The following is a 144179-nucleotide window of genomic DNA, read 5'->3' as shown; positions in this document are numbered from 1 at the left end:
TTTCTTTTTTGGCAGTCACTGACTCAGACTGCATTATTGTTCATTATTTCCTTAGGTATGTCTTCAGGCTGACAAAGCCTGAAGCTTTACCTTAAAGCTAAGCTCTTGATAGTACTCGCTGAGCCATAAGTAAAGAGGAAGCTGCAGCTATGCAAAACACAAAAATATCAGGCCATCTGTCTGGGGCTATATAGTATGCCCTGTTCCCTGACTAGCCAGCACAGTGTCTTACATGTAGACTGGTGATTCACCTGCAAAAATAAACAAAAAGCATCCACTATCTCTTAAAAAAAATCTGACACAGGATAACCCAAACAGGGCAACAATAATATCATCCTAGGATTTTATAAAAGATGTACAGCAGCTACTCTGCTACAGCACGTCCCATGGTGTTTGCTAAATTGTGTGCGTAGCTGCAATCAATTGCTCATTAGAGTTGCCATGCATGGCACAGATACAAGCAAACATGGTATTACTGATTTCCCATTGACCCTGTGCTGTTATCACATGTGGGGTGAGGTTCAGGACGGCATTTTCTGACTGATCACATAAGCTAGGGAGCCGGTTTTTTGCCTGTGCCCTATGGAAAAACTTCTCCATCACTTTGCAAATATACTTCAGGAAGACAAAAGCCTGCTACATCTCACAATCAGACTTCATATAAATTTGGAGGTGTCGACACTGTGCCCTGAGATCTCTCAAAGTGACATCCATCTGTACTGGGAGAGTCTCTTCCATGAACTCACTGGTGTCACGAAGGTGAGGCAAGCTTCTCATGTAGGTCCATGTGGGTCTGCTTCACCACATGCAACTCCTGCAGCTGCTTTCAAGTCACCCCATGCCTGCAGGGCAATGAGTTTCTAAATCAGGTACTTTTAAAGAGACTACAGTCCCCACTTGCCTTCTGAGGCTTTGCATCACATCGCAGGTGTGAATAGTGTCTTTTGGACGAAACTGAATCAGAATCACAGAATCACAGAATGGTAGGGGTTGGAAGGGACCTTCAGAGATCACCTAGTCCAACCCCCCTGCCAAAGCAGGTTCACCTAGAGCAGGCTGGACAGGAATGCATCCAGGTGGGTTTTGAATATCTCCAGAGGAGACTCCACAACCTCTCTGGGCAGCCTGTTCCAGTGCTCTGTCACCCTCAAAGTGAAGAAGTTTTTCCTCATGTTGAGATGGACTTTTCTGCATTCCAGTTTGTGCCAGTTGTCCCTTGCCCTGTCGCTGGGCACCACTGAAAAGAGTCTGGCCCCATCCTCTTGACACCTGCCCTTTAGATATTTGTAAGCACCGATGACATCCCCTCTCTTCTCTTCTCCAGGCTAAACGGAATCAGGTGACTCAGCCTTTCCTCATAAGAGAGATGATCCAGTCCCTTGATCGTCTTTGTAGCCCTCTGCTGGATTCTCTCCAGTACTTTTCTGTCCATCTTGAACTGGAGAGCCCATAACTGGACAGAGAAAATATACCCTAGGAGAACAAGTTGTGTATTTCAATGGCTAATAAGCATTCAGTGCACAGGACCAAGCCTGATATAAACCTCTCCGACATGCAGTGAATGTGGACACCGGGCTCTCTGCACCTGCTGTTTCACTTTGCAGACCCACTCCTGCTGAGCAGCGCTGCTCAGCTAATGCAGGCTGAGCCCCTGAGATCCCACCTAGCTGTGCTGCAGGCTTCTCTGCCAGACACACTGGTGCACACTTAGGGATGGAGGGGCCATAGCGATGTTCAGCGTATCCTGCTGATGCCTATTTGCTCTGACAGCTAAAGTGGAGCCAATAATGATACTTGCAGCAGGCATGGATTATCTTACGTGCTATATGCAAACAGCGTGCCCTAGTTCTTCCCAAATGACCCTTGGACTCCTCCCTGCTCCTCCATGCAGGGAGATGTCCATTAGGTCACAGGTGTAAGGAAGAGGAGGAAGGGGCATGTCAGTACACCGTGCACCACCTCTCCACAAACCGAAGTCCTTCCCGATGTCCAGTCCTCCTGGGCATACTTCACTTCTTCGGTGCTTTCACTGGGTCTTCTGCCACAGGTACTTCTTTTTTTCCCCTTAGACAAGCCAAATCTCAGTTGTCTGGGACCTCAGGGTACTTTTTAATGGCGTCTTCAGAATCCGCCCAGGCGGAGGCGGCGGAGACAGGACCGGGCTGGGGACGGGACCGGGGCGAGAGCCCCGTCGCCATCCCTCGCCCATGCCGCGTCCCCGCCGGCCCCGCCAGCCGCCTCGGGACACTGCGGCGTCCCCTGGCGTCCCTCTCTGGAAAGGAACGAGCGCTACTTACAGGTTTTTAGGGTGGGTGTTTTGGGGTTTTGTTTGTTTGTTTTTGTTGTTGTTTTTTTTTTCTCTTCCCCCTGAGACCCCAATTTCCTAAATCCCGATTCAGCTTAAACATCTCTCTCTGAAGGATCTCAGCAGTACGACTGTCGAACACCCGCTTTCCACCTGGGCATGTATGTGAGGGCGCTTGCACAGGAGCATCAGTGGCAGAAGACAGGTACTCCTGGTGAAATTAGGCTTTTGTGAGAAAGTGCTGCAAGATCAAAGCGAAGCAAACCTTGACTCGTATATTTCTGCACTTCCTCACAGATACGGCAGCATGCATGTTAAAAAGCAGACGACAGATTTGAATTTTATCTGATAAGAAATTTGCACCCTGCAGCTGCATTTGGCATGTGGCATTTAGTGTTTTGAAATAGCTCCCTGATGTTAGAGCAGCTCCGTGCAGAATTTTTGTTGCAATGAACAGACTGTGCTCAGCTTCGTGTTGATAGACATGTCTCTCTACCAATTTTGTATCTTAGCCAGTTTATGGTCAAAATCTTGTAAATGGAGTTATACTAGGAAAAAAATCCCAGTAAAGTGTCGCATAGCTGAGTACTCACATGCAATATTCTTTCACTATGGCTAGAATTTGAGATTCATCTTACTATAATAAAGCATCATTCTGCAAGTCTGAAATAGCATTGCAGGCAATGTGGGAGAAGGTAATTTTGCTTAAAGAGCACTAGTTTAAATGAAAAGTGGATTGAGCAAAATTTCAAATACAGTATTCCAGGTGCTTTAAGGAGTTAATATAATCTAGCAGAGCTGTATCAGTTCACCTTGGCTGAAGGCCTGGCCAAATAAGTTTGTTCTTTCACTCATCACAGGGCAGAAAGAGATCATAATGCTGCGAGGTGAATACACGTGATGCTTGTTTCACTGAGGATACAGTAACAAAAGGAAAAACCTCTAAAGATAAAAAAAAATGTTAAAATAGAAAAAAAGAATGAAAGTAGAAGGGCAAAGGAAGAGGAGGAAGAAAAGCCTTCATACAATATTGCTCTATTATTAAAAACAATAGTCAGCTATCAGTACTGCAAGGAATTGTTGTCACACTGGAGCTTCTCAAATATCTGTGCAGCATGAAAAGACTCCTACAGAATTCAGGCAGTATTCCTCTGATGGGTCAAGATCATTTTAATACACAGTTATTTAAACTTATTTATTCAGCTTTCTCTCTAAAAAGAAACCCAGGGCTCTTTCAATGAACTTAGTGTTTACAGAAGTAAACTTTAAAACCAATATGGAGTTCACAGGGCAACCTTCTGGATTTCTCATATTTACTCTGACAGTATGAGTTGATGTCACAAAAGAAAAGCTATGATTACCCCATGAAACATGCTTATGCCATGTATTTGGGAAAAAAAACCAAAAACAAAACAGCAGCAGCAAAAGTCTGTAGTTTCTGACTGAAGGAATTTTCTTGTTGTGGGGGAGGGTGAGTGGGTAGAAATTTTGACCCTGGTCTTGCAATTGGATCCATCAAGCCTGACCTCTGTGCTCCTGCAGTGCTTGCTGGAGTCAGCAGAACTACGCACTAAGTGCAGGGATCTGTCCATGTGGAACTAACTGGGGATTTGGGACCTTCCAGTTTCCTGCTGTGGAGGGAGGATGAATTCACCTCCATGTAAATTCTGGAAGAGCAGCAAGAGATTTCCATAGGAGAACCTTGCATTTATTTTTAGACCTTCTGTTCTCTCACTCAATCCCGTAGAGATCATGCTGAACACAGAGTGCCTGCCTTTTTCCAACTACATGTGCCTACCTGCTAACACCAGGGCATTGCTGCTGAAAATCAGCATGACCCATATTCCTCTAGTGAGAAAAACCTCTCACATAGTTTGTAGTCACTTCCCAGTAGCTGCTGCTGCTGTTGCTAATCCATCTTTGAGTCAGTTTAAATGTTGTGTCCCAAATATGACTTCTGTCAGTGTCACATCCACTGTCGCGGAGCACAATGGTTGTCTTGTGCCCCATCAAAAATGCTGTATTTCTTGGGACTCTTTAAGTATAGAGGACAGGGAGGTCGGTGCACACCTGCAGCTCCAGGCAACTGGACAACGTTCTGAATGCATGTCTCCATCCAGAGCTACATCTTCTGATTGCTAGCGAGGCTGCATGGACACTCAGTGACTTCCAGCTCCCAGGTACATCCCCTACTGCCTGCCTGTGCTCAACTCTAGGCTTCTCCAGCCCTCAGGAATGAGATGATCAATGACATCAATCACAGATCAATGACGACTGGCGGGAGGTGAGACAGCTGTGTTGGCAAGTAAGAGAAAGTTCATACATTCCATAATGGATGCCTGCTTTTAGCTATGCTACTCCTGACCAGGCGACTGACCTGCAGGCACACCAGCAGCACACCACTTGGTTACTTTGGATTTTGACCATAGCCCTCTAGGTCATTTTGCGTGGTGCCTGCTCCAGCAGGTGTGGGCTGAAAACAGCTTTTGGTTTGAGCCCTTTGAGAGAGATAGGCAAAACTAATGGGATCCTGCATGGGGAGATCCTGACTTGTCCAGCTGTGTCAGGGCACTTTAGGCACACTCAAAAGCAGAACTTGAAGCATATGTGGAAATACAAAATAAAAATGAAAGGACTCATGGCATTCTCATAGCTCTGGAGATTAGACAGCTCATCAGCAAAGCTTTTTGGGATTGCAAGATTTTAGAGCTTATTCACCTCATCCTTTTTTAGATACAGCTGAAAATCCATTTGTGGATACAATGCCTGGAATGATGTTGATCTTGAAAGTCAAACTTGAACAAGAAACGTCACTGCAGTCTATAGTTGCTGAGATGCTCTGGGGGAACTTACTGCCTGAATTGTGGCCCTTAGACCCACATTCAGACAAGATGGGAACCTCAGGAGGAGTTCCACCACAGCTTTCCCACAGAGTGAGGGTGCAGCAGGGAGAGCCTTTAAAATTGGTAGGACCACATACCTCTGTTAAGGCTTCAGAATGGTGCCATTTTCTTTAACCTAGGACATTAACCGAGTAGCTGTTAGGACTCCTGGTGGGAGACGGTGCTTTGCATTCCATCAGGTGGGGAAGGGAACTGAATTTGATGCGTGTAGGATGTCTTAGAGGTCTGTGTGAAAATGGGCAGAGGCCACTATTCATATTTCCTCTGTTCTGGGATGCTTTGGTTCAAGCAGAGTGCTCCAAAAAACGTCTACAGGAATGGGCTGTATGGGTGAACCAAGCAGAGGAAGTCTAATCTGTAGATTGGACTTATTAATGAGTAAGATAGTCTAAGGAATCAGACAGAATTAAGACACTTAGGCACTTTCATGGATCAGACACTTGATCACTTTTGAAGTTTCCCAAGCAATCAAGAGGGAAAATATATCAAGAATAAATCAAGTGTTTTCTAATGATGCTGAATGTCCAGGAGCAATCATGACCTTCTACAAACACAGTGTGCATTCACAGTTCACACCGGTTTCAGCAAGTCTGAAAATCAGGCTTCTTCTTCTTCACCCTAATATGGATTTAGACACTTGAGTTTAATAGCTTTGTTATTAATAGTTTTGCTATTAAATAATTAATAGCTCTGCTATTAAACTGCATAGCAAAAGGCTAATGAATTTTGAGGGAGAAAAAGAAGGGATTGGTTAAATATCTTCAGTGATACTGAACTGCGTATCAGTACCAAGATCTTGCCCACACTTGCTTGTCATGCAGGTGTTTAAAGAAAAGATTCTTGAGGATTAAAAAGCTGGCATCTTTTAGAATAGTTGCCTGTCATCCATGGGTATTTTATGAAGACAGTGGATATATTTCCTCATAACGTGGAGGTGACAAGTCATCACAGGTGTAGTCTTCCAGCAGTTCTTCTGGCTCATTAGAACTGTCCTCTGACCTGAAAACAGGAAGAGGAGCAGGTGCAAAAAGAATTTAGCAAACACAAATCACACGAGTAAGCTGAATGCTGCATCCTGTCAGCCTTATCTGAACAAAGCACTTCCTGACTTTTTGAGAAAATGCTACAAGATGAAGCTTTACTGCGATTCAACTGTCTGCTGTGTTCCTTTTGTGAAGTATAAAAGTGTCAGGAGGTGACATTTGTTTTCACACTGCCTATGCCTGTCACACATGTTGCTGAGGATGTCAGCAGCTTTTCAGTCTTTGATAAATGAACTAAAAGTGACTTGTGTTCTAGGAAGGATATAATTCTGAGTAACTCCTATAATTAGAATATTTTCCCTTAGAGGAAAGAACTACATAAAATTATTTCATGTCTGATTAAAGCAGTTTCATACTGCTTCCTTACATCACTGATCTTGTTTATGCCCCCAGACTAGGAAAAGAGTAAGGGCTGTAAGTTTGCGTCAGTGGGAGAGGAGCGTGTTGTGACCAGGCATAATCAGGAGGGAGAGCATCTGGTACCAAACTGATTCCTGCATTGTTGTAAAAATGCTGTTTGTGCGCTGACTCGTGTGTTGTGATTGTGTTTGAGTGGAAGCCTCTGGCTGTACATACAATAACGTTCTGGTCAACAGTCTAAAGTTAGTAAGATAAGCATAAAAAAAATAAAATGGGCAGGAGCATATATACTAATATCTTCAAAAATAACAAGAGATTTAATAGACTGAAAATTGAAAGGGATTCATAAGTGAATTTAATTTGGATAAAAATGCTTTCCAGAAAAAGTGTATCTCCATAGTCTTTACTCAAGAAATAGTCCTAACAAAGAAAAAAAAAAAAAAAAAGTCTAAAGAAGGATAACACCCTGGACTAGCTTTTGTTTCCTTTGAAAACACACATAGCACCTGAAATACTCAGAAGCCTGTGTCCAAACACAGTAAGGCATTTCAGAAGATGTACCTCTGATTCCTGGCATTCTCTGCAGGATAAGTAGAGTAGTCCTCGTCTCCAGTAAAAGCCGGGTTATCCAGGGTGTAGGCAGGGCAGAAGTGAGCAGAGGCCGGGGTGGGAATTGGCGAGGTGCTGGAGGAAACGGTCCCGCAGCAGCTGAGGACTGGGTGAAGGTAGCTAGGACTCACAGCCATGCCTTCCTGGGCTGGGTAGCGCGGAGGGATGTACTGTACCACTGTGGCACCGTGAAAAGTTATCGGCTGGTTAATGCCAGTGAAGACAAAGGACTGTCCACTTGCAGTCTGGTCGAGGTCTGACGTATTTTCCTCTCTTTCTTTACAGGGCTTGCATGTCAGCATGTGAAATTTACAGACAGCAATCAGAATAAATGTCACCCCCACAGACAGCAGAATAGGCCCTAGTAACTGAGTCCACTCCAGGTGAGTAATGCCATCGTATTTTATCCACCCCATCACGGTGAAAGTGATCCCCACCAGTCCCAAAAACACACCTGAAAAGAGCAAAGTGGCGCCGGCTTTATCCCCATCTGACACCAGGACATCGGATCTGTTTGGCTGATAAGGAGTGACAGAAAAGACATTCAAGGAGAAATCTTCTACACTGTTGTTGTTCTGCTCCATTACTGAGTATAATGTACCGTCTGCCTCAAGAGGAAGGGAGCTTGTCGGGGACTCGGCAGAGCATTTAAAGTCGAAGGTTCAGGTTAGTTATACAAGAACTTTGTGCGTGTATGGTTAACAGAGTGCATCATGTGAAAGAATAAACTTTGCTTAGAAGAATAAAGGTCTGGGAAGTGAAGCCTGAAGCAACCACTAAAGACTTCTTGAATTACCACCATCACTTCCGAAATGGCTTCACCCTTGCATGGCTGCTTATCTCTTTGTTTATCCTCCTCTTTAATTTGGCACCCGCTGATACTTCCTTGCTGTGCCCATGGCAGATGGGAGAGAAAGGAAGCTGCAGCCACCGCGGTTTTTCCTAGGCTCCCTGCCAGCTGATGCCTCCAACATATGGACAGCATACGTTTAGTGAACAGCAGTGTGGCAACTCTCGTTCTCCTTGGGCCACCACTCCAGCAACCCAGATCTGTGGGAAAGTGCGTGGCCGTTGCCGGGACTGCTTTGCAGTGCTCTGAAGGGTGGCATTTATAGCCATGCCTGGACCTCTGGTGCAGCTTGTTCTGCAGTCCAGAGCTTCTGTGGTTTAAAAAATATTAAAGTAGGCTTTCTGATACTTTGCCAAGGGGGTGGGTGGGAGGGTAAGCAGCAACACGGTGGTGAGTGTTGAACAGCCTGGGAGAGCTGCTGGTTGTGGGAGAAAAGTTATTTCAAGCCAGCCAAAGCTTTCCAGCTGCTTGAAGGTAGCATAATTGCTCTGTAATTTCCCCTTAATTGTGGACATTTTTTGTTGTGGGATCTCCACCCCTTCCTCAAAGTTTATAATGAATAAAGCCCACATACCCTGAAAAGCGCACCACTGCTGGAATGAGAAAGCATCTCCTGTAACGTTAAACCTGGCAAAGGGAGGGATCTTATCCTGTACCCAGAAGTACCTAGAATGCTTTTTTTACATCACAATGAATTGTTCTGTTGAACATATGTCCTGTATATTAAACAGATCAGTTGAATATTGAGATTTTCTGTCTCTTAACAGTTTCAGACTAAAGTAATTGCTGTCGGAGGGTTCTGGTAGAATGTCTTTGTAGAATTCCTTAAGGAGGAAAAATCTACAACTACTTGATCTGTTTTGATGAGCATGGCAGGGGAGTACACACAGGACAGAGATTACTCCTCAGGTAGTAGAAGGTATAATGCTATTTCCTGCTACCAGCAGCTCTGGGGAAGCAAGCTTATCCTGAGATTTATAAGATTAAAATAGTTCTAGAACTAGAAAACTTGCCTTTCAGACTGCTTCTTCAAAATCAGTGAAGGTGCTTTTAGTCTACTGTGCATTCATATCACACAGCACAATGGCAGGTCAATTCTGAAAGGGCTGCTCACCCAATTCAGCACCTTCAGAACTGATGCTGAATGCAATTGCAGATGTGCCTTTCTCAGTTGTTAGCAGATAGACCTTGAGGAATATTACTGCTGGACTCCTTTAAAAAACGTCTGGGAAGTTTCCAAAGTCGGTATTACGTCTCTTCTATTATGGAGGGTGCCAATAAATTTTCTGACAGATACACTCTGGATCAGCCCTTCCCCCAGCACCAAGCCTAGTCAGGACTCTGCACCACTTGAGCAGAGTGTTAGGGCTTGCAATGCAGTGGTTTTGTATGATGACAGCTAAATTAAAAAGTGTGAAATATTAGCTAAGCTGCCCTTGTATTGGTAATTATAGCCAAAACCTAAGTCACCTTTAACGTTGTATTTGGTTAACTTAATGGAATGAACTTCTGTCACTGTTCTCTGCAAGTCAGGTTTTTCCATACTGTGAATCATTCTTGTCACCATTTGCTGAATTTTCCAGGCTTTCCAACATCCTTTTAAAAGCAGCATTATATCATAACAGCTGTCTAACTAATGGTATGTACAGATGTAGTGTCACCTTCCTTCTCGTTCATTCAAGAACTCTGCAACCGCCATTTGCATCAGGATTGTGCTGGAGCACTTCCTCGGTCCTACGCAATGGTCCTTAAATGCTGGCTGGAGTCACAGTTTTCCAGGTCAGGTGTTGCATCATCCCATGGCTGACACTCTTTGCCTCTGGCCTACGATATGACTCCATGGCTGTTGGACAAGCGCACAGAAGAGCTGGAGAATACACATGGTTTCTTCCGAGGCTACTTTGTCACTTGAACTTTGAAAGCGGGGTGGAAAACACTTTCTGTTTGGTGCAGCAGGATCTAAATTAAAATTACACATTTCCCTATAAATTGCTCCCTTTTTGTAAGGTGTAATTTCCTCTAAGACTCTGCACATTTCTCCCATTATTTCCCCAGACAGTGGCAATGCCGCATTCAGGCAGCTGTCAAGCTCTTAAGAGAGATTACATTGATTTTTTAAGACTAGTACTTTCCTTTGCCAAGTAAGCGTATGTTCTGGGAACCCATTTAAAAGATGTCGATTTACTAAATGCACCCCCTTTCACCTGGAATCACTCCTAAACAGTTTTGTGAAACCTAAGGAATTGGTCAGAGTGAGGTTTTCAGAATGGGTGCTGTTTTCAGATCCCGCTACACTTTTGTTCCCATCCACTTCAGGGACGTTACTCCTGCACACAAGCGCTGATTTGCTTTCTGTTCCTCTGCACGATATTCTGTCACCAACGCAGACTTCTCCTGCAGCGCTTGCTGCTGGAAGCAGGTTTTCTGTAATGCTCTGCACCTCCTCAGTTCCCTAACCTGTTTCAAGGGTCATCCTAGCAAACACTGACAGGCCTTCACTTAATCTTTCTCTTCTGTCTTTCGCTATTAATTTTTACATAGTTGTTCACATTATCATCCTGTTGTAGTGAGGTTTTATTTTCTTACATGCCTGTAATATAGTCAGGGACTTAGTCACAGAACATGCAAAAGATGCTATATAAAAGAAAATTATACTGTGGTATTTACACACTGATTGGCTTTAAAAAGACTAGGTACAAAGTATCACCTCATAACAAAACATTAAACTATATGGAGATTAAGGAGCCAATGATTTGACTGAGAGGCTTTTTCTTAGAGCAAGGCGACTGTACATGGCATCTGTAGTGGAAAGCCTGAATTACGTGTGTACGAGCAGTACCTAAAGAACCACCAGGCATGGGCCTTGCACCCTGGGATCCTGTACCACTGCGCTGCCAGCCTCAAAGCGTAGATAAGCTGGGAGAAGCAGGTTCAGCCAGCTGCCCACACCTGCAAGGGAGGTTTTATATGCTCCCAGGGAACATCGTCTTGTCAGCAGGCACACCAAACTGAAGGTATTTCCATCCCTAACTATCCAGATACGTGCACGTTTGATAGAGGGAGGAGCACAGATTTAGCTGAAGGCTGACACATTCACTGCAGGAATTCAGAGGTATTGGCAAAAATGTCTGCCTGGACACAGAAATGCCCCACAGCCATGACTCCGAAGAGGTAGGATGGAAAAGGAATAGATGGATACAACACTGCCAACCACAAAGGGCAAGGATGGGGTGGGTGCAATCCAGTGAGTGCTGTGGTCCTAAAAACATAGCATTATTGCAGAGATCTGTGCAATCTCAGCTTTTCAGACGAGTTAGCTTTCCACTTTTTTTAGCTGCTGGTGATGCAGGAAGAAAGACTTCTCCTAGAGAAGAGGCATCCATTTATATTTTCGTGAATCTTCCTCATATCCAAAGGATTGTAGTGTTGCAGTTAGAAGCAGAGCAATGTCAGTGCAGGCAGCAAGGAAGAGAGACCTTAACTTCACTTACAGAGGATAAGCAACCCTTACCTCCCACTCTGCCTGTTTAAGTAAGTGTGAATCAGTAACCAACTTGATTTGCTCGCTAGCATTTGTATGTCAAGCACTTAAGCTAACCTCAGGGCAGAAAGAGGGTTATAGCACCATTAGTGTGACAGTAAAGTATCTCGCTTCCTCAATAAAAATGCTATTCCGTATTATTTTAAGCTACTTTTATAGTTTTACAAGGTGTCGCTTCCTTTCTAATACAGACATTTCACCCCTACTCCCCACATCAAAAATTCCTCCCGCTCATGCTGTTCGCCCAGTGGCCGCCTTCAGTGGTGGGGGCAGAGCTGCTGGCCTCCTGCATCTTCTGACCTGGCTGAAACAGATTGCGACGACACAGTACGCACACAATGTTGCCCCGGCTGTGTGAGCACCCCCAGCGCTGAGCAGGTTACGGACATGCACCCAGCACATCCGTTGAGTTTTCAAGGAATGGTTCTCCAAGTCAAAACCAGGAGACACTAACACAGCCGTACATTGAACTATTTCCTAAGCATCTTCTTGAAATGCTACAGAGGGAAATTCTGCTTCCAAACCTCCCTTTCAGGGGTAACACCCACCCTTCCCAGGAAATCCAGGTACTGACTCTGAAGAGTCAGGTCAGCAGCGTTCTAAAGCATACTTTCTGTGAAGACTGCTTCTTTAGAAATGAAGTGATCCACAGTGGAGATTCTGGAGTAGAAGATCAAAACACTATTAACAACCTTGAAGAAAAACAAGATCATGTCTCCGTTCCAAAAGACTCAGCTCAGAGTCAACATATTCTACTTGATTTGTCTGGTCTCTTGGGCAGGTTTTGGGAACAACTGATGGAGCAAATTGCAGGCAGCACAAAAGGTTAATGCCTTTATAGTTAGCAATCAGATGTGACTGTATTTCTTTTATTTTTAAAAAGATGGTGACATATTTCAAGATTTGTTTAAACGCTTTTTGATTTTTAACCTTTCCAGCAAACAAGCGCTCATTTGCAATTCAAACAACAGAACAAAGCCAACATGCGTCTCTGTTTGCATGGGATTTTTTAGGTGAAATATCCCAGCTTCTGTACTTGCTATATAATAGCATGGTAAGTCCAGAGAGAGAGACAAGCTCCTTCGACATGTGCAAGGCTTTGTATGCACAAATCACATAGGGCAGCGGGTACCACTGTTAAAAATCAGGTTAGAAACAAGAGCTTTAAAAAAACAACAATCCAAAAGATGGTAAACCATAGCTTGCATTACAGAAGGCATTAAAGGAACAGCATCCTGTAAAAACTCACTGGGTAGAAAACATTTGCGAGAAAAGAGGACAAAATGTCTGCTGGGTTTTGTGGATCCCCTTTTTCATACAGAAGCTTCCTGTGGCTGAGTCATGCCAGTTTAATCAGTCCCCACACGCTAAATCCCTCTCTGTGCTGCGTTTGCTCATTACTCTGCAGGCATAAGCCCCTCAGCTCTATTGCTGGCTAAATATACCTCCCTCACTGGCTGGTCTGCTTTTGTGTGGCTGCACAAAGAGCTGCCCCAGCATCACTGAGGGAAAAACGCAGAGGTGGAACTAGGTGGCCAAATGCAGGTGCTCCTGAGCACCTCTCTAAGGAGCTCCACAGGCGGGAGGCACGTTCACAGAGAGATGACACGAGGCAGTCACCTTTCCCTAAGCTCAGGGGGGAACTCGAGTGCTTAAGTCAAAGCTTGGCATTCTGTTACAGCCGGATTCCCCGAAATGCATGAGGTGTAGCTGAGGTCCCAGAGCATGCAGGTGTCCAGGGACTCGGCTGAACAAGAGTGAGATCGCTCTTGCAAGATGTTTTGATGCTGGCAAGTTCACCACGCTGAGCCAAGCCCAAACAGTAGCTCTGCCACCTTCTGTTTCTGGGCACAGAATCGGGCCTCTTTTTCTCAAACAGGGTTCAGAGCAAGTCATAAAGCGTCAAAGGTCAGCAGCAAGTCAGCTCCTGCTAATTATCCTTACCTACGACAAGCAAATCCTTCAGTTCAGGAATGGGTGCAAACATCCGCAAAATGGAACTAGAACCTGCTGCCACTCCATCCTGAAGGCAGGCAGCCACCAGTAAGTCACAGGGGCTGCATGGGGACAGAGAAGCTAAGAGGGCTCTATTTCTGAAGGGTCTGTCAAGTGCTGCAACAGTTATAAACATATGTTGCACGCGCTCCCATGCAACCGCCTCTCTTGCGTTTGCTGGTAAGTGACGTCTGTACCTGGAAGATACCACTGCTGAGCGGAGCGTGCTCTTGCAAAACAAGCACTCCCCGTATGGAGCATGAATGATGATATATAACAGTAGTATAATCCCCCTGAGATCGGTCATTACCACAGTTAAACTGTTAGCCTATTAACCATCCTCTCTGTTGCCTTAGGGCTCTTAGCTGTTGGCTAAAACTGATTTTCATAGGGATTATACTTACATAAGGACCAGAGAGGGTCTAAATTAAGCTATGGAGTGTTTGTTACCAGGCAGACCAAAAAGTAACCATTTAAGTTCTCCAGAACATATTTGGTCCCAATCTTAAACACCCCTATTTCTGATGATCTGAGTACATATAAAGTCAATAACTTTGCAAACAACTACTTTCCACAAAAGTCACACAAAAATAGAAATAAAAACACTTCCTAATTATTTCTTTTTTGAAGCTCCAAACAGATTTAATTAAAATAAGCAAAGAAGTTGGTCTCTACTTAGCGCCTCCATTAAATAAAGAACAACTAAAAATAGAAACTGAAGCTATAACAGAACAAGATGAGCATTTAACATTCTTGTAGTGAACTGAATCCCTTCTGACTACTTGCTCAGAAGCCCAGCACTATCTAATATTTCTTGAAACCCAAATTAATTTATACTTTTTGATGAAAAATTAGACACAGCCAACATTATTGCTTTTATTACAAAATGTAAATAAATTCAAAAATGGTAGATCTGAGTGTACAATTTAATTTAAAAATGAAGTCTAACTGACAGTCCTCTATGAACTGGTGTCAGATGTGGCTAAGGAAATAGATGAAGAGGATGAAGAAGATGAAGGAGAATATTCATTATTTGTTATTGATGCTTTTTCTTCATATTTTGGAGGTGATTCAGAGGTGAGGTATAGCATCGGTAAAATATCTGAAGGTGAGCTGCTTCCAGAAATTGTATATATGGTTTCATAGTCTCTAACAGCAACTGTTCTTTCATCATCTGCAAGCTGCACTCTATAAAACACAAAACTGCATATTAGCATAATTCATTTCTCTACAGTGAGTGAAATTCCACTTGACTTACATAAATATACACGTACGCACACGCTCCCCAAAAACCCCTGAAGCAAAGAACTTGCACGAGCATTAGGATTTCATTCTGTGGGCTACACTATGACTCACATGAAAATTCTATTCCTTCAGAGGGAAAGGGCAAACAAGTTCCCTTCTAACCTTTCACATCACCAGCCACAGCTTGGCCTACGGGTATTAGCTGCTTCTGGCAGGGCTATCTCGCAATCTTATTACATCTTCTTCTGATCCTTAGCTCCTAATGTATCTTCCTTTTTGTAGTCTATCACATACACAACTGTCCTTATGAAAGACAGTTACTACACTTAAAATTGCATTGCAAAAATCATAATCCTTAGCCATCTGAGATCTTACATGAAAGGCAACTCGAAACTTTTATTAAGCTTTTGAGCACCCCGTGAGAGACGTAAGGAGTAGCATTCCCACTCAGAGCTGGAGAAACAGGAGCAACTGCACATGACCAGACTGCTAAGTTCCCAGTCACAGAGGGTAGCCCTCCTCTGACCACCATAACTGGATCTCAATCAATTGCACCCGCATGGTTGTGGTATCCTGTTCATCTTGACCTCGAGTTGGCCCTCAGCATACTGCTTCCCAAGGAAAAGGAAGCACTCTTTGTTCCTTGTGACTCATTCCCAGAGCTGACTCTTGCCTTTGTGCATACATCTGCACCCCCACCAACATTGTGTGAAGAGCGGGAATACAAAGCATAGTCACCTCATCTTCAGTGCTGTTACTGGTGTGCAGGGGTATGTGTTTAAAGGAGAGAGAATATACTACAAGACGAACGCTGAAGCGCTTTATAACAGATTGCAGGAAAAGAGAAGAGAAGGCTCCGGGGAGACCTTATAACAGCCTATCAATACCTGAAGGGAGCCTACAGAAGAGCTGAAGAGGGACTCTTTGTCAGGAAGAGTGGTGACAGGACAAGGGGCAATGGTTTTAAATTGGAAGAGAAGAGATTTAGATTAGATATAAGGAAGAAATTCTTTACAGTGAGGGTGGTGAGGCACTGGAACAGGTTGCCCAGGGAAGTTGTGGATGCCCCATCCCTGGAAGTGTTCAAGGCCAGGCTGGATGGGGCTTTAAGCAACCTGCTCTAGTGAGAGGTGTCCCTGCCCATGGCAGGGGGGTTGGAACTAGATGATCTTTAAGGTCCTTTCCAACTCTAGCCATTCTATGATTCTATGATTCTATGAAAAAAAACAACCGCTCCTGGCATCAGACCATGACTCAGCTTCCTACAAGCTCCCTCACCCCGCACAGCCTCCACAGCAGTTGCTGACAAAACATGGAGCAATGGACTGAAGAGGCAAATCACGTTTGCCTAGCAACCACCCACGTATGAGACAGGTATTCCCTTCCAACTTTGGGATCTTCATCCACGGCATTATGTTGGGAGGAGCGAGGGCACGGCTTCTCCTCCATGAAAGGGCTTGGGAACTAATTTGCACTAATCAAGATGCCATGGCTGCTACCAAGGACTGAGCCATGGGAAAGCATGATCGAGTGAAACACCTAGAGGTGTTATCAACTCACTGGGTCTCTATGAGGACCCTGGGGAGCATGGAGGGGCAACAGCTAGAGCACCCCCCAGCCACAGAAGATCAAAGCAGGAGGTTAGGGTTTCTGCATCCAAGGTTGAGGTGTTTTGTCCACTCCACTAGGAAATGGACCAACAAGCTGGGCTACAAACTGCCTCCTTGTGTACATATGTTCACAAAATGGAGAAGTCCAGACTGACTACCAACAGTGATTTAGTTTATGAGATCACAAAGTTTGGAGCACCAGAACTGGACACTGGTGCGTTGAGGCAGTTGACCCATCTGCAGGGGACTTTGTAGGAAAAAGGGCGAAGGAAAGAGGAGTCACCTGGTATATGAGGGGACAGCCCACAAGAAGTCTGAGGAACTAGCTTTTTTGCCATTCCCCTACCACCCTTTGGTTTTACTTTTTCAGAGCAGGATACGCTGCTTGCATTCTTTCACATTCTTTGACAATCCACACACTTTACCAAGCACATGGGCAGGAAGCCCACATCTGAACTCAGGGCCTGAAATGAGAGGATAGAGGGGACTTGTCACCCTCAGTTTTGTGCATTGTACTTTTACAGACAGGTGGTAAAAGAGTCACTGTCTCTCAGGTGCTTGTAAGGCTACAGCAGAACGTGTACACTTCCATATTTCTCCCAGTTATCCAGTCCAGCCTGGTCTTCTAAATACATTTAAACTGAAACTTTTTTGAGGGTGCCCTTGGACTGTATTTCAATTGGTTGTCTTGGGGCTACCAGAGATCAAGGTTCACACTCGCAGCAAGCCATTTCTCCACATACATCCATTTGCTTTGTACGTACATCTCAGATGTACACACCAGAAGGAAGTTACAGCACATGATGGAGCTGTAGCACAGACAGGCTCAGTGTGGTGCCTAACTCCAGGACTAGCAGCAGCTGGTATGAAACACCTTCCAGCTGTGGATGCCTTCACCCAGCCCAATAAGAACACAGAGACTTCATGTAAATTCCTTCTTTCAGTAGTGGGAGCTTATTTTCCCTCCTGCTTGCTCTGGGTGTCCTTTGACTGCAGTAGCACAGCTGTGAGGGCTGCTCTATTTCACTTGCAATCTAAGAACAGGCAAAGACTTTTATACTTTACAAAATAAAATGTTTCTTCACACAACAATTTGTGTCTGATGACGAGAGCCACCGCTTTCTAGAAAGCACTTCTGCTTGATCAACCCTGACATCTTCTCATCCCTCCACCTACCCATGTCATCTTGAATTATCAGGTGTTTAGGGCACTGAGTAATCAACTGAGTCTCATCAGCTTTATACAAAAAGTACCCTCTCTGAAACAATTTAAGTGGAAAACTAGCAGAGTAAATTAATTATGTGTGTAGATAGAGTTTATTAGGATTGCATCCCTCAGCATAAGTCATCAGCCTCAAGTTGGACTTCAGTCAGTGGGAACCAAACACTGAGGGTCTCCTTTCCTTTGATGGTATGTACATGGGAACTTTCTCATTTGGGGGCCAGTTGCACTGTCCACCAGAGAGTGCTGCACTACTAGCAAGGAAAGTGAGTACAGTTTTTGATAAAGAGGTGTTTATTCTATGTTTAAGAAAAAAAAAGTGATTTAGAGAAAAGGCAGGACAGTCTGGCTTGTGGCAATAGCAACAGAAGGAGGCATCTGCTGTCTCAAACAAAGATGGGGAAAAAGTGTTTGGAGGAAATGGAAGACAAAATGAGGAGCTGTTGATGGTAACTGACTAGAGAACAGAAGGCCTCGCAGAGTGGGGCTAAGTCTCAAGACTCCACCAGGTATACTTCAAAGGATGACTAACGAACCACAGACATGGCTGCTCACAGTGTGGTAACAAGAATAAGCATTGCTAACACAAGAATCCTCCTCTGGCATTTAGGTCTTCGGGCAGGAAGAGGGTTCGTGCTTGCTTGCTTGCTTCAAAAGGAAGATTAGCACTAGAGTTTTGAAGAAGTACCGACATCAGGCACACAGCTGGTACAGCTGGTCACGGAACACACTGCCTCATGTGAATGGAGAAATCTGGAGTATAGTGGAATGCTATTAAAACAATGGCCCAACAGCTACTACAACTGGACACAGCTAGGCAGGCTGGGGCTCTTGCTGCAGTGATGGTTCTTAGGGTGCTGCAGGTACAGTCTTATAAACCAAAGCCATACAATGAGAAAGTTTCATACCACCTACTGACTCACAGATCAAAACCAAGCTGACATAAGACCTTCCAAAAGGTAAAGCTAAGTTAGTTCTGCATCATTAAGGGCCTGAAAAATGTTGGGGGCTATAGGCATGTAGCTCTCCTGGCCAGATCTAGTTCTGGCTCCTAGTATGTGGCCCTTGCAGTTAGCAACCCGCTGGTGGTAACCCACAGGGGGTAAATAACCCTGCCAGTTCTTGTGGTGTAGACAACTCTTCAGTCAGCTGGCAGCTCTTGGTCCCTGAGCTTGGCAGTGGCAGCATTTAGCACATCAGCTGTACTCAATGTATGGAAGAGTGGCTGCATGGGTAAGGTACAACATCTTGAGATGAAGTTGGCATTGCAACCTCACTTTTAAGCTCCCTGGAGCCCTCTGCTCTACTCTTGCAATATCAAGGTGTCCTTTTAACTTGACACACTGCCACAGCAGGAACAAGACAGACCAGTGCAGCAGGTCTCACCTCCTCAAGGCAGTGAAATAAGGGTCACAGGGAGAACATGAAATAGTAAGGTTGCATTCCCAGGGTCACAGGGCCTGCAAGTAAGTGTCATGAAGTGTCAATGCCCCTGCACTGGTTCTACAGAGGGCTCCTAAAAACTGGCAGTGTGGATATCATGCCACTGGGGCACTGCTTTCAGAGGCACCTTCTCTTGGTGAATCTGTGGAACAAACCTAATCTAAGTATACTTAGGCCACTGATTTAAGGCTGTGTTTTCACTTCGGAAGTTCTTTTCAGTCGTAATAAACTGGTAAGAATTTAACTCTCATGAAGGACACTCTGGGGTTTGCGATTCCCCTTTTATACTAGGATATTTTAATGCCATTTCAAGTAAGGTATCTTAAGTAAGTCAAGTGATGCACTAGAAAAATTTGTAATGCCTAGTAGAGAGTTAATTCACAGTGATTATTTAAGACCATGGTCTTGGATACCTTGAGAAATATCTCAGACTTCCAAAAACAGAGAGAAAAGTCTTACCCATCACTGAAGATAGAGTGGTATGGTGGAGGACTTTCACTTGTAGGCAAAACACTTGACATAAGACAACGTGTCACAGTTGGTGACACAGGATCAGCAAAATAAGGAGGTGGTGGAGGTGGGAACACCATGACAGCATCACCTAGAAAAAAACCCTACCAATTACTACTTCTGCAAAATTGAGCACCACTGTTTATTCTAACTGTACCCTAGAGTATTTCCTGTCTTTGTAATTACAGTACTTGTACTTGTCTACCTTTTGAGATAAAGTGCAATAATCCCACATACAGAACTGTTGTATTCTGGGGTGTTAAAAGTACACCGGAAGTATGCTCAATACCAAAAGTATCTCAAAATTAAGATGCAGCATATTCATAAATGGAAGGTATCGTTTAGAAAATACAGCTAAGGAGGGGGAGTGTTCCATCTCACCAAGAGTCACAAACCTCTTCACTGTTCACAGTTACAGCTGCTGACTTTGAGGACAAGTATTTAGCTTTCCTCACATATCTAAAATAGACCGTTTTTAAGTTTCTCCATATTTACTGCAGTGTTTAACAAAAGCATTCAAATCATTACTGGTTCTGATGACTGATCTTTTGTGGCTTGACACGTTTCCCTACTAAATTACTCACCGTTCAAGGCACACTACCAACATTAGTACCAGGACACTATTGATACATAATTTACTGTTAAGTGTACTGTGCAGTGTATCTGACAATTTCAACTTCATAGTTGAGGAGTTTCAAATTATTTTTTTTTAAACAAAGTTTTATCAGTCACTGAGTTTGCATAATTTATATAAACATTCACAGCTGCCTGGCACCTTTTTTCCTTTGTAATTTCTGTGCAGGGGTAGGTCAGGGAGCATCAAAAACGTTGAATGAGGCAGAGGGGTGTTCTCTAGCTGAGTCACCACTGTTCCAGAACGTCACTATGCCAGTCAGACCTCAGCCTTCAGCCTTTCAGTTTTACTTATCCTGATGGAAATGTAAAATGAATCCACTAATTTTGCTTTCTTGCCTTTAAAAACAATCTGAATTCCTTTCTATGACCCTGTGATTTATCCTGGTGGCTGGAAAATTGACTTCAAACCCTGATGTTTTCTGACGATCACCAGGTTACATGTCTGTATGTGGGTTTAACAGGCAGAAGGAAAAATTTTGCATAATGAATTTCAAGTCCAGTCTGTCAGATAACAGTCAAGCAATACTCATTAACCCTTTCCAAGAGCTAGAAAGTTACCAGAATAATCTATGTATAGAATATATTCACAGGGTATTAAAAGCAGCGCTATATGGAGGGGAGCACTCCCTGCTAACATTTTCTCAAATACTGCGCAATTAACAAAAGCATCTTACAGTTACATCTCTGATGGAAGATGTGGCTATGATTAAAAAAATGCAATACACTGCTTATGAATCAGACTCTCCTGTTTAAGAGGTCAGAGCTCAAGGCTAAAATAAATCTTAAATACAGTCACAGAAGTCATTAGACCTGTGATTTGCAGCGTCAGCTACACCGTTTGGGAAAGGAAGTGGTATTGGACTCATCTGTGTCAGGTTATGTGGCATCTTTTGCACAGACAGTCAGACCTTTCTTTTTATGCCAAAGAAGAGGTTTTGTCTTTGAGAGAAAGGTAACTGCAGTGACCATATAGAAAACATACAAGACAAAGCCACATTTTTCAGTTTTGGCTGGCTTGACATGCTTAGAGCTCAAATGAGTAATATTCAGAGGTAAATCATTAGTAGAAAAAAAACCACACTACTAACTCCCAAATATAAAGTTCACACATTATTTACCCACCTACTGTAACCTGAAAAGATTCAGGGCTCTGATGATGTTCTTCACTTTCGCAAGAGTCTTGGTTGAGATTTAAGTTTTGTTTCTTTTTAACATGAGCTATCACGAAGAAACATAACCCAGTGAGCACAATCAAAGGTCCCATGATTTGAAGTGACAGGAATCCACAGCCCTGGAGGTCCACATCAGAACTGCTGGTTTGGTTGAGCTGTATGCTGTGCCAGCCGGGGCTGCAGCCAGGAACCCAAATGCCCAGGATGCTAATTAGCATTCCACTAGTTAAAAACAGGAATCCAAATATGAGAAACTGGGCAAACTGACAGCTGCCATGACAAAAAACAAGGCTGTACACCTGCTCATTTTGCAATTGTCTTTGTCTTATATACAGCCTGGCCCTTGATCGTGCCAGTAAAACACAAGCCAGTCCAGTTACAGCCAGCACGGGCCCAGCAGCCTTAAGGACCTCGTTACAGTCACTGAAGGTTCCAGATGGGCACGACTGGAGAATAAAGACCGAAAGCAGGAATCCAGCACAGAGCAACACAGCTCCAAAAACAAAAAGGAAAAAAATAAGTTTCCCATGTTGTCCATTATTTCCTTCACCTCCTGGTGCAGGAACAGCCACTGGATACATTACAACAGAATGTCCTCAAGCAGATCAGCTGGATTTTTTTGTTTGGGTTTTTTTTTTTTTCCTTCCTGTTAGCATTAAGTGGCAGAAAACTACAGTAGATCTGTGAACACGAAAATACACAAATCAAAAGAAGAAAAAAAACCAGCGGGACTAGCTACATTATAATATTTACTTCTGCATTTGCTACTTATCCTATATTGTATACTCTCACTGTATTTTCTATTTTGTAGTACTTAAGTTATGGATTAAAGGGCCTAACCAATTTGCTGCCACTGAATGCCAATGAAAAAGAACTTGCTTTACAGTTAGACTGAAAACAACTGTAATTGCTGTTGCACAGCTATATGAATTGCTTCTTTAGCTACAATCTTATGATTAAGGGGTCATTATTTTCAAAGGCTGAATCTTGGGAACAAGGACAGGCCAGCTTTTCCCTTGAAAACACAAAGCTAGGGGAAATTTCTGTAGTGAATGGCAGGAAGTGACAGCTCTTGAGAGAAAGAACTTTAATGCAAATGAGTATTGATGACTTGGACTTTTTATTAAGTAAACCTTCTAATACATACCTTTTCAAGGCATATAAATCTTGATTCTCCTTCCACTGGCAATAAAATCTTTTGTTTCTCTCCTTAAAACTGCTTCCTGTCCTATACTGCTGCAAGAGCAAGTACACAGAAGATTTTTGGTTCCGTTCTGAAAAGACAAAAGAAAAAAATAGAAAGCCATGCTAAAGATCATGTACTTCAAGTCCCACTGATCCCATAGTTAGAACTGGTAAGCATACTGCTCCCACACTTCCTTTCAACTTCTCCTACTCCCAAATCCTTTGTCTGTGCTCCAAGAAAGCTGTAAAAAGAAATAACAAGGATGGCTCCCAGAAGGCTTCTCAGCTCACAGGAGTCTAGATTCAGAAGTAAAACAGAAGGAAACAGAAACTAATGCCGAGGCCAATAACAGTCCATGTGGTAGTATGGATGACAAATCTGCTGGATGTGGACAAACTGGGATAGTGATAGCCAGACTGAAAGTTAGGACAGAGTGCTATTCAGTGAGCTCTAGAAAACAAAATTATTTCTGTTTTAACACACGGAAATTTGTGCTTCTCTGACACTCTGGTCTACAGGGCTCAGATGGACACCTGTACTCCATACTACAGTGAACAGCAACCACAAAGATCTCCATCCAAGTGGCTACCACCCATCAAAAGCCAACGTGAAAACCAGGGGAATTTCAGACTATGGAAAGTAACAAGTCTGGGTGGACCATGAGAAAGCTGTCCCCTACCAAGTGTAGGAGGAACTCAAGTGTGCTCATATTGCAGTGTTTTAAGACTGCTCTAATCCCCTCACCAGCAGTCTCTTCCGTGGCAAACAATTTCATCTATGACGTGGATATATCAGGAAGGATATAGAGGGACTGGAGGAGTCTGTCACAGATGGAAGCAGGGAATTAGCTTAGTTACTGCTGTTTGTTAACCATCAGCCTTTCCCCTATGAGCTTCCACTGTCCTGCTACTAATTCAGATGACTGGAAGCTAAAAGTCAAGTTAGATTTGCTCCTCCTTACACATGCCTCAACAATGGTTATTCCACAAGCAAAAATAAGTACTATGTAATTTCTAGAAGCAAACTGTTGAACATGTATTTGGCCACAACAAGCTCCACATCCCTCCCCTGTAACTGCAGTGCCCCACTGGGATGAAAACAAAACACAACCATAAAACCCACTCATCACTCAAATGCATAATTATTTGTCTGCAATGCAAGGCAATCCATTGAGTTGCCTTACTTAGCCACTTTTAAGAGTAGGACCCAATTAAAGATTCAGCTGAGCAGATACACGAATGAGAAGGTATTAGATGTTTTACTGCTGAACATCAAACCAGCTCTCAGCAGCACAGGAGAAGGCAGAGAGCAGCACTCAGGTAACAGGCACGAGACTCGACGGGCAAGGAAACAGGCTGCACCACACAGCAAAAAGGCCACTGCAGGAAGCTACAAAGTCTCCCAGCTGGCTATCTTGAACACCAAGACTAAGGGACCTCCCTTAATGCACCCAATACTGCTGTCAGTTAATTTGTAGACCGTATCTGCTAAGTGTTTCTTCACTGTTCTAAGTTCTGTCTATCCCTCTACTATTATTGGTTTGAAAAACTGCTGACTGAGGTTCCCTTGCTAGAAGAGTCACAGCTTCACTGTGGAAAAAAAAAAAGTGGTTATAAAGAGCACTAAAGATAGGACAGTATCTCATGAAAAATAAATTTAATAAATTCTGATAGACTTCAAACTGAAAACCTTTAGCCAAGCACACTTTCAATACTGCATGAGCTGGAGTCAGTTTCTCTGCTCAGAAGTAGAGCCTTCAAAACGGATTAGGTTGGGCACTCCTCCTTTCTCAATTTCACTGGTCTTTCCTAAGTTAATAGATTTCCTTAGTTAATAATTGTTTCTCATAACTGCATATACTCCTTCACGTCTAGGAATTTTCCCCATTTTCAGGATTCATCTCAGCTCAGATTTACTCACCCAGAAACAAATACACAAAACTGAGTAAATGGCCTCTGAAATAAAGAAAACTCTACCAAAATAGCAAAGCCCAGTTTCAGACACAACTGTGTTGAGATGTTTTTTTGCTAAGGCACATTAACCATTGTAACAGCAATACACTATAATTAGAGTAAACTCTGAATCCTTTCTTCGCGGTTCCCACTAGGGAAAAAAAACACGGACGTAAGTACAAGTAAATTAGGACAAAAGGAATAATGTGAAGGAAAAAAAAATAAACTTTTAGCCCTTAAAAAGAAAAATCTAAAGATTTGCTTTCATTACTCCAACACAAGCCTGCTTCTCTTCCACCAGTCTTCTTGTTATGAGATTAAGTTAAAACACACATTAGAAATGAAGCATGTGCATATTTCCTTAATTCTTTCAGGCCACAAAAGAAGGAATATTCAGAACAGTCTGTTGTGGCTTTGAAGATGAAAGCCACAGATTTTATGCTGCAAAATCCAAGGGAGGACTAGTTTTCATTTACGCTACCACCAAATTTTAAAAGAAAACCCAGTGCAAGATTAAGCTTTATTTCTTGTGTTCCAAGAAGTAGTATTTTATGAAAGAAGCTAGCCTAACAGTGACTATATGCTTGAAATACTTCCATTAGACCTGTTACCTCCACAGGCATATTGACATAAGGGAATTTTCCCTTCATATTGAACCCAAGTCTGAGAGCAGACATGAAAATACCAGGTCAGAAACTGCTAGAAAAAGATGCAGTAGTGTGGAGGCAGTTAAGTATGAGGGAAGAGGGAATTGGAAACATAGCTTGTAAAGGAAGTCTGGTTATGAGCTTAAGTGATACAGTGGTTTACCCTTTTTTAAGTCTGGCCCATGGCAGGCATATAGAATAGGAAATAACATCACAATTTATTGTAGTTTTTCTGTGTAACACTTGTACTACAAGTTTCACATTATGGAAAGCTCCAAGGATTTTAAAAAGCAAGTTTTAATGATGAAACTGGGACTTTTTGCTTTCTGTTTTCACCTTCAGAGTTCATATTGTCCGAGATTTCCACTGCAAACACCAGGGCTATAAATCTACTTCCCCTTACTCATATGAAATTTGATAGCCTCATGTAGTCATATGAATTCAGGAACTGAGGATTAAAAGAAAAAAGCATTGGAAGAATTAAAACACTGCTGTCCCTCTGTTTTATGTTTCCCAGGGTAGGCCCTGTTCCTGCTTTTTCACTTGCAAAGGCACCCAAATAATTTCATGCGGAAGTATCAGGTCTAGTCTGCGTTGTTATTTCAAGAACTACAACACCCTGTCAGTTGTAGCCCAGAATGGAAACTCCATTGTAAATCACAAGCCATCCTTTTCAAGAGCTTTCCATTTTAAGTGTTTTCACCCATCCTTCGTATGCTTCCTTTAAACAGCTACTGGGAGGCTGCAACTGTGTGATTCTCCCCCCTCCCCCACCCCGCCGCCTTCAGGTTTCAAATTAAACCATGACTCCTGATAGGACAAGCTACCTGGAAGGAAAAGTCCTCTCAACTCCGTTCACTTTAACTTCCCTGTCAAAACATGAATGGCTCTCCATTTCCTCTCACTCCCCGTATCCAATTTCCTCCTCCATTCACATCTGCCTCTGCCCGTGCCATTTTCTGTTCTTTGTTATATCACAGTTTCCCCCTGGATGGTACTCCTAACTTGACATTCAGCAGAAGCACCCATCCATGAGCACTGCTGGTTAAACTGGAGTAAACAGGAGTTTGCCACCTTCATCCCCACACTTGTCCCTCCCCATGGTATTTTTAATCACTTGCATGAAGAGCTAAGGGGAAATACCCAATAGGATGTACTTTCAGTTTTCTACTTTCAAGCAACATTACGACTACAAGCACTAACAAGTTCTGAGATGTCAAGTACATCCAATTCAACCTCTCGTGTATGCGCTCCCTAATTAGCACCTGGCAGTGCTCTCATCTCACAGAGCATTCAACTCTGATATCCCAGGAAGAGGATTTCCAAGACTTAGACGCTGTGTGAAAAGATCGATAAGCAGGGAGTGGATGCCACAGAAAGAAATTCTGTCCATATGGATTGATAAAACCATTGCGTCAGCTCACAGTATACGAAGGGTAATACCATGCTGTTATTTACAACTGTTGCAGGTGTGTCTGGAGAAGTGCTGGAAAGCAGCTGCAGTAGGAATTCCCAGAAAATGGGACGAATCCTGACAGTCTCCAGACACACGTGCACCAGGGATCCTTCCTACCACAAGATGACAAGTTCAGGGATTCTGACCTGTGCCAGACAGAAATGCGCTCTGTGAAGAAGCTGCCAACTACTATCCCTGTGGGACTACAAGACAAAACCAGCTAGATTAAAAGCTGGTCCACAAATGTTCCCCCCTCACTTTGGTGGGGAAGGGTCCTGATGCCATGGTGGATGCAAGGACCCCAAGAGGGTGTCTGGACAGAGAAGAGCTAGCAAAGCAAAGTCTGGTAACCCACTGGTTGGATGCCATGCAGGCAACTAGGTCAGCACTCAGATTCAACAATGGGCTCTGAGGGGTCCCATGCGTGTGTGTGGAATGCTTTTTACACACTGGTGGCACACAAGAGCTGAGACAAAGCAGCTCCTATTTTCTGAAGTACCCGCAGGGAGACCGGGGAGAAGGTAGATGGACACAGTTAAAGCCAGACCAGACCTTCTTCATACAAGTAACACAAGACAAAGCAATTTCTGGTAAGTTCTGGGAAGGTCTGTCCCATGGGACTGGTGTATCTCAAAGCAGCAAAAGGCAAAAGCAGACTCAGAGATCTTTGACAGGATCCTGATAATCATCAGGAAGATACAGGACTCCAACAGCTGCCCAAACCCTTCCTGTCCGAGTTTCTTGAGGTTGGCCTGGGGTATTAAACCACAGCCAGCTCATGGACAAGCAGTTAAGTTCTACTCCATCTGGGAAGAGCAGCATCCCATGGCATACCCTTCCTCATGCACTAGCCCATCAAGCATGCTCTCTTCTAAGTCACTAAGCCTTCTAAATCACACTAAGGTCTTCAACAGGCTGGACCATACCATGAACACACAGCTCCCGTGCATCACGCTATAGCAAGGAGCCGGGCAGGGCCAGTCCACCACCTACCTGTGAGGGAGCAGCACCTGGCCCACGCAGGGCCAGCCCAGCGAGAGCCTCCTGGCCAGCGCCTTCCCCACCGAACACCACCAGCACCTTATGTGTCAGCTGAACAATCTGCAGAGGCCCCTTCTGAGGCACCCCATCCTCTCACAGGGATGGCATAAAGGTTATGGCAGGGAAGCAGCGCGGGCTCTCCAGGGAGGAGATAAAGAGGCTTTTCTTACCCCAGGACATTCATGCCCTGAATAAGGGGCGCGCACAGGCAGTCCCAGCCTCCACTCTTGAGGGGAGCGAGAATCGGGCCGTGGCAGCGCCCGAGCCGCCGGTGGTGGCCGGGAGCCGCGCTACAAGCCCACCCGCCGGCCGCCGCCCCCTCGCTGGGGGCAGCCAGAGGGACCCGCCGCCCTCCAGCCGCGCCCTCCTGCCGCCAGGGAGCCCGCCCGCCGGAGGTGTCCCCCTCTCCCCACCGCGCCCTGCCCCTCCTCACACCGGCGCTTACAGGCTTTCCCCCCCTGCCCCCGGGCCGGGAACCGCCCGCCATTTTCGTGCCCGCCCGGTCGCTTTCTTCAGGGCCCAGGGGAAGCGCCCCGCCATGGCGGCACGCAGCGGCGCGGCCTCGGGGTCCAGGCCAGCCGGCGGCCGCCCCCGGGGATGGGCACAGCGCAGCAGATGCGGGAAAGGGTCTGCGGCGAAGGGCTGCCAGCGCCCACCCCTTACCTGGCCGCGGTGCGAAGGGCTGCCACAGCGCAGCCGGCGCCGCTATTTAAGCACCTGCGGGCAGGCAGCCGCACCTGGGCGGTGGCGGTGCGGGGCAGGGCGGAGCCGAGCCGAGCCGTCCCGGCGGACCGTGGGCGCGGCGGTGGCTGTAGCAGCACCGCCTCCCCCGGTGCCGAGCGCCCCGCCCGGCGGCGACCTCGGCCGGCCGGCATCGCCCCTCGGCCGCCCCGCCCCGCCGCAGCCAGGGCGCTTCCCGCCCGCCCGCCGCTCTCAGGGAGGGGCGGCCGCTGCGGGGGTGGCGCCGCCGCCGGCACTTGCCCACCGTTTCGACCTGCCTCGGGGGTAGGGGCCTCGCCCGCTGCTGTGGGGGTGAGGAGGAGGAAGACGAGGTGCGAGGCGACGCCATGCTAGTCACCCCCCTCGGGGCGCTGAGGTGACCCGCTGCCCCCGGGCGCTGAAGGCCAGGCTGAGGAGATCTTCCCGGCTGGTTGTAAGAATTCCAAGCTGATGGGCTGGAGTGCAGGCGCAGCTCACTGGGCAGGGCTGTTGCGGGTGTCTGTGGAGGTGTGTGTACATGGCCGAAGTCTAGTGTGCCCCTGAAACACCTGTGGCTTCGAGGTGAGGTGGGTGAGCAGCCATCTCGGGGAGGTTGTGCTGCATCTACTGTTCCAGGAGCCCTTCATCTTGTAGTCACTTTAGCCCTACCAACCTCAGCCTCCTGTGCACTTGGGAACATGCTAGGCATTAAAGACACTCCAAGCCTAGATGCAACTGGTTTCCTTCAGTGGTAAGCCAGTTCAGCCACTGGAAATGGGAGAAGACGCTTTCTGTCGTGCTTGCTAGGTGGAGGCAGTGTGGAGGAAGAAGCTGGCTTTGGTAGCAGAGCCGCAAGAGACATGAAGTTTAAGAAGCAGCCGTGAGAGAGGAATAAGGAGCTGGGAGAGGAAGGTCAGGATGTGCCACTTTTAAATGGGTGTAGCAGTGGTGGGACCTCAATGTCAACAGGACTAAAGCTGCCCCACTGGTTATGCACAGCCTGGTAGCTGGTGAGGTGTGAGGGAAACAGCTGGGGTTTACGTGAGTCAAAATGAGAGCCAGAAGAAGGGTGAAAGGTGGAGTGATGCCCAGGAAATAGATGGCAGGAGGAAAAGGGAGCGGATTCAAGTCTTACTTGACAGGGAGATCATTTGGTGAGACGATGAAACTCGGGGGAAATGAGATATGTAGGTTTTTGGAGAGGATCTGGATTTGGGTAGAGAAGTAGAGAAAACCTGGAACTGAATGAAGAACCAAAGAGCATATGAATATGCATGTGGGGTGCAGGAAGGAGGTTGTGATGGGGTAGAAGGCTTTAAGCTTTCCAGAGTTGTAGAATCCTGGATGTTAGTGACCCTTTGCTTTCTTGACTGTTTTATGTCCCATCTTGGCTACTACTGACTGGAGGGTGGGCTTCAGTTGTGAAACACTTGGATACTGCTGTGAAGAATCTCACAGTAATGGGAGACTGTGAGGTAGTGATTCCCATGTTCTGTGAAGATTGAAGTATTTCAGTGAAGAAAAAAAGCAGGGAATTGGGAAAAAAAAAAATCCTGAAGAGAACAAAAGAAGATGAGCACTGCTTGTTATGAACACAAGCTGAAGCTGAAGTCTTGCAAAGAGTGAAAATGCATCAAAATGTTTAATCAGACTGTTTTATGATATTTGACAACAGTGACACAAGGAGATGTAGTATGTTTATGTGGCAGTTTTCTAATACCTGATTCTGGTTCTGTTGTTCTTCCAATGCAGAGCTTTCATAATTAGAAAAACCGGAAACATTTAGGTGCTCATTTCTGTGTAAAGCATTTTGTCAGGCTAAACTTTCTACAATTGTCAAGTACCATTAAATTACTGGACCACTGCTGTGATATATGGTCTCTCTTTTCCTGTTATGTAAATACTTTTTACCTATTATGTAAGTACTTCTTGTACCAAACCTAACATGTCTTAAGAATGTCACTTTTTTTTTTTTAATTTAAAAATAAAAGGTCAGTCTTGACCTAGGTTAACAAGCTTGTTGGCTAGCATCTACATGCAAGTGATTTCTCTCTCCAAAGCTTGTCATCAGCTTTTCCCCTCCATCCACCACTTGGGTTTCTCATAGCGTTGGGCTTCGGGATTTGATACCAGTGATGAAAGAAGGGATTTCAGGAATATCATTCTTCAGTTTGTGAGATTCTGACTCAGCCTGGTGTGAGTTTTCAGTGGATTAAGTGGATGTTTATTCCAATCATATGACTACAGTCATAAAACCGTAATCTTGAGCCATATCGTGTGATTTAAAATAAGAATTACTTTTTAAACTATTTTTTTAAACTTTTAACGTAGTAACTGTTTAACTATGAGTAATGCATATTTTAATTCCAGACCCTAAGTGGTAATGTTTGGCAAAAATTGAGCTAAAGGGGTTTTTGCCATACAGGAAAGTATTGAGAGAGTTATTTGTGTTAAGTCTGGACATAGCTGTATGACAGTGTTTTTTGGATGTGGATGCTGACAGAGAAAACAAAGTATTTTGGACTGGCATGGAAAGCAATGGAATACTTGCAATGGAGCATGGAGCTATGGAATGCTACAGTGCATTTGCACCTGGAGTATGACAGGGAACTCAGAACTACTAGAAAGTCACTGCTTTTGAAATTAATTCTGGCGTCACAGTCATTAACACTTGTGAAGACACTGACAAGAAGATTAACATTGGGGATGATGAGCGAAATATAGTTGTTGACAATTTATTGGCTGGGGATTAGTCAAGACTGTTTCGGTGGCAGCCACTACTTATGGCAACAATCTGATGAAATAAAAATGAAAATTACTAACTTTGCATTCATCTTTTTTTAAATTAGCAAACACGCTTACAAATGGCAAAGCCATTTTTGTGGTTTGGATTGTGTGCCTAATGATGATGGTCTGTAGAAATGAGGGCACGAATGCAGTAACTAAGACTGAAGTGAGTATGTCACGCCTAGAATAAAATTCCACTGTGCAGAAGACATGTTAATCTGTTATGAGCAATATGAGACTGGTCAATAAAATCACAGCTGTTAGAAATTTTTCTCTTTTGAGATTAGACGTGAAATACTGGATGTGCTGAGATCGTTCTTCAGTTAAAAAACACTAAATATGATCTGCAGAAGCTGTTCAGGTGTTTGAAGACACAGTGAGAGAATCCAGACTGTCCTAAACTGCCTGATGAGAATGTAACCACTAGAGAAATATTGTTTATATTTCACAGTGCATTTGGAAGATTTTCTGTTCTGTTTTTCTGAAACCTTACAAGATCGTAGAGTCAAGGCTGGTGTTACTGGCTTTGTTTCAGTGAGAGCTGACCTTTTATTAGTACACTTTGAAGCAAGAGCTGATGAAGAACGCATGGAGGTAACGTGTGGTAAATTTTACTTTATAAATTTGCTTCACAACTTGCTTGCTGTGATGGCGTGGACCAAATGAGATGATGGCGCAGAAGTCAAAAGAGTTCTCCAACTCCCATTAAGTTCTGTACAGCTAGTTCACAGCAAGAACTCAGTGTGCATAGAGACTGCAAAGCTCAGCTGAATAGCGAAGAACTGTGTGTTTTTGTTTGTTTAAGTTCTGGTAGACTCAAAAGAGCTATACTTAGAAATATGGGGATATAAAAATGTTTGTTTTATTAGAATTGTCAATTCATGGGCTCAGAAATGACAAAAACATTGCTGGCAACATTCAGTAAGCTTTTGAACCAAACTTAATTAACCCTGAAATAGTTCTTCTTTGCAGTTTGGCAGATAGCTACAAAAGAACCACAGAAAAGGGTATCGTGCTGGCTACACTGGAAAGGGAGGGTGAACCAGGCATTGGCGCCCTCCCCCAGCACAGCCGCTGAGTGGGTTGTGCTCATGCAGCGTACCCTGGTGACCTGAGAAGGTCCCACCTCCAGGAAGAACTGGGAGAGACCCAATAACAGCACCGAGATGACTGCTCTCTTCAGGGCCTGGGCATGCCAGTGGGGTTCGTGACTCGGCTGGTGGTCACTGCATCTTCTTCATAAACCTTCTTTCCTACCCTTCGCCCCATCCCTCTAAAAAATGTGTGAATGCAACAGTCTTGTTCAATATTCCTGTTAGTAAATGATAGAATAAATCACAGAATGGTTTGGGTTGGAAGGGACCTTTAAAGGTCATCCAGACCAGTCCCCCCTGCAATAAGCAGGGACATCTTCATCCAGATCAGGTTGGTCAAAGCCCCATCCAACTTGACCTTGAATGGTTCTAGGGGTGGGGCATCTACCACCTCTTTGGGCAACCTGTGCCAGTGTTTCACCACCCTCCATGTAAAAAAGTTCTTCCTTATATCAAGTCTGAATCTACCCTCTTTTAGTTTAAAACCATTACTCCCTGTCCTGTCGCAACAGGCCCTGCTAAAAAGTCTGTCCCCAACTTTCTTATAAGCCCCCTTTAAGTATTGAAACAAAATAAAGATGTTTAGAGAGAAGTGATTAAAAATTAATAACATTCAAAGCGATTACGCATTAACCCTAATAAAATCAAATAGCTTTGTTTTGGCCAGGAGAGCTCGGTTCGTATCTCACATCTGCATCTTAATTTGTTGGGTTTGCTTGTCACGCTTGCATTTGATTTTTAAGAGAAAGGCGTGACAGATAGTTCAGCTGGTGGCGCTGGTAGCCCTTAACCTGTGGCTTGGCAGCGTGGAGGGGGACGAGCAAGTGAAGGTGGGCCCTGGGAGCGCTGCGGCGTGCTGCAGAGGGGTCAGCATAGGGGTCTGCAGCAGAGACCCCTTCCCTGGCGGGGGGCTGCGGGTGCTGCCTCTCGCCCTCAGGAATCCCGTAAAAGGAACACCTGGCCAGTAGGTTGGGTGTGCACTTAACCAGGAGAAAATGCAGGTTGGTGGTGTGTTACTGAGTTAACTTTTAAATGTAAATGAGTAAGTGGCCCCAGCCCAGGAGAAAGGACTCCGGGGGCTGAATCCTCATTTCTAGGCTGCAAGGTCAGAGTGTTTACTTTCTGTGGCCTGGGAGTCTTGTATTTTGGTTTGCCAGAGGTCTGCTTCCATGTGGTTTTGTCCTCCCATCCTATTATATTTTTCAGAGCTGTAGGTGCTGGTTTTGTGTTTGCCCAAAATACAGCAGAGTTTGAGTAGGAGAGAAACCTTGAACTTCTCAGCCTGAGGGCAGGTCCCAGCGAGGACGTCATTTGCCAAGTGAGGATCCATTTGGAAGTACACAATGAGACCTGCTGTTTTGGAGTTCACGCTGCTGAAAGCGCTTGAGTGCTCAAAATGTGATGGTTTTCATCTGTCTTAGTGAAAGGATCAATATTTATGCAAGAGAGATGGTGACACTGTCATCAGATGTGTGTGATACCAGAGCTAAGGAAGCTACACTAAGCCCTTTGGGATTGACACCTGTTGAACGGGAAATAATATCTCTTTGAAGGTTATAGAGCAAAACCTTACCAGGTTGTGTGCCAAATGATACTGGCTTGATACATATTTTAAGCACTCCGTTAATTAACCTGCCTTGGTTAGTATTAACCAAAATTACCTTCTGAGTACAGTTTTGGAAAATACTTTTTGCATTCAGACATTCAAGTGCTGATGCATATCTGGTCATATTGCACTTTGTTTCTTCTTCTGTCAGCAGAGCATTGAAATTTTTATTAAGCTTTCAACCAGATAAATTTATCTCTGTAAGATATAGCTGTACAGCTTTTTTTTTTTGGCTGGAAGACCATTTGCAAAGGTAGAATTTTGTGTTGTAGTATGAAAAGTGCAGGATGTACTGTTTGTAATGTATTGGAGGATTTCTGTGTGTCTGACATTTCTTAGCTAAGACTAAATCATCTATCAGACACAAAAAATTAGAGCATTTAATTTGATGTCGTGATACTGCAACTTCAGGAGGGACGGACTTTGGAGAGTGAAATTTTTTTCCTGGGGGAGGGGAATAACAAGTGTTAATGAACTCTGATTTTTGGTTGGTAGTTTTTTTTTTCCTAATATTTCTGATGAAATCTCATTTCTTTTTAGATGGAAGTTACCAGACTATTGAATTGTCAGCTTTTACTACTTTTACCATTACTGTGCAGTTTCCGTCTAGATTCTCACCATTTCAGCATCTAATCAGTTCTTTCATTCTGTAAGAAACTTTTATGTTCTGAGCACCCCAGGTGATATTTAGCTTTGTTTTGATAGTTTCACTCATACGGGGAAAAATCCTCTTTGAAATTGGTTTCAGTTCTCTCAAAGACTGCTCCACTGAGGTTTGTGTCTTCTCTGCACGGTACCTCACTATACTATGGTGTATAGAATTTACATCAGCTTTGTGGACAGAACACTTATTTAAGGGATAAGAATGTTTGACCTGGTCCCATAATAAGTGCTTGAATCATATCAGACAGCTTAATTGTCTTTAAGGGCCTGGTAGGATCTGACACAGACACTGGGAAAAGATGGGTGGAGATAGCAGGAGGATCCTTGGAGAAAGGAACACCAGAAATGTATTCTATCCAAACAGAGAAAATCTAAGCATGTTAGCATGTAGGGCAGAGAGCGTTGCTTCTGTTGTGGATGGACAAGATTTAGGACAGGATGTAGAAAGGGGTAGTTTGGAGTAGGTGAAGCTCAGAAATTACCTTTCGGTAGGAACTGTAGGAACTTTAGGTGAGTCTGAAGTGAACCTTGCCTCCCAAACTCCTTCGTGTAGGCAGATCTGGCACATTGGCCAATGTCTTTTCCACTCATTCAAGCTGAAGTAAAAGATGTCAGATACCAAGTTTTACTGAGGTGGAAGTGAGTAAATGAAAACAATGACTTAATCTCACTATTCCATTGAGGTCAAGAGAGCAAAAGCAACCTTTCTCCAGGTTCTTTTCTTCAGAAGAAAAGCTTGAAAGAAGATGCTGAGAATGGAGCTTCAATCAAGTGGTTGTGTGTAAAAGAAGGAGAAGAATAAGGTAAGAGTTAAGTCGATGCTCACTGACCTAACAGCAGGTCCAGAAAGCCAATATAGCATGGAGGACCTTGTACTGGTAAACTGGGGAATGCCTGGTTCCACAGAAATCACTCTTTTTTGGACCTTTTAGTTGTTAGAACCCACATTTTAATCTCTGAAGAGTTTGTTAGTTTGGTAAGACTTGAGGTCTTTGCCCCCCGCTTTGAGCAGGGCAAATAGCTAGATGATCTCCAGCGATCCCTTATAGCCTCAGCTCTTCAGTGGTCCCATGAAGACCTACGGATTTGTTGTCAGTGGTTCTAGCCCTGAATGTCTTTCAAGAATAGTTCAGAAAAGTCCTTAGTTATCCCAAAGTGACAGGCTTTTTTGTCCTTATTTATTTGATCCTAATGTCTTTTCCTGCCATTTTGTGTGATGATTAAGTGGGAAAAACTGAGTGGTTTAATTAAGTGGGAAATACATGAGATCTAGCTTATTTTTTTCCCCCTCCAGGCATTTGTGATCTGCAAAACTTAAGGTTTTTTAACATCAGGTAACTGGAAAAATATTGAATATTATAAAGTCTGCAGGAATCCACCAATCTGCAGGAATGTGCTTAAAGTTAATTTCCAATTTATTTATGTCTTAAGACTAATTTTTAAATCTGTCATGTTCTTGCATTGCTCTAGTTATAAACCAAGATGTTGTGTACTGCTAATTCAGGTATCTTACATAAGTCTTTTTTTCCTTTGACCCGATTACTCTTATGATCCAGATTTTCAACCTAATCCTAAATTAGTTTAAGACCTCTATTCAGTACATCCATGACTGATACTAATTATCTTAACTGTATTTTAATTTTCTTACCAAGTTTTATATTACAGTTATTTGGATTGTCACACTTTCTTTTTTTTTCTTTTTTTTTTTTTTTTTTTTGTAATGATGCGGCGTTAGCTTTCTTCTAATCTTCCATTACTCTCCTGCATTTTAAGATTCACTGAAATAAAAATTAATGTTCCATAGTATGGCTTATTCAACTTCCTAAATTCTTGGATGTTGTTTATCTGATTTGCTGGTTTAAAAATATTTAGCTCTAGTAGATGACGTGTTAACATCTCTCTATAGATACTGTTGGATTGCAAAGTATTTTTGCCACATGACTACGTAATCTAGATATCCTTTAAGAAATGTGGCAAAATATTTATTGAACAATTTTCTTTCCCCCTCCTTTGTGTTCTTACTCATTCTGGCATTACCAGCTAGTAGGGGTCCAGTAACACAGTGGAAGTGAAACATTTTTGTTGTTTTTCAGAACAAACTCCTTTCTATCACCCTCAGTTAAACTATCTACATGGGCTCTCCTACCCCCTGTGTTTATTTGCTTTTCTTATCAATCTCTTACAGTTTATGACTTCAGGGTTTATAGCCACTATTAAGAGAAGTCTTCCATTATGTCACTGGGGCCAGCTGCATCTAGTTCCCCTCTCTGGCTGCGGTTTAGTGAACAACTGAGCCGGGCTGAGGATGTGCTGCTGCCAAAGGGGGGAGATCTCGTTCCCCACCCCTTCTCTGCTCTTGGGTCAGGAATTCCTGTGCCCAGGGTTTGCTGGCCCCTGCTGCAAGCTGCTTCAGTTGGCTTAACTGAGCATAAATATTTTCTTCTTTTTTTTTTTTTTTTTTTTTTTTTTCCCTGGGTTTGATGAATGTGTAGTTGGTGAGTTGACTCATAAACAGATCTGAAGCATGCCAGAGCTGGTACAAGGTGTGGTGGGTGAAGATGGAGAGCATGGCCTGTGTCTTTTGGCAACATTGAACTGTTCAACTGGCTCCTCGTGCAGCTGTAGCCTAAGCCAGTTTGGTTAGTTTTAATTAGCGTAGACATTCAATCGTTGGATTATTGCTTTATGAGCATCTAGAAAATCTGAAAGTTGACCTGTTGAAGTACCACCTGCCCATGCTATTTGAACCTGATTATAAACAACAAATGCAGTCAAGTAATGGTGACTTGATTGTCACTAATATTTGGTTGTGCAGTCCTGCCAGGCATCTTAGGATGATTTATAAGGTACAATGATGAGGTATGATTCTTTCTTTGATGGCTGCATCAGAGAGTGTTTCATTCATGTTTTTTTTCTTGCCACAACCTCTGTGCTTCAGCCCCCAGTTTTCACCTCAGTTTGGGGCACTATAAATGAATTGCCCACAATCTGCCCACAGCCAGCAAGTGTGGGAGCTTCTGCAGAGTTTAGGATCCTCCCAGAGGAAAGCAGCTGCTGAACCAAATTATCAGAGCACAGAATTTTTTTAACTCAGGAGAGAGAGAGGCTAAAGGGAGTCTCCAAGATTAGGTATGGCTGACAGCAGATCACTCGAATGCAAACAGTGTCTCTCTAAGTCCAGGTGTGAGCAGACTGTAAGTATTTCCAATGTGGTCTTTACCAGCAGCCCTGGGTGTTCCAGTTTAAAAGTACATCTTGACTACAGCAAGGAAGTCTCTTGAACCATGGTGCAGTGTGCTTTATTCTGGAAGGATTGCATCAGTTTATTCACTACAGAAATGCTCTCACATTTTTTTTTAACATATTCCTCACCTTGACCCAATTGCTACAATTACCGTAGTTGGGTTACAGAGATGACAGTGGGGTACATATAAGATGCTGAGGGTATTCTCTGTAGAGACAGTGCGGTCTGGGGAGAACACTGAAGGATGTACCTGATGTGGTCTAACACTCACTTGAATCGTTATTTGCTAACTTCTGCTTAGATCTGGTCTGGTTGTGTATCTATTGTAAACATACAATTTGTGTGTCCTTAGATATAGCTAATGGCAGCAATAACAATAAAAAGGCCTACCTTGCTGGGAGAGAAGTGAAGAAGGCTTTGCTAAACATTCACGGTTGAGATACAGAGGCAAGTACAGAATGCTTTTAAAAGTCTAAGAGAAGACCCTTTAACTAAAGGGAAGTGTCCAGAAGAGACTTAACAAGAATTTTAATATAGTTGGATAACCCATCTTTGGCCTGGACATATGGGTGGTGGCAGATACCATTCACTATGAACACCAAACAAGTTCTTAAAAATACTCCACTGTTTTCTTAATTCCAGAAATAAAACCTAAACAAACCCAACAATAGAAGAGATCACGGGGGTTTGAATATAGCAGCAGGAGACTCCAAATGTTATCAGTTAACAGTTATGCTGGACATCGGAGCAAGCTCTTAAGATTGGCTCCAGATGCTAAAATAATGGCTTGTGGACTGTTGTGAGTATTTGAAATAGTGAACATCTCTTCTGAATACTACTGCTCCTGCTCTGTGTTGGCACAAACACACTTGCCTTTACTGATGACCTGAATAGGAGGTATAGTTGAGTCTATGTTCTCCTGGGCTAGGAGTAATTATTTAACCATAAAACTCAGCACAATTCTTGCTTAAAAACTGGTGGTGAGGTGATAGTCACCACTTTAAGAAAGATGCAACATTTTTTGAAATCTTCTTTTTAACTTGTGTGAACTGTTGGCTTTTCCTAGCCATGGGTGGCATGAAAAGCAGGAGACTGCACTGTTGCTGCCTACACAGGGGATGAACTGCTTCTTGAAACACAAATTCTGGTTTTACTCTTTTTTACCAAAACCAAGTTATTGTAGGACTGTTTTAATCTGGATGATCCCTTGGGGGAAAAGTTAGATGATGGTATTTGCCAAAAACCTCTGAATTCTAATGTGTGGTTTTGTGGCATCTCTTGGGGATCAGCTGGCAAAAGTGCTGCTACCCTGAGCAATCTGAAGGCCATAGCTCAGGGAAATGAGGGTCTGGGCTCCTCATGTCTCCCTCTAGGAAGCTGATTGTTGCCTGGAAGCCAAGGTGGGTGCTGGGGTAAACCATGCTCCCTGGGCTCCATCAGCGCTGAGCGCTGATAATGCTAAGTTCTAGCTCACAGCTACACGGACAGAGCAGCACTTTGTGCCAGGGGAGACATCTTGCATGCTCCCCCGCAGCATTAAAGATACAGCTTCAGTTTTGAGAAGGTTGAGGGTGCCCTTAAGTATTTTGCAACATGCCAAGAGGATAGCTGTAATGGCCCATCACCTTGATGTCTTTTTTTTAAATTTTCAACTCCTTTATGGGAAAGTTGTGTCAAACACATATTCTCCCCCTTAATCTAAAGGGAACACTGGAGCCCATATTTGCTTTTCCATGTAATTTCCTTACTCTGTCTCCTGTAAGTGTAGTGTTTGCTCTATATTACCTAGAGGAGTTATGCCAGCGTAACAGTGTGTTTGTCTGAGGCTGAGTTTCTTGTCCTAGATGTACAAGATGTTCTTAAATCAAGCAGTATTCTGCATTTTAGACCTTAAAACTAAATTATTCTAACTTCTCACTAGAAGCAGACATCCAGCCTACTGTTTACTATCAAGTGACTCAGAACATGGAAATGTGATTTCAGCAGGAGAAAAGCTGCAGCAGCGTTTGGCTGGTACATGGGAATAGACTGCTGAGACCTTGGAGAGATCTCCGCTGCAGAGATGGCAGATCAGACTGTGCCAGCCCTCCTGCGCTCACGTGCGTGTTGTCAATTTGGGAACTGCTCAGAAGCAAGAGGGGACTCGTACACAGACGCTGAGGGATTCTGACACATGGAGGAGAAATTTGCATTCAAGAACGAGATCAGGTGCTTCATCAGGGGCTGAAAGTTCTGTCTAGACTTTGGTCCTCTGTCAAAATCCACAGTCCTGTAAGGCTCCAGAGGTGGAAGGTAAATAAGAGGTTTTGACCTTGGGCTGTTGTGTTGGTTTTGTTTTTTTTCCTTCTCAAGTTGTACTGGTGCATCTTGCCTGGATGCAGTGTCTTACCAGTACTAAGGCTGGGGCAGCTTTAACATTTCTGTATTAGTGATGACTATTCATATAACCTACCAGTGACAGTAGTGGGAAGGGGAAGGGAAGGCTGTGGCTATTATGTTATCTAATTACAAAGCAGGAGGGGACATCTGGAGGGGAGAATCAACAACTGTTGTAAAAATGGGCTGCTGCTTTTAACCACGATGAAGGAAGAGCCGAGTCACCGCTGAAGATGTTACCACTGCTAACTTTCTGGAGCTGAAAACACAATTAGGAAATGAGAACTTAAAGGAGGCAGATTGGGTGATGCTATGAGGAAAAGCTGAATCGTAATCAGAATGGAGAAGCTGGCATGATTTATGGCTTGTGGTCATTAACTTTTTTTTTTTTTTTAAATAAACAACTGAGTTTTAATAATGAAAAAGAAAAGCTAAGTTACAAAACAAGACTTTTTAAAAGAAACACAGCTGGGACAATGGCAAACAAAATCATATTTTGTCTTATAATAATTGAAATAGCCATCCCAGATTTAAAACTAGAAAGAATGGATTCCAAAGGAAGTGAAAGCAGCTACAGAAAATGCAGAATTTGAGTATTAAATGTTTAATAAGTAATCCAGAAGAGGCCTCTTGTGTTTCTAAGAGTATTTTTACTTTTTACAGACTGTATACTTTCTACTGGTTGTTGAATGAACTAAGGGAGAACTTAAAAATCAGCATGTCAGTAAACATGGCGGTCAAACTGAGTTGAGAAGGAATACTCAGTAGTGTAATAATATGCTGAGTTGAAGGTAAACATTAAGTTTTCAATTAAGAGGCCTGGTAATCAGTCCTATCAAAGGCACCACACAGTAAATATGTTATTTGCTGCTTTAGTACCTGGAAATGTTTTTAACTTACTCTATCCTTGGAGGAATTCCTGAGTTTTTTCTTGCATGCTCTAAAGTAAAATTGCCCTTTCATGACAACGGAAATAGAAACCAATTATCTAGCAATTCCAAGAAAACAAAAGCTATGCAGATATTAAGATGCCTATTTTAAGCTTCTCAAACACACAAGACTTGAAATGTAATCCTTCTTGGCGTGATGCAAGACCTTCCTTTCTCGTTAGATAGCAAAACCCACCACACTTGTAACTAACTCCCACGCTGTTCCAGTTGATAATCAAATATCTTAGCTCCTTCAAATATCCTACATAAATATTATTTGGCAGTGGTAGGGGTAGTCAGTTATCCCTGAAAAACTACCTGATCGTGACTTAGATAATCGCAAACCTGCTTGAGCAGTACAAATCCAGTTTGTAGTACCTGTGAGTAGTACGTGGCACTGGCTTACAATAACAAAAGTCAGATGTTAACAGCAGTGCCAAGAGCAGTCAGTGATTGCTGATACTTTAAGTTCAACGCATACCAGAAGAGCTGAGCAGAGCCATACCCTTTTACATCCCTAACCAGTAACTGAGGATGCTGGGGGAGCAGACAGGAAACAGCTTGTGAGCTCTGTCTGTTCTTCGGCCATTGCTGAGGACAGACTATGGGGCTGGATGGACCATTTGGCCTGACCGTCGGGCCCTTGTGTTCTTCGCTCCTGCCTTTCAGCAGACGATAAGAATCAAGCCCTTGGCCTATTGCTTTCCAGTATGACAAGAATGGTACTTACTGCAATGACATCCAGCCAGCTGAGACAGCCCATTTAATAAGTCATTTCTTACTAAAGTTATAGAGGCTGTGGGATTTGTAGGGAAGAAACAGACTCAAACACATTTGTTCAGTTTCAGCTTTTGTTTCTGTGTTCACAGCTGAGAAGGACTATTCTCAGACTGATGAAGTAGTACTTAAATCATCTACTTTTTTGGATGGGTGGAACATAAGAAATCAGAAAGAATTAGTTTAATCTTGCCACTGATTTTTTTCCTGTGCATTCAACAAAATATGGGCATATTAAGGAAGTTAGGCAACGTACAGCATTTGATAGCACTATTTACAGAGAGATTTTTCTGATAAACATATTCGCAGTTTTGCCTTATCTAAGTTACTAGTTAAGCATATAAATTTGTGAGGCATAAGCCATTGTAGACATCTCAGGCATTCCAGTTTAGTAGAGATGCAACTCTTTACACAAGTCATCTTTGCACCTACATCCTCTGTGGTTTTTTAAATATATAGAAGAGTTCATATATTATCTCTACCCCTTATCCTTTAAAAATCAACTAACACTTTAAAACAACACAGGCATGGTTTCGTTCTATTATCTGATTGCTTAGAAGCTCTGTGGAACTAACTGCAAAAGTACAGGCGATATAAATCAGTATTTAAATTATATATTACATGTTTATTATGGGTGCAATTTTATTTAAATTTACATTTTATGAAAAATCAGAAGTATTTACAATTTTTGTAAGATAAACCTGTAAGCTCTAATTTACAGTTTGATGTAGTAACAATTCATAAAAATTCAGATCCGTTAGAGTTGTGTTTAAAATTAATTTTCTTAGGAGGCAGCTACAATGGATATTGCTGTATACACAAGCAAGAACCAGCTTGCTACATATGGGTTTTTTTTATCAGATGTACTTTTTACATTGTTTTCGAATTTCTTTACAAAAAGTCTATATAAACTTGTATGGCTTCAAAATTGTAACCTGCACCCAATGCAAATGTATATATAATCACCTGAATGAAGGCTAGTTTAAAAAGTGCTGAAACATAACTACTTCATTTGACTTAGAAATGAAAGTAATACTTGATTAAAAATAGCAATACAGTTTTGGATTTTCATTAATAACATATTGTCATGTTGAACACAGTTTGATTGCAAAGCAGATTACAATTAAGATTCCAGTAAAAAGACTGTACCATTTAATGAGCAAGAAATTTATCATTCAATAAGATTAGAAATTACGAGCCAAATATACTCTTCCAATCAAGTCTACAGTACAGTATGTGCTTAGTGCTAACAACGGAACTCTTGTCTCCAAAAGTGTGTAGTATACATTAGAACTTACGTAGCCTTAATTTATTGTAAAGCTTCAGCAGTCCAATTCATCACTGGTTTTGCATGAATTAGTTCAAGCACATTTTATTGTTTTAATAGAGAATTTTAAAGATACTGATACTCAAAATGGTCGTAAGAAATTCTCACATGCAGGTTAATGAATTATTTTGCCGCAATACTTTTGATTTCGGCACTGAAAAAACACTTGATAATACAAATACATAGAACATTTTCTAAGTTAGTGACTTGCTTTAAAAAACGTTACTAATGTGTCACTTGTGCTTAGGCTGTGGCAAGCAGATTAGATGACAAAACAAATATTAAAATTGGTGGTTATATAAAAAAATTAAACTAATAGAAATGGCAGCACTTGTCATCCTGCTGCCATAAAATCCCCTTTTAAAATGCTATTCTTCCTAAAGTACTATATTTACATTCACATCACACAACCCCAAAAGCACTCAAAGTCCGAAGATTTGCAGTCAAAGTGAAGGGAAATGCTGTTTGCTTTTACCATCTTCAGTCATTTTTCAGGATTCTCATCTTTGGTGATATTAAAGTTACTGTCTCAGAGTTTCAAAGTCCTGCGTGATGCATCTCCCTTTACTGCAGCTGCATTTATTGCAATTACCCCATGAGGAAGTAATCCAGTATTTTAAGCCTCTTTTAAAACAATCTCCAGTTTTTGCAAATCTGCCTTCTAAATCAATCCCAGTCGCAGGAGTTTTTATAAAGTTGTGTGTATTATACAAACACCGTGCTTTCTTGACGAAGAGCCAAACTTTAAAAAAGGAAGTGAGGCATATGAATAATAAATTGGATAGGCACAGGCTTTTTTAAAAGGCACAAATGTTATGCAATTCATATAAAAATAAATTAAATCTACAGCATTAATGAAAACAATCACAACGCCCATAAAATTTACTAACTGCAGAAGTAAATCTCTGCTGTCTTTTGCAATTTTGTAACACATTGCACTTAAGAAAAAAACCCTATATAAAACAACTTACATGTTAATAATATATGATACAAGAGCATCAAGTTACATTTCTTTTATAGATCCCCAACTTCGTTATTTTTGTGGCATGAGTGGACAGAAGAACTACATGAGACTTTGCCTCTGCCTTCTTTAAGAACTGGCAATTTAAAAATCTGAAAAATGAATATTACTTATGGAAAGCGGAAATATTTCTTACTCGCTCTCCTGCATTTTTAGGTTTAATGTTTACAGTATAACATACAATTTCATACTTTCATTACAACTATGGATTACTATTTTTACTTCATCTATATAAATTTACTAAAATTTCAACAAATTTTCCCAAATATTGCAGTTGATCATTTACAGACAGTGTTGAAGTTGACTTCAGTGCTATTATAAAGTAATAAAAAGTTTGCAAAATGACTTTTAAAAGTGCATTTTCTGTTCTGTAGTTCAGCCTCAAAGTAGGTCAACATTTTGAAAAAAAATTAATGCATGTTAAAATAGTGTTTGAAAAGTAGAGAGGGCAGAGAGAGCTTCTTCCACTCCTTTGATCCAATGACTTTCACAGGTACATCAGCAGTCTGCCATATACCGTCCTGAAAAATAAAGGTAGGTTTTTTTGCAGTCAGTAGGTAAAACAAATTTTGTCAGTATTTTCCTGCAGCACTTTCAGTAACTATGGAAAAACAAAACCCCTATGAAACAGTTTTCAGCCACGTTTTAATTAAAAGTAACCATTTATGCATCACTTAATTAACAGTTTCGTATTTTATAATTTAACCCTATAGAATATATAATATTAATTGGAATATATAAGCATGTCAGAGTCTTACCAGTGGCAAATCTCTTCTTAAGGAGGGAAAGCCGATAGCCAGTGCCTACGAGCTCTACGTCTACTCCTGAAAGGGTACTTCCTTCACTAATGAATTGCACTGCAAGTGTTGCTGGTTTACTGGGTCCTTCTGAAAGCTCAAATTTTGCCCTGAGGGATCCAGAACCTATAAAAATAACAAAACTGTAAAGCTGGTTGTTTTGTAAGAGCAAGACAATTTTCCAAAATTTTTAGTAGTAAGAAGTAAAACTAAGATGGTGACCTTTGAGATCTATTCCTAGCAGCAGTCCTACATCAACTGTCAAAAGAGATGAGAGTACAAGTTTGTTTTGCCCAATATGGCCTTTAAGACAATGACTAGTGAGTGATTTAAAGAGAAACGATACACATTTCTGCAAGATTATACAGAATGTGGGTATCAGACAGCCTGGTAATCTCTTACTACTTGAAATGTCTGATTGGTCCCTATAATCATCTTTTTTGCTTGCTGTTCTGCAAGTATTTAATACCACCTATCTCATATGTACTACTTTTCATTAGAAGATTTGAAAGTACATCAGAATATTTAGATGTCACAATCTGTCTGGATTAATGTACAGGAACAAAGCCATTGGAATAAATACAGAAATGTACCCAGAACAAAGAAATTCTTATTTTTCTAATAAAGACAAAGTCTGATTAATTGCTTTTCCCCACAAGTTTCAGTTGATTTTTCAGAGACAGTGGTGAAGTGTCATCATCTTGATGCCTTGAGGCAGTAATAGTTCAAAATTACTTTAAGTACATTTCTGTGGTCAATGTGAGGCATTTAAAAGTTCTTAGATCTTTTCTTGTTCTTGCAAAATATGCTGGGAAAAAAACAGATTTATGTAATTAATAATGGAATAATGAGAGTCAAGTATTTTTACTTCTTTAAAACAACCTGCTGTTGTTTCACAGTTCCTAGTCAACACGAACTGTAAAATAATGAGGAAAGTTAGTAACTGAAATGTTAATGGGGTGAATGTTAATGAATGAAATTGTTTTATGCAATGGCTTGTTCTTAATAAATTTGGCTTAAGGTCCATTTCATTTCTTCAGTAGGTCTGTCATAGTTTGGGTTAACTGGAACTTCTTTCCACTCTAAGCTTGGAAACTTATATTTCAAGTGCTTTGAAAGTTTGGTGTGTGTTTTATTTCTCTCTGCAATTGACAGCTCACATAATGTGTTGGACCATAAAAAACCCCAAAGATTTTACCACCCAGTCCACCAAAATAAAGAAGACTTCAAGGACATTAACAGTGTTTGTAAAACTGCTCCCTTTGTTTCTGCAAGTCTAAGACCAGCATAGTATTACTTCCTTTACTCACACTGAATTGTGAGTACTATGTGTTTATACTCAAAGAAAAGGGGAAGAAAGATGGTGAGAAGGGAATATAGCAGAGGCAGCGGGATATGTGCGAGTCTACTGAAGACACACAGGATGCAATCCACATCACTTCTGCAGGTGCACAGTAGCTCTTCATCTGGCCGCATTTGTGTTTTAGTATCATTTTTTCTCCACAGTTTGGAAAAGGGATAAAAAAGAAAAAAGAGGTCTACGCCAAGTAATCATATGGAAGACAGATGGCAAAGAACTGTGAGGTCAGTGAACGACAACGTACACCAGACTACAGCAACAACCTCTGTCAGGTAAAATTCTCTCCGATTTAGTTTGAATGATGACCACAACTTTGCAGCCTTTGCAGGAACAAAAGAGGTCTTCCCTTTCCAGGCTCAGGGAAAGGCAGCTGGGCAGAGGACAACTATTGGTACCTTACAAAATGCTGTATCAATTACCACTCTGAGCAGATGTGCACAGATTGATTTTTTTTCCTAGAGCTGTATATAGTCAAAAGAAAGACCTTCAAAATGTTGGTCAAGAATCATCTATTGTTGAGTCTATCTCAACACAGGACTTTAAGATCTTTTTTTTTCCTTCACCCAATTCTTCCACTTACCTCTTTCTACTTTATTTCAATTGTCAATGTATGGAAAGACAGAGATATTAAACGTATTTTCCTTTGAATAACTGCTAATTTCCAAATAGCATTTAAGTAATAATTTCCTACCCAGTCTACAGTCTAAACTCTATTTTAGAGCTACTAACTGCTTTCATGGGGCTTCACTATTTTTCCTTTAATAGCTAATTAATAAATCTGTATTTTGACATCATACTGTTAATGGAATCGCTCAGAAGGAAATTAATTGAGAAGAAGGTAAAGAGGATATAGCATAAGAAGACCTGTTAAACAGGCATGAGGGCGTAGACAGTAAAATGACTACCTTTTTACTGTTACAGTTTTTCTGTACAAGAAAACAAAACAAAAGAGTGCAACTTGCCTCCGTTCTCAGACTTCTCTGAAATGCTAGATATTTTCCAATATGCTTTCATCTGGTCTGCATTCCTGTGAGAGAATGGTAGGTTAGTTATAAACACCAGTTTTAGCATATTGTTTCCCTAGATCTGCACCAGTATGTCACAGACATCTGAAAACAGAGGTTAATAAATACACTTGATGATTTGAAGGTAAGCTTGTGGAAAACTATACAAAGCAAACAGGAAAAGAGGTGAGTGTGTCTGCGTTGCCCCAGAGCAGCAGAGCTCAGAAGTACACACCACCTTTTTATACGGCTAACACTAGCCCTGGCTATGGCTCCACAACTCAAAACCCTCTGTGGTCCCCAAGAGTAAGGGAAGACCAAATGCCCTGGAAGCAGTTTGAAAGCCACCTCTTTATGCTTCATGACAATGGTATGCGGGAGAGCTATGTGGATTGCTGTCCTCTGTGTGAGCCTCCTGGCACCGTGTACTTTATTCCATTTCCATATTCTACTAAAACTAGCTGGCCTAAGTGACACAGGGTTTAAGCTAACTTCTGATGCTGTAAAGGGCAGAAGAGGGCACCAAGCACCAGAGTCTCCAAGTTGACAGGGCATTTTAACTCCTAGAGCACTTTGCAGCAGCTCTGCCACAGGAAAGTCAACAACTTAAAGCTGTGAGCAGCATGAACTAGGGCATTAGAATTAGATCACCTTTAAGGTCCCTTCCAACTCTAGCCATCCTAGGATTCCACGATTTGTCCAAATAACACATTTAAATGTACTGCCTCCAGAAATATCAGAACCTATCTGATAAATGCATCAGGTTTATTTATCTTCTGAACCTTGCTTTATAAGGTAAACTGATATATAAGTAACAGGGTTAACAAAGCCTGATTTCCTTCAACTTGACATTCTTTGCCCTCTTCACATTAAAAAGACTCTCTTGGAAATAAACAGTCCAGGAATTACATTACAGCTGGGCAAGTACCTATGTGCTGCCAAACCACAGGCGCAGCAGTTGAATTCTGCTTACGTTTTGCTCTACGGACGTACTGCTCTGCCTAGTCCTACTGCCCTCTGCTTGTTTGCACAAACTTGTAGAAACATGATTACCTGGGATCTGTGTCTCACTTTCAAGTGCTAATGTAATGCACCACCTTAGAAGGAGGTGACAGGTAGTTCCTAGTCAGATAATAACCTGCATGATGCTTGAAGTGAGAGACAATGCTACCTGGCTTATGGAAAGCTCCTCAGTTACTAAGGTGTGTTTTAAAATAATTTCAATTATCTTGTTAAGAACTGCATTTCTTCTACTCTCTCTATATTATCCATATATAGGATATATCTATAAACACACATATACAACATGTTTTTTAACCAGCAAGAGATTTTAGTTTCAAATTACTATAGTAAAAATGTCTATCCTGTCCAGTGGCCAAAAGAAAGCAAACATTGGAAATTTCATAAAGGCTTCTATTATTACACAGTTGGAATGGGTGCATATTGTCTCATTTTAGTTTATGTGAATTGGCTACACATGATCTGTTTCTGATCAGAGAATATACAAAACATCTATAATACGCATTTTATCAAGACAAAAAAAATTAGCTGTTTCATCCAGTGAAGTTTTTCAGACTGTGACTGATGAATACATTGACATGAATCTGAAATAATAAAAAGAAAAGTATTAATTTTACCATTTTGCAGGTGGAAGCGATTGCATGTTTGTTACTCCTCCATCTACTGGTACCATAACCTGGACGTTAGACAGCATACTAGGCACATTCATAGACTCTGGGTTGTACTTGTAATCCACTCTCACATCAGTAGTGCTAGCATTACATTTCCAGTAAGTTGCAAGATTCAAGGGAGTGGACTGGATGCCATTTGAAGATACCTGTGAAAGAATAAACCATTGAAAGCAGCTTAATTAAATATTCCCTTTTTGGGCAGACTTAGGGAGTGATGGTAACGAATACAACTCTAAATCAAGAGAACAACTGACCTCTGAATCCTTATCACAGAATTCTGAAGATTGTTGGACCCTAAAGTAATTTCTGTTCTTTTAATTTTAAAATAATTAAAGAAAAGATATAAACTCTGCTGGCCCACAAGGCTTCTTCCTGTTCTGGCTTTTATAAGTCAAAATAGTTTTGTTTCAGTCTTGCGTTCTGCCTCACATGAGAAGCTTGCTTGCAGCAAAACTACTTCATCCTTAGCAGTTGTGTGCCACACCACTTCAGCTGCCCGAGCAGCCAGCAGCAGAGGGAAATACCTGTCATTACAGGACGGGCAGCCAGCAAAACACTTCTTACCTATTCAAAGCGTTATTTTCCTGTGGCAGGACAGCAGGATGCTGCTGCTTCTGTAGCAGAGCTTGTGATACTGCCCTGCTGCATATCTACCACCTTCATAGTCTACTTGAGGAACCTTCTATGGCCTGATGCCTTCTCTTGCCTTTCCTGGGCAGCCCAGAACCTTTTCTATCTACCAGTGCTTTCGCATGCCAACGCCTCATTTTTCCTCGACAGCCAAGATCTTAAATAGATATCATTCTTCCACAGTACTCATTTCTGCAATCCAAAGAAATGTTTTGTTCCTTTCACCTTTCTCAGGAATTCTGTGTACCTAATGTGCTTTTTATAGATTAAGTATACCAAGATTTTAAACTATATTGGGAAGATATGGAAACTACAATGGTGTTAATAGCTGGACTAACAGGTTCTTTTGTTTTTTTGATGTAGACAGTTGTCTCAGATGTTCAACCATTTCAGTGCAGGCCTAGCAAATCCCTGTTCTCTACTTGCGGTGAGTTTGTCTGTCTTGAGTTTTTGTGAAGATTTTTTATTGACAGCCAGAACGTCTTCTCAGAGATTCACAGAATAGTTGAGGTTGGAAGGGACCTCTGGAGGTCATCTGGTCCAACCCCCCTGCTCAAGCAGGGTCACCTTGAGCCAATTGCCCAGGACCATGTCCAGATGGCTTTTAAGTATCTCCAAGGATGGAGACTCCACCACCCCTCTGGGAAAACTGTTCCACTGCTCAGTCACCCTCACATCAAAATGGTGTTTTCTGATGTTCAGAGGGAACTTCCTGTGTTTCACTTGGTGCCCACTGCCTCTGGTCCTGTTACTGAGCACCCCTGGAAAAAGCCTGGCACCACCCTCCTATGAGGCATTTGTATACATTGTAAGTTCCCCCCGGAGCGTTCCCTTCTCCAGACTGAATAGTCCCAGCTCTCTCAGCCTTTCCTAATAGGAAAGGCCCTTTCCTTCATCTTCATGGCCCTTTGCTGGCCTCTCTCCGGTATGTCCACATCCCTCTTGCAATGGACAACCCAGAACAGGACAGAGCACTCCAGGTTTGGCTTCACCAGTGCTGAGTAGAGGGGAAGGATCACCTCTGTCAACCTGCTGGCTATACGCATCCTAATGCAGCCAAAAAGACCATTTGCTTCCTTTGCAGCAAGGGTCTATTGTTGGCTCATGTTCAACATGGTGTGTCCCAGGACCTCCAGGTTCTTTTCTGCCAAGCTGATTTCCAGCTGAGTGGCCCCCAGCATATATCAGTGCATGGGGTTGCTCCTCCCCAGGTGCACTTCCCCTTGTTGAACTTCTTGAGGTTCCTGTCAGCCCATTTCTCCAGCCTGTTGAGGTCCCTCTGGAGGGCAGAATGACCCTCTGGTGTACCTAGAGGGTCCCCCCAGTTCAGTGTCATCAGCAAGCTTGCTGAGGGTACACTCTGCCCCACCATTCAGATTATTAATGAAGAGTTAAACAGGGCCCTGAACTCAGTACTGGCCCCTGGGACATACTGCTAGTTACTGGCCTCCAACTAGACTTCATGCCACTGAACACCATCCTCTGGGCCTGAGCATTCAGCCAGTTTTCAATCCACCTCAGTGTCTGCTTGTCCAGCCTGTACTGCACCAGCTTCTCTATGAGGATGCTATGGGAGGCAGTGTCAAAAACCTTCCTGAAGTCTAAGCAGACAATATTCACTGCTCTCCCCTCATCCCTCATCAGACCAGTCATTTCATCATAGAAGTTTATCAAGTTGGTCAAGCATGACTTTGCCTTGGTAAATCCATGCTGACTGCTCCTCATGACCTTCTTGTCCTTCATGTGCCTGTAAATGGTTTACAGGATGAGATGTTCCATTATATTGTGAGAGGTGAGAATGTCATACGTTCTCATATATTACAATCCACCAGCTACAGCATCCAAAACTTATGCAATTACAAAATCAAAGATAGTAAAACGATAAACTTGTCGTGGTTTGGGCCAAATTGGCCACTGAGACGAACGACAGATGCTCTCAAACAAACCCGCACCAAACCCCCTAAATTGCAGGAAAATTTGGATTAGCTAACAAATACCTAAAGAAGGAGTGTTTGACGCTTGCACACATGAACTGAAGTGTGAGCAAGCTGAAACAGGTCACGAATCCAAGGGAATGATATGAAGCATAGTAGGAATGCACTAAGCCTGGGCAGAGCCTGTGCATTGTAAACAGTGACATACCCAGAACTGGTCTAGATGAGGGATGACAGTTGATCCGCATACTAACAGGCAAAGAACAATTCTTTTATGTTCTGTGTAGATACAAAATCTGCCAGAGTTCCTTAAAAAATTCCAAAGGGAAAAAAGCGTTTACCTGATACTTTAAAACATCCACATTGTAATAGGATGCAGATGGATTCTGTTCTGATAATTTCTTGAGGTAGACAGTTATAGCTTGCATGTTCATCCAAAAATCCTTAGTACTGGAGTCGCTTTGCGACTGATCACTAAAAAGAAAAAAGCCAGAAGGCAACACTGAGTTTTGTATTTTGGATGTCTGAAAATTAAGATAAGATCTTTCCCCTTCTTCACTATTTCAAACAAGAATTTGTTCTAATGATTTAAAACACATAATTGCACCTTCCTAAATATTAAGACAAGTAACTGCTTGTTGTATCTGGTAAATATACTCCTTCCAGGTTGTGGAGCAGTGAGTGTCCTCCACTGATGAACTGCATTGCAAGATGGAGTTAATGCTGAATTTGGATTTTACATTTTATAAACCACAATTTTAATGCAATTAGGTGCCATGATGATGTGTGGGAGGTGGGGATGAAAATGGTATCTGAAAATGTTATCCAATTTGGAAGAAATCCTAAAATGATAATTAGCTTTGGTTATGACACAGCTTTACTAATGCTCAGTGCATTGTTGTCATAACCAAAGCTAATTAAGATTGGTGCTGTATGTGTTACCATATTTGTAAGCTTTCAAAATATTTTCAATTAAAAGTGATTTTCAAATTATTATAAACAATTGTTTATCAGATACTTAGAGTTGCAATTCAATCTTAGTAGCAATTTATTGTAGCACTTCTATATGTAGGTAAGAGCAGACATGACTGCAGAAGCAAAATTCTGTTTGGCAGCTCCTGGAGCCTGGTGCTGTGCAGACCAAGAATATTTTCAGCTCTGATTGCATTAGGTTTATTTAGAATAAGGATGAAGCTTTTAAGAAAACTAATTCAAAAAGCATAATTTAAATCACAATGACTGTGGATACAGTGAGGAACTGCATACATCCCAACGGAGGAGTGCAGAGTGTGCCTGCAGAATGAAAGCTGACAATGAGCACCTGGAACACAGTAAATATGACTGCAGTGTTGAATGACCAAGAACAGTGACTTGTGTACCAGTAGTCTGTCCAATTTACTCAGAATCTGGTTCTCAATACGCTGCTGTGATTCACGAAATTTCCATTTTCAGTAAAATATATAGATAAACACTTATCACTACAGAGGCCTTCCACAATTTAAATAAATGTAACCAGCAGTAAAATCTTTCTGCTACTCCACAACCAAATGCAATTCAAATCAGAAATTCTGACATCACCACATCACTGTCATTAAAAACTTTAATCTCTACAAATACCAAGCAAATGATAACCTTTGCAGTATTTGATGAAAAGTCAAATTATTATCATAAGGGTTTAACTCCATAAATATCCATTAAATGCATCCTTTCTAATTAGAGAAGTGTTACAGCACTCAGACAAGAATACTAGACATTTTCACTTTTTTGCAAAATATACTTTTCCAGTAAAATTCATCCTGTCAGATACAGCTCTGCTAACAGTTCAGTTATAAACTTTCATGTTAAAAAATGATTAAATTTAATTTTGTATAAATCGTTCATTACATTAAATATGAATGATCAAAATTAAATACAAAAGAATGAATGCATATGGTCTGATTCTTTCTTTAGTTCAGTCATTAAAAAAATGTAGCATCTAAAAGCATTTAACTAGTTTTCAAATAATTTTTCCAATAAATTAAATAGAAACTGCTCAGCTGAAACAGATCTCTGCTAAATATTTACAGCTTTTATAATTTTGTTTTTTTAAGATCTCCAAGTGCTGTGATTTCAACAGTTCTTCTACTCAAACAGCAGCCTTTTTTGTTAAGTGTTCTCCCAAGCATGCTGCTACACACCTGAGAGATACAGTTATGCAACAGATCTGATTTACTGTAGAAATGATACAGCTTAAAAATGATACAGCTTAAAAATGATACAGCTTAAAAATACACTACACTATAAAAGACAAATGAGATTAGGAGTAACTCCTACTACTTGTTTTCCCTTTAAGGCTACTGTTTCATTGTTTAATCTTAGCATTGTTACTACTGTATAAAAATAATTTATAAAATGCATGTAAAAACACAGCTGCATTTACAAACTGTTTTTTTATAGCTCCTGTTATACTTGGCACAAGTTTCAAGTCCAGTAATCATTGACATTTTTGATGGTGGCAGTGAACTGAACAAGATTAATTCTGGAAATTAAATTATGTATAAGCAAATCAACCAGACTGTATGTAATTCTGATTTACATATACAACAACTCACATTTTACAAAGCATGTAGTTTACTATTATATTAAAAAAAATACAAAACCTGTATACAAGTTGTGCATTTGGAAGAATCTGCTCTAGTTTGCTTGTGTTTTTTACCCTGAAGCAGAGCACAGCTGGAGATGGGTTGCTGGTGAAGACTTTAATAATCCCACTTGGGAATGACACTGTCATATCACCAGTGATCTTCACAATACATCTAGGAGAGAATGAAAACATCAGTTTCATTGCAAGTCATCAACTGCCTAGTTTTAATAATAATTTTAAAGCAATCACTGTACTTGCATTGTCTGATGAACTGAACTAAAAACAGAACATTAATTTCAAATGAGGGAAATGTGGCATTGTGACAATGTACTATCACTTTGGAAGTCAGATGAAATAAGGACAGAAAAAAGTTTAGCTGGTTAAGCATACAGTAGTCTTGGTAGACACTTTTCAGGCTTTGAAAATGTGGCACAGCTATGCTTAGGCAAGGCCTAAGTAGCATAGCAAGGGATGTGACAGAGGGAATGAGGTGCTTTTAGATACCCAGATTTACATGTAGCACCTATCTGACTATGATAAAAACCCTTCCCATTTTCAGTGTTCTCAATGAACACGTATTGGTAAAGCAGGGATATATGAACTCCTAGCGGGATGCAGGCCAACAGAGCAATAAGCCACTGTTGTCACTTATACAAGGGAAATAAACACCTTTGAATCCCCCTTCTAACGTATATACATTTCCCTCCCCAGTATTAAAAGTAAAACCAGTGTGTTCTCTTATTGTAACTTATTACATTCAAAACAATTCACTATTTAACTAACTTTGTGGGATCTGCTCCTTTAAAGTAGGCGTTAACAGATTCAGTAAGGGCTACTGCAACAGGCAAGGTGTCCTGGTTTCCAAGGCTGACAGGGCTGGGACCACGTGAAACACCTAGAATACATACAGTGTATAGGTTTAATTTTCAAAAAGCTTAGCAATAGATTTCAGAATGGCTGACTACATCTGTAATTTTCACAAGAGATTACCACCATCAAGGTCACAGTAGTGTCTGAAGTATTACTTGAAAACTGTGTAGAAAAACATAAACATATTACAGTACATTTGCACCACCAAAACACTGCTCAGCAGCCTAAGAAAACAGGACTATCACTACGACATTATGGAAACGGTCAGACACAGGGGAATACATATGAGACAGAGGAACACTGCATTAAAATGGCTACTGATGAAAGTGAAGTCATCAGATCCAAAGGAAATTAGACATCGACCACAATACTTAAAAAAAAAATCCCTACTGTATGCTTATTGTATGGAAAAAAGTACAATAAAATGGTCACGGAAATGCAAAGAATTCACTTACAGTATGCATGAACTTAAATGCAAATACATTAATATTACCCCACATAAGTGAAGTGTTGAACATTCTTTGAACTATTTCAGCCAACAAAGATTACAATTCCCTTGATTTCTGATTTCTTGACTGAAGAGTGAAATTTATTAGGAATAATAACACTATTTTTACTTTTTTTTTGGGAACACCAAAGCAAATGTATGTATGTATATTCGTTTCTCTGAGATGCACTTGAGGGGACTACTAATGAGACAGCTTCTCTCTTAGTTGCTCTGCCCTCACTGTTTGTCACCCTTTGATTCATAAAAATCCATGCGTTTTACATTCATGCAATGTAGTGATATCCAACTTCGGGGCCTTGCATGCCTGCTGAGAGTTCTCGGAGGGATGGGATGTCACAGAGCTGTGCCAAGGTGGCCTCGCTGCAGCCCAGCTCAAGGCTCCAGTTCTAGCACCTTCCTTAGTGACAGCAAAAATGGCTTTGGTGCTCTGTCACCTGCCTCAGCCCCGACCACGACTGACAGCCCCTGAGCCGTGACACAACCATGCGAACAGTTGTTGCACTGACACATTCAAGCAGGTTGCCGAACTGCAGAATAAAAGACTGTATCATTGGTCACCAGAAAGGACAAAAAAATAAACCTGATCAAATATTTTTTAGCTCATTTTAGGAACAAAAATTCAGACAATTTTAATATTGGCTAAGCAGCTGTCACGAAAATAAAATTGTTTTTAAAAAAATACTGCCTTTATTTTGTGTATCTTCAGAGATTTGTATTATATGTAAATACAGAAACATTTCTACCTACTTGTCTTAGGAGAATAAGGATTGTCAAAGTAAAAATGTATTCACTTTACTTGAAAGAAACTAGTAATGACAAACCAAAGAAGCATGACCAAGTTTCAGCTTGTTTGTGGTAGGTTGGGGATAGACAGAAGATTACGTTATATAAAAGCAGTTATATCAAGTTTTGGTGATTTCAGCAACATGTAACTTGTTAAGTAGTTGAGCCTTGTATCTGCCAGATACTAGAAAGAGCTGGAGAAACTTGTTTCAAAAGAAATGCAACTTTATGTGTAGTATATTAGGATGATTAGTTAACATGTAAATATCCTTTGAGTACAATACCTGGTGGTGTCTCACAAAGCTTTTCAATTGTAGGAAGATTTCCAATCAAAAGATCATCCTCTATTACATTTAAATGAAACAAAACATTGCAAGAAAACAAAATATTTCAAGCAAAAAGAGAGGTTAAAAAATTAATATATATGTAAGTACTTTGCAAATTAAAATAAGGCTAAAGCATAAAAGAAACATTCAATTATGCATGCCTTAAAATTCGCTTGGAAAAAGGTAATTAGAGTCAACTCTCCACTATCCAGAACAAATGAGGTACATGAAACACTGGATTGTGGAAAAGTCAGAAGAATACAGACAGTAGTGCAGAGCATGTCCTCATGCCCCAAAGTCATTCGGCTGTCTGCACTGTCCTTCCCAGCTCTCCAGGACCATTTAATTAAAACAGTCAGCACAGATGGAACTGGCCTTGTTTATTTTTGCTAGGCCAGGTTAATAACCATGTGAAACCTCGCTGTCAGCACACACCTCCTTACCTCCTCCCTCACCTCACAACTTCACTCTGTCACTGTCTCCAACAACACATACACTCAGAGCTGGGGCTATTGATGCTGCTGCCACCAACTTTTGGTTCCTTGGCACCAGTGGTGAGGCCTGAGGATGTGAGCCTGGATAGACTTTGGCAACCAAAATATTAGTTATCTTTTTGTGATGTTTCTCAGCATTTGGGGAATTAGCTGACACTGAACTGTAGCAGCTAAGGCTGGGCAGACCTTACTAGCACTGCCGCTGCACAGTGTGGAAACAGATGCACTGCTTTCAGTGCAGAACTCCCACTAAAAGCTGTGCAGATGATCTCCTGTGCTGCTGAGCCTGAGTAAGAATTCCTTGGCATCAGTAACATTCACAGATAACTGAGTGTTTACTCAAGAATCTGGTTTAACTTGGGACTAAAGTGGTAATAGTGTTCAGGAATTAAATACTTGAATTCTGCTAAAGAAACAAGTTAAAATGTCTTTAAATAACCGAACAAACAAACAACTCGCCCCCAAATAAGTCTCCTTTTCATTTGTTATAACCAAATATCAAAACTTCTGAAGAACTTTCCTTTAAAAACATGAGAAAACCTTCTGAAATTTGTGGCACCACATGAAGACTAATTTGCATGAAAAATCTTCATCTTTTTTGATTGGTTGCTTGTTTCGCTTTTACTAAACACCTATGTTTAGCTTATATACTTCACAAACTTGAAGAAAAAGATGCATTAATTTCATTTTTTTTGAAACTACAATTACAGGATAACAAATAAAATGAAAAGAACATAAAAGAACTCAATTTTGTGAACAATTATTTTAGTTCAAATTTATCAGTATGCCAAAATGTTTCTGCACCTACACAACAACGTCTTCTGAACAAGTACATGATAACATGTTGTGCTTGATGAATGGATATACAAGCATACCAAATAAGAATTCATGGAATATTAATTTTGAAAAATATTTCCCTAAAGAAAATGCCATAATTGGATCTATGGTCTAATCTAATTACATCCACTGTCCTGTCTCTCAGTGTCATTCGGAAGCAGGTGTTACAAAGGATGCTTGAAGTACCTAGGCTGGACTTGCATATGGAAAAACTAACTGCAGCGAAGAGTTTTCCTAACAGGTGGAACCTAGTGGCAGAATTATGCTATTGCTAAAATAAATTAAAATGGTTAATTTTACTTACCAACTGTAGGTGTGTTTGCTGCACTGAGGGAAGCAGAAGAGGATATTGAGGAAATGCTCTCTGCACGTGCCAACGGAGCTGCAGGAGGTGGACTTGAGTTAGAAGTCAATGGAGGGCTGAATGGCCTAGGCTGAACAAAAGAGTTTCCAAGAGTATTACACAAAGAGGTTTTAAAAAGATGAAAAAAAGGCTGTAAATAGAAGAGCTCTGCATTTCATGCTCCAGTCAATTTCATAGTGTTTCTCAACATAGTTTCTTTAATGTTTTATCTACCCTAGTTTTTAGTGTGAAACAGAGAACCCACACTTTCCACTGGAAGTAATTCCATTATTTCATACATTATCATTATTAATTTTTTGCCTGGGTAGTTAAGTCTAATATATTGAATTATGTAGCAGCCTGTCAAGAACTGTGCTATAACACAGTAGCAGAACCTAAGCCTACAGCCCTGTGTATGTGTGCAGCAAATGTGGATTTACAGAGCTAAAGAAGAGCTACTAACAAAGAGTCCAGCAGAGGACAACTGAAATAGTTGGGACTGGAGTACACGAGAGAGGGGGACAGGCTGAAGTACTTGGGTTTATTCAGCCTGGAGAATAGAAGCCTAATGAGGGATCTATTAGCAATCTTTTCCTAGCTGAAAGGGAGTACAAAGAAGGGAGAGTCAAGCTCTTCTCAGAGATGCAAGAGCTACAGCAAAGGAAACTTCAGCTGAACTTAGGGGAAAAATTCCTTCTTGTAACCTCGTGGTTAAACTGTGGGACAGACTGCCCAAAGAGATTGTAATAGCTCCCTCTCTGGAGGTTTTCAAAACTCAGCAAGTCCCTGAGCAACCTCATGAGTCATGAGTCCCAGATGCAATTCCGAAGTCAGTTCTTTGAGCGGGACATTGGCCTAGAGATTGTCAAAAGTTCCTTCCATCCTAAATCTCTGGATGGTTTTATGATTCACTTAAGTGTTAAGATATTAAACTAACTAACTATCATTTTGGGATTAACCTATTTAAAATGTAATGGAACCCCTGAAGCACCTATTTTGCCTGTGTACCTTTTTTTTTTAAATTTCAATTCTATCAGCCTTGTTGCTGGGTATGTGGCTTTTATACAGATTATGGGAATTGTAAACAGAATTGATACATGATGAAGACAAGTGACAATCTTCCACTTGTATCCAGATAATAGCCAATTTCTAAAACAACAGTATAAAATAAATGTAGCTTTGTGCAGAATCATACTTTGTAACAGAACAGTACCAGCTAAATTCTTCTCTTTAATTATCATGAACACAAAGAACAGATTCCTTGCTCTTAGAGTAACTACTACAATTTTATATTGGAATGAGAAAAAGAATCTCAAAATGAACCCTACTCTGACCTTACGGAAATGCAAAACAGTTTAAAAACGTTCCAGTTTTATCAAAGCATAAGACCATAATTTTGTTCATAACAAGAATATGGTGAAAATATCTTGCTACTTTGGAAGACAGTAAGAGGATCTTACCACTGTAACATTTTCCAAGTCAATAAGTCAAATGAAACCCAAAGAATCCTAACATTCACAGAGGAGATTAAGCATGGCTTGGTCTGATATGCTGTCTGGGAATTTGCATTCTTTGCCACATTCCTTATCGGCAGGTGGACCTGCACTGCAGGCAGTGAGCAGAGATGCAGGCAGCGTGCAAGCTCTTATTATCCGGATGGGCAGCTGCTGCAATCTGCCACCTTCCCTTTTCCACCAACCAGCACCAAGGGCAGGGAGAAGTCACAGCAGGGTTACTTGTGTCAACAGATGATTGATAAAGATCTATTTAATACCATTCATTCCCCAAAGCTTTGGTGATACCTGAAATCAGTGGAGCTTTGTTAATAACTTTGCTAGTATTTCACATTTTGAAAACTTCAATCTCCTAAGCATGCTATCCTTTCATTATCCAGTTATTGATTTCTTCAATTAAAAACATTCAGCTGATGCAAAAACTATGTTTTGGACCTTTGTAGTTCTGTTAAGAAATATTTTGTTATAGTGACATAGTTATAACGATCAACTTCCATGCTTATCCGGTGATACTGAAAATCTGCTTATGTGATTCCTTGAACGTTGGGTGGGATGTATCTCCACTGTAGTCGTGGAAATCAATAGTATATCCAAAACCAACTTGCAATGGACAAATGAAAAAACAATCGATACATACTATTTCATTAATCCCACTAAGTTTCGCAGAAGACAGCTTTGGTCTTGAAGCAGGCCTTGGAGGGGGTACAATGGTGCCTACAGAAAGAGGAGTTGTGGGTCTTGCTGAAAGAAAGCAAATTTAAGGAAATAAATATTAGCAAGGTCACACTGAGCATAAACACATGCTTACTTGAATAAAATAACTGGAAGTTATGTTTCTATTAAAAGTTCCTATTTTACAAGCTCCATTTTGTAAGATTTACCACTAATCACAAATGCTTTTAAAATAAGGCCATATGATACCCTGAAAAGTGACTCTAAAAATGGCATCATGGGCTTTCTCATTGCTCTCAAATTAGTTTATACCAACTATTCTTAGAGGTTTGTATGTAAAAAGATGGTTTTACCCAAGTTTCCTTTTGTGTATAGTCTATATGGATTCAGAATATAGGATCTTTTTTGTCTCACCACAAATGGAAAATTCAATAGGAATTCATATTTGGTCCTGTCTGACAATGGCATAGCTCCGTTTACATGAAATTTTGTCCACTGAAATCTCATTGACTTCAATAAGTATACATCAGTGTAACAGATAAATTACTCTCCTGATTGTAAGAACACACTAACTCATTATCTCTTAGCTGAGCTATCAGAATTAAAAAGCAATAAAAAAAAATACTGCCTTCATGTCCTTCTAAACCTAACAGAAACAACTAACAGATGGTGGCAACAGTACAAAGATGCCAATTTTCCAAAGTCACTTTTCTGAATAGAACGAATAGAACTGTATTTCAAAATAAATGTTAGATGCCATCCAGTGAGTACACCAGATCTAAAATTAACTTCAAAATAGACTGAAATCCTAATATATAATCCTAATAAATAACTATGCTGTTGCAGCACATCCTATTATCTCCCCTAAATTATTCTGGATTGGTTCTTCTCAAATGCTATTTAAAATGCAACTTTTAAGAATGGAGTTTTCTCAGGCATTCAGCGTAACTCTGCTGTTGTTTAAGTATGAGAATTTCATCACTGACTCGGGAAGAAAGAAATTAGGCTAATACTGACCACATCCACCTTAAGAGTTGCAAACTCAAATGTCCCCAGATAAATTAACTTCTAAAATATCAGTCATTCCTTTAAAATTCTTATTATGCCCCAAGACGACACTGCATGCTAAGAACTGAGTAGTCTGCTGCAGTACCACAGGTATTCACTGAGTCACAGCGGACTTGCCAATATGTACTTTTCCTTTGCTCTCTTACTATGTAGCATTACTGGGATATCATCCATGCTTCAAAACAGTTGGTGTTAAAAAAGAACAGTTTTAAATCTAATTTATTTAACTTTATTTAATCTAAACATATGTATACAAAACCATTTAGGAATGGAATTGTTTTTGCAAATTCGATCACTTTGAGATCTCGCTGCTGTCTAACATCCCACAAAAATACATTCCTATTTCTAAAAAAGCAAAGCTCTGCATAGTTAAGAGAAAGCAATGCCTTTAATTGAATAATTTGAAATTTTCTTCTTATTTCAAGCTGAATACTTACTTCATTGTCCTAACTTTCAAGGAAGTTGGTGCCAACAAGCAGTTTAGTACATTTTAAGTAAGATGATGAGTTAATTTTAACATCAGGTGAGCAGTAATAATAAAAAGAAAAATGAGTCCAAAGCTTGCTTTTTGGAGTCAGTTATTAGCAAAGAGCAGTACACAATGCATGCTTGCCATACCCTTATTTGTATGAGCACAAGAAGACACTAAACTATAGTCGAGTAGAGCTGAAGATGATGTGGAAGAAATTTCAGCAGCAGTGCCAGTTTCTTCAACGAATAATTGTTCATGGCATACAGTATTATTGAAAAGGTCACTTTGATCCTCAGAAGCACAACTGTTGGAAGAATTCCCAAGCAAAGCAGAAGAGGCAAGGCAGGCATTTTCAGTTTTAAAATACAATCTTTGGGGCTCCTTGTCTGTGCTTTTGTTTCTGTTTGTCAGAAGTTCATCAGCAAAGGAAATCCACTGACTCTGAGACCATGAAACACAGGATAAAGTACTGGTGCTCCCTGATGGTGCTGCTGTAACACCACATTTGCACAAAGTGCTAATGGTAAAGTCTGGTGAGGATGGGCTTGTAGACCCAGAATCTGTCTGGTGTCCAAGCAAAGACTGAGATACTCTACACCCAGGCAAATCAGTGGTAGATGAGGAGGAGCTCCTATTGTGCTCTTTTAGTGTAGCTGAAGGAAAAGGGAAGAATTGAAACTAGGACCAGCACTGGAAAGATAAAAAATTTCAATATTCAAGAAAGTATTCAATCTCCACTGCATGAGGATTACCAGCCGGCATGAAAAATAACTGCTCTATTCGGCTAATAATCCCATCACTTATAAATAAAATAAAAAAAAAAAACCCCAGCCACAAATCACATGTACTTCCTTCATCGTGCCAACCATGTCACTTTCCATTTTTTAGGTAAGCAAGCCAAAAAGTAATTTATTCTGTTTCTCTCCACTTAAGGGCCTACTTCTCATGACTTCCCTTATTCCTCTAACTTCTTCCCTGTCATGGCCTAACTTCCTCTCATTTTTGTCTTTTCCTTCTTGTGTCCTACTATATTTTTGTTTTCTCTCCATAGCTTTCTGCTTTTCATTTCTTTTAGTTATTTAATCAAACCTATCCTATCCTGTTCCTTCCAAACATTTTTTCCTGTTACCCTTAAAATTTGTAACAGGAAGGCCAACATAAATGGCTGTTTGGTGAATGAATGAAGACAATGCAGTCATGAGATCCTGTTTGATATTGTTCTGTCTGTATCGACCCATAGTTCGTGAATAACTAACTATATGCATGAGGCATCATCTACCCCATTTTATGTCTTCTCTCATCCTATAGTCTTCAGGCTGCTGGAAAACAGTTTTCCACAAGTATTCCCTGCACTTGGCTGTTGCCTGTTGCAGTAGACGCCAACAGAAGCAGAAAATGCAAGGTTAGTCAATTCTCAACATCTTGGAGATTGGCAAAGCTAGGAGCAACAGCAGAGGGACATACAGAATCAATGAAGACACCAACACTTTTAAAAGTTCAGATCAAAAGTATAGTTGTCCTCTCTACAGTAGTCCTTTTGCCATGGACAAATACATTCTCTAATCTCACATACATAGAGTTTTAACACAGCTTTCCCTTTCTAATAGATATTTTAAATATCATTCAAAGGCTTTAAAATATTACTATAAATCCTATTCAAAAAGCTATGTGGAAATGTTTAAAACGATTTTTAAAATACATATGGATAAAAATGAGGAAGATAAATAAAAAGCAGCATTTTTACAATATCAATAGCTGGCTAAAAAATGTGTGTTGTGTTTGTTCAAGATAACGAAGTTAGCTTAAACTTCTAATAAAGCAGGATTATTCATGGATAACCGAAGTTTACTTCTATGCTGCATAAACCACTGTCTGCTCAAATACCATGGTAGTTTAAGTGTTCAATGATTAACAGAGTTACAAAACAGTATCTAAAGAAATGCTTTAACAGTAAAAAGAAAAAAGTAATTTGTGGGACACGCTACATCATGATATGCAGATATGCTGTATACAAAACAACTAATTTATGTAATTTAGGTTTTGGATTGAGATTTTCAAAAGCTTTAAGCATCATCTTACCTATATTAACTTTCATGTTGAAGATAAAACACTTGTTTCAAAGAAAATCTGATCAGATCAAAATTGTGTATTTTATAAAGTGTTTAGAACTAAGCTTCAGGTTAGCGAGCATCAAAACATGATTTACACAACAACAAGATCTACATGGATCTAGTATTTTTTTTTCCCAAATGTATTAGTAATTTGTTATACTTCAGAACTCTCACTTTCTACTCAACTCCATGGATCATTTCACAAGTGTAAACATCTTAGTTAACTCTTAGAACAATAATTCTTTAAATAATTATTTAGCAGATAAAGTTTGCCAAGGCACAGATGTCTTGTATCTAAAATCAACTCATGCCCTATATTCCACTGATTTTGACGAAATGCATAAGCGTCTTTTGGATAGGAGGGCTTGGGTGGATGACTCACCCCAATATGGCTACAGAGGATGCTACAGATCCCAATTAACTGTCACTTTCTCCACAGTTCTGCTGCCAGGAGGGACTGTGTGAACATTTTCTTACCTGCTTTGACTTCCCACCCAGGTGTTATATTGTTATATTACAGGTGACTGTAACAATAAAAAACTTGATACAGTAACAACAACCAGCACAACAAATTAAGTATCCTCTGCCATCTTCTACAGACTCCAACACCAGCAAAAGCTAGCAAAACAGATCATTTTGAGAAAGTACCACCTCTTTTCAGCATATTCCAGTAATATGTATCTATATATCATAGAATCATAGAATGGTTGGGGTTGGAAGCGACCTTAAAGATCATCGAGTTCCAACCCCCTGCCATGGGCAGGGACACCTCCCACTAGAGCAGGTTGCTCAAAGCCCCATCCAGCCTGGCCTTAAACACTTCCAGGGATGGGGCATCCACCACTTCCCTGGGCAACCTCTTCCAGAGCCTCACTACCCTCACAGTAAAGAATTTCTTTGTAGTATCTAATCTAAATCGCCCCTCTTTCAGTTTAAAACCATTACCCCTCGCCCTATCGCTCCACCCCCTGACAAAGAGTCCCTCTCCAGCTCTCCTGTAGGCTCCCTTCAGATATTGGAAGGCTGCTATGAGGTCTCCCCTGAGCCTTCTCTTCTCCAGGCTGAACAACCCCAACTCTCTCAGCCTGTCTTCATAGGAGAGGTGCTCCAGCCCTCTGATCATCTTCGTGGCCCTCCTCTGGACCCGTTCCAAAAGGTCCATGTCCTTCCTGTGCTGAGGAGTCCAAAGCTTGACGCAGTACTCCAGGTGGGGTCTCACGAGCGCAGAGTAGACGGTTAGAATCACCCTCCTTGACCTGCTGGTCACACTTCTTTTGATGCAGCCCAGGATGTGGTTGGCTTTCTGGGCTGCAAGTGCACATTGCTGGCTCGTGTTGAGCTTCTCGTCCACCAACATCCCCAATTCCTTCTCCTCAGGGCTGCTCTCAGTCTGCTCTCTGCCCAGGCTGTATTTGTGCTTGGGATTGCCATGAAACTATGTGCAGGACCTTGCATTTGACCTCTTTGACCTTCATGAGGCTTGCATGGCCGCACCTCTCCAGCCTGTCCAGGTCCCTCTGGATGGCATCCATTCCCTCCAGCATGTTGACTGCACCACGCAGCTCAGTGTCATCAGGAAACTTTTTGAGGGTGCTGTCAATCCCACTGTCGATGTCGCTGACAAAGATGTTGAACAGCACTGGTCCCAATACCGAACCCTGAGGAACACCACTCGCCACTGGTCTCCACTTGGACATTGAGTCATTGACCGCAACCCTCTGAGTGCGGCTGTCTAGCCAGTTCCTTATCCACCGAGTGGTCCATCCATCAAATCCATGCCTTTCCAATTTAGAGACCAGGATGTCATACGGGACAGTGTCAAATGCTTTGCATAAGTCCAGGTAGATGATGTCTATTGCTCTCCCCTTATCTACCAATGCTGTGGCAGCATACATAATTTATCCTTAAATATGTTACAAATTTGGATCAACTAGCCCATAATCTTGACACATCACCTAAGCAAGGAAGAGACAATCTAATGATTTCTATAAGATGGATTTGTTAAAAACCTTAACTTTTAAGGAACTCAAACTTGCAGTGAAACACTAAGTTCCACTTAAAACCCAAAGGGTCACATAGCAATGCTGGTTGCTGCTAAAAGGACATTGCTAGGGCCAAGAAGAATTAACACTGCTTGTGCAGAGTTCCTCTATCAATGCATGTACTCTTCCTTACCGTTCTTCAATCTGTATGATCAAGAAGAAAAAAGCAAGAAAGCCATGATTGTAAATAAAGAAGTTACGTCTGCTATCATTTTTGGAATACGAATACCTAGCTAAAAGAAACAGTGAACACTTCCTTTCTCAGGCACGTGAGAGGAGAAGAGTCTCTATATTAAAACAGAAGCAGTTGGAAAATAGGTACACACTAGGTAGACTGAAAAGAACTACGGAAATAGCGTATCTGCTACTGTTAGTACATTCTGCTTTAAATCCCCCGAGATAATCAACATAAATAATAAATAATTTAAACAAACACCTTTAGTAAGCAGGTCCTAACATAGCCATAATATCAGTTTTTGTTTCTGTCTCTCCTTCCTTTTTTTGAACTAGTTTCTCAACATGTTCTCTCAGCCTCTTCAATGCACTTGCCCACTTGTGCTATTTTGTCTCCATCTCCTTCTCTGCCTTTTCAATGTAACAATAAAAATTGACTATTTTTGTGATTTATTGGTTTTTTCCAAAGGCCAGGTTTCAGGAAAGCCTGCCAGTGTCATGCCCACACTAATATCCTCCAGAATCCTGCACCCCAAAACTCCCATGCAACATCTGCCCTCCCCCTCCCATACTCCTTGGTCCACCCTGTTCCTCCCAATAACCCTGCTCTCAGGTGGTGCCAAGAGCTCTCCCTTAATTCTAGTCTCAGTCCTGCCATTTTTATCTAGCTCCCCTTGGATTATGCACACACATCTCCTAGCTGAATCATACGTTCATACAGGAAACAAGTTCCTCGCTCGGTAGTGCCTTTGTACTACATAGTTCAATGGACTCTCCTGGAAAGAAGAAACCCACCCCTAGGCACAGTGCAAGGTCAGCTTGTCTCACAGCTGCTGCGACAACCTCCACTTAATCTGCCAAGCCTACTCGCTGAAAAAATCAGATTATACTCTAGATGGTGATTATTTTCTTTTGGAAAGTGAGAGAAGGTGATAAAAAAAGGCAGAAGCAAGATAGAATTTTCCTAAGGTTTCTAGTGTTTCCTCTTCCCCCTTGCTCCCTAGCTTGAAAGCCTGATAAACTGCACCCTTAGTTATGTATTACTTGTAAGGTAGTGTACTGCTTTACAAAATTCTTTCATTTCAATAGTCAAAGCACATCCCCTTGCAATAACAAAAAAGCAACAACAGCTAAAGTATATAGAGCAAATATTTTCTACTATCGAATATTTTACCCGAGGAGGATGAGGATGCCAATGAGGCTGAAGAAGACGACTCAAGCGAACTGCTGAAGAGTGGATCCCATGCCAGGAGGTCACTGTTCCCCTTTCTAAATTAAGAGTTACAATTGGAATATAAATGAAAGATGTATATACTCAAAAATATCAAATGACAACTTCAGTAGTAGTTTGACAAGATAATAAATAAATTTTCTAAATTATTTTTTATTAGTTATTCTTTGCATCTAAAAATAAAATGTACTTACAAAATGCAGGTCAAGAAACTGATTTACACGTAAAGAGACTATCTGAACTGACACCTTGGTGCAAGTTTGTAAGTGGACATACTTCATAAGGTCTGTTAAGTGAATGTAATTTTCAAGAACCCACACATCTTTAAATCCATATATTTCCGTATATACATATATAAGCAATGTATATAGACCTGTCCAAATTTGGGGCTTGTAATTTTAAACACTTTACCATGGAACACTACAGGATAGAAACTAAACCTGTCTTATTTAATATCTGAGACTTTAATAAAAATCAGTATTTTGTAATCATGTAATTATAAATATTGAGACAGTTACAATGAAATAAATGCATTAGAAGGGGAAAAATAACAAATCTCCATTGTTACAAAATTACTCCTTAAGTCTTATGATGCAATAGATACCCAACTTAAAATAGCAGTCAGCTGATACTTTCAGTGAGTTTCCAAGTATTAGATCAAAATAAGACCAAATTGCTACAAAACTGCATTTGATAGGATTTTAAATTTGAACTTACTCATTAGTTGGAGCAGACAGCTTTGATTTTGTTAACTCTTCACCTAAGCAAAAGACACAGTATTATCTCCAAAGCTGTGACACTCTAAAATAAAAATTTCAGCTTCATTATAAAAAGAAAGTAAATATGCAGTTGGAAACTAATCATAAATTCTCAACATGAAAAAGAGAAAATGCATTATTTCTGATAATATAAATTCAGATACTCCTGAAATTCTTCCTAGTAGGAGAGGACTACACAGAGCAATGCATTTCGGGAGGAAGTGGTGTTCACTTGAAATTTCTTCCTTAAGTTATGCTCTTTACACCAATATTGTTCTTCAGCAAACCTGGCTTGGCTTCCCACTGAAGAAAACCCTACAGGATAGAGACTAATGCTCTGTCCTCTATCTCAACGGCCACGTTTTATGTGTTTGACTAAAAAACAGAGTGTGCTATGCTGGTTTGTGGATCATACTAAACTTGAGCTGGTGGAAGGGTTTTAAGAACTTGCTCAGGAGTCTTTTCCATGGGGTCCTCCCTTTGGCTCTTGGATGTGTTCCTCATCACTGACACAGACAGTCTCATCTGTGACAGGGAAAAAGCCAAGTATACAGAAAAAGAAGAGATATCTAGAACTGACATGAGATACATTTATTTCTATTCAAAATACAGATACTTAGGAAATTTATTTCTGCAACAATTAAAAAAAATCTACTTTCATGCTATGTTAAAAAACTACCACAAATAGACTAAAAGTTAAAGATTCACACTTACTGGATGAATTTCGATTCATTTGTGCCTGAAACAGGAAAAAAAAAAAAATTAGGAACAAATTCTTTCACCAAGTGTCAAATAAAATGCTTAATAGTCCCAGAGTTCTTATTTCCACTCAATTTTCTATGAGATACTTTGCTTTCAATGCCATACAAAACAGTCTGAACTTGCAGAAGACCAGAACACAAGCCAGGACAGAGGAATCAGTGTATACCCACCAAACCACTAAGAAAAGGCACGAATGAACACTGTAGAGCTGACAAAGAGAGCAGTATTACTAAATCACTTTACAGGCTGGGGGCAGTAAAATTAAACAGCATATATATCATGTGGTATATATGAAAAGAAACGTTTCTAAGGTTCTTCCCTCACTACACTTACTTGGTTTTAATCTAAAAACGTGAATAAAAAGCCATTCTGTACTTACAGGACTGTGTCTCTGCTTTCAAAATGTGGGGGGAAAAAGAGAAAAATTATCATTATCATTTTAATATGTTATGTCCAATATTTTCCTTAAAATCAGAGCTGTTCTTATTCAGATCTGAATACTGTGCTAGCATACTTTAATACTATTTATTTGTAATATCATCTCATGGCATAAAGGATCATTCTGTGGATTGGCAGAATACCTCAACACAGCTGCAATGTAAATGTTACATGCATCCACATTATCATTGAATACTAATTTGTAAACTATGTTAAAAGCCATGCTCAGCTTTTACACACAATGTATTCAAATGTCTTGTGGCAACAGCAGAAATACAAGGACTGAGCGCTGCCAAGACTCAAAACAAAAGTTAAAATATGAGAATGGAGAGTTACTTAATGTTACACTGCAATAAAAGGGTAACAAAGAAGATGTACAAGATGCACAAGAAAAAAAGAATCATTGAACTTGAAGCTAGAATAAATTCTGAACAGTAAAATATATGTTTACACTAAAGATTCTTTACCACTTTTCTCTACTATGTATTAAAACTACAAGGAACAAAATAACTTACAGATATTGCTGGAGAAAGAGTAATGTTCCCTATAGATAATTTTAATTCATCTAAGGAAGGCATGGAGCTATTATTTGGCTGGACAGGTTTTATTTCCACATGGAACCTCCTGGGTTCATCATCTTCAGAGTCAGAATCACTGGATGAACTGAAATTGTTCTCTTTGGTATGTTTTTTTCAGTTAAGATGCAAATACTTCAAATTCATCTGCTTAATCCTTTTCATAATTATGCTCTACAAAATGCTCATATTAAGTGAACATCACAGATAAACAATGCTGCCCAACTTCTTTGTGAACTTAACAGATGCTTCAAATATATCCACTGTCTAAAATTCACAATTCAGAGTTAAAATTTAGGGTTTATATTTCATTCATCTTCTGAAAGGCACTGTCATATAACTGAACAACTGCATATTTGAAGGTATCAGGATAAATTAAAGATTCTACAGTAGCAACACTTCTGCATATTAAATGTATGACTTGTAAGACTCAAGTAGGGATTCTAACAGGTGTATGAAATATGTACAAATCCTTTTAAATCACTGCCTTTTTAATTAGCAGTGGAATGCTCATGCCCAAGCATTAATAGTAAACAGCAGCAGTGGCAGCCACTATTATTTGCCCCTTTTGCATTCGCACTGAAAATTTTGCAAGAAAGGATGCCAGTTACACAGAAGGCTGCACAGTAAACTGAACAATGTCAGCTGCTTAAAGCACTGTCATCCTTGGCAAAAGAGGAATCACAGTGACAACTCAGCCCTCAAAATAAGCAAAATATACAGATGAATTTAGCCTTGGTTTTTTATATGCACAAGAACTGCACTGAACAAAAGCTCTGAAAGGCCTATGCTAAGTCTTAAAAGATGCATTTGTTTTGACAAGAAACAATTTCAAAATTTTCCTCTACTTAAACATAAAAGTTTCGTACCACCTAGGAGAAGCATACATATTCTATACCTCACTTCTGTTATTTTCACTCGGAAATACGCCAGCCGTTTAAATTAAATTTCTTCAAACTCTTCCCTGACAAAGATTAAAAACTGAAACCTGAAGACATTCCAAATTCATTTCAACTGAAAGAATCCCTAAGTCGCGGTGAGGAAAAAGTCAAATGTCTTCATCTAGAAAAGAAAGTTTCAAAGTTGTTTTTCATTTTATCAAAAGATCTTGTCTTGAAAGTTATCACTGAGTCTCAAGATTCATTTCCTATGAATCAGGCTGCTCTTGTAAAGTGCTTGCCCAACACTTAAGACTGGACTTGTTAAGACTGACTGCCATTGTGGTAAAATAATGTCCTCCAACAAGTCAACTCAAGTTCCCCTCAACAGAATAAATATCCATTTTTGGAGGCTAAGAGAGGAGAAGAGGAAGATAATTTCCTGAATCTGGTCAACAATTTCAAAAGCTGACGCACTACCTGGCTGACAGGGGTTGCAAACCACTGAGCTTTTTCACTGAATGTATGGCTTTTTCTATTGTTTCACAACAAAAAGGATAATGTAGAAAAGGATGCCCCGATGAATCATTTACAAAGCATGAATGTTGTTCACTGTTCTCTGCCTTTCATAAATACATGCAAACCATGAAATAACACCCGTCTCAGAACTGGATAAAAGTCTTTCACTTTAATATCAATTTTGTAAATAGGAGAAAACATTAATTGCTTTTATTGGTACAGGAATCTTCACTGGGGCAACAGAGGCATATTCTGCTAAACTGATGAAAACAAAGAAGCTGTGATGATGCACTGGCCCAATTTAAGGTGCTGTTAACTACTTAAAGTTTTCAAAATTTAAGGTAATTGCAAAGTGTAAGTTTACGTTTTACCTGCAGTACCCCGTGAATACATTTCTTAAAATGAGTTATCTTGCTAACATATTAGGCTTGCTTGGATCTACAGCAATTATTCCCAGCTCTTAGTTAGAGCTTCCCTTTCTTTCTGACGGGAGGAAGAATGAGAACCAGAATTTTTTCCTTCAAGGGAAAGGCAGAGAAAAATCATGAGGCTCCACAAAATTGACTCACAACAAAAATATATTCTGCATATCAAAGCTGTTATTAAAAAGACAATAAAAGCTAGAAGCACCAATTAGAAACAGCATTTGGTGTAACAATTTCATGAAGTAACAGAAATTCTATTTCTAGACTGCTGGAGCTCCCAGTCTTTCTAAGGGTGTTATAAAAAAGTGGGAGGGTGCAGGTATAGAATAGATAACCACTCCCTATGCTTAAAAAGTTTGCAAACTTTAGTTTACAAATTCTCCGAGATCTTTACAAGGAGAAAGATCTGCGTGGTCATCTTAAAGCTTTTAAGGCTTTTTTTTTCTTTTATATTGTCTTCTTACTGTCAGACAAAAACCATCCTCTTAAAGTTCCCAAGACATCTGATCTAATCTTTAACGTTTGCACACACACAAAATCTAATACAGACAAAATTGTATACATTATGCAAAAGCGATGAACATAAGAATACAAGGTTGCAACATAAGCATGAATGTCATACATCTTCCTTTAGTTAGCACTTTAATCAGTACTTTTTCTCTCCAAAGAATTGTAATGATATGAAATAACTTGGCACAATAATAGTGAAAAGGATATCCTGAGTTGCTTCTGGTTTAATGCTGTATCCTTCATCATCTACATCAGGAATGTTCTGAAAACAACAAAAAAAAATATGATATTATGATATTGACAAATAACTATAACCCCATGTTGTTCTTACATCAGACTGAATTTTATAAAATTGACAGGTTAAAATTTGATTATGACAGCTCATGAAAGTCATTGTTGTTCACCATTAATTATTACTGTTACCTCAAGGTATGATCTGTAGTGCAGAAGTAGAGTGACAAGATACCTCAGAAATGGAATACAACAAAACAACCTCCAAATTTCCTGTGAAAACTGGCAAATTTGAATGTATCTGCTTTTACTGGTACTCTAGCAAAAAGGTCAGAAACCAACAGAAGCATTTTAGCTTTACTACTGAGTGTTAAATAAGCCTACAACTCTCTTGGCCCCAAATATTTTCCTAATTTCTATTTCTAATTTCTACTTCTAATTCTCTCTACTTCTACGGGACACTCTGATGGTGCAGGAGCAAAACCTTTCATAAGTACCAGTCAATACTTTAATATGTGAGGAAAATCATCCCAGGTTACACAGGTTGCAATTTCCTCTCCCTCCTTGGAAAGGTAGCAAGTCTGCACTTTTGTTTTAGCAAAGAATATTCACGTTAATTAAAAGGCATGGATGAAATTTAAATAAAAGTGCTTAAAAGTCGGTTCTTTACACATCTCCAGCACTATCCTCAATTTTCAAAGCTAATAAGCATCTGGGAACTTCAGACTAGTTCTGTTTTTCAGTTCTTGCAGGCAATTAAATATAAATTGAAGAGAATTATGTTAAAATCATTTAGAATGCTTAGCTAAGCACTTTGTTTCTTAAAAACCTTTGAGGCAGAGAGAAACATCTCTAACATAATAATCTAAATTTTTAAAATGTGCAAAAAACCATGTATATTATATGTAAAGGGATAAACTTGGATACACAGATACTTTCTTCATTCAGGAGAGCCCACTCACGACTTTGTATGCATAGTTAGTCTATGTGAACTGCTCAAATACCTCAGCAAGTTTATCACAAAAAACCCACAACCCAAGTGCCTTCAAAATGTGGTGATTTTACCAGTTATAAATGTCTTATAAAAATGGCAAGATTCATGTTAAAAAGTGATTTGTTCCAGAGTGCCAACCAGTTCATTCTACCAGAAAGTATGTACTGGAAGGCAGTTCGACTAATAGAGATATATACAGTATGGCCAAAATATACCTTACTGTTATAAGTCACGAGATATAACAAAATGACTTACACTGGAGACTTCAAGTGGACAAGCAAGAAACCACTTGGCTTCACCTAAAATTTGAAGCCAAGTTTGAAGAGATATTCATTTTGAATAGCTTTTGAATTACAGAGGAAGATAAACATAAAAATGCAGTTGTGCCTCTATTCCTTTTACAGATATCACAAATGGCATGTTTGATATTTTACTAAGAAAGATTCTCCTCTGTACAGCTCTCTAAATCTAGCACTTCTGAATTAAATGGAATGAATTTAAACATAGATCAAACTTTCTGCTAGTAAGAGTTAGAAATACAATCCTGTATAGGAGATGTAATACTGTACCCAATTAAATAGGACATCAAACTAAGGCCAAAAAATAATCTTTAAGCTCAAACCTTAAAATATGGAATATACAGATGCAATTTCTTTAAATAATTGTAAGATCTGGACTTCACTGCTATTTGATTTTTAAAAAAAAGAGAGAGAGAAGAAAAAGAACTGAACGAAAAAAAAAGTAATAAGAGTAGGATCACACGGTCCAGTACCTTAGCTCTACTTGCTCAAATCAGGGTTCTTAGCTACGCTTGACCTCAGGGCGACCTTGTTGATACACCAAAAGCCACTAATGAAACTTGACATCAAAGTAAACAGAACAAAAACATATAGCTAGAGGGTAGGTACATTTTCCTGCAATACTACAACTTCTGAATTCTGAAATTATTTTAGTTGTCATACTAGGCAATTTTTAATAGATCAGGATCATTCATGGTTAAGATGAATTGAAAACCAACAAAAATCTTTAAATATACAACGTTTAGTTTTTCTTCCAGCTGGGCCATATATGTAAAGGATATTATCACTGGGCACACACAGCATGCACAACATAGCTGGCAAATCTGACTATTTTGATACAAAATTGTGAAAGAACTTAGCTTGCATAAATTATTTTCATTGTATTATTTTTAATTTACTGAATAAGCTCTAGGATAAAGTAAATCCTTAGAAAGCACTAAAATCTTAAAGTTCTTAAATTATTAAATTTATTTCTTAATATTTTCATGTTAATTATTTCTGATCTTGCAAAGATATTTGAATCATGGATTCATCAGCAATGGCACTTTACCACGTTGCAGGTATTCGTAACTTCAGATACAAAGTCAAAATTAATACATACATTACAGAGATGGATGCTTCATAGCTTAAGTTCTGAACACAGGAACTGAAAAATTCCTTGCTTCTTTTTCAGCAGGCCTACATTACTACTTCTTTCTAACACTGTGCAGAAAACTTAATTTGTACTTTTTTCCTATTTCTAAAATTTAAATATAAGTACTTTAAAACATCTGACTCTACACAATGTCTAGAGTCAGAAATGATCTGCTTTGTATTTCCAGCTTTGTTAATGATTCAGATTGAGCTTGTACCAATTTATGATCATTCTTAAAACACCTTCTGCTTTCATTGAGGAGATACCAAATTTATATTTTTCTGTAAACTAACAGAATAAAAGGTTGGAACAGATACTTAAAGTAGCCTTGTATTGACAAAGACAAATTGTGTCACATACAAGCAAAATAATATCTCAAAATCTCACAAGTTAAGTAGTAATTTCAAAATATTGTTTTCAATATTTTGAATGGTTGAACAGGTGAATGATTCTACCTTCTGAAACATCAGAATTTTATTAACTAATCTGGATTTTGTAGCAGTAGTAGAGGATACAGCATGTTGAGATGCATATTCACAACTCTGATATTAATGAAGACATTTACATTTACTTACTCCGTTCTCCACACTGCTACAGTTACAGAACTGTACGTTACATTGTGGAAAGCAGTGTGTCCTCTAAGTATTGGTCACATAACACATATATGATTTGCTGATCAGAGGAAAAAAGTACAATCTTCACAGATACATGTGTCATTTTGAACTTCAGTAGGGAGGAAGTAGATCTTTGCAAACTTTGGATTTCTGTAAGAACTAATTATTAATATGATGGGGATATAGGTCCTCTACCCAAACACATTATTTATAGTCTTTGCAATAACAAGCTCAAAATAAGCTCAATATGGATGTGAATTCTGGAGAAGTAATTGGAAAGGTGGACTTCCTTGGAAGAAGGTTTCACATTCTCAGAGGTTCTGTTAAGCCGTTAAGCATATGGCTATAAAAACCACAGTGTTCCCTGTGTTTGCAGATGGAATATAACACATTACTAATTAAGGTATTATATAGTTTTAAATATACATTAAAAAAATTAGGGCTTATAACTCTGTCTTTGCATTAATATGTTCTACAAACTTTCTGGGGTGAATAACTTCTTAAAGAAATAAAACGTAAGGACATAACAAATAATGAAGTAAAACTACCTATACAAAAAGCATGAGGACTAAGCATTCCACTGCCAAAACTTATTTTTTTAGTTTTGATGAATACTTTGTCTCAGTTTCCTTGTTCTGTTCCATCCGTCATCCAAAAGCAATGGATGTCACTAGTTCCTCTGGGCTACATACAAAGCATAAGAGAAGAACACATGGAGTATATCGGAGTCTAGCTCCTTCATTTGGCCCCTCCTCAGCAACATTAGCACTGTTTACAGGTTGGTCATTGGTCAAGAAGCAAAGAACATTCACTTCAGATTGGTTTCTGACTACTTTCTCTTCTCTTGGCATATCTACAGTGGTTATGAGGGCTCCTTATCAAGTTTTTTCTCAGGGTATGCTTCAAGGTACAGCACAGCTGAACAGCTCACTGTTTCTTTTTCTGTCAAATGAACTTTTTCCCATTTTACTGAACTGGACTGACTTCCTGTAATCCAGAAAAGGACCAAAGCAAACTCAAAAGTAAGCAGTTGGAGCTCATAGCCTGGAATAAGAGAAAAAAGAGCCTCTCCACTTTTGACATATTTGACTCAGGTATATCCTTAAGTTAAGACAGAGTTATTACACGTTATCAACCTCCTCTCCTTAACCCAATTAACCCAAAAGACACAGAAAAAGAGAGCAGCTAGTCAGTTTCTTCCTTTCCAGAGATGCAGAATGAAAAAAAAAACAACCAGCTATTCAACGTGCCCCTGTCTTGCGCTCTGACTGCAAAGCCATGTACCCTGTATCAATAGCAGCTATTCAAAATATGCCAGAACTAAGCATTAAAAAATGCAAATAAAGAAAAACATTTGAAATTCACTAAATATATGGCTACACTTGTGTTCCACTAAATAGAGTTTGATGATTCCAAATTCAATCAGTCCCCAGCAATAAAAATGGTATATAATTCCATACAACTGTAACTGTGCTACACTCATATGTAAAGAGGTTAAAAAGTTTTGGATGCCTTGATATATTTGCATTGAGATATATATATATACACTGCATTCCAGTTTCCTATGAAAAAAAGTTTCAGCATTATGTTCAGTGCATCTGTGTCTCCCTTCTTAATTACTTTTGAACTTACTGGACAATTTCAAATGGATTTGACAGACAGAGGACTCAAGGGTAATTACAATACTATGGTCTTCATGAAAATAGGCATTCAAGTAGAAGGAGATCTGCAAGTATCCCAACCAAGGGAAGGGTTGCAATCCAAATTCAGATCTTTCTGGACATAAGTGGAACCTTGTAAATGCTTCCCCAAAAGAAAAATTTCTACCAGAGCTTGTATCTTCCTAAAGTCATGGCAAACCCATGGGAAACAAGACAATTAGTTCTGCCTTTAGAAAAGGCAGGTAATAAACACATACAGAGCCAGACTTCAGTTGCTATGTCTTTCTAGTGTACACACATACAACTTTCTACTTTTCTTAACTATCAATGCTGAGTTTAATGGAAGTTACAAGTGTAGATTGACATATAACAACACAGGAATTTTGAATCTCATGACATACTGTCATCTGTATTTAAACAGAGACTGCTTATTGAAGGGGTCAACCTTTTTAACAAATAGCAGTTCTCAGTTCACAGCTGCCTTCTTAATGGGTGCCCAAAACCCTCTTATAGCTGTTACAAAAAATTATTGATAGGAAATAACAATTTATTCAAATGCATCACATTTTCCAATATATGTAATCTAGCAGCTACAAAAAGGATGAGCATAAGTGGATGGCTAGCCACAGCTAAATTTGAGAACTCCGATTTTGGTACAAAAGACAAGTTTTACAATAAACTCACTGTTTTGTTTTCTGGAAACATAGAATATAAGTTGAAACACACTGCATAATGCATTTCTGGACTAACAAGAAGGCCCTAAAGGTATTGACTACACACTGTATGTTCAGAGGTCCACAATATCATATAGAACTTGTAGGTAAAGTACAGAAGTCAATTCTTACCCGATCTTTAACTTCTAAAATTTCAATATATTTACCTCAGTGCTTATAGCTAGAAATAATTATAGCATTGTTATCCCTTACATTCCTTTCACACGATTAAAATTCTTGACAAATGAACAAAAGTCACCATTTGTAAAAAGATCATGTTAATAATATAAAAGCCAGACAGAGATTTTCCGTGAGTGACCAAAGCTGACCTTAAATAAGGGGAATTTTCTGAGGGCTGGTCCTCAGTATTTTCTAGCAATCAAACACAAACGATAATTGCTTCCAATATTTTTTAATAATACTTTTCCAAGTTAAATTTATTGAAAAGTATAACTTATTGCAAAGATCCATACAAAACAAATCCTCACAGAGCTAACAGCAAAGGTGGCTATAACTATTTGGATCAAGTTTGAAAAATTAAACAGAAAGGAACTCTTAAAGTAAAGGAGAAAAAAAATGAAAAACATTTGAAATGGAACTTTTCAGAAGAGGACACCAACCTTAGAATATATAAGGAGTTTGAGGTGCTTGTTCGTAAGAGGCGAATGAAAACTCATCCATGGTATGCTGCATGATTTTTATGAGAGTAACAGTAACAGTTTCTGCTATTAAAGCATTCTACCATGCAGAATAATACAGTTGCTTGTAAAAAGCAAGAAGAAATGATAGATGAAATGTAAAATTCCAAATACAGTTCATAAAGCCGTAAAAAAAAAAGAAGTGTCAGTTTTGTTGTTAGACACTATGAAAGTTAGGTCTTTTTTTTTTTTTAACCAAATATGAATTACGTCTAGACAGGACAATTAATTTAGATGATCATATGGTGTGCCTCATGCAGCCAGAAAGAATGCCACACACATTTACAGTTGAATTTTTAAAAAAATGTAGAGACCAAAATGAGAAAATAAAAATTGCAAGTCAAACTCAGTTGTGGTTCACTCCAGTGACTCAATCTGAACTGTCAAAAGGTATTATTTCTATGAAAAGGCTGATAATTATAGGGATAATTCTAAAGTTATTTAACTTTAAATGTACCCAAGAAAAGAAATTTGCTCTAATCAAGATGACTTTGCACAGGATAAAATAACTGTCTTGATGATGCTCACAAGGCTGTTCTTACATGTACAGTTCTATTATGGGGCAAAACTTACTTCTTCTCATTTAGATGGATGGTTCTACTAGATTTTTTAAACGAAGTTCCTCAGAAGAAGTTTTAATATTAGGTACTAAAAGTCCTAGATATTAAATGCAAGGAAGAAAATCCACAAAATAGGTGAACTTGGATACTTGAATTGTTTAACAAAATTGGCATCTAAATAAATGAACTGAAAAACAAATCACTCTACTGAAAATCTCTTAAATTTTTCTGTAAATTATTCCCTACTATAGCTATACTGAACTGCAATCTCTGTTACATATAATTCAAGACAACGTACATGATTAAATAAAACCAAAAGGCTTAATTAAGGAAATAAAAAAAACATTAAGATATCAATTTAATTTGCTACTGTCACTTACTTGAATTATATAAATGAAATTGTAAGAGGTACCACAGATCAAACTGACAGCAGTGAAAAACATGCTATTGATAAAGGGCATCTAGAGATACTGCACTTAAAGTCATATTTTAAAAAGTATATTCCTACACTCTAGTGGCGGTGATAAAGCAGAACCCCATTGATATTAGAATGATTTCTCAAGGGAAACAGTAGTAAGCAGAGAAATATGATGATGCAAAGTTGGATCCACAATAAACTGAACCTTTTTCTTACTTAGAATCTATTAGCCAAACAACTTAAACTATTAACTTGACAAGTAACGTAGCAAATACTTGCAGCAAAACCACCTTGTTTAAAATCTAAAATTGTTAGGAAATGCAACCGTATTACTGAAACATATATGCATATAGTACTAAAGATTATGTACTCAGCAAAATGAACACTTCAACTACCTCACTGAAGCACTAAATCCTCTATCAGATAAATAATGCATTGCAGGGACCATATAGGGTCTGTACATAAGTTTAATCAGATTGTAGTGCTTGACAATATTACCATATAATTTGTTTTGGAAATAAGTCTACTTACAACTGAGTCTGCATCTGGACATTCCCTATTAAAAAAAAAACAACAACATAAAATCCCATTATAAAATGCACAAATTATTTTATTCATACAATTCTGGTACTTTCATTAGTATTTTCAATTAATTTGAAACACTGTATTTGACCCTTTTGCCTCTCAGACTCTGTTAAAATTTTCACTATAAATAATCCACATTCAATTGAATAAGATTTAAATAAAAGCTGAAAGTTTATGCTCAAAACACAGCAGAAGAAAAACTCAAAAGAAATGCTGAAAAAGCAAATTCACACCATAGTGAAGCAAAAAAAAAAATCAAATGCAGCCAGGAGTACCACTCTGTATTCTGGATAAATATGCTTTTAAGAGTCAGGCCTCTGTTGTTGATATGCACAGTAAGTAGAAGTCACCAATTCTAATGAAATAGTACGCATGCACTTGCAAAACATTTTGGACAATAACCAGTTCCCAAAGAAATTAAGAGTATTCTTAGAGGAATTCAGAGCTTCCCTCTTTTGGAATTTCACTCTTTAGTTGTGTTTATCAAGCACAGTTGCAGTCAAGCACTAGAAGATGTCAGAAAAAATAATACAGTACGCTCCTAAAAAGCACTATATAAAAAAAAAAACCACTAAAAAGCACTAAAAAGCACAACACAGGTTGTTTTTAAACAACCAAAAAAAAGGCATCAGCAGAAAGGCAGTGATTGCAAGCACATTATTCACAAGTGTTATATTTTTCCTCTATAACTTCAAGTTAAGCAGTAGTATTTAAAAAAATGAATGACACTGATTCTCTCTGATGTCTGCAAGAAGCAGAAGCAATTACATTTACAGAATGTAAATACTTGAGTAGCATACAAGTCCTCTCTAATTTGCATCCTGACAAATAAAGCCGTAAGTGCCACTGAACAACAGTGTTTTTATATCACCAAACTGAACATACTAAACACACACTTATAGAAAAAAGAGGAAAAAAAATTGCAATCTAAATCATCTTCTCTGAAAGGCTAAATGGGGTAAATGTAAAAACAACAGTGTCTTTAAAAACAGGTATGAAAACTTGCTAATATGGAAGCATTAATATGAAATACAGTAAAGCCTGTCAAGGAACTGACAGTGAGATGAAGGATCCCATCTCCTCTGAAAGCCTCACACAAAAGAAAACATATGTGACCAAGTTTCTAATTGACTTAGTCTTATCTCCCTCTGGTGGCTGAACTGAATCCATAGCAATACAAAGAGCTATTTTAGAAGTAATTTTACAGGTCGAAGAGACAAAGTATTAATTAGACTTCTCTCAAAAGACATAACAAACAGATTTTCTGACGTGGTTTTAAAAAGTGTCTACTCAAACAAGACAGTCTGAAGTCCCTAAAAGTTAAGCAATGTGAAAGATGGGAGGCAAACTACAATGAAAGTAATTCAGTCCATAATGAAGGTTTTAAAAATTAGTGAGCTAACAGATCTCAAAAAGTAACAGCAGATCTAGTATCATTGCAAGGATCTCCAACAGCACCTCTCAGGATCCGTTCTTGAGATACAAAGAAAAACTCAGTAGTTTGCAAATTCTGGTAAAGTGGAAAATGAGGAAATCAGGTTTTAGACAGATGTGCTTTTACATCACTAAATGCATGATTTTTCTTTTAAGATTAAAGAACTAGGTCATGCTGCTAATTTACGTAACATTTCAGCAAATGTGGATTCTGTAAGGGAATTTAAGGATTGTAAACAAAAATTAAAACAACCAAATCATGCAAAGCAGTGGTTAGAAAAAGAAATTAAATTTTTGACTAACCTTTATAGTAATACGTAATAGAATACACTGTATTTCCTCGAGTAAAACCATTACTAGACACAACATCTAGTTTAGGTTTAAAAACTGTATGGACAAACTGAAAAGCCTATGAACCATGAGAGTTTTTCTAGATGTGGAAAGCCTGCCCTACTACGCAAACTAAACAAGCCTACAGCCTAATTTAACAGGAGATTATGAAAGGACTTGACCTCTATGTGCAGAGAAGTTTCTGATGATACAGATTTTTAACACTTGTATAGCTTACAGAAGGATCATCAGCTGAAGATGAAATCAGACAAAATTTAGACTAGCAATAAATTTTTTTAAGGAGATCAGAATATTCTATTTAAGCACATAATGAATCCTCTGTTATTTATTTTTGATGTTCTAGTTATTTTAGAAGCTATGGATTAATGCAAGAATCTCTGTAAAAGCCTATAGCATGTGTTACATCGGAGGCCAATATCATGCCATCATACTTCTTTCTTTCTGACCTCAGAATCTATTCATTTTTGTATGGTGTGTAAATATAGAAACAGATAAAATAGCATAAATCAAATTTCAGTCCAACTTGTTGAAATCAAGGCAATTTTTTTCCCATTTCAGAGTAGCTGAGCTGATTTGTATTTTCTGATGACATCATTGTGTCGTGAAAACCAAAATTTTTTCTAGAAAGAGACACCTATATTATCTTTCTTTCAACATTAAATAAAATGTCTTTGGGGAAAAGCAGCTTTTAGAAAAGTATTCAGATAACTACAATGGATAAGCATGCAAAGGTAGAATGTGTTTTCCATAATGTAGAAGCCAGTTTTTTCAGCCCTCAGTGCCCCAAAAATTTTTCCTTCTGTTACAGGTCAAAGCAAAACATGATCTCTGAGTAAAGATACATTGAGTCATACACCTGGGAAGAGTTAATTTGAAGCTTCCAGGCCTTTACTGGCTCCAGAAAACTACTATTAAGAGCCCTAAATCTTTGCTGGGGCCAGATTACATTTCATCATCTGCCAAAGAATGAATGGAAGGAGATGCCTGGCTTGCAAGGAGGTTTACAACATAAGTGACATGGGATTAGCTTGAGTAATAACCCACGTGGTAGCAAAATAATTATTTTGTTAGACCATAAAAGCTGACAGCTATAGAATTCAACCATACAACAATACTATCAAAATCACTCTTTGCAATTAGGTATATGCAAGACACAAAAGGTGAATGATCAAGCATACTTTTTTGCTGCTATTTGATATGGCAACAGTTTTGCATCACAAAAAAGAGTGTGGTAAATAACTTTCCAGAAAGAATGGATTACTTTAAAAATGGGCACTAAAGCTGTTTAAAACACCAGTATTAACAAATATGTATAACATTCCTCTAAACTTCTGGTATAAACCCATTTTTTTTGTTAACATCAGCTAATGTTTATCCCCACACTTTTACTAGTTTTCATACAAGACAAGGCTTCAAGATGGAAATATACTTACACAGATTCAGTATCTTTTTCTTTTTTCATTATTCCTGATAAACCAAAAGGCTTCCTCTTCCGTGGTTTTATCCCTGTGGAACAAACACTTTTCATTTAAAGATCAAAGAGATAAGTATGTATTTAGCAATGTTTAGCAATGCCAAACATGGGTGCACACCAATGCCAATACATTTTAAATGCTGCCACAAGTTATACAAAAATCTAACAGCGGAGATAGGTATAGAGTCAAACTAAAGGAACGTTATTCCAAATTGCTCTTAAGTAACATACCAATCAAAAAATTACATTAAAATATGGTTCAACATATTAATAAGTCCTTATAAAACTGATTTGAATTATATGTCCAACTCTCCAACTTGGATATGCAGACTATCTTTTTTTTTTTTAATAGAAAATGGGTGCACTGCCAGTTTTGAGGAAAGGGACTCTGATCACAGAAGCTCAACAGGAGCTTCCGGAATAGCCAATGCACTCAGATCAGAAACTGAACCCTGCCTCTCCCAGCCACTGCTGTTCAACACCCTGTTGTTATTTCCCTGCATGTTTCCAGTAGCTACAAGCCCCCATCTCTCCCAGGAAGTAGGATCTTGGTCCTGTAGAAAAAGAGAATATCTTTTGGCTTTCAGGCTGATGCTGAGTTCATGATTTCCCAGTGCTGCAGCCACCTCTAAGGTTGGCTCGCTCTGAATCTGGAACCATGCCTCCCCTCTGTCGTTTCTTCTCTGTTTTTAGAACTCGATACATACAGCTATAGTACAGGAAAAAAGTTTGCTTTCATACCTGTTGAATGTACTGAAATTAAAATACATTTAAATATTCCATCAGACTTACTAGTATGTCTGCTTCTCTCCCCAGTTTTTGCTGAAGCAAAATAGACTGCCAAACAAAATGACTAAGTGCAAGCATCTGATCCAACTAGTCTACAATTTTCTTCTGATGTATGATTCTACTGACAGCATGCTTTTGAGCAAAATGGTGGAAATTATTTGGTTTCCAGAACCTAACAACTGACAATTTAAGCACACCATTTAAAAAAATCATTATATTCCCCTTTACAGAAATACATTCCACAGCACATAAGGAATCTCTCCACACTTAGAAATCTTCTGGGTTAAATAACTTAAAACTTCTCAAATCAGGTAGCTGTAAACTCAGCCTATCTTATATATTAATAGAGACAGAATTTGCTCCAAAGTTATTTTTAAATGCTAGTCTGGGCTTTATTTTCTTTCTGTGCATTATGCAGCCCAAAACAAGGACAAACAGTGTATGAGAGTAGCTTCTGAACATGGATTGTCTCTGCTTCAGTCAAAAAAGATTTTAAGTCTCAGCTGCAGTCTTGGCAACTAAAAAGTTGTCGGCTGCTATAGCTATACTGTCAACTCCTCTGTCCCAAAAGTAAATACATAGCTTATGCAAATAAAGCAGTTCTTAACCACTTAAAACAATCCCTTAAGCAAAATAAGCTATGCCAACAAAGAAAGACTTTGCGACCATAACGCTGCATTAGACTTGGTGTAACTAACATGGTAACAATGGAAAGAGCCTGGGCCATGTTTTGACACTTGTAAATTAAGTTACAACACAGTCATAAATGAACCAAATCCAAACCTCTACAAGGACAGGGTCTTAGCCAAAGTATATTTATAAGACACATTAAAATTTTCTGACCGTTCTGCTTTAGGCTTATAAAGTATTGTAGGTCTTATTTTTGTTGAAGTTTGTTTCTCAAAAGGAAAACTGCTTTTTAGTCTACTGGAGCACTTTCAAGTTATACAGATTCACACACTGAATACCCTTCACTCCACAGTTTCAGGTCCTTATCCACAGCATTCTTAAGTAAATAACTATGCTGCAACAACTCACCTTCAACTGCACTGGATGTGTTACATTCTTCAAATTCAATAGGGCCTTAAAGAAATGACAATAAAGATTAACATTAGGTCAAATTTAATCTAAGATATTTTAATGACTATTAATATCTCCTGAAAATACTAGATAATCTAATTATAAATTTAGATAGTAACTGAAAACCACAATTACCCTGCCAATGGTCAAATAGATTGCAAAATCGTACATGTACAGCAAATCATTAACTATTTTCTCTCTTTCATACTGAAAAATTAAAATATTACTGCACACGGTCTAAAACCAATCCAATCGCCTATGTTATTACAACCACGTGAAACTTCTCCAATTGGTGTCCTCTTCCCATTCAAACTTGCATTTATAATATTGTACCGGTGAAAAGTTTTCAATTTATCTTCTTTTAATGAACAAGAACTATATAAAGAAAAATCAAAACGGAAAAAAGCACAGCTATAACCCTAATTTTGAGATTCACACTTTTGCTAACTTTGCTAGTTCACACTTTGTTTGTTCACACTTTTTGCACACTTTTGTTAGTTCTTCTGATTCCTCTTCACAGCCAATTACCTAGACAGTTAAAAGTGGCATGTAGAATCTTAAACATAGCAATAAAGAAAATTAAAAACTTTAAAAACATCATTGACTAAACAAAACAAAAAAAAGCAGAGAACACAAAGTTCTGTATCTAAATAAATTCATTATTATGGCTTTTCATTACAATTGACACAAGGTAACAGACAATTGTCATTGCAAAGTCCTAACCCTCATTCCTTCAATCTGGCCAGGCCTAGAATTTATTTAACCCCACTATGAGCCATTTTAGGGAGCAATCGTGCAGAAAAAACCAGTGATGTTCTGTAGGACCTTTTTCAGGTAATGGCAGAATCACACCAGCACTTGTGGAAGTGCAAAGAAAACAGAGAGCACATGCAGGCAAGCACCATTACTTTCAGCCCATACTAAGAATGAGCCCTTTGGACCCTGTTTGGAGCCGTAGCTTCCAACTGTATCCAGAGGGGAAAAAAAAAAAAAAAAAAAAAAAGAAGTTTAACATGCTGGCACTGTGAAAGAGGGGTTATTACTTATCTTTTTGTAATCATTTTGAGGGAGTGCACAAAAGTTTATAGGCACATTACAGATACGACAGAGGAGAAAAAAATCCATTACCAATTCTATATTTGAGGGCAGACAAAATCCACTCCCCCACTCCCCTCCTCACACCTACGCAACTACTCAAGTGTGAGTTTACAATTTTGAAAATGTCAATTAAAACCAACTGGAAGTAAAGCAATTGTGGAAACCTCAAATACAGAAACCACTTTCACTCCTGCCCCCAAACATACCTGCTAGTAAGTGCTCTGATTTATTTATTATGAAATTTAGTATGATTATTCTTGAACATTCACCATAAAAACAAGAGCTGTGCAATTTTCAGGGTGTTTTCACATAAGATAAGAGGTGTACTTGAAAGCCTTTTCCAGGATTTTCACTTGTACTCTTTTCAAAACGATTATATCATACTCTTAGTCCTAAAATAAATACATGATATCAACAGATCTCAGATACAAGAAACATGGAGACCACAAGCTTCAGTTTGATTTTAAATAGTACAGCATAGCAAATCATTATGCTGCAATTAGAGATGCCACAATGAAAGTAAAAAATAATTTAGCTGTGAATTAGCATTCATTTGTGTAAATTACACAAATGGCATTAATTTATATTTGATTCATGCAGTTAAATACCTCAAATGGTTCTATTTGTAATGTAACCCCCAGTATGTATATTTAACTCTTGCAGTGCAAAATTGTGTTCAACTCAATATAAACACATTTTGATACCATTTCTCAAAACTGCAAACGAAAAAATTCATGTTTATGTCAAACAAATAGACAATTGAGAAGCTGATGGTGTAACTCAATACTCACCAGCGTTAAGCAAACTGAATCATTCTAAACAAATTAAGTAAAATATACCAGATATTTTCTTTGAAATTTTGCAGACTTCTAATGTGTTTTTTAAAAAAACAGGTGTGCTGAAAATAATTACTTGTATTTATTGTAATTAAGACCAAGTCTGCAAAATTTTCTCTGCCAGTAAAAAAGATCTGAGTGTTTGTAAAACTAGCAGCAGGATGAGAGTCTGGGACTAGCACCCATCAATATGCCATCTATCATGATGTAATTGTCTGGCCTCCAAATGAAGCTCTTGAGAGCAGAATATCAAAAGACCAATCTCAAATGACAGTTTTAACTGCCCTTTAAATTTTAATTATAAAATAATTTCAAATGCAAATTTAACTATTCAATATAACAGGATGAAAAAGCAAAAAAAATCCAGAAAAATGGATTTAGAGAACTGTAGAGGTCTACATCCCCACACTGATTTCATCAACATTTTATTTTAGGAATTTAAACTCTATTGTTCAAAATATATTGAGCAAGAAATTCAGAAAAATACCATAAAACATAGAAGCTGAAGAACAAATCCATTATTTCTTCAGCACTACACTTCAGACAATACAGTTTTCATCACTTTGCTAAGGATTCAACTACTTCTGTTTCTTGCTTCTATACATATTCCCATTTGACCAGAAAAAAAAAAAAAAAAAAAAAAAGCCAAACCAACCACAAACACTCCTTCCCAAAACAAAAACAGAAGGAAAAAACTGTAAACAACAGAGACTTAAATATATTTTTAGAGAAAAACATTACCCAAGCTTTTTCAGAATACCATCTTTTTCTTTACCCTTTCCAGTTACTAGGTCTGATTCCCAGACTTTTAAGACTTTTACACTAACGATTAAAAAAATATTCAAGGCTCAGGTAAAACTCATCCTTATTTTGGATCAGTACCTTTAACTTTCACTTCTAACACAAGCAGAAAGCAAAGACTTTCTTTAACAACACATACAAGGTTCTGTATTTTACCCATTACACTTGCCTAACACTTGTCTTTGAAGGTGGGTTTTTTTACAGCTTGATGAACTTTTTATTTCAAGAGACAAACATTCATGCTTAGTACAGAAATGCACATATCAGAGATCGGATTAGCACTTTCAACTAGATGTAACAAAAGCTGGTTCCACCCTACAAAATTCATTTCACTCTTGCAACAACGTATTCTATTCTGATAGGGAAGATTATAAACGCAATCTCAAAAAATCTCAATTACCGAAGACAGTAATAGAGACAGAAGCTGGGCAAAAAATTTCAGTAACCAGATCCTGCTTTTCACTAAGGTCTATGAAGTTACCTTGGAAATTTTAAATACACTTTCTTCTTAATTATATCTATTTGCTTATTTTGTGCTTCACAAAATGGGCAGAGTTATCATAGGAGTCCCTTCTCCCTTCATGCACTCTCTTTCCTTCCCTGACATCTAGTAGCTGCTTTACTGCAGTAAAGACAAATAGCAATCACGAAAACAGCATTTACTTACAACAAATTGTGTGAATCAATTGTAATTCAAAAGCATCTTTTGATGCTAACTTACTTTTCCTACTTAACACAAATTGCTATAGAGCCCTTCATCCTTTGGGGTCTCAGAAGTTCAAGGTGACAGTGGCTATCCTTAATGAATCCACAAACACTACAAAATTAAGTTTAGCATTTTTCTCCAACGCCCAGAGATGTTTGCTGGTTTTGTAAAATTTGTATTTAACTCGTCCCCATCAATATAACATATGCTGCATTATTTGCTTGAAACAAAAGCAAATTCATACATTTTGCCATTTTGAGCAGAGTAGAGTGAAATTTGTAGCAGTTTTTAATTTTCTTAGAGTTTAGTTCTATAACTTCAAATCTCCCAATAGTTCTGCTTCTTATATGCATGCTGTAAAGAGTACCATGTTTTGCCTGGGGAGCAGTATTTTTACACCAAAATAACATTACAGAAATAGCCGTTTTCTGTGGTGCTCTATGGCAAACCAATTTAGAAAACAGGATAGCTGTGATGAGCTTTGGGTAGCCCACATAACAGCTGGAGTCTCCTGTGGGCAGATGCCTTTGTGCCCAAAGATGTAATAATACTATAACCCAGCCAGAAGTGCGTACTGTGACCACATTGTCTCCTGTTAGAACCAGCTGCAGTCTCATAGTGAGCCAAAAGGCCTTGGGGACACATCGCTATGGGAGTGTAGCACCAATAAGGAATTCAGATGCTTTATTAAGAAGTTCCCCTGTATTGACCACTGTACTTGTGTATATGGAAACAAAAGCATCTGCACTATCGCTGCAAAAAACTCTCGACAAACTTTCTTCTCTGAAGCACAGTAACATCTATCTTTCTGATTCCTGACTCCTTAATCATTAGACGGTATAGTCAAAAGCTCTAAGTGGGTTGTGTTAATGGAGATTCCCAGACAGATGTAATATATATAGCTGCAAGTAAAAGCATGCAAACTCATGTGCAGGTATCACAATAACTCTTGTAACAGCTACACAAAGATTTTAAGGTGGATGAATTACCTCTTCTCTATGAGGCAGAAAAGTTTTCTTAACAGACTTGTGCCCAATGATTGAAGTATAGACAAAGGCTTAACACCAACAAGGATTTCAGCTCAAAATCTGGAAGACAATTTCTGAAGCAAGTATACAGAGGCATTGTCCATTCCAACACCCAAAGAAATAAATGCAATTGTTTCACATTTAGGAAGTATTGCTGATGTTGGGGACTGAAGTCATTCCCTGAAGCAGTCTCCAGAGTCCCTGCCCATTGCCATACTACAATAATGATAATAATGATGATAGTAATCATATTCTGCTGTACTACAGTCAAAGCATTGAGATTGCCTTTGTTCTTTTCCTCATAACAAGACAAGACAACAATATGAATTGAGATGGAAGCCTATTCTTAAGCATTAACATGAACACCAAATAAAATCAAATGCTAGAACTAAAGCAGCACTGTACAAATCAAAAATATATTTTAAGAGACTTATTGGAGTAAGTAAAAGGTTATGGCTGAGATCTAGTCCAATGTTTGCAAAAGTCTCCGAATTAGTGTTCTGTTGGCTTAAGCATGCATAGTTTCAGGCTCAACATAACTCTTTTACAGTCTAGCTGGCCTGTTGTTACATGGATTCATGGAATGGTAACTACGGCTTAAGCATCTCAAATACCTGTACACAGACTTCAAAGTATTTCTACTGTCCACAGAACAGAAAAAAATAATACAATGCATTAATGAAGGTTAACCTTTATAACAGAAAGAGAGATGGGTACCTAGTGTGATTTCAGACACCTAAGGACATATACCTAGCTATCAGGATGATAATGAGAATTTAGTATTCTACAAAGGGAGCAGGCATCAAAAACCAGTAATCTCCTCTAACTGTATGTAAACATTTCCACCAAGTATCATCCTAAAGCATTTCCCAAGGCAAGTTGCTGCAGCTCACAGCATTCTACCAGTCAGGACAGATATGGGCATGAAGAAAAGGCAAATGGTTTTACAGACACATGGAAGCAGACAGCTGCTATTTGACAAGAGACTGAAGCAAATAAATCAGGAGTGGGTCAGTTCTTAGGCTCTTGAAAATGAGGAAGCTTTGGTTTGCTAGAACAGAAAAGGCAAAAGGTAATTTGAATGCATGGAATGTTTTAAGTTTAATTAATCTAATAACTTACAATAACTGACACTGGCATAAATTAAGCACCAGTGAGTCTGCAGCTCCGAATGCATCTCTTGGACTGTTTAGAAAATACACTTACTGTTTTTCTGGTTACAAGAGACATGTGAGTATGTGGGCTTTCATAACACTAAGAGACAAAGAAGATGGCTAGCAATAAGGAGATACTGATCTTATTCAGAGACAAATGAAGAAAACATAATTACACTGTAAATTATATTGCAGTATGTACTACATATTTATCCCGTGTCTATCAGAACAGTATTTTCACAGTATACACACGGCAACTACAGAAGAGAGTTTATAAATAACAACCTTACACCTGTTACTTAATTTATCTACAAAGTGATACTAATTATCATGAAGACAGTCAAGTTTGTTGTCAACTGCCATGAAAAGAGTTACAAAACCTATCTCCACAAAACCCTAGAGACAGGTTTTCTAACTTCTCTGTGTATCTCTTACATAAAACCTCTGTAAGGAAGAAACTGGGAGAATGTTTTGCTAAGGTCAAAACAATAAAGTAATTTACACTTTGCTCAATAGAGGGGAAAAAATAGTTTTACTGTTTGGATTCTTAAACAAACAAGGCAAATACAAAAGCCAACTACTATTATGAGGAAGGAAAACATAATATTATGTCATACCCTGAAAAAGAGCCCCCAGTAAGTATACCAATGAACTGGAAAATCCTGCGGAGCTAAAAAGGTAAACAAATCAAGAAGTCAACAAATCAACTAAAAACTGCTTTACGTTTACATCTGGTTTTGGAAACTATCTCCTTTCTAGTTTAAGGGAGGTATGCATAACAGAAAGAAACATTATCCCACCCAAGCATGTATTTTTATTAACTACATTTAATTTACAATAACTGGAAACACTCACTCAAAAAAAAAAAAAAAAATCTGCCCTTCCCCCCATCTTGAGGAATCAGTTTACACACACGCATGCACACACATAAACATTAACATATCTATTTCAAGCAAAAGCTTTTAAAAAAACTACATAAATCTATACTTGTAGTTACAAATACAATAACAAACCATATTCTTGTTTTTGATAAAAACAAAAGTTTGTCTCTTTGAGTGTAAATCATGCATGAAAGGAGGACAATTTTTTTTAAGCTGCATATGCTTCACATGCTGCTTCAAATGGCAAAGCTTTGCGTGCCTGGCTCAGTGCCAGTTGACAGCTCAGCTGGATATCAATGCACATTCTGACCCCCCTTGCAGCGTGTCACTTCTGAATTGTTTCCGCAGTAGAAAGTTTATTCAACCTCTCTCTCAAATTCAGTGGACCGACCATCATTCTGCTATTTAATCATAGCAGAACAGGTTATTTTTCTGACAGCACTAAAGCCAGACAGCAATTCCTAATGAACAGCTTGATACAAGTGGAATTTCGACTGTTTTAGCCTCAATTAATTCTGCTGTCAAAACAAATGACTGCTTTTAGTGTTTAGATGTTAAGCTGCATCACAAAGGTCAATTTTGTATGTACACAAACATACAAGCAATCTTTTTCTTGCTATCATCTGATCCTGTGACAAGTTTGTCAAAAAAATTTCAAGCTTTCAAATTTAAAAGACAGGAAGCCAAAATATATTTTCTCGACATTACTGTTTTGAACACTAACTTCTCATTTTTATAGCCTGTCCAAAAAAGAGAAGGGATTTTATAAAAACATAAGGAGAATTTTATTTTTCCCTGGAAAAGGACTTCTTATTGTAGCTTTAAAAAAAGAAGCAGCAAAACCAAATTCAAGCATATCTTCCTTATAGGAATGCAGACTGAAGATGAACGGCTGTCACCATCTTTGAGGTAAGTAACATATTTGTGATAAATTTATCATGCTAGTAGCAGACTGCTGCAAGCAAACGTTAGTTTGTGGATTGGGTCAGCTCTACTTTGCCAAAAAGAGGAGAAGGGACAGAGAATACAAGTGGCCTGTTAACAGGCCAATCTGATGCAAAATATTGAAATAATACTGGTAAAATTGTATCCTTTAATCTAATTCTACAAATATACAGTTCAACCACAATAATCACTGAATTTCTGACTACTCTTTGTTAAATCCTCAGGATTGTGTATCAGCCTATCTGATATATAGCCTCTAGAGATGCTAAAGATTTGACTGAATCCTCTTTTTTTTTAAGAATTCGTGTTGAAAAAAGAAAACTATAGCATGGTGATAGTACTCCTTTCGAAAAAGAAAAGGAAGAGTTGATAGTGGCAGCGTAAACAACTACAATCATCAGTAGCAACATACGTAGCACTTCCAAGGAAAGTCTATTTTTAGATGAAAAATGTAACATACAAGGAGAGCATCTACTAAAAAAGCAATAAATTCTAACCCTGATTCCATTACTAGGCTTCCAGCCCTGCACTCAGTTCACCGGATCAAAGGAAACATTATTCAGGCTCTTCTGGTACTGTGGGTACAAGCTCTGGGAATACAGCAAGTACACTACTCTCAAGGGGCAGTACTTCCATGTGGCTTACAGAACAAAAACAAAGCAGAAAAGGATCATAACCTGAATAGCTTTAAAATAATTATTATTGTGGATGCCCCATCCCTGGAAGTGTTTAAGGCCAGGCTTGATGGGGCTTTGAGTAACCTGCTCTAGTGGGAGGTGTCCCTGCCCATGGCAGGGGGGTTGGAACTCAATGATCTTTAAGGTCCCTGCCAACCTGAATCATTCTATGATTCTATTATCAAATAAGATGTTTGTCAGCAGCAAGGAGAGAGATTTTCTTTTTACTCTAAACTAAAAAGGTGGCAAAGGTCTCAGTTACAAAGAAAATAATTTTTATTGCTCAGATAACACAAGAATTTTCAACAAGAGACATGAAACACATACCCAAGCCAATGTTTCAAGTCAGAGATCTAACTAGCTTGCAACACCTGAATATGACAACACTGGAAGTTTCAGATACAATTTATGAAAGCACGAGGTCTGTGAGCAGCAAAATTAATGTCAGCTAAGACACCAAGCTGCAGAACGCTATGTTCCTCAAGTCCCATTCTTCACACCACCCCCAGCCTCTTTTCTCATCCTTTGCTACTCTTTTCCTCTTTTGTACTTCAACTTCACCCCATATTTCCTGGCCAACATACACATACATACAAACATACACTCAGTTGTTTGCTGACTCTCCAAATGAGTAACTTACATCATTACAACTGCCTTTCCCTTATATGGCATGATCAGTTTGGTTCTTCTCTACCCGACTCCTCACTGTTAGAAAGTCTTTGAAACTTCTACTTTCCCATCTAATTGGGTTGAAAGTCTTCTGAAAGCTATATGGGTATGTGGGGAAAAATACTAAGAAGCAGCAGAACTGCCTAAGTCTAGTCTATAAATATAATTATCTGTAACTAATGGATCTGGCTGACTGCATGGTGCGTGACACCTTCTGAAGGCAGACCCTGCAAGCGTGCAGTGATGAAAGAAATGCACAGACACATTCAAATAGTTTTCTTCTTAATGAAGAGTCAGCTAAGATTTTGGAACACTAGACATTGCAAATATGTGAAATTATAGCCCTCATCTTTAAAAACTGCTTCAAAGAATCATGTAGCAGTCATGCACTGTCCCTGTAAACCAAGAGGATATGGTTTCTTACTGAAGTTCTGAACTTAAACCCATGAAATCATCAGAGGTTAAGATGTTTAATGGGACCTGTTTCCTAAAAAGAAGAAGGTGAATAATACAATTTACAGTAACCATAATTTTTCAGAGACAAAAATCTTTTTTCACTTAAATAAAATTCTCTCAATGGGAACTTTTTCCTGCTTCGTAGTGCTTTGAAAGTGTTTTCATATTTACTTGTACAGAAGATTCATTTTGTGGGAAGGGAAGAAAAGTATATATGCTTAACGACCTCTCCACCCCAACTGTAAAATGGGAAGTATTAATAGTGTATGACAGTTTCCATACATTCAGCATCAATAAGCAAAGAAAGTCAATGTGAAACTCTTCCTAGCATGCTTTTTCTGCAGCTTATGGCAAGTATGAGACACGTCTTTGTGGGGGAAGACAGCTGAAACCACAGGAATAACATTGAGAGATATATTATTAAGGATTACCACAAAAGCTCCCTTCCTCACATTTATACCCAAAGAGCTACTTGGAGCCCAATACAGTACAGGTTTGACTTTGAAATATGTCTTAGCATTTCAAGACACAAAATATGCATACTATTATCCAATATTATCCATAATAGCATCCAAGTCAATGGTTGCCAAGAGGACAAATGTGACAAGATCCCGATTTTCCACTCCTGTCTGTTCTTGAACCAGACTATCAAATACGACATGGAACCACAAAATCCTCTGAAGGATTGTATCAGCTATGACAGTAAACCAGAGAGGGGCTCTCTGAAACTAAATTCCCAAGGCTTAGGAAGAAGTTTAATGACAGTAACAACATTTCTTATACTGTTTTTCTAGATATTCCCTTTCCCCTGAAAAGAGCAACCCATAGAGAAAACCCTTCAAAATTAATTCATTTCAACATATAAACTACAAACACTATTAATAAAAGATAGGAATTTGAAATTTCATTGTTATGGTTAAACCTGGGCTTAGGTCTGTGCAGCTATCTCAATTAGTTACTGTTTAGACAGTTTCCTTTTTCCTATCCTCATACTACTCAGGCAACAGGTCAAGGGGTACCCCACTGTACCTGTGTTGCCAAAATGCAGACAAATCAAAACCCATCATGTAAAATGGAATTACTGATGAAGAAGGCCACCCAAGTGATCTATAACAATTAAGACAACAATAAAAAGATAACAAGGACAAAGAAGAAAAGATCCTGTACTTCCTGAGAACCACCATGGATACACAAGGTCAAATACAAGTCAAGTGAGAATTCATTTTTAAATGTCAGAATCAATACTTGTGTTCTAAAAAGAGTATGACATAGAGACCTAGTTGACCAGACAGTCAATTAAATGCAGAAGTTGTCCAATGACAGTTTCTCCTGGTATAATGTATTATCATGTTCCAGCATTGTTGTCAATGAAATTCTGAGCTAATTAGCAGTGGGACCCCATGCAACACAACATAGTGACCACTAATGCTAAAAAGACTATTATATGCACAGCTAGGGTTTATTTCATTTTATTAAGAAGGTAGACTATTAGACAAGATAGGTGGTTTTGAGTCTGTTTTTAAGTTCAACTTTACCTTCCTGTGTTTGCTTCCCTAGTTTAAAACCACATTTTTCATCAAAAAGCCTGTGTTACAAGACTCGAGCCATTGCTCTTCCCTAACACTGCAGTCTACTAAGAATGAACTACATGTATATGCAGATGTTTATAAATAAGTTTCTAAATATTTCCAGATTTCAGAAAGTTTCATTTCTTGTAAGCTTTATCTCCTGATAGGAAAAAAAAAAAAAAGAGAGAGAGAGAAAAGAATACACTTCTTACTTCTAATTTTGCTAAGTACACTTCCTGTGAAAATTTCATGTTTGAAAAGACCATTTAGTTAATGACTAGTTAATTCTGTCCAAAGAATGTTTCCAATTTTAAAGAAAAATAAATTAAAACCCCCAAGCCCCATAATATTAATTCTATATAAGGTTATGCTACTTCATGTAACTAAAGAACAGGTCCTAATTTATTTTACTAGCATAAACCACATCTCAACATATTATTTCTATTCTCAGGTGTTTAGAAGCTCCTCAATATTTCTGTTACTATCACAGTAGCACCTATCTTGCATACTACTGCATTTTCTGATTGCTATCCCCTAATACCTTTTTCCTATGTAAGTTACTGAAATGGGCATTGCTTTGCTCCCATAGCCCTGAAAAATTCCTTGCCTCAGGCTGCAACTGTTTTTGTTTGCTTGTAGCAAGAAAATTCAAGAGGACTCAAGAGTACTTCATCTTCCTGAGTGGCCAATACCATTCAAAAACCCAGCTTTTGCCCTGTTGTATTTATAGATGTCGTTTAAGGTATTTTCATCAACGCTACCTACTAGTCTTCCACTTGCATTAAAAAAACTTGTACAGTTATAACTCTTCAGAACATTAAAATTAAATGAACCCAATCTAAAACAAGTTTGCAACTTAGGTATATGTAATCATTAAAAATCTATACTGGCAGATGAGACTTCCTAAAATCCACATCAGCTTTGGCAGGTTTTTTGTTTATGAAGAGACCAAATTTTTGCAGGCAAAATAAAATAGGCACCTAGACAGGAATTAAGACTCATCTGTTGGCACAGCTCTTGAGCTTGCAGCTCCTCATCGAAAACAGAGCTCTACAGCACAGGACCCTTACATAGTTTTTAACCTGCCTCAAGCCCAGCTTCTCATAAAAATCCTCAAAGATATCCACATTTAATTTCTTCCATTAACTTCTGAAATACAGCTATGGTCTGCCTTCCTTTACAAAGAATACTTTTTTGAATTCCTCGGATACTGTCACTGTTGATAAACTAAACTTAATCCTCAGTCTCTGCGTAAAATTATGTGTGGACACAGGCTTTGGGAAACTGTAACACTTCAGGCTATTTATGCACCTAATCACAAGTGTTGGCAGCATTAAAATATTCACAATATATACAGAAAATATAAAGAAAATCATTTATAAGAACATAAAATAAATACTTGCTTTGTTGCACTTCCTTGTGCAAAAGAAGCTCAAAGATGTCATGCAGAGCTCTTCAAACATTAGTATTAACCATTTTCAGTGTTTATTTCCACCTACTTTGTTGCTGTTTAGTGTCCCAGAAAAGCATTTTTATAAATGCTATAAACTATTATGTTATCAAACAAACCTGTGGAAAAAAATAAATGCCACACCCAGCACTGTTTCAAGTCTTTCTCTCAAAGCAAAGTTCATTATTCAAGCACATAAAAAGCTAGTAGCTTCATCAAAGCAAGATTCAATACTCCATGGACTTTGTTTTTCCTCTGAATCTCTGGGAAAGGACTAACTTGTTTCTAAAATTTTTTGGAAGTAATACAGTTATTCTTAACCCTTTTTTTTCCTGCTTTATTCTGTTCATCTTGTACATTCCTTCATTAGATAGGAAACATACAGTTTAACACAACACACTAACTAAATATTAATATTGAGTGAGCACAACTGTGCATTTACAGTATTCACACTAGCTTCCCAGTTGTGCTGCAGCTCACTTTAATGCTCCTGCATTCACTTTGGAAAAAACACATAAGCTGTATGCTCCATAGGCATTTAGGACTAAAATGCCCACATAAGCAATTAGAAAAGACCTGATAGCATGTCATAAACTCACACCAAACTTTACACTGACACCCCTCATCACCACCAACAGACAGCCACTTAAAACATTAATCTAATCAAATAATCAAGAACTCGGTTAAGTTCACTGAATCAGAAATCAGTTGAAATAAACTGTAGGTAAAATTTGTTTTTTAAATGATTACTAAATTGAAGATTTAATGCTTTATGATTCTGGTAACAAGTAATGCTGGCAGCATTAATAAACTTGACCTCCAAGGAATCAAAATCAAACTGCTTTTCTTGTCACCCAAATAGTAAACATTATGGTTTATCAACAGTTTTGCAGCGAGTGAAAAGTCCACATTGCTTTCAGCAGGAATGCCATACCTAAATAAACCATTATTATTTAGAACTTCAAAATACAAAACGTGTTAGCTCTCCAGAAAGAGAGTTCCCAAATGAGTCCCCTCAAAATAGACACGGATCACCAGCACACTGACAAGAATGCCAGGATATTTTTTTCTGATATGCGCTACCTTGTGAGGCAGTGAAGATCTTGACATTATAGATGTCCCAAGTCACCGATAAATTTCTCAACTCTAGACTACTTGATAGCCTTCCTAGAAAGATTTTCAAACTGATTAAAAAAAATAAAATCCTGAACTAATGTCTCCATTTGACATCCATGACCTTAAACTTTCTCATGACTGGAGTTACCAGGAGCCTTGAGACAATTTTTTCTGCATGGGCAAGTAAAGCAAAATAGGTTTCAGCAGCTCCACAAAGCAACAGACCAAACATTTTTTTAACCAGCATTAGTGATCAATTACTAACCAAACTGCCAATGTATGGATTTGGTGGAGGTAAAAAATGGAGTAGAAATTTCACATCTGTCCTTTTCTAAATTTTGCTATTTGTGGAAACACCATTTGATTAAAAGTACTTACACTAATATCTAAAAGGACAAGGGGGACAATTTACTCTAAGTGCAAGAGCCAGTGACAGCTGATCAACAGCAACTATGGATAACAAACATCGTTTATTATCATTGTTTTGTTTCATTTAATGCAAAGAGCTGAAGGATTGCAGGCACTAATTTTACCATGTTTTTAAAAACCCAAACTACTTCTAGGCCCTCCATGAAGTTCAAATTTATTGAATGGATAAGGAAGGGAGAAAAGAAGTATTTTTAAGGGCTTGTGTTTTCCACAGCCCAAATTGTAAATGCTATTACGGGTACATATATGTCCTGGTTTGAAGTGAAACAGAACCAATTTTCTGTTCAGTAATTTTACATCCTAGCTAAGCCTCTTCTAACTCTCTGAAATTAACGGCATATTGTGGAGAAAACTGCTCGTTCTCAGAATGATAAGACCAATGTTTGTGCTCCATGCCAAGGAATGGTATGCAGGGAGGCCCTTGCTTATACTTATTGCTATAACAACCAAGGTCAGCCCATTTTGTTATTTGCCCCCTTAGAGGGTCGGAAACGGAAAAAACGTAGAGGGGTCACATCGGTGGGGAGGAGTGGACAGGACAGGTGACCCAAACCTGACCAACTGGGGTATTCCATCCCATCTGCCCCATGCTCAGTACAAAAGCTGAGGGATCAAAGGGTCAACTCTCTTTCTTCGATGGCCGACGTCCAAAGACGACTGTCTGTTCATCTGCCTTTGATCCCGATCCGTGTGTTCCTGACTCCAGAGCTGGAATCCAGTTCCCATCCGTCACTGAGTCCAGTCTGGGACTTCCCCAGTGCCTGCTGGTGACGTGACTGTCATCCTGGGAGCTTGATATGGTTTTGTATATATTGTATCTATTTCATTATTTTCTTCTTTTTGATTTTAATATTAATTCTTCATTAAAGTAGTTTAGTTCATTCTAAACTCCTAAATCTCCTTATCTCTTCCTCTCCTCTCTTTTGGGGTGGGGGGGGAAGGGCCATCTGTTGGTCTGGTTCTGGTAAATTTGGCTGAAACCACAACGACTTAGAAAACAACTTGCATGTGACTATTCCTCTTTGCCAGATCTTCTCTGCCTACTTGTGTGTTGCAGCTGCAAATCATGTTCTGGCTTATTCAGATTGTGAAAGATGGATCAAGTTAGTACAAAAACAATGAAATTTTTTTTATTATCAGTAAAAGATGATCCAACACCTCTCTCACACTGAATAACAGCACAGCATATGTAATAATTGGCATCTGCATATCATTGTTTTACTGGAGGGCTAAGGTGCCAGCAAAGATTATGGCTTTCTAATTTTGTCTGAATTACAATAAAATTTTTTATTTCCTCTTTATTAACTTTTTAAGAAAAAAATGCAAAAATAAGAGGAACAACTTAATAAATTACCAACAGGCAGTAACAATGACACCAGAACAAATTAATGAAAACAAATAATCTAGATTTGGCTTTTGTCCCTGTTTTTTTGGACAATGCAGCACAGCTGAGTCTTCTTATCTGGCCTTCAATGTACCTCCTGGATAAACGGTGTAGTAGGCAAAAACTAATACAGCAACAAACACACACAGTTAGTTCCCCACATGTAAGAAGAGGGCACAGTAATTCAGTAGCTAAAAATTAAAAATCATTCATGACCAATTACAGCTATATAGGCATTCACTAACCTCTTCAAATACATTAGATATTATCCTGCCAATTGCAGACATAAGATCTAGGAAGAATATGACATTGTACTACCTAGTAGTTTCTGTTTCATGCAATACCAACTTTTCATACTGGAACAAATCAATTTTTTAATAGATTATTAGAAGATTAAGTAAATAAAGCTAAAACTCATTGATATGTTGGACAGTCATTAATCTGCAATACCCATCATCTCCGTTATTGACTTAACATATACTTTGGTGGAAGAAAAACTGACATTTTCTGCCATGCAATAAATTAATTTTCCTAAGAACAGGGAGGAACAGGCTGTCACAAACAGAAAAATGATTCATCAGAAGTAACCAACAAGTTTTGAAGAGCACTGCAGGACCACATGAGTGACAAAAACATCTTCCAACCAATGGTATCAAACCTGCTATTAGACCTAACAGCAGGCACATATCATAGAATATTTTGGGTTGGAAGGGACCTTTAAAGGTCATCTAAGTCCAACTGCCCTGCAACAGGCAGGGACATCTTCAACTAGATCAGGTTGCTCAGAGCCCCATCCAACCTGACCCTGAATATTTTCAGGGCTGGGGCACCCACAATTTCCCTGCACAACCTGTTCCAGTGTCTCATCACCCTCATCGTAAAAAATATTTTTCCTTATATCTAGTCTGAATCCACTCTGGTTTAGTTTAAAGCCATTACCCCTTGTCCTATCACAAGCAACCCTAATTTCTTGTCCCCATCTCTCTTATAAGCCCCCTTTAAGTACTGAAAGGCTGCAATAAGGTCTCCCCAGAACCTCTTCTCCAGGCTTAACAACCCCAACTCTCTCAGCCTGTCCTCACAGGAGAGGTGCTCCAGCCCTCTCATCATCTTTGTGGCATTCCTCTGGACCTGCTCCAACAGGTCCATGTCCTTCCTGTGCTGAGGGCTCCAGGGCTGGATGCAGTACTCCAGGTGGGGTCTCATCAGAGCAGTCACCTCCCTCGAGCTGCTGGATGCGCTTCTTTTGATGCAGCCCAGGATACAGTTGGCCTTCTGGGCTGCGAGAGCATATTGTTGGCTCATGTCTAGCCTTTCATCCACTAGTGCCTCCAAGCCTTTCTCCTCAGGGCTGCTTGCAATCCATTCACCCTCCAGCCTGTATTGACACTGGGGGTTGCCTCGACCCAGGTGCAGGACCTTGCACTTGGCCTTGTTGAACCTCATGAGGTTCACGTGGACACACTTCTCGAGCTTGTCCAGGTCCCTCTGAATGTTAGAAATGACTCAGAGAACACATCAAATTCTGGCCTGAAGCCTTACTGGTTATTGCAGGTCCTGCCTGTTTTTCAATGTTTTACAGTAAGTGATGGGTTTTTTCAGTTAAAATTAAAAGATTTGCAACTGGATGTATGTGGCTATTCTTTTTTTACACTGAGTGGAAGTGAAAAAACAAGTAATGAATACAACTTCTTCAAATACTGTATTACTAAAAATTGTAAATTAAAACAAAAAAAATATTTAAAGTAAATTCAGTAAGAAGTAGGTGATAAAGCCAACTAGATGAGTTATTTAGGAGGCAGTTAAAAAAGAGCCATTGTAAAGAAGCTCATAAATGAAATTAAAAACGTCACAAAGCACTACTGCTTGAAAGAAACATTTGCACTAGAAAAAATGTTAATAGAAGCCCCTGTGTATTATGATTCCTGGTGACAGAAATTAGCCACCAGAGGGAGCCCATATAATCTGGTACAAAGAACATCACTGTACAAAGAGAATTTTCAGATACGCAGACGAGAGTTTAAGAAAATAATTGCCTGTATCTACAAATTATTTATAGTCCACACAACAGAACAACCCTCCTCAGTACTTCATTTCAGATTCGTTCTTATTTTTACCAATATAAATAAGTGAACTCCACTACGAAGAACTATAAATATAGCTAGAATATACTGAAATAAACTAAAATACTTTGCTATGCATTACTGTTTTAGTTTATTTTGTTATCAAAATTCAGTATTTCAGAAAGCAGCTTACCATCTAACTTAGTATACTAGCCCACAAATAATATGGAAGGGAGAAGGCCTACATAATCCTGGGGAATTTTAAAGTATTTCCCTAAAACATATTTAGGCCTGGAATCTTAAGCAATGATGACATCCATAAGACATTTCTGCACATTTTTTTTTATGCCAGGTCAGTATCATTTTTACATTGAATATTTAAATTTATCTGAGGAGCCATCGCCTTTTCCAGCCTAATTAATAAGTACATCACACACAGAAAGACCTCCAATATTTGCTCCGTGAATTAGAATATCTTTCTTTTAAGAACAGTTCTCAAATGCAGAAAAGCAAGAAAAAGCAGCCCTTACCACGCTAGATGTTTCCATCATTCTTAGAAGGCTGATACCTCACTTTGCCTTCCAAATCTTTGTAATTGTCAAAGCTGTATGATTCTAAGTTAATAAAATGAATATAGCAGAAGGACTAACCATAATTAACACCAGTAGCGTTCTGTGTTTCTTTGAAGTCTTTGACACGTCACTTCTTGTGAATTTGTATTCTTTTACTACTGATTTTGCCTGTGCTTTCCCTCTGCACCATGACTGCTTTACAAAGTTGTTATCAAGACAACAATTACCACTGTAAAAGAAAATTCAAAGTGCATACATTTCCACACTAAACACATTATCTTTCCTCAGGGTACTTTGCTATTAAAAGAGTTGAAGAAATGAAATTTGCTATGGCAAAAGCCTTTATTTGACCCCGGAGTATAGAAATGGGATTTGAAGAACTCTGAAAAGCAGCAGATAAGTACAGAGCGTGTATAACTTCTCCTACTAAATTAAAAGGCCAAGTGTTAATTTTCTTAGGATTACTATGTTGTCTATCAAAAAACCACACTAATAACATGGATGACTTGAAGTGCACAGTGCTCTAAGATACATTAGCAAGGGTCTTTGTAACACAGGGAGTCAGAATGCTAAATGCAAGATGAAGATACCTAGCCACGACATTTTGGAATAGCTAGTCAAAGAGGTCTGAATACTGAATTTTCTCCTGTCTTTGTCAGACTTAATTATCTTGAACCCCTGAAGCTCATACTTTTTATTTCTTGATCCTTACTGAAAAATTGTGACATACATAGAAAACATTTGGTAATTGTTCCATATACAATCTTACGTCAGTCCACTCAGACATCTGTATTAGTGAATCACAGAAAGAATATGAAACAATGTTATGTTAAAAACACCTCACAGAGACATTGTAAGATACCTAGTAATCATATTTAACAATTTAATACAAATTCTCAAGCTCTACTCTGCTATGTACATCCTTGCTCTGAAAAAAAACTTTGTACTTCTATACTAGAAGACAGAGATGCTAGCCAGGACTCTCAACGCTGAAGAATACAGAAAACAGTACTACTGAATTCCTGTATTCACACACGTACTGACTGTGTATTCAGGCCCAAATAGTAAAGTGAACTCTCTATTTTTCCTATAATGCTAGATACACAGTATTGTGAGATTGCCCTTTTATGCCAGTCCAGGGAAGTCTCATACACCACACCCAACAAGCAGTACTTTCAGAAAGTACTATTCAATTTGCTGCTTAGTAAAGAAACAATCTACATACAATCTACATACAAAATGGGTAATTTTGTATGCTAACCAAATAAACCCATGCAACTTTTCGAACAGTTCAATAAGCAGACATCTGTTCAATATAGTCATCTGTTCTGAACATATCCATAAATTTATATTAAAGTTATGAAATATAATTTATGCAGAAATACATAGCAGAAAACACATAGTTTGTGCAAGGAACTTCAGTTTCTTGACAAACTTCACTGATGTACCATGGAACAGTATAGATAAAAACCTTCCTTGAAGGTCTACGTAGAGGAACTCAGAGTTACAAATTGCCATGCTTTATGAACACAAATACTATATGTATATAATAAATTATGTTGTCAATTTCTACGAATCATTTAATATCAAAGCTAATGAATTTTGAGAATTTGAAACTGTAAGTAGGTTAAAAATTTAACATAGTAACAAATAGGGGTTTGATCTTTTATTAGGAGTGGAAATCTACAATTTTAAAGTTAACATTTTCTACTCTGTTATTTTTAATCTCTTACCAGGTCTTTCCTTGCCAGTTCCTTTTGACTCAGCAAATTTCTGTATTAAACTCTCAACTGTAGTATTTGTCATGTTATTAATAAATTCTTCGTGCACCTTCAAAAAAACCACACCACACACAAAATGAAATTACAAACCAGTAACTGAAAGAATGTAATTAACTTTTAAGAAGTGGTTTTCTCTCGAGTTAAGCTTCAAAATACTTCCCTTTAAAATATAGTACAGGGGTTCTAAAAAACAACAGGCATTTTATCAAGGAAATCCCTTCTTTGCTTTAGTCTTAGCAACTGTGTGTACAATAAAAATACAAATTAGGAATTAAAGAACGGAGCTTGATGATGGGTCTAGCATTTACTTCTATTTCTTCCATCTAAATGACTTGTGTATATACCATTTTCTGAATATTTCAGCCACATGTCCCACTACAATGTCAGGAAGACAAGCAGTCTCTCAAGCCAGCAGCAGTTAAGGGTGTGAACTGTTACTACTGTATTATCACAGCTCCCACCTGCTTGCGTAAAAGCATTACTGTTGTAATGTTTTTGGTCTGACAAAGGAACAACCATATGTTGTTAATAGCTTTTCCAACAATGCAGTGTGTATTTGCTTTAGAAATAAATAGCATGGCCCTTGTGACCATCATTCATTAGCAGAAAGCCTGAAAACTGCAGAAAATAGTGACTATAAGTGTACACAAATAAAACTACGCTTCAAATACCTAAAAATTAAGAACAACTTATAAGGATTATTAATTAAAACAAATTACATCTAAAGAAAAGATCCTATAAAAACTTCTGTTACTGAAGACCTTTTGCTCATAAAACCCAAAGCATATGAAAAATTTGCGAAATTTTCAGAGTGATAGAATCTCAAGTTTTAGGCAAAGAAAAGCACAAGTATCCCAATTATGTGTGAAATTAGAGCTAATTTAGTGTCTAGGGAACAGAACTTAGAAATACAATAAAAATTCCTCAAATTGTTAAAATAATTTGTTTGCTGTTAGGACAAAATTTATTTAGACTTACTCTGTAAATTTTGCAATACTGAACTTATAAATGCAACAGGAAGCCACAGAAATTTGAGCTTATGTTGAATTTACCATCATTTGAAAGATGAGATCTTGCAATAACCACAAACACAGTAAGAACTGTTCCACTTAATAGTTAAGAAAAATATGTAGTATAATCTAAACAAATAAATGATAAAATAAAAATTACCTCTCCTATTTGTAAATGGATTTCTTTTATGGTATTTGACAATGATTCTATAATTTCTTTCATACGAAGAAGGTGTGTTTCTTCAATGTCCTGAAATTTCTGTAAACCAATGCAAGCAATTAATCATCATGAAAATGTCTTAAAATACTAAATGTAAAATTTTAATAATATACTTTAAAATATGTCCTTTTAGAACCATTATCCAATTTTTTAATGTACTCTTTAAACTTTTATCTATCACGATTTTTCAAAAAATCTGACCTCTTTCTACCAGAAGAAAACAGGGTTAGAGGGTGCTTTTTAAAAAACCTCTTTTGTCTATTACAGAAGAGTCTCGTTTTTTTCATCCAAACCCAGAAATATAATTTCTGGATCTGTTTTGCACTTCCTTCTTAGCACCCTCTCCTCCTGCTCACAATATACACATGCTTTCTCTTTTTCTGGCTAAATCTATATCCTTTGCTTCATTAAATATGATTCACTTGCTTGATTTTTAAACTCACTATATATAATCTTTCCAAGTTTGTTCCATTTTACCCAGACTTCCAGCTGACAGCCATTTTAAAGTCACTTCCAATGCTTTCATTGACCCCTTCCTAGCCAAAGATCAGAGCTAAAAATGTTCTCACTCTCCCCCAATAGTCAACCATCATTGTCTTGAAATCTTTGTTTACTCCTGCTCTTTCCTAGTTCTCTTCCTATTTCTGTAACTGCCCTTTCAAGTGTGTCCAAACTTTGGAGCACCACTTAACCCTCTCTCCAATTTGCACAGGCTTCTCTGAAGACCATCTCTCCATATTTCACATCTCCTGCTACTCGACTCACAAACAACTCCATACAGACAAGTCAAATATCTTTAACTTCTAAACTCTCAGTCTTCCCTTTGCCATACTTACATACCTTTCTAGCCACCATTTAAGCAGATTAAAATTATTTTATCAGTCTCCTTTAAACTCTTGTCTATAATAAATATCGAAACAGTTGGCCATACAGAGAGTTTTTTGTCTCTTATGTCACTGGAAAGCATCCCTCTCCTCCAATTGTTTCCTTATTTCTTTTTTATTGTTTTATACTTAAGATTTAACGTCTTTGAAGTAGAGCCATCTTGGCCTCGTACATAATATAACGACATTCTGATCAAAGAATAAAACTAGGTACAATAATACGACCACATCATTCGTATCATAGATATAATCATTAACCAAATTGTTTACTTTCACTTTTGAAAGATCAGTCCGTTAAAAAAGATGTACTAAATGAATCTGTAATGTTAACGACCCAACAAATGCAAGCCACTTTTTGGTGCTTTAAGCTACAATGCAAACAAAAATCATCATCAACAGGGACGTTAGCTGTCCAACTCAGTATACACAATTTGAGTTAGCATGACTCCTTTTTATAAACATGTATGTTTTTCTTTAAGTTTTAGATTTTTTTAAAAAAATTATTACTTATTCTTGAAATTTATTTATACACAGACTTTTATTTATATTTATACAACAGACTTTTATTTATATTTATACAACAGCAAAATCATCCAAACTCAAGTTTGAACTCAGTTCTAGATAAGACAGAAGACTTGCAAAGAATAATTTAGCACTTTCAGCTATTTGATCCTTTCCAATAATTTACTGTGATACGTGATTGTAAAAAAAGCTTCTAGCAAGGCGGAAAATCTGGCAAATAAGTCATCATGTTTCCTTAGCAACAGCATAGCACCTGCATAATAAAACTATAGCTTTACTCAGAAAAATCAACATGAGGAACTTCTGTCAAATCCAATTTCTAAACAACAATGAACTATATTTTACTGCTTCTGTAATTACAATAAAACCTTCCATGTTTATCACAGCAAACTTGCAATTCAAGATTAAGAAGATCATATATTTCAAAATTCAACCTCTGAAAATCATATATCATGAGTCACTTCACTTTGATAGCTGCAGGTAAGACAGTAAATGACAAAGGAGTAAAAACACATAAAATTTATACAACAAGATCAGTGGAGTTTAACTAAGAAAACAGGACAGCCAAGTGAGGACAGTAAGATATGATTACCTAGAATAATGCCACAGTAATTCAAGATGTTTGTCCTCAGAAAAATAGTATGTGAACAGTGTAAGACAGATTTAAGCTAAGCCAACTGATTTTGCACTGAAACAGCTGAGAATGCTCACACTCTTCATTGATTTTGTTTTCAGAACTAGTATATTTCAAGTAAAATGCACTCTAAACTAAGAAAATCTTGGGTGTGCTTCGATAGAAGTGGGTTTCCACATAGTCATGGGTGTTGTTATTTTTCCTACTGCATCATCTAACCCTCCTGCAACCAAACTGTAGATGCAGCTACACCATTATACTTAAAAAAACCTCCACAGATACAATCCCCTCCCCCCATGGCAGGGGGGTTGGAATTAGATGATCTTTGAGTTCCCTTCCAACCCAAATTATTCTATGGTTCTATGACTTACACTAGCAGAATGGCAATTTTTATTTCCAATGTGGACAGGTGTGGAAAGTTTCCAGGTGTCCATTATCACGTTAAGTGAAGATTTAAATTTTAAGTAAAAGAGTTTTTGCAGTTAAGGAACTAAGGGCAAGTGTGGTTTGTACCGAGAGGTAAGTTTGTTGTCTTTTTATATGGGGAAAAAAACCAACCCAAAAATATCCTAACTGTCTGTCCCCCATCCACGCCCCCCCAAAAACACACCAAAAACCAAAGCAGCCCAAAAGCACACTGAGGTTTTCCCCGTTGTTATGCCCGATATAGTAAAAAGATATTTTTTTCTCTCTCTGCATCTCAGCCTGGTTTAAATATGTAATACCTACCTAGTAACACAGATACGAAAGTTGAACAAAGAGCACCTACATATTCTGTCTTTTGATACAAAATAATCTGTTACTTTTCTCATTCTTTTGTTGTAGGGGATTATTCAAATGGCTTTTTATTATTATTAGTAGTAGTAGTAGTAGAAGATAATGAAAAGTCCAGATAGTTTGCTTGATGAAATGCCCCTATATTTTCCTTCACTAATTCACCAACAAGAAAATAAATTTCAAATACTCTTCACGTTTATCTTCTGTCAGTTCTAAATGCGAACTCTTTCATTACTCACAGCTTTCATGCTCGCGGGGAACAGGTTTACAGTGCAATTTAGCAAGACCGGCTTATTGAAGTCATATTTGTTAATTTTTGTCTTATTGTTTCAGAGAGCAATAATTCAACTGCTATCAACTGTCTATTTCTTGTAAGGTAAGGAATAGACAGCAGACAGCTTTTATGAGACTAAATAAAGATTTAAAGTAACCTGACTCAATTTGCTCTGCCGTGGATCAGAAGCATTCACAGGATCTATTTCAGTGGGGGTTCAGTAACTTCCAGACGAAGGTAAATGTCAAACAGGACAGGAACTTTTTAACCCAGAAGAGCCACACTTGTACATGACTTAAATAAATGCAACAGTCAGTATTTTTTCTGGTATTACTTGTTTTCTTTGTAGCAAAAGGTGGAGTCTACAGCAAAAGTCAGGGTGTATTACAATTTATACAAACTTCACAATGACGGAGTTACTAAAACACTTACTGAGCAAATACAATAGCTACATTAACTGGAACACTACAAAAAAGTTAACATTTTGGGTAGCAGCAGTATGTGTTCACATGTCAGTTTGATTCCACCTACTCTTATTTCTGGAAACTCTCCAGGAGGAATGTTACACTTCAATGATTCTTTTGTTGCTATTATATTATACTTTCCAAGAATTGTTTCAAGATACATAGTAGTTAAGTTTAAAAAAGCTACCTAGTCCCAAAATTCTCAAGTGATTGTAATCACAGATGCCAATTCCAATCCTTATCCCAGTCAAATTGCCTAGGGATAACTGATACGCAAATATTTTAAGTTACAGCGAGAGACACACAGTGCTAAGGCAACAGATGTAAATGTGTAAACTGGACACATACACAAGTGAGTCCAGGCTGGTGTCACATGTTAAACCAGCTTAAAGATGCCATTCTCTGCCCCCAGTACCTCGCTGCCTCTCACTTTGTGCCAGCACAAATGCTTGTGTGAGCTCTTTATAAACCAGACCATAGGTCTCTTCTGGGTTAAAGCCAAGCTTCCTTCGCACATTAGTTTTAGCTGGATTAGTTTTACAAGGTAGTTCCTTGTAAAAATACTTGACAAAGGAAGAAGCAATGAAATAGGACAATTGCTACTTTTAACAGCAACATTAACTTAAAACATATATTGAAAACATAGCTTCACACATCAGAGATGAGAGAGAAGTATGATAGGCCTTACGGCCTACACCATGGTACCTGTGAATTTTCTTGCTGAACTTTTATTTTTAATAAAGCCTTTTTATACCACTGAGTATCTGCAATCATCACTGTTTTACACTCCACAATAGTAATTTTTAAAAAGCATTTAAAAGTCACAGATTTTTTAAAAGGAGAGAAGAATAATGTACATAACCATGTACAGATACTTCAACCAGAACCAAGTCAGGTTACTGCACAAAAGGATGCCCTCTGCAAACTCCTCAAGGAAAGGTTGTCAAGACTCCTAAGGTAACAGTTGTGTTAAAAGCAGAATTTTGCAGTTGCATGCCTGAGCACTTCTTTGTTGCAAACGCCAGGAAAGGGGGGTGGGAGGGAAGAGTGCTGGTATGTGATATATATGGTATCCTTTCTCTAACAGCTGTGTTGAGTATCTATTCAGAGATGAACTGGATCAAATTCTAATGAAGTTCTCAAAGTAGGGAAGTGGTTTACAGTTTAGGAGAGGGCAGCTTTTTACATGCCAGCCTACACAATCCCCATGCTGTGAAATCGTAACTTCCAAGGAGTTAAGGAAAACGCTAACACTTTCCCACTTATATCTTAAAAATACAAGGATGACTGAATCTCCCTAATAATTCCATCTATGCCTAAAAATTAATCTTTGAACCTAATGAAAAGAGCAAAAAAATTTCAACCAAAATTAGAATTCCTATCTTACTAAACCAAGAAACATACAAAATAAATATGCCAAACAGTCCTCAACTAACTAATAAAAGCAGAAATTATGAAGTTTGCTCTTTGAAACCAGGGGCAGTGGAAAAAAGTCTTCTATCAAAAGATATGAAAAAGAAACTTTAAAACGTAACAAGCAGCAGCATATGCAATGATACAGAGAACTTGATACCCTCTGGAATACATACAAACAGTCTTAAAAGAAATCAGAAACTTTAACAGATGTAAGAGCTTTTCTCACTCTCAGGTAAACCCTGGGAAGACTTTAACAAGCTGTAACTAAAGAGTTTTGCTGGAATGATAATGAAAAAAACATGATGGATCCCAATATTAAAACTTGTACAAATGAGTTCTGGCTGTCCAGCAATTCACAGCATTCCCCAACATAATCTCAGTGCATCTGCAATACTCCCAGAAGTTCATTTTGTTTCCTTCCTAAACATTTCTTCAAAAAGTCTTTCTAGAGTGCTCATGCTCAATTGTGCCATTCAAGGACAGTGCCTTCACAACATACAGGGCCAGTGTTTGATCTTCAAACATACTACTTCTGATGTGATTATTCACATCAATTTCTAAAGGACCAATTGAACCAATTTTTCAAAAACTTTGACTTCAGATGTCTTCAGAGACAAACCAGCATATATTAATCTATTTTAAAGGTAACTTATTAAATATAACACTTACCTGTGCAGTTTCTGTCATTTTCTGTTCAAAATCAGATTTAAATGCAGCATATTTTTCCACATATAACTTATAAGTATCTGTAGCTTTTTTTGATTTAACTGCTGCCTGTAGATCAGTAAAAAAAAAAAAAAGAAAAGTCAAATGTCACACATACAGTCTGATCCAAGGTTTTTTAAAGTCACTATTAAAAGAAAGCCTAGGATGATCTATAAAAATATTGAGGAGCATATCAAAACAGTGAAGCATCATGACAAAATTTCACCACCAAATAACTCCAATTCAAGCCATTAAAGATTTCTATTTAAGGCTATATATATAAACCACATAGAAAAGTAACAAACCTATTACTTTATTTAAATCCCTTCCCCTTATTAGCAATGACAAATTTATAATAAACTTAGTTTGAAATAAAATTTGTATTGCTGAAGTTAACTAATTAGCTCTCGTCAAATATTTAGATCTGCAACAGAAAACAGGAAGAAAGCAGGATTGAAATGCAAAGTTATATGTGCAATTCTGAAAGAGTCAATGGTAAAAAAAATCAAACAAACAAGAAGGTGTAGTCCTGTGTTAGAAATGAAGAAAGAAACTCAAAAGTACAGGTGTTACATCAATGGAAATTTTAAGACTAAGAGATATTTGAAAATTAAGTTAATGCAGAACATACTGATGGCTATACTTATGCAGCTCAGTGTTGTTTAAAATAGTCCTTTTTGGCTTTATAATTTATTGATTTTTTTTTCTCATTGTTTGTTGCTAATAAACCAAAATCATCTTTCTGTGAGTCTAATAGTCTTAAAAGACAAAACAAAATACAGGAGAATCCCAATACTACATGGAGAACAAAACTGAATGAAGTGATTGTTTGTGGTAGAGAAAAAGTTACTTTCAAAGTTTACAGCATGACACATGTGACAGAATTTTTCAAACCTTTGACATTCTTGCTATTTCTAAGTTAAAAGCCAATGAAAATAAAAATAATCTCGAACACCAGCTTTCTTCCTAGCTGCTTTGTTCAACATGCCTATCTCACTGAAATTTCCCATCAGTTCTAACTCAAAAGTATTCCTGAATTGTTATGACATCAATAAAGACAGCTGTGTACTTACTACTTGTTCCAGTGCTGAATAGCTCTCCTCCCCTCTCTTAAATTAATTTCATCTGTCCCATAGTAAAAACAGAAACTATTTCTGACTTGCAATGACTTGTAAAGCTGACCACTATCTGTAACTTTCAAATGAATTATTACAAATATGCCCTCTGTGAAAAGAGAGTTATATTCTGCAACTTCCAAGAGAAAAATAACTGAAACTCTTGAGTAACAGTATAGCATTAGCACTTGTTCACACGAGGAAACATCAACCAGGACTTCAAAGGAAGAGGAACCAGAGCTATGGTTCCATTTTTCCAGTTACAAAGAAAGCTTAAGCAGATCTTAGTCACATAGTCTTCTAAATCCAGCATAACAGAGCCTGAAAACTCTCTTCTGTATGAAGAATATGGATCCGGCAGGCATCAAAAGGAGAGCATGACAGGTTGCATCAAGCCCATCAGTTACTTGTCCTGAATTTTACTTCATGATTCTCACTTTCGTACTTTCACACAGTGGAATTACCATGAGGAAAACAGTCCTCTCCTGTTTCCCAAATGCCATTTACTAGGCTGAAAGTACAAGGGGCTCTATGAACACTTGCTTTTAAAAATAATTAAGACTGCTTTGCAATGAGATGATTCCAAACTTAACCATTGAAAAGGAAAAAAATGCCAAGTTAAAAGACTTCAAAAAAAAGTTTTTTTGTAAGGCATTATGTAACTGAAACCCATATGCATGGGATTTTGACAAAACCAAAACATCCTCTCTGTCTTGTAATCATATTTAATGATTAGCAGAATCTGACTATTATGTGCTGAAAAGCATGTACAAAAACCAACTACTCAGCAGGACAGACAAAATGATAAAACACGTGAACATTGTATGATTAACTAGCAATCTCTTCTGTAAACAGGATGTGTCTATCCTCCGGTTCAGCAATTGCTAGAACTCTAGCAGATTTAGAGTAAGTGGAAGAATAAGGACCAGTCAAGAACTTTTTGTCAAGTCACTATAAATAGAGAAGTTCACATGTCAGAGAACAACAGGAAATTATTACACAAGTTAACACTAACTTCCAGCTGCAATGAAAATTGCAAGGTCTTAGATACCTCCTCAGATTCTTCAATAAATTATTTCTCTAAATCTCTGGCTTTGTAACAAGTTCTTAGCATATTAGGGCAGATCCTCTACTTTCTGATAAAGTAGTTATTCTGCAATTTTCATAAAAACTATACCTTGAATAGACTGACAGGAAAACATCTACCAACCCACATACTTCTGATTCATGTCTAGAATCCAACATTGACTGTCACTGAAGCTAGGAAAAAAAGCTAGATCTGTATCAAAGCTAAAACAATAAGAACATGGTCACCAGGATCACTTTTGTCATCAGTAAAAAGACAATAACCAACTCTATGTGCTCCATGGAGACAGCAGTATAAAAGGAACTAAGATCATTCTAACAAGAACAGAGTCCTACACAGATTAGGTAATCGAAGCAGAAATAGGCAGCAGTATGAAGAGTTAGAAAGAGAAGACATAGTTAGAGACAGGGAAACATGACCTCTTTCCTCTACTACTAAGTTTCCTGAAAACAGGAAAAAGCTACAGTGACGCCAGCAGGTTGTGGAAAGTGATCCTTCCTCTCTACTCAGCACTGGTGAGGCCGCACCAGGAGTACTGTGTCCAGCTCCGGGCTGGCCATTGCAGGAGAGATAAGGACATACTGGAGCGACCTCAGTGAAGGGTGACAAGGTGATAAAAGGTCTGGAGCACCTCTCCCATGAGGAAAAGCTGAGAGAGCTGGGACTGTTCAGCCTGAAGAAGGCTCAGGGAGGATCTTTTCAATAGATATAAATACTTGAAGGGAGGGTACATAGAAGACAGAGCCAGGCTCTTTCCAGTAGTGCCAGTGACAGGACCAGAAACAATGGGCACCAACTGAAACACAGAAACTGTTCCCTCTGAACATCAGAAAAGACTTTTTGTCTGTGATGGTGACTGAGCCCTGGAACAGGTTGCCTGAAGAGGTTGTGGAGTCTCCATCCTTGGAGATATTCAAAAGCTGCCTGGATAAGGTCCTGGGCAACTGGCTTGAGGTGGCCTTGCTTGAGCAGCAGGGTTGGACAGGATGACCTGCAGAGGTGCTTTCCAACCTCAGCCATTTTGTGACTCTGTGAATGGATTAAACGCCCCCATGACCCAAGGACAGTACTAAATACAACATGAAGGTACTCATCTCTTCGGTTTTCGGTCCATGAAATTGGAACCTTTCAAATTAGCACTGAAAGTAATGTTAACTTGCTTTTCTTCTCAATGGAACAAATACTCAAATACTCATGTATACTCATTGAAGGGGCAACACAAAATCTCCTACTCCTTAATTCAATAACAAAGGCATTGAGTGTTCGCATCTTTACATAAGGAAACTTATCCAAAAACATAATAGATGCTGAAACAATTGTATGCAATTTCTGCAAAAGCCACTAAACAAAATTATCATATGATGCAGATATTTACAAAATAAAGAATCAGAACTGCAGTGCAGTTTGAACAGTGAGGAAGTAATTGTAAACAAAACATATTTAGGTATTCAAAGTATCATGCACATATGAAATGGCTTTAACTACTACTTTTAACTATTTTTAGCCCTCTCTGAGCATTTCACTTACTAATAAAGATGAATGCATTACTGATTGACAACACAATGTATTAAAGTAAGATGTCACAGAACTACCTTATCAACTTCTCTCTGTGTTGCTCCTTCCTTTTTCAAACGTTCTTGTTCAACACACTTCGCATTGTAGTTTTCCTTTGATTTCTGTAAGGCCTGAGTGATACTTTGAATGTTTTGCACTGCTTCCAATGTTCCTGAAACGTCTTCTTTAGTCTGCCAAATATCACATTGTTGTCAAAACCAAACTGTTTTCATTTTAATGTTAACAAGTCATTGGATATGCATAAGAAAAAAATAAATAACCTTTTTATAAACTTTGATTTGTTCATCTCCATACTTGTGAACTTCTTTTATTAGCTCTTGCAATCTCCGCACAAGATCCAAGTGACAGCTTGCTAGTTTTTCTGTTGAGGTTTTGAAAACATCCCAAACTGGTGCAAATGTCCTAAATTGAGGAAAATAATATTTAATGTTAATCTGGATTTTTTACTTTTAGTTGACTATGATTTTTTTAAAAATAGTGCTCAAGTATAATTCAAGGCCAGGCTGGATGGGGCTTTGAGCAACCTGCTCTAGTGAGAGGTGTCCCTGCCCATGGCAGGGGGGTTGGAACTAGATGATCTTTAAGGTCCTTTCCAACTCTAGCCATTCTATGATTCTATGAATTCATAAGTTTACAGAAGCTCACTTCTGTTCCTAAAACAAACAAAAACCCCAACAACTGCTATAAATTCTTATTAAATATGTTTCCAATGTACTTGGAACTACTATCTATCTACTAATTTTTCCACTTTTTATGTTTTACCTGTATTGACTCTAATGAGTAAAACACAGCAAAGGTCACTTAATCTTCTCTATCGTCAGCACACAATAATGTCAAGTGTTATTCCTAAAGATGATGCAAGAGCAGCTCAAAATAATTTGAGATGTAAAAGTATTTTTATGTGTATACTTGAATAGTACAAACAAATCAGAAATTACTTGGTTAGTTAAGTTTCTAGTTGTCTTGCATCATTACAGCCACAAGATGGAGGAAAAAAAATACCAGCAAAGATGGTCTGCCACTAAAAGGGATTTACTGATTAACAGAGATTAACCGTACGGCAAAGGCAGGTGGGGAACAGGTCCTTCCTCAGATTCAGATTTCTATACTGAATGGACTTCTCCATCTATTCTAAAGATACAGTCCTATCTCAGTTTCCTAGTTAATGTTGCTGAAAAATAAATATTATATGTAGACTTTAAAGAACTGATGTTCAAACTAACATGCATATACAGAACTTTCGAAGAGCAGCAACAAATGGTATCAAATTATCCACTGACAAAAGCTCCCCACATTTCTAGCTGTGATTACTACAAATAACAAAAATAATCTAGTCTCATCTAAAAAGCCCGAGTTCTCATTGGCATTATTTTTCTACTGAAAAAACCATCCATTAATACTTCCAGTTTTTAAAAACATACACCCATGTATAAAACTTTCATTAAATTATGGAATAATTCTATTGAAAAGCCTCATTCTTAACATCTCTGAGGAGAGAGATAACACTCCAGAAAGCAGAAATAATAGAAATAGATAAATTCACTGCCACATTTGTGGACCATATGTTCTCTTTTCAGAATAATTACCATAGGCTAGGGAGCACAGAATAGAAAGTCACATTCTTTATTATGTCTGAAAAGAACTCAACCTTAAACACAGAGGAACAAACAGTTCCTGCGTGTTTGGGCTTTGCTGTTTTTTTAAACCGTGAATAAAGAACTGTACTGTCTTTGTTTTTGTTGTAGTTGCACGATATTTTGCATGGTTACTGAAAAAATAATCACTTTTAAATGTAGCAAAGTTATGCTACCTTTGACATCAATTAACTATTCAGAATCAAACTTGATTCTTAACATGTATGCGGTTACTTATTTAGGTACACTTACTTACCCAAGTTGTGTGTAATTGCTTGCTGATTTGGCTAGTTTTGTCATTGACCTTGAATATGCCTCCTCTATTGTAGCCCTGTCAAAGGAAGCCATCAAAAGCATAATTGAAACGTTGAAGATATTTAAAGAGAGATGAGTATGCATTCTAAAGGTGCAAAACAGAGGATGTTTTACTTTAGCTGAAAATTACTCCATGTTAATGAATCCCCCAACACTATAAGCAACACCACGAGAAGTATATTTCTAAAAAATAATACAAGAACACTTGCAAGAGACAATTCTTTTCTTCCTCTACTCTCTGCTGTTCCCCTCTGCCTTTAGCATTGTTTAGTAACAGTGAGAACAAATTGACATAACTATCACTGGCCTATTATGTCTAAACACCAGAGATGTACAGAGCAGCAAAATCAAATATATTTGTAACAGAAACATTAAGATAAACAAACTGAATGCTTACTGAGCAATCGCATTAAATAAAATGGGAGCTTGTCTAGTCTTTTTTTGGGGGTGTGTGGTTTTTTCGTTTGTTTGCTTCAGTTCTTTGCATAGCGATATTTGAGTTTGGAAAACAGTAAAATAACACACAATGAAAAGTATGGTGTTCTACTATTTACACTAATTTTTAAAGAAAGGTGTCTCAATACATTATGATTTATTTTAGATAACATCTTCGCTACGTAAACTTTCATTATATTTCCCTGCACTCAAACCCACATTTTCACTTGTCTTTTGGAGACTGAAAATCCAAGGGTCAACACAGATTTCCTTCTTAGAGCCTTTGCTGGGGCTTTAGCAGTGACACACAACATATCACAGCACTGAGTTGCTGCAAGTCCTTCCCCTGTCAGTCTTCCTCACTCTCCTATTATTAATTTAAAGATACACACTATTTTAATTTTCCACCCTAAATCAATATTCAATATGTAGTGTCAACTCAGATTCATAAGCATCCTGGATTTGAGTAAATATTGTCATTTCCGTTTCTTGAGAATGCAAAAGCTTGAAGTAGTTTCTTTCCTGATGTATAATACCTTTATTCAGGGGCAAAAGAAAGAAAAAAACATAGATGAACAATTCACCCCTCTCTCAAGTTATACCGTGACTAAAACCACTTATTGCTGAGGTAGAGGTTTTCATTTCTCCTTTACAGCAAAACCTACCAAGCTAAAGAATTTTCTTATGAAAATATGAAACAAAGTAGCACTAGTCATCTGAAAGAGAGAGACATGTATTTAAACCTACTGAACTTCCAAAGTAATTATCCTGTCCATTGGACAATCAATTTGGAGAAAGGGATTAAACTGTAAAATGCAGTAACTCAATTATGTTTTAAATCTCACTTACAAACAACTGCAAAGTTATTCACCATAAAAAAAAGGTCAAATAACTTTATCCTCCTTCCACATATGTACTTACTTTTGATGATAAGAAAAAGTTTAAGTTTCCAATGTTTGGAATTCTTGCTTACTGCACAGCAACAAGTACATATGCACAGACACCCAGAAGTTTTTATAATTATCAAGATGAACAATATATTTTGATTAATTATCAATGGCTTCTAAATAGCTTCTATGAAAGTTTTCCAGATTTGATAGTTCAGTGCCTTTTTTTTTTCTTAAATAAGCAAGATTCCTGACCAAAATCCACACCCCTTTTCTTTGGAGCATTTACAAGCAATTTACAGCATACTTACCTAAGCAATCTCCACAAAACTGGAATTCCGCAATTTACCACACAGTATCAACATATAAGAGTTACAAACACTGAAAGAGGCTGTTACTGACCAGTTGGGCATCTATATATGCATTTGTCCTGTCAACTGACTTTCCAGAGCACTCTGATGTACGAGTAACACACCATGAACACCTCAGTAAATTAATTTTCATCCATTTGAAAATCTGTCTTTGCTTGGGGTCTTTTAAACATTTAAAAATTAAATGGGAATATACACATTGCTGGTTTCTTCTGATGAAGGAGATTCTTTTTATGATGTTTACAGGCAAGTGCTGCAGAAAAATGCTTGAAAGACTTCTGGAGAAAAGCCAACACAATACCTATTCAGTTCCTAGCTGAGCACAGTGGTTTCTTACATGTAAACAGTTTAGGTGTTAAATACACACAAATACAAGACAGTTCACCTATAAAATCTTCCCAGCATTTAAAGAAAAAAACCTGTGGGAGCAGCACAACCTTTTTATATTTTCAGTTCTCTAAACCCAAAATTTCTACATGTTTATCAAGAACAGAACAAAGATACTATCTTTGAGTAGACAGATAGGTAAGCTACCCCACCCAAGATTTACTGACATGGAGCAGGTTGCCCGCTGCAAAACAGACTCCTCCAATTCAGCTGCACACAACCCAAACACTATTCTGAACAGTGTAAGTAACACAGAATGGCTTCATACAGACATGTGTCCTTTGCGCCCCAGGCAGAAAGTCTGTATATCCAAATATACTCAACTATATTGAGATCACTCCATAAAATCCCAAATTCTCTGGCTAGCCTGGAGATTCCAGCAGCCCTGATTGGCCAGTCTAAACAGTGCACACAAAGGTTAAGTACTCTAACTTGTTGGAAGCAGTATCACCAACTCAGATCTGACGCCTCTACCTATCCAGCATTTTTCAGTTTTCACACTCTACTTCTGAAAAAGAAAGGCCAAGATGTTCAGAAGTAATGGGAGGACAGATGTGAAGAAATTTCAAATGTATGTAAGTTTAGTTTTCACAGGGAACAGTTCAGAAAATCAGGCACTTAAAAGTCAGTATATAAAAATACTAGATGTAGAAGACTCCTAATAGATGTTGTTCAATATTTCTAGCAGAAAACTGTACTGCAATACAGTATTCAGACTATACTCTGCGGAGGAAGGAGGGGAACAGATAATTGTGTGCAACATTTCTTAACTTCTTTGGAGTAAACAAAGATGCAAAATAGAACATGGTCAAGACAACTGGACTGTTGTAAAATACTGCTGAAGTACCACCCAATCTAATTTCTTCTAAGATCAAGAATTTGACCCATGTGAATAAATGTGTGCTACTGAACCATATTTATTTCCTGAGAAATTGTCTGACATCCCACAGTAACTTTACTATGGTAGTGAAGGGCTTCACTGCCTAGATACAGACATTAATAAACATTTTGCTAAAGTGAGGACACCAAATATTTAAACTCCATCTATATCTTTGAAACTACAAACTCTATGGAAGACTACTGCTACCTTAGACTAAGATTGATCACTGATGCACCGTTCATTTGAAAAGAAATAACTATTTGGCATTCAACTGTTTTTTTTTAATGGCAGCCTGGGATGCTGAGATGTATCAGTAAAGCAGGGCTGAAGAAAACACAATAGAACAGACAGAATACTAGGTTTAATACCCTGGTGGGAGAAAGTCACTGGAAAGGACTGAACTTGCTGCTGGTCTGCATCACTGACAGATGCTTTCCAATCCCAGGGCAAGTTGCTCTTAAGGAACTACATTGAAGCCTTGTCAAATAAATTAACGTGTAGCACTAAGATTCTAGTGAATCTCCGTGTGTTAATGAGAACTGAAATTTTTCACATATTTTATCAAAAATGCTATAAGATGGCTGCATGCATCTTTGGCACATCCTGATCCATACATAAGAACAGAAAATATATTTCTTGATCTCTTATTGAGGTTAGTCTCTGGGCCGTGACCAAGGGCTAGTCCTACCTGACCAACCTACTAGCCTTCTACAATGGAGTGACTACACCAGTGGACAAGGGAAGAGCTACAGATGTTGTCTACATGGACTTCTCTAAGGCCTTTCAAACAGTCCCCACAACATCCTGCTCTCTAAGCTGGAGAGATGTGGATTTGATGAGTGGACTGTTTGGTGGATGAGGAATTGGTTGGATGGTTGCATCCAAAGGGTAGTTGTCAATGGCTCGATGTTCAGACGGAGATCAGTGACAAGCGGTGGCCCTCAGGGGTCTATACTGGGACCTGCACTGCTTAATATCTTCATCAACACCACAGACAGTGGGATCAAGGGCAACCTCAGCAAGTTTGGGGACAAAGTCGAGATGAGTTGTGCAGCTGACATGCCTTAAGGATGGGATGCCATCCAGGGGGACCTGGACAAGCTTGAGAAGTGGGCCCATGTGAACCTCATGAGGTTCAACAAGGCCAAGTGCAAGGTCCTGCACCTGCATCAAGGCAACCCCCAGTGTCAATACAGGCTAGGGGATGAAGGGATTGTGAGCAGCCCTGAGGAGAAGGACTTGGGGGTACTGGTGGATGAAAAGCTGGACATGAGCCAACAATGTGTTCTCGCAGCCCAGAAAGCCAACCACATCCTGGGCTGCATCAAAAGAAGCCTGGCCAGCAGCTCAAGGGAGTTGATTCTGCCCCTTTACTCTGCTCTGATGAGACCCCACCTGGAGTACTGCATCCAGCTCTGGAGCCCTCAGTACAGGAGTTATGGATGCTCCACCCCTGGAAACATTCAAGGTCAGGTTAAACAGGGCTCTGAGCAACCTGATCTAGTTGAAGATGTCCCTGCTCATTGCAGGGGGGTGTTGGAATAGATGACCTTTACAGGTCTCCTCCAACCCAAACTACTCTATGATTCTATAAAGTGTCCACATGGATTTCTCATGTATTCCTATATGGTCACTAATCTTTAGTTTTAAATATTAGTTAAACTTATTTAACTAGGGAAAAAAAAAAGGCTCCTTCCTGACAAATCACTAAATTAAACTTTTTGAATATGTGGAGACAGGTCCAAATATTTTATTTATTGATTGCAAAGGCACATCTCAATTAAAGCTTAGAGATTGAAAAAGCTAGAATATTACATTCTTTTTACTAGTAATTTTGTGTAGAATGAACTGTCAACTTTTATTTATGTCACTACAATAAAGCATAGAATCCAAACCAGACATAGCATCAAGTTATTTTTACTCATTTATGTAAGAGCTTTCACCTTAGGACCAGTATGAATAAAATGGATCCTGCTTAAAGAATAAAACATAAAGGAGATAAGCAGAGTGTGTGAGACAGCTTCTGATCTAAATATGGAGGTAAATCAAAATGCAACGGATATAAAACTAATAAAATTAAATGTGTCCAGGTGATATACAGTTTAGGTCTATGACTTATGTTATAAAGCCTAAGTGATTCCAAAAAATTTAGCAAAGGGAAGATCCAGTCACTCACAAAGATAACACAAGGCAAACATTTATAACAGTCAATGTTAAAAGTGCAACCTTGTGAAGCCTTAAGCATTTCACGCTAAATATGAACAGTGTGATATCCCTCTGCTCAATCCAATGCAGCATTTCACTGGAACGCTGTCTGGCTTCATAATTCGTTCTCTGGAATCAGGGATTCTTGAAACACAAGATTCCTTGGGTTGTGTAGTCTTTCCAACAGGAGACTGCACATCACACATGGACTCTGGAACTCATGCATTTCTACTTAGTGGAAAGATTTTTTGTCATTTTCTCCAATTCACTTTGAAACCAGGCAAATATCTGTGCAACTGAGTACCTGCCAGACTTCTGGTGGTTACATTTTGTAGAAATGTAAAAGAAATTATTAAGAATCATAGAATCATCTAGGTTGAAAGGGACCTTTAAGAACATCTAGTCCAACCATCAACCTAACTCTGATAAAAAAAAAGAAAAGAAAACCATACACCCCCCCCCCCCCCCCCCATTACTAAACTATGCCTCTAAGCACTATGTCAACCAGTCTTTTGAAAACCTCCAGGGATGGTGCCTCAACCACTTCCCTGGGCAGCCCATTCCAGTGCTTAATAACCCTTTCAGCGTAAAAATTTTTCCTAACATCAAATCCAATTTGTTGAGATCTATTTCAGGCCAAAACTGAAATTCTGAAGAAATATCCCAGAAAACAAAACCGGTTTTTCTGGACAGCTTTTACTGCTGTTCAGAAAAACCCCTTCACTGAAACAGGTCCTCAATCAGCCTCTTGCAAGTTTTTCCCATGTATCATCCAGTGTCAGTAACTGAATTAAGACAAAATTCTGAAGCAGACATACAATTAATTTTGTCCAGAATGGAATTCTTATGATCAAGAATGCTGTTCAAGCAGCAGCAGTGTTCTTCCAAAGAACTAAAATCAGCACTAGCTCATCTGTTTTGGAAGTTGTCACATCTGCAGATTTCAGTTCTGTCCCTTCCATGCCATAGAGAAGAACCTGTGTTATTTTCTGCATATTATTTTCTTGGCCCTACATATCACTCCCTTTTCTTCAACAAACCTAGTTTCTCAACATCATAATCTGAAAGCATAACTTTTAAGATCATACTAGCAGTTGCTAATACCCTAGTTCTACATCTATGGTCAAAAAACTTTGTAAACCTGATAATTTTTGCTACTTTAAATTACTGCTTTTCTTCCAAATATGATGAAAAATTTGGATTAAATAAACTGCTGGACACCTAATGTGACACGTCTAGCTTTTTACTCTTGTTTTTTAATTCAAACCTGAAAAGTTAGAAGCTTGTTATTAATTGCTGCTTAAGAGTCACACTATTCAGTTCTAAGTGAATGGAATAAACCTAGATATTCTTGTAGGATAAAAGAATTACTTTTAAATGGTCATTGATTTTTACATATTTTGCATATTACTGTTAAACATAGCGATAAACGTAAATAAAAAACCAAACAGTATATTAAAGAGCCAGGATTACCAAGGATGAATATTTACCTTTCTCTTATAAAGTCCACTAAGTCTTTTGTTGACAAATGTCCATGTTTCATGTTGTGATAGAGGACATCAAAGCCATTGTTCCTTTCCCCCTAAAGATTAATAAAAAGAAAGCAAAACTATGAAACAAAACACACTAAAGCAATTACAGAACATAGTATAGAACCTATGCATTTTAATAACTGATCAAGTTCCATGAAGTGAATGATTTCTAATACTTCTGCTTTTTACCAATTGCTGTTAGTTCCCTTCAATCGCCTATATGAAAAAAAAACTAAAATTGCCCCAGCAGCTACTACTACCCTTCTAATGACAACTCTTCTATTACATATTTCTAGGCCATATTCAAAGCCATTTCTTTTCTAGATTTCTACAGGTCTTGTATTTTTTCACTTTCCGTCTCATTAAACACATACGTAATATTGTACTCTCTCATATTTTTCATTATTTTCCATGAACTAAAATTCACATTTCAGGATCACCGGACATCCCACCTCCCCAGTTCTTCACACTTCATGAATCTTCTGCCGGTTTCTGTAAAATTGGTAAAAAAACTCACTTATGTGTTCCTTCTCACAGATAGCTTCCCTTTGTCTATTCTTAAGTTTAGTTTTAAAACTAAAAACATTTTCCAGTGAGTAAAGCATACCTCACCATTAAAACTGAGACACTACCCTGAACACTGATTAATAAACTCAGCCAGCTTATCACCTCTGGCACTACGGTGAACTTCCTCCAGGCAGGAGTAAGTAACAATAGAAATGAAAGGAAGGCGAGGAAGGCACAGCATAATAACACTGCTACTATAGAAGTTTTCCTGTCAAAATATCCATTCCCCTCCTCCCTTCCAAAAGCTTCAGATCCATAATGCTGCCGCTACAAAAGATGCAGAAGCATATCCTCAGGAAAAGTGCATGTGTGTGCTCAGAGTGGAAGGGAAAGAAGGATGCAATGGAATGGAGCGGAATGGAATGGAATGGAATATTTTCAATTGGAAGGTAGCTACAAATAGCCCAGCTGCCTGACCACTTCAGGGCTGATGAAAAGTTAAAGCATGTTGTTAAGGGCATTGTCCAAATGCCTCTTAAACACTGACAGGCTTGGGGCATCGACCACCTCTCCAGGAAGCCTGTTCCACTGTTTGTCCAGTCTAAACCTCCCCTGGTGCAGCTTTGAACCATTCCCACGAGTCCTGTCACAGGATCCCAGGGAGCAGAGACCAGCACCTCCCTCTCCACTTCCTCTCCTCAGGAAGCTGCAGAGAGCAATGTCACCCCTTAGCTTCCTTTTCTCCTAACTAGACAAGCCCAGAGTCCTCAGCAGCTCCTCACAGGACATGCCTTCCAGCCCTTTCAAAGCTTTGTTGCCCTCCTCTGGACACGTTCGAGGACCTTCACATCCTTCTTAAAATTCTGGACTTTTCACAGTGGCAGCTCTACATTTCCAGTGAGATGAGCCCGAGGATTTGGTCATACACCCCTCCAAACATTTCTGTCCTTACTGTTTTGGAAAAAATTGTTTGTGCAGCCATAAGGTACACCCAATCAGGGAGACTATACAGCTGAAAAATAAAGCTAGCAAATAAAAATAAATATTGGTGACCCGTATCACTATCAGGACATGAGCAGCTGCATTGCTCAGCAGAAGATGTGGGAGGAAGGAAGAGAAGGCATACAGGGATCTACCAATTTAAGTACATGGAAGCAGCCATGGGTGGACGGAACAGCTTTGCAGCAGCCACGGTAGTAGGCCCACTTCTGTGAAGTGTTAACTGCACTGGATAATACATAAGAGAATAATATAGCAAGTTGCCTTAAAGTACATCATGCATAGACACATACATTTGATTTGCAAATAACAGAAGATGGAAGGCAATTCAATTCAGATTACTACCCAGGATTTCTAGCTTTACTTCTTCCAAGCATTGAGGAAAACAAAACCAAACAACAACAACAACAACAACAACAAAAGAAAAGAAAAAACATGTATGAAATCAGTTTTTAAGGTTACAGTAAGTTGTAATCTGAAAAAGTTCTTTAAAATGCAGATCAGTTTAGTGTAAATGCAACTACAGAAAGGTCTGTAAAAAGTACAGGCAGAACTAAATTGAATACTTGAAAATACATCAAATTCCAAACAGAGTTTGTGTAAGGCAAGTTAAGTTTGCAAAACAAAAGAAGGATAAGAACACCAATTAGTAGGAAGTTTGCAAAATAAAAGAACGATGAGAACAGCCATTAGTAGGAAATGTAATTTTTTTTTTTTAAATACTGTTTTACTCTTTCAAGTACCAGTCAAAACAGTTTCACTCCCTTTTCACTCCTATCTAATCATTTTTCCCTGTAGTTTGAAACCCACAATAATTTTGACTACTGGTGCACTAATAGGTAGCTTACTCACTGTCTGTATTTACTCAATATAAACCCTGAATGCCGCAACATTACAAAAACACCAGAATAACTCCATAACTAAGACCTCATTGATATCAATTTGAATACAAAAAAAATTTCTTATTTAACTCCTCCAAAGTTGTTACTGTACCCAAATTTGGAGATAAACATTTACAAATAAGTGTTAGGCATTTCTTCCAGAAAAACTAATCACAATCTCCTTTATGAAATATTCTTTCCCTTTGCCTTAAGGTGTTTCTTCTAGCTAAAAGCAGCACGTTGATCAAAATATACTGAACACAGACTGCTTCTGAGCTTTTCATAATGGGAGCTTTTATAGGGATTTTTCTGTACTGGAGCTCCACAAATTTCCTGCCACAGGAAGGGTAGCATCGCCATGACCCAGTCTCTGGCTGCAGCCTTCCTGGTGGTTGATAATCTACCAGAAGTGTAGCTTTGCAAACCTCTAGAGAATGGAATTAGCCAGAACAACTAATCCCTATCATCATCTTGTTCCCTAACTGTAACTGAAGGTTACTGCAAAGGGACTAATCTTTCCATCTAAATGAAGTTTTCTAATCAGTTCTACTCTTGTTCCTGACTTCACATGGAATAGCAGAAAGCACAACAGAGAAACAGAACTGATCCTTTCCTCAATTAAAAAAAGTCCCCTGAAGTCACATTTTTTACACATTACCAATAGTTAGTAGAGGCTAAAAGGCTATGTGAAAAATACATTTAGGATTAAACAAAGCAGCAAGTCCAAAGCAGGTTCCCATATTTGAGGGCCGATGTTTTTAAGACTGGCACAACTAAAAGATGTTTTCACTTGTGAATATAATGTCAAGTGTTGCCTATCTTACCAATATCAGGCTCTATCTATAAGCATAAATGCCTAGACTCTAAAAGTGTTCAATAATTTACATGATCAATAGTTCTGATAATTAATCTGATGACAATTCTAGAAATTAAGTGATCTTCTACTTGTGTTTGGAGACATATATGTACCTATGCCAAATTAAGTATGGTATCTCAAGGCAGAGAGCAGACATTTTTCCTGCTTTGGAGAAGCTACATGGCCTATCCACAACTTCATTCAGTAGTTACGTTCACAAAGAGTAGCCCAGATAACCCATACAATAAGCATCAGAGTTAAGGCTCTGTATTTAGGATAAAGACAGAGATGAATGCTGTGGCTAAGAGGAAAACTAGTTCAATTTACAAAATCCAAGTATGTTTCTTCTTACATGCACATATGCCATCAACGTTGTTCATGTTTGTTTTGGTTGTTTTTCCTCAACACTGTCCCTCCCCACTGACATTTTTATAAAATTCTGTACATGGAAACTGAGCCTCTAGTCACTTTTTCTTCATTAAGTGTTTTCACCTGCTGCTTCCTTGTGGCAACAGTCATAGCTGGGATCACTAAAAGCCTGGTACCAGCCTGCTTTAAAATAAACAAATGCAGCACATAGCAGAAGGAACTGATGAGACCTTCCACTCCCATTCAGAAGCAATTACGATCCACTGCTATGACAGACAGTGAAGTCAGACGCAGATTATTCTAGAAGCTGCATCTTGGAGCTGCAACTTGACTCTGTTGTCAAGTATAACATCAGGTTCTATGCAACAGACTTCCAGACTAGTTTGAAAGACGATTCTGAATGTAATTTTGCAGGTAAAACACCATCTGTTATACAACTGTATAACTGTACATGAGAATGCAAAAATATAAGTGGTCCCCTCTCCATATAGGCTGCATTTAATTACTTTGAAATTCATTAGCAGTTTTCTCCTTCTTCCCTAGAGCTAAAAAAACTCTCTCTTCACAAGCTGGTGTTCTTTTTGAGGTTTCCCATTCTACGCTGCTGTAAGACAGCTCTTTTATGTATATAGTATAGATGTCTCCTGACAGCAAGCCATAAAGGAAACAAGACTTCAAATAGAAGTAAACACTTCACTTAAATAAGCCTACAATGAGGCATTACTGACCAACTTTGCATACAAAATAAATTAAGTCACGGAAAGCAAGAGCAAAGTCCTTCCATTTCCCTTCCTCAAGAGCTAACTGCAATGATTTTCTCATGGAAATGAAAGTAACCCTGTCAGCAAATGTGAAGTCAGAATTCAGCGTTTCCATGACTTGTGCATAACAGGAAACAGATTACAGGAACTCTGTTTTACTAAACTACTTAACAGACTTCAAAAACTTTTAAGAATAAGTTTGTTTGTTGCATATAAAGATGATTCTGAGTTTAAAACCAACATTTGGTAAAGTACCCAGTAATTCCTGGGCAATCTGCAGCAGTATTTATTTCTTACATTTCTAATCAAATTCTGTGAGTGCAAGCTCTGCTTACGTTGGACTAAAACTGTTCAACATTAACATTTATTAGTGTAAAAAGTTAATACTCTCTATTATATCATTGCCTTTTTTACCCAGTGTAAACAAATGTTTCTCAAATATTAAGGTGATTCTAAAATTCCTGTGACTGGCCAGATGCATACTACTTTTATAGCTAGTGTGAGAAGCAAGAAAAGGACAGCTGCAAATAATGTTTTCACAGCAAAACTAAGCACATGAGACAATAAAAGGCTCACACAGTTCTTAAACACATTTTGACTTTGGTCAAACTTTAGAAGCTTGATGAGAGAAATTCAGACAAAGTTTGACTTTTTCTAAGTAAGTTCAGCAAGTGAAGAAACATTTGACAATAAGTGAATTACTGACATTTCAAACTATGCTTTTAGAACATGCATTAGCAGTGGCTAAGCATGCACAATCATTCTTTCAACCCTTTAAACACGACCACATCACCACATTACAAAGAAGAAATGGAACAGGCTGAGAAAACTGTACTTTTGATTATAAACCCTTTAAGTCATGACCTGCCTAATCCTCTTTTTAAAACATCCTACCTAACCCACAACTTATTCTCCAGGAAACAGGCAAACAAATACTCAAACTGCAACACTTGGAAGTGGTACTCCAACATAATTACAGGATTTCTTTTTAACCCTAAAAAATTTTAGGTCCCTAATTTACCTCAAATTGCCAGAAAATGAAAACTGGATAATCTCCAAATTAAGTTTCCAAATCCTACTTAAATCTTACCACTTCGCCTTTGGCAAGCATGATATACCAATGAGATAAGACTAACATCCCTCCACCTTATTAGATAAATGCTAAATAGGAAAAGTCTAGAAAAGATTGAATGTGGGAAATAGAATTGCTTCAGTTTTGGGGGCAAGATTTTCTATTTCTATTGGTATCCTTTGCCTCTGTTTTTGTTTTTGTTTTGTTTTTGGTTTTTTTGTCAGATGCAGAGAAACTGTCCTACAGATAGTTTTACACTTAAATTATTGCTTGTGCTCCTCTGTCAGATACGAGTATGGAAAAACCACGCCCCTGATCAACAGATTATGCATGCAAGAATCCTAATAGAGATAAATCATAATGGCATGTTCTTTCGGTGAAGTATTTTGTACAAGAAAATTCCAGAGTTGCACCGAAATGCAAAGTAATAACTGTAGACAATCCATTAATGGAGGGTGGGGGAGCTCAACTCCCTCATATAGGTGAAATTCAGTATTTGCTAAAATTAGGTACAACCATTCAGCAACTCAAAGATTTGATTTATGCAGCTTAAAAGATATCCTATTTTAACAGTTAATGAACAATTTTTCATTCCTGTAATTCTAAAATAAAAGTTGCAAGTATTAACCAAAAGCAATCTTTTCCTTACCCACAAATGTAGAAAGACATACACTATTCATTAAGGTTTGTCCATTTGTACTGTCAGCTTCTTTTCATTCACTCATGAACGAGAAACACTTCAAAGAAATAAAGCAATCTCTTAATTCCAGGGATATATAAACTTTTAGATGCTCGGAAAAACATTGTTGTCATTTTTTTTAAACTGTTACTCCTTGTTGCAGTTTCAAATAAGTAATATGTGTTCCACCTGGGCAATCACTTACCTTGATGGGCCCTGCATACATGAAAACATTCCTGTGATTAATATTACGGTGTTACATTTTTGAAAGCTAGCTATCAGTAAATTTCAATTTCTGAGTGTCTGAAAGAGCTACAGAAAGAGCACTGGAACATGGAAAAAAGCAGTCACCCGGTGTTTATACAGGTAACACATCTTCTTCAGTTCTGAAAGTTTTGAGAAGGTTGAACACAAAAGCAACTTGGCAATTTCAATTTCCTCCTTCCAGCTTCAATAAGGATCAGCTCCAGAGAATCTCTGCGTATATGAGGAAGGACAGATATATCTAGATAATTACATCTATATTATAGATATATAGATAGATATATCTATATCTAGATAATTAATTTTTTTTTTCAACAAAAAGATGGAAAGTTGCCAACTCATGCACACACACAGAGGGAGGAGACTATGTAAATATTGCACAACAGCTCTCCTGAAACTGAGCATCCAACTGGATGCCAAGCAGAAGAGTAGCACTGCATAAACACCTGAATGGAAATCCTGATGGAAGCATGACAAGTCTCGGTGTCACTCATATCACGTAAGTGCGTAAGACAATACATCTTACACTCCATCAGAGCAATCCTCTTCACAAAGCTAAAGTTATTAACCCTGGATACTGCCAGCCCTTACATGTTACAAAAGCTCTTTAAAGGAAAGAAATCCTCCTCACAGCCACTCTCAAAAGCTACAGGTAACACAAGTGATTAAAAAGATAAAACAAAAGGAGTTTGACAAACCAAATTTAAACACACATTGTTATATCCCAGAACTTCCAGAGTTACCAAGCACAGCATTACACAGAAACCAGTTTCAGCTATACACAGACCCTCCAACAGTTTAATCAAATTAATTTTAAATGATTAATAAATAAACACTGACTTAGAAGTGGCCAGGCTTATTTTTGTTGACTTGACATAGTTTCATAGACTGAGAATTAACAAAAGTATCAACTCAACCAGTCAGTTTAAATACAATGTCAAAAATTATGCAACACTTCCTAAGCAGTGCTAAGAAAACAGTAAGACAATGATAACAAACGCTTTTTATTCTATTGTACCAGTATGAGTGTACTCAAAGTGACAAAACATAGCTATATATAATAGAAATAACTTATGAGAGTGTTCCCTTTAAATTACGTTGTTGTTTTGATGCAGCACATACATAGCAGCTAGTACCCAATGTTTTATGACAACATCCTAATTAGGAGTTGGGAATGTTTGGCCACATGACTTGAATGCCTAAAACTAGTCATAAGAATCAAAGCCATTTATAGCCTGTACTACTCGTTCATAATTTTTGATACCACAAAAAAGTAACTGTATCCCACTGACTTTGAAAACTGCTTCTCTAGAGTGTTGCCCTCTATTAGCAGACCCCTACATTTTTCAAGCGATAGTGAAATTTTTCAGGTGACAGTACAGGTCTCTGTACTTCAACTTTACACATCTTGAAAATAGTCTTGTTTATCTATCAGTGACCTCTTAGAAGCTCTCAGGCCCATAAAACATCCATTTTTCTTACACTCTCTAAAAAAAATTTTAAATAAATTTTAAAAATTGCAACTATTCAAATACTTTTAAAAGCAGTATAAGATGAAAGTCTGATGATAAGCTACAATACTATTACAATAAAGAAGCTAAGATTTTTATTTACATAAGAACTTTTAGGAAGCTCTTAAAAGACAGCAGCCTTAACAGTGTGTAACAAATTGATACACATTAACATATACGTCACTCCCCTTTTCTGAAGAAATCAGTTCTAAGTCCCTCAAGTTTCTGATGTCTTTTCCTACCAGTTACAGCAAATTACCAAATCAGGAGAAAGCGTCCTCCAGCTCACGACTTCCATTTCCAATGCATAATCTCAGCTGCAAATTGATGACAGTATGTACATCAAATAATTAAATATTAATTATGTTTTGGATTAGTTTTCACACCAGTGCTTTAGAAAGCATAGTTATCCAATTCCACAGGTGACAAAAACATTTTGCCTGGTGTTACCCAGAAGGGTAAAGCAAAAGCAAGAAACAGAAGACAATTCTTCTAAAGTTCTACACAATACTATCCTTTCTTTATGCTTATGGATTTGTCTTTGTTCATTTTTGGTCAGTATACATTCAGTGGATTTTAACAGCAATCTTCTAATACCCATCTTAACTTTCTCACCACATTTCAAAGCATATATAGAGTGCATTCCAAGTCTTCCAAAGCACTGCAGTAACGATACTGAACAATAACCTATTCTGAAAAGTTAGCAGAAATAGGGAAGTCTAATGATTGAAAATGCACAAAATTATAATTTATGCTTGGTTCTGGGGATATACAGAAATACTTTCTTACTTTTAAAAATCTATCGTATTTAAACAATACAGTTAATCTTGAAAGATATTTACCCACAACAGCAAAGAAGACGCAGTCCTCGTTCCTTTTTACTTTACTTCTACACAAAACAAAACCCTGTCCATGGTATTACAAAGGTTTTTCAGTCAAGTTTTGCAAATTTAACCCCCTGTCTAATGTCTTTGTCATCATTGCAAGACAATCAAGAAGAATACACTTCTTGCCCTACTTTGTGTCATTTTTGGAGGTTGGAGAACAACCTGCACCAACAGAGGAAAATCTCCTTCTCCCAGCACTCATTGCTGACCCACACTGGGAGTTTTGCCAACAGAGCTATAAGGCAGACACTTTATAGAGCAGAGAGAGAGAATGAGAAGTTTGGGTAAATGTCTGCTACCTCATATTTGCTGGTAGCATTTGTGAAGACACAGACAGAGAAACAGAATGTATGGGAATGGCCCACTGCCCTCACTGATTTAATAAAATTATTGACTTACTAACAAAATAAAATAAAACTGATCAGACATACAGTTAAATGAACATACCATAGGACCTATGTTAGGACTTAACCTTAACATAGTTAAACATAAAAGTGTTTGGTTTCAGTTTAGATAGCTAAAGAAAAAACTTCTTTCACTTTAATCTTAGGAGGAAACAGTAACTTTTCCAATGAAAATGTAACTTTTCATATTATATATTCTATATATATATTCTATATATATATATTCTGTGGAAAGCAACACTTAAAGAGTCAAAATTAAACCCAATGCTGCAAACAACATATGAAACCCGGCTTCTGTTATGCTTTATATTCAGGAACAGTATATTGTATTTCATTACCTTTCCCTAAACATTAAGGATAACTGTTGCTTACACACAAAACGCACTTCTAAAAGATATTTTCTCTCTCTCTTTTTTTTCTTTCAGTTTCAACAAATAACCATTTTTATGTTTCCCCTCTTCGTTGGTAGGGATGGACATCAAAAATTAAGCATACAGCAAAGAAAGCAGCAACACTGTAAGCAGCCTGACGATTACAAGAATGCTTACTTTAATGTTTCAGACCAGCTACGGTCACAATGAAAACAAGTGTCACTTCATGCGAGGCTCAATCATAATCCAAACCCATGTTTTATTTTTTTTCTCCGCGCATGTCCACCCATTTAAAACGTATGTAGCTGCGGCAGAGAGGACTGATAAACTATGTTTCTAAAGCAGACTGGAGAGGCTGTTGTTTCCCCAGTTTGGCTGCTGCTCAGGCTGTACCTTCTGACATGCAGACACACACACACACACACACACACACAAGCCATCGGTACAAAAGCACCGAGCTCCCAGGGGCGCAGCTTTGCCTTTGCGTGATACAACTGCTAAGTTCTTACCCCCCGTGCTCTTCCCACAAACAACCCGCATTGTCCGGAGAGAACCGACCGCAGCCCCGATCCACATCCAGGCTCCGCGGTGCCTGCCAGACCGACAGCCACCCCTCTCGCCCCCCCCAACCACAGTGTCCCCGCCCGTCTCCCCGCATCCCTCGGCCCACCGTCCCCACCAGCCCCTCTCCCTCGCCGCCTCTCCCCGGAGCTCCGCAGAAGGCGGCGGGCCGGGCCGGGCCGGCGGGGCAGCGGTCCCCTCGCCCCGCCGCGGGCTGCCCGGACGCAGGCCAGGTACCCCGCTTCCCCCACGGCCCAGCGCGGCCGAAGCCAGCGGCAGCGAGCGCAGGGGGGGCGACGGCCACCATCCCCCCGCGGCAAGGCCCCGGCCCAGTCCCGAGGGTGGCGTAAGAGCCGAGGCTGCTCCCGCAGCGGGGGACCCCGGCTGCACCCTGCCCTGACCTGCCCGTTCCCCCCGCGCCGCGGAGGAACCGGCCCGCGGCGAACTCCCCTACCCAGAAGCTCTCCACGAAGTACGCCATCATCGCGCCGGGTCACCGGTGAGTCCGAGCCCGGCCCCGGCCGCCTCAGCCGCCGAAGGAAAGGGGCGCCTCCGCGGCGCGCCGCCCTTCCCGTTACGGTACAACCGCCTCCCTCCGCACGGCTCCGCCGCCACCGCCCCCCCCACCCCGCATGCGCACCGCCGCCGCCGGCCGCCGCGGCCCCCGCGCAGGCGCCTAGGCCGCGCGTCCTGCCCGCGCAGGCGCGGGGAGGCGGCCGGGCCTCGGCGGCGGCCTGTTGTCCCTGCCCAGGCGCTCGCTGCCACCCCGCACCCGGGCGGGCGGAGAGGCGGGCACGGTGCTTCTGCCCGCAGCACGGCCGTGATCCGGCAACTCAAGCCCAGCGCCGTCTCGTGAGGGAAGAAATCCCGGTCTGTGGGAACACGAGCAATAATTGCCGAGGGCAGGCTCGGAAACCCAGAGTGAAAACCCCTCAAACGTATCCATAACCGCCGGGGAACGGGGGCAGGAGAGTCTGGTGCTGTGTGAAGGTGGCTTCACAACCAGGCATGGTTCCAGCCAAGGGGGATGAGGTCCCTCAGAGCAGGTGGTGAGGAGTTCTGCCGGGAGCTTACCCTCCCACAGCCTCCTCTGACAGGGCTCTGCAGGCCCAGCGGCAGGCCCCAAAAAACAATGCTTTTCACGAGAGGAGTCTGCAGAAACTGTTCTCTTCGACCCTCTCGTCTTCTTCAATGACAGTTCAGTTTCCAGACTCCTTCATTAAGAGTTATTAGCCAGTGGGGATGGTGCTGACGGCTGGACCAGAACACGGAGCCTGTGGCCAGTCTGTACCTGCAGTGCTGCTTTTCAGTGAGAGTATCTTAATATATTCTTCACAGCAGAGTCAGCACCACTGGTCTCTTCCTGGGACCCCAGAGAGTTCCTCTTCTACCTTACTGAGATGATCTGTTGCCCAAGACAGCAGTTAGGTTTTCATGATTGACTGAAAATAGAGGGCCGGGTCTGAGCAGCGATGTGGTGCAGCTTGCTCTCCTCTGCAAAGATGCGGTAAGCGCTTTATCCGAACTTCATCTGCCGTTTTGTCAGCACAAAGCTTTATCCAAGATACAAAAAGTAAGAAGCTGACACTCTGTGCTGGGCGTTCAAGGTCCTCCCTTCCCCCTCTTGGAAACTCTGTTGATTCTGGTTTGAAAACTCTCCCCTGCCTCCATCTTAATACTGATGTCCTTTGGCCTTCCAGCTGTAAGATATTAGGTAAGGCATAGAGCAGAACATTCAAGTCACATCCCTGAGAACCCAATTAATTCATCAACTTATGTCAAATTTATGCTTATTAAAGACTTCCATGAAAGCTGAGTGGCTAGGAAAAATGTAGTTCAGAAGTTTGCAGAGCTATAGCATGTCATTAGGCAAAAAATTACTAGTTAGGGTAAACAAGACAGCCAAATCTGTACTACTCATAACAACATAAGTCTGTGTTATTCATTCTGCATTAAAAAAATTCAACTACCTTTACTTTCATGGAAGATGAGCAATAGCATTCTGAACTGTTATTACAGTCATTGGTAACTGACTATAGCTTTTGTCCATCACTTGCTTTAGGTCCATAGTAGGCTTAGGAGTTCCTTTCCTTTCTAGCAATGTTCTCCCAAAGTTTCAGTGCATGGAAAGCTTTCAAAGTTGCCAGTGCCAAGACAGAGAAAACTTCTGGACCTCTTTTATAGTCAAAATTTCTTTAAAAGTCCCAAGACTGTTAGATCTGCCTCTCTCTCTTCTGGTAATAGTAGTAAGCATGGGTACCATAATTCTAAACAGTAACAACATGCTATAAGACTACATTTAAGAAAAACTACTTTATGTTTGTTTTCTTGATACAAGCTTTATGATCTGAAGAGAGATATGAACATAGTACTTTTTGCAGTATGCGTTGCTATCTGTAAGGATGAACAGCAGGGCAGACAGATAAAAGCTGCATGATCAAAGATGAAATACCTTTCACAGGGACAGATGCTATGCTATGATGGAAGGAGAGGTGTGTCCACTTTTACGTTTCATAGATAAGTTCCCATCTCCCATGTTTTCAAAGCTGCACAGTAATCCCTTATTTACCGCTACATCTACATGTGAAGGAACTGCTGCAGTGCTGCAGTTCTACCATTACACAAATATCAAACCCATCCTCAGGTTTTTAACAGCAGCTTTCCACAAAAGTTTGAACGAAATCCAAAATCTTAGACCTGAACTTTAAGGGAACCTGCAGCATAGGTACAGTTACACAGAAAATCACTTTGATAGGGATGACGATCAGGATCAATAGTTACATTCTTAGGGCACACTGGAATTTTCCACAATAAAATTAATTTCTTAAGAGTGAACTTTCTCTTAAACTCTATATCCTATCATAAAATGAGCTCTACCAGCAACAAAGGGCTGTTGTTAAACTTTACCATCCGACATGCTGTATGCCAATCTTGTCCTGCCTTATCTTTTAAGGTAGCACAGACTGAAAAATCCTTACTAAGGACAGTCCTATTACGCACACTTCTTCTATGGAGACTGGCCTGGATAAGAAAATCCTGGATTCTTTCTTTTGCGTGGTGCTGGATGTTATGTTGTGAGTGTGACTGAAGAATTAGTCCACGTACTGTGCCAGTGCCATCCAGTTGGCGTTTCTACAGTTTTTCAGTCATGCTTCTTGCGTAACACCCAGCAGCAGGTATTAGCAGATATCAGTGCTCAGAGTCTTGCATTTGAATTTAAATTTCAGTGTAAAGAAGCATATGGAGGTGTGATGAGGAGGCGGTTTTATGTGCTGGGTTAATATCCAGCCAGTTTATTAAGGTCATTCTAGAAGGTGACAGAGTCTGAGCAAAACTCACATGAGATCTTGAGGTTATGAGACCAGCTAAATACAGTACTTAAAAGCAGAGACTGATGCTCAATCATATTCAAACCAAATTGTTAGACAAATTAGAAAAGGAACAGAGAACCTCATCCAGTGTGTAAACCTGTGTGTCTGGGCACCTGCACCACAAGTGCTGTGCACAGTACTAGTACCCCTTATCTTACCTGCCCCCAATAAAAAAAACCCAACAGCACAAACCAAAAAACCCTCAGAAAACTGAGATAAAAGCAACAAAAAAGAATCCAAGATATAACGGAGCTAGCACCCACCAGGTATACTGGAATTCTTCAGGCTGGAAGATTCCCAAGAAATGACCAGGAAAGAATATGATATAGACAACTCATGAGTAAGAATAGAGGAGATGAGTTAAAAATGAGAAATACATCTTAACAAAAGCACAAGCAGAGAATTCAGTCAAGCTAGAAGGAAGGGGAAACTGGTCAAAGTTTCTAGGTTTCTAGACAGAGAAATCCATAATGGATTACTAAGTACAAAGACAATACCGCTTATTCTGGAAATCCCTGATCTGCAAGTTAGTGAAGCCTGTGAGAATACTTTGCAATAGTATCATTTATAGTACTTTAATCTTATCCTCTTCCCCAGATATTGGCTGCCAAGGACAGGATACTGAGTTAGGTAGGCTCTTTGTTTGTCCCAGTACAATTGTTCTTTTGTTCTCCTGGTGTAATGAGGGTGGAGAGAAAGGAACTCTATTTTGATAGCCATGACTACCCATTGGGTCCTGTATAATAAAACAAACATTCCCTTTGTATATTTTCAGCAGCATTCACGGAAGATCCAAATAGTTTTTTGGATTACAAAATTTTTAGTAGAGAGTTAAAAAAAGCAGTTCCTCTCCCTTTTTTGCCATCTACATGACTGTAAGATAAGAACCGCAACAAGAAACCTCATAGGAAGGGTGTGAAGAACTAAAGAGACTTCAGATCTGAATGTCATAATGAACTGCCAAAGAGCCAGTTGATGCTTAAAGCTCTTCATAAATTAAAAATGAGTAAGAAACTGATTTGGGTAAAATACATAATCTAACATTTCACTTTATTTTTAAAGAGAACCTGAAGAAGCAGGTGGAGCCATTTTATATCCAGATGTATATTTCATATACCAGATTGAGGATATGCCTCGAAAAATGCATTTTCTTTCCTTACTAAAAGAACTTTCCTTACTAAAAGAACTACACAAAGAATCTTGCTAGGTAAACAGGAATTTATCCTGCCGATTGAGGTATTTTCTGAAGACTGTGAGCACCAGAAAGAGAGATAAAAAGCTTGTTTTACCACTGTGGTGGAGAACAAAGATGGGGAAAAGGAAGACGGGGTGAATAGTTAGCTAAGTGCCTTTCAAGAATCCTTTAACTTTGGTAAGTACTGTCAGGTTACTGTGTAGGATTTAAAAAACACAAGGATTATGTTCTAACAAAGCATTTGTACCTGAACACCTGTAGACATTAGCCAGAAGTTTAATAATTCACTTGCTTACGACCTACACGTTACCTTCAGGACTAGCCATTTATTGCAGCCTTCTTGTAAAAAAAAAAAAAAGTGTAATGACAGAAGTTAAAACTTGAAAAGCTTAAGAAAAAAATATCTGAGTAGGAGAAAGAGACTATAAAGTTAGCAGCAAATACAGCTAACTTGAAATAATTTATTCAAAGAGTATTGGGAATTCTCCAAAACAATCTTAAGACAGGCTAGGCCATTTTCTGAAATGTATGCACACACTCAAATTGTGGTCTGATGAGAGATTACTGGTGAGATTATAGCCTACATTACACTTCTGGATAGGATGGATGTTTCTAACATCTTTTCTGAGTTTAAGATAACTTGTGCACAAAGTTATAGATAGCCACATTTATTACAGTAGGAGATCAACTAAATTTTTTTTCAACTCGGTGCAATACCTTGTCAAAGTTATTCCAAAGCTAGGAACGATCTCTGTGTTCTGTTGAAGATTTACAGCAAGTTTTAATGACAGTGTTTTCGACTTCTCCGGAAATGTATTCCATTTGGCTGCACCATCTGACTCACTGTGCGCTTAAATGCACACTTCTATTGATCTAGTCACCAAGCTTGATCGCTTCCCATTCATTACTTCAATTACTTAAATTATGAGCCCAACAGCATTGTTTCACAGTGAGTCACTTGCTGCCAATACTCCACCTTTATTACTCTTCTGCCCTGTTGCTGCCAAAAGCATGTTTCATCAAATCAACCTCCGATTGAATGGAAGGATTAGAAAGCATTAGTGAACATTAGTAACGACAAACTGGAATAGTTTAATGGTTGTAGATTCCATTTTTACTTCTTCTAGTCACACTTCAGCTTTGCATGAAAAATCCTGGGAGATGTCTAATATATTCAGGAGGTGCGTTACTACAGAAACGCTGTACTGAGTTTTTTTTCTGTCTATATTCTATGTAAGATGGGGAAATAACATGATAAGTTACGCTGTAAAACTGTCAAGAATACACTCAATGGTTAGCTGAATTTATATTCTTGATGTATCAATATATTTGACATTGCATACATATTTTTGGCACTTACCTGCAAATCTGTCAATCAATGAACTTGAAGCAGCCTCTTATTTGCAGGCAATTAGTAAAAATAACCTAAAAGAAAAAAAAAAGACTGACGTATTTAAAGCATTTGAATTCAATGAAAAGCAATCAAACCTGAAGTGCGTAGAAGAGCAAGCTCTGATTGTATAATTTCGGTTAGTACCAAAGTGCGCCATAGTGCCTACCACACAAGCAAGGTGTGGTTTCCAGATCACAAAGATCTTCTCCAGTGTGGTTATAAGATAAGATAGAAACAGGAAAGGTAACTGGTGGCAGAAGGGTCTGGAGCTAAGCTAGTTAAGATTACAAGGTATTTCAGGCAAGTATTCTTAGTATAGCATAGTGGCATAAATGGTGCTTGTGTTCTTAATTAAACAAAATACATCTTATAATTATTACAATACTAACAAAGAGGAAGTGCAAAGGTTTGGGAATGGGTTTATGGAAGACAGTAAATGAAATAATGAAAAAGAAAGATACTAGTCTATAAAGATTTTTTAGATATCTAGGGAAGAAGCAGCTATTTAAAATGTTGTGAAAGAGGTAAAATGATTTGGTTATACAGGTACTTAATTAGGATTTCATGTTAAAAATCAGAATGGCAGTATGAACAGGATGGGCAGTGAATGTTTTGCATTTGGGCAGAAAGTCATGGAAATAATCTTACCTTTGATTATTCACAATATTCATAGATATACATACTAGTGCTTACTAATGACAGCCACCAGCATGAGCAACCAGAAGACAGACATGGACTTCATATTGTCCTTATCACCCTGGTCAAACTGTTAAAACCTAAGTGCTTATGAAGATGTGCAGACTTCTATTAGTAAAAATTTAGAGGGCCTCCTGTCTCCACACATACGGAGTAACATCCTCCTATTTCTGCTAAATTTGAAGTTAAGATACTGAGATTTGGGCTTTTTTTGAAGAAATATAAGTAGCCAAGATGCCTATGGCTCTCAGACAACCTCAACTCTGAGTTGTTACATTGGGGGATTATTTGCCCAACAGCCCCCTGTTAAACACTGCCATCTTATGGACTGAGAAACAGTTACAGAGAGGAGTGAATACTTGCAACAAACGAGCTGTGGTCTAACGTTCCAGCGAGCTTCCATCTGGTTTTGGCCCAAAGACAACAGTTTTGGTGCATAAGGCCTTCAATAAGGAGGATGGGAATAAGCAAATCTAAAGTTGGCTACATCTTCCCATGGCAGAGCGCTGGCGAAAGAGATGCAACTGTCTTCCTCCCTTCTGCTGAGGTATGTAAAGGATTAAAGAAAAGGAATACCTGAATTCTTACTTTGTCATGTGGTTCACCTGTTCTTCTGAAGTATTTCCAAAGCTAGAAGGAAGAAGTGCACATACTTATATGCCTGGCATTATTTTGGACATGGTTCCAAAATGTTTATTTGAGCACCTACATTTTAGAATGAAAAAATGTATATGCAAGAGAATCACCATGGATGTGTTAAGGAGAAAAAAAACCAACCCACCAGCTAAGATGACTCAAAATTGCGTTTTGAGATAATGATTAAATTAAAGGAAGACACTGATAAACGTTTTGTGTCAAGATGCAGTTCTGGGAAGAAAAATACCACCTCAGAATTTAGTTGGTAGAACAGTTTGCATTTTTTTGTGGTGGTTGTTAAAGTAAATTCCTCTTTCCCATTTTTTTTATGGTTTCATTCACTATGTCTGAGTTTTCAAACTACAGAACCCTTCAAGTTTCTGTACCTGCAAGGCACAGAATCCCCTCAACAACTCAACATCGATGTAAAGCTGAAAGATAGTTTGAGAAAATTGCAAATTAAATATGCCCTACATATAAGGACATTCCTTGACAATCATTTCAAGGTAAAAAGACTGGGAAATTAACATCGCTTCTCATTGCGTACAGTACTTTATCAGAGAAACAAAATTCTGTTTGGCATTAGTATTAAGCACTGGGGGTGCAGAAAGATCTAATACAAAATTAGAAAAGAATTTCTAATTTCTAATTTAAGAAAGAAATAATACAAAATTTAAAAATATTTATATCAGTTATAGAAATAATGCAGTAGTTAGGCATCCAAATTAACCTGTATGCTGTAAACATGGGAAAACTTTAAGTTCCCCCTGTATATTTCATAGAGAAAATTTATGACTATCCATTTTGCCAACGGGCAATAAGGAAAAATGGGTAAGACTTTCAGCATAACAGTTCAACATGTTTTATTTCAATATTTTAAATTTAAATTAAGATTTGACAAAAATTATTTGTACTTGAAGCTACAAAATAAATACCTCAGCTTTCACTTTTATGATTCGAATGAGTCTGGCAAAAAATAATTGTTGCCACAAACCCCCCCTGAAAAACTACGATTAAAAAATAATTCCTTTTATGCCATCACTTAAACATATATGCATTAGTAGATGTGCAGCATAATTGCATCTGTTTTCCTTAAAAAGTGGACTGATTATTGGAAACTCATTTTAAGTCTGCCATTATTCATTTTAACATTTGTGTGTCTTTTGGAAGGTTTCAGTGGAAAATACTGCTCATTTTATGCAAAACAAGGGTAAATGCCTCTGAAAGAAATGCATTTTACATATTAATACTTTTATATAAACAGTGTGTTTCATTGTGTCATTCTGGGATAACAGAAGCTACCAACTTCTACTCTGTGCAAATTATTTTACACTCACAATATTCCTACTGAAATGCTTTTTCATTCAAGTATGTCTTTAAATTAGATGTAATTTTTTTTTTAAAGAAATAGCATGACCTACGTTGAAAGTACAATCCTTTGTGCTGTTGCAATCTAACCACAAACTTAGTCATCACATTCATTTCACTTATTCAAGATGTTAGTACTTACTCATCTCTTGTTTGTAAACACAGGTGGTAATTAACCTCCGACTCAAAATTAGAGGCCACAGTTTAAGATCAGGCTCTAAACTGACGGAGACTCGAACAAAACATCTGACTGACAGCAGGGTGTTCTATCCTTGGTACCCCACAACGTATGGGGAGCGGGGAGGGCTATTTGAAAGAAAACAAAACTTGCCCCCATCCCCTTTCACAGAGCCACTGGTGCATTTGGCCAACAGGAACTGACCTCACTGCCCATCCGCTTGTCTCCACACACCCACGCTGCTGTTAGCAGCTACGCCATGGCCGCCCCTCTCTCTGGAGGCAGAAACTGAAGTGCTCTGTTAAGCAGACTTGCAGCTGAGGACAGTGTGCAGCAATTGATTTCTACTATAAATTTTATTACAGTAAGTATCAGTAACAATACTGTGTAATAATAATATAAATATTATATAAATATAGTATTATATTAAACAATATTCAACCTAATTATTGAATTTAATCATTACCCTATAGAAACTATCTGCGCTAGACATATGCAATAGTCTAAATTATCTACATGCCATCGACCAACTGTTAAATATTGAAGTGAACATAAAGTGTTCAAAATTAACATGGGTGAATTTTGTCCAGAAAGCTAGTACTGTTAGTTTTGTACTTTCATTTTAGAGACTCTTGTATCAGGAA

At 38.8% G+C, this 144179-nt stretch overlaps 3 protein-coding genes across 3 annotated transcripts; all 3 read right to left on the bottom strand.

Moving 5' to 3' along the window:
* Window positions 1–6104: 6104 nt before the first annotated feature.
* On the bottom strand, window positions 6105–7804 carry TMEM174 (transmembrane protein 174). The gene is made up of 2 exons (XM_074166781.1): window positions 7173–7804; window positions 6105–6207 (listed from the first exon to the last, which is right to left on the bottom strand). Exons 1-2 carry the CDS (start codon window positions 7802–7804, stop codon window positions 6105–6107), a joined length of 735 nt encoding a protein of 244 aa, XP_074022882.1.
* A 6664-nt stretch (window positions 7805–14468) lies between these two features.
* TMEM171 (transmembrane protein 171) lies at window positions 14469–22024 on the bottom strand. The gene is made up of 3 exons (XM_074166716.1): window positions 21394–22024; window positions 19585–19726; window positions 14469–14794 (listed from the first exon to the last, which is right to left on the bottom strand). The coding sequence occupies exons 1-3, from the start codon at window positions 22022–22024 to the stop codon at window positions 14566–14568; spliced, it is 1002 nt and encodes a 333-aa protein (XP_074022817.1). The 3' UTR covers window positions 14469–14565.
* A 20489-nt stretch (window positions 22025–42513) lies between these two features.
* Window positions 42514–135323, bottom strand: FCHO2 (FCH and mu domain containing endocytic adaptor 2). Its single transcript, XM_074166765.1, has 26 exons — window positions 135153–135323; window positions 124535–124626; window positions 117821–117895; window positions 116191–116332; window positions 115948–116100; window positions 112118–112222; window positions 106418–106516; window positions 105200–105296; window positions 85592–85636; window positions 83724–83796; window positions 80452–80476; window positions 72805–72859; window positions 70206–70375; window positions 69632–69643; window positions 69205–69229; window positions 68450–68492; window positions 67676–67770; window positions 60600–60703; window positions 58410–58539; window positions 55071–55182; window positions 54304–54459; window positions 52006–52138; window positions 49047–49246; window positions 47368–47432; window positions 45007–45171; window positions 42514–44769 (listed from the first exon to the last, which is right to left on the bottom strand). Exons 1-26 carry the CDS (start codon window positions 135180–135182, stop codon window positions 44747–44749), a joined length of 2424 nt encoding a protein of 807 aa, XP_074022866.1. The 5' UTR covers window positions 135183–135323; the 3' UTR covers window positions 42514–44746.
* Between the last annotated feature and the right edge of the window lie 8856 nt (window positions 135324–144179).

Source organism: Numenius arquata, chromosome Z, assembly GCF_964106895.1.
Source record: "Numenius arquata chromosome Z, bNumArq3.hap1.1, whole genome shotgun sequence".
In the NCBI taxonomy this organism is placed as follows: Eukaryota; Metazoa; Chordata; class Aves; order Charadriiformes; family Scolopacidae; genus Numenius; species Numenius arquata.
Note: the sequence above shows the minus strand (reverse complement) of the source record. Positions and strands in the feature narration are given on the sequence as shown.

Excerpts from the sequence above, each read along its gene's own strand:
- FCHO2 (XM_074166765.1), bottom strand. The coding sequence starts at position 135,182 with ATGATGGCGTACTTCGTGGAGAGCTTCTGG. Across the intron at positions 70,376-72,804 it reads TAAACCAGAAGCAACTCAGG|ATACCAAAGAGAACAATTTC; the intron begins ATATCCTTTTCA and ends ACTGAAAAAAAC. Across the intron at positions 49,247-52,005 it reads TGGATGTTTTAAAGTATCAG|GTATCTTCAAATGGCATCCA; the intron begins GTAAACGCTTTT and ends ATTCTTTCACAG.
- TMEM174 (XM_074166781.1), bottom strand. The coding sequence starts at position 7,804 with ATGGAGCAGAACAACAACAGTGTAGAAGATTTCTCCTTGAATGTCTTT. Across the intron at positions 6,208-7,172 it reads GAGAATGCCAGGAATCAGAG|GTCAGAGGACAGTTCTAATG; the intron begins GTACATCTTCTG and ends TCCTGTTTTCAG.
- TMEM171 (XM_074166716.1), bottom strand. The coding sequence starts at position 22,024 with ATGTATCCAGTGGCTGTTCCTGCACCAGGAGGTGAAGGAAATAATGGA. Across the intron at positions 19,727-21,393 it reads ATCTTTTCAGGTTACAGTAG|GTGATGCTGTCATGGTGTTC; the intron begins GTGGGTAAATAA and ends GTTTTTTTCTAG. Across the intron at positions 14,795-19,584 it reads CACTCTATCTTCAGTGATGG|AGTGCAGCTTGCAGATGATG; the intron begins GTAAGACTTTTC and ends TGTGTTTTATAG.